At 35.6% G+C, this 106,668-nt stretch overlaps 10 protein-coding genes across 21 annotated transcripts; 5 read left to right on the top strand and 5 right to left on the bottom strand.

The window, feature by feature from the left end:
* Positions 1-44,456: 44,456 nt before the first annotated feature.
* LOC141659601 (GDT1-like protein 4) lies at positions 44,457-52,566 on the bottom strand. The gene is made up of 9 exons (XM_074466564.1): positions 52,258-52,566; positions 52,096-52,173; positions 50,616-50,753; positions 49,580-49,678; positions 49,394-49,466; positions 47,927-48,015; positions 46,428-46,511; positions 46,152-46,211; positions 44,457-44,869 (listed from the first exon to the last, which is right to left on the bottom strand). The coding sequence occupies exons 1-9, from the start codon at positions 52,339-52,341 to the stop codon at positions 44,681-44,683; spliced, it is 894 nt and encodes a 297-aa protein (XP_074322665.1). The 5' UTR covers positions 52,342-52,566; the 3' UTR covers positions 44,457-44,680.
* A 2,500-nt stretch (positions 52,567-55,066) lies between these two features.
* On the bottom strand, positions 55,067-55,963 carry LOC141659600 (uncharacterized). Its single transcript, XM_074466563.1, has one exon. It carries the CDS (start codon positions 55,820-55,822, stop codon positions 55,499-55,501), a length of 324 nt encoding a protein of 107 aa, XP_074322664.1. The 5' UTR covers positions 55,823-55,963; the 3' UTR covers positions 55,067-55,498.
* A 365-nt stretch (positions 55,964-56,328) lies between these two features.
* LOC141723343 (WRKY transcription factor SUSIBA2-like) lies at positions 56,329-61,054 on the bottom strand. The gene is made up of 6 exons (XM_074525134.1): positions 60,232-61,054; positions 59,441-59,611; positions 58,309-59,135; positions 57,808-57,966; positions 56,807-57,719; positions 56,329-56,681 (listed from the first exon to the last, which is right to left on the bottom strand). Exons 1-5 carry the CDS (start codon positions 60,556-60,558, stop codon positions 56,990-56,992), a joined length of 2,214 nt encoding a protein of 737 aa, XP_074381235.1. The 5' UTR covers positions 60,559-61,054; the 3' UTR covers positions 56,329-56,681; positions 56,807-56,989.
* Positions 61,055-62,222: 1,168 nt separating this feature from the next.
* On the bottom strand, positions 62,223-66,118 carry LOC141659598 (PH, RCC1 and FYVE domains-containing protein 1-like). Its single transcript, XM_074466559.1, has 6 exons — positions 65,979-66,118; positions 65,705-65,884; positions 65,172-65,290; positions 64,240-64,386; positions 63,253-63,719; positions 62,223-62,711 (listed from the first exon to the last, which is right to left on the bottom strand). The coding sequence occupies exons 3-6, from the start codon at positions 65,181-65,183 to the stop codon at positions 62,564-62,566; spliced, it is 774 nt and encodes a 257-aa protein (XP_074322660.1). The 5' UTR covers positions 65,184-65,290; positions 65,705-65,884; positions 65,979-66,118; the 3' UTR covers positions 62,223-62,563.
* A 20-nt stretch (positions 66,119-66,138) lies between these two features.
* On the bottom strand, positions 66,139-68,654 carry LOC141659599 (phosphopantetheine adenylyltransferase). 2 transcript variants are annotated; one of them, XM_074466560.1, is made up of 7 exons: positions 68,529-68,654; positions 68,282-68,444; positions 67,533-67,604; positions 67,104-67,163; positions 66,923-67,017; positions 66,653-66,722; positions 66,139-66,505 (listed from the first exon to the last, which is right to left on the bottom strand). In XM_074466560.1, exons 2-7 carry the CDS (start codon positions 68,420-68,422, stop codon positions 66,398-66,400), a joined length of 546 nt encoding a protein of 181 aa, XP_074322661.1. In that variant the 5' UTR covers positions 68,423-68,444; positions 68,529-68,654; the 3' UTR covers positions 66,139-66,397. The 2 variants fall into 2 exon arrangements, with proteins under 2 accessions (XP_074322661.1, XP_074322663.1); XM_074466562.1 differs by having other exon boundaries at positions 68,541-68,644.
* Positions 68,655-72,645: 3,991 nt separating this feature from the next.
* LOC141659596 (tRNA (carboxymethyluridine(34)-5-O)-methyltransferase) lies at positions 72,646-76,043 on the top strand. Of its 7 annotated transcripts, none has more exons than XM_074466557.1 (3): positions 72,646-72,758; positions 74,321-75,373; positions 75,718-76,043. In XM_074466557.1, the coding sequence occupies exons 2-3, from the start codon at positions 74,358-74,360 to the stop codon at positions 75,800-75,802; spliced, it is 1,101 nt and encodes a 366-aa protein (XP_074322658.1). In that variant the 5' UTR covers positions 72,646-72,758; positions 74,321-74,357; the 3' UTR covers positions 75,803-76,043. The 7 variants fall into 7 exon arrangements, with proteins under 7 accessions (XP_074322658.1, XP_074322657.1, XP_074322654.1 ...); XM_074466556.1 differs by having other exon boundaries at positions 72,661-72,758; positions 74,318-75,373; XM_074466553.1 differs by having other exon boundaries at positions 72,679-72,758; positions 74,290-75,373.
* Positions 76,044-78,928: 2,885 nt separating this feature from the next.
* On the top strand, positions 78,929-79,765 carry LOC141661337 (F-box protein At4g00893-like). The gene has a single exon (XM_074468322.1). It carries the CDS (start codon positions 78,929-78,931, stop codon positions 79,763-79,765), a length of 837 nt encoding a protein of 278 aa, XP_074324423.1.
* Positions 79,766-82,763: 2,998 nt separating this feature from the next.
* LOC141659595 (non-specific lipid transfer protein GPI-anchored 12-like) lies at positions 82,764-84,893 on the top strand. Its single transcript, XM_074466551.1, has 3 exons — positions 82,764-83,276; positions 83,818-83,880; positions 84,649-84,893. The coding sequence occupies exons 1-3, from the start codon at positions 82,892-82,894 to the stop codon at positions 84,765-84,767; spliced, it is 567 nt and encodes a 188-aa protein (XP_074322652.1). The 5' UTR covers positions 82,764-82,891; the 3' UTR covers positions 84,768-84,893.
* A 121-nt stretch (positions 84,894-85,014) lies between these two features.
* LOC141659594 (putative germin-like protein 2-2) lies at positions 85,015-89,000 on the top strand. 5 transcript variants are annotated; one of them, XM_074466550.1, is made up of 4 exons: positions 85,015-85,527; positions 85,700-85,928; positions 88,162-88,192; positions 88,313-89,000. In XM_074466550.1, the coding sequence occupies exons 2-4, from the start codon at positions 85,914-85,916 to the stop codon at positions 88,843-88,845; spliced, it is 579 nt and encodes a 192-aa protein (XP_074322651.1). In that variant the 5' UTR covers positions 85,015-85,527; positions 85,700-85,913; the 3' UTR covers positions 88,846-89,000. The 5 variants fall into 5 exon arrangements, with proteins under 5 accessions (XP_074322651.1, XP_074322646.1, XP_074322647.1 ...); XM_074466545.1 differs by having other exon boundaries at positions 88,103-88,192; XM_074466546.1 differs by having other exon boundaries at positions 87,913-88,192.
* Positions 89,001-100,605: 11,605 nt separating this feature from the next.
* LOC141723891 (putative germin-like protein 2-1) lies at positions 100,606-101,586 on the top strand. Its single transcript, XM_074525834.1, has 2 exons — positions 100,606-100,761; positions 100,886-101,586. Exons 1-2 carry the CDS (start codon positions 100,641-100,643, stop codon positions 101,485-101,487), a joined length of 723 nt encoding a protein of 240 aa, XP_074381935.1. The 5' UTR covers positions 100,606-100,640; the 3' UTR covers positions 101,488-101,586.
* The last annotated feature ends 5,082 nt before the right edge of the window (positions 101,587-106,668 follow it).

The raw sequence follows: 106,668 nt of genomic DNA, 5'->3' as shown, positions 1-106,668 counted from the left end.
CCAAAGAGGCCACATAACAGCTTCTAGCCATTTTTTGATCTCCTCTCTCTTCTCCAATCCCGTTTCGGGTGGGAAACTTCATGACTGAATGGTAGGAAGAGGGGACTGCCTTGAAGGCATGTATCCCTGTTCTCCCCATGATAGCATTATAAGTTGAACTAGCCTTTACCACCACAAAATCCAGCATCTGCGTTGCTTGCCTTGGCTCCGTACCTATGGTGGTTGGCAATTTAATTATCCCTTCCACAGGACATTCTACTCCAGCAAATCCATATATCGGCATGTCGGTTGGTGTCAACTGGGAGTCGTTATACCCCATCCTTAGAAAGGTGTCGTGGAGCAAGATATCCACAGAAGCACCATTATCCACAAGGACCCTCTTAACCGGGCTATTTCCTATTATCGGCGTTATGACCAGCGGGTCGTCATGGGGAAACTTCACACCCTCTAGGTCGGAATCATCAAAAGCCAATGTTACTTCTGTCCTGGCCCTCTTCGGGGCTTCTCCAACAATATGCATAACCTCTCTAGTATATGCCTTTCTGGAATTTTTGGATAATCCAGCAGCAGTTGGACCTCCAAAGATCGTGTTTATCACAGGCCCTCGAGGTCTCGGCCCTCCATAAATGGTGTTTATAACTGGTCCTCTAGGTTGGGGATTCCGCCCCTGATCATCTTGGTCCCTCCTACGATCTTCAAAGTTCTTCCTTCTATTATTATTTCTGTCTCCTCCATCTCCAGTATACTTGTTCAATCTTCCTTTTCGAATCAAAAACTCAATTTCATCTTTCAACTGCCTACACTCATCGGTGTCATGGCCAACATCTTTGTGAAACCTGCAATACTTGCCCTTATCTAGCTTGGCGGGATCAGCCTTCAAGGGCTTAGGCCAGCGAATATCTCTGTCTTTCTCAATCTCCATCAAAATCTGACTTCTGGGAGCATTCAGCTTAGCGTATTCAGTGAACTTTTGCCCAGGTCCTCCCTTCTTGGGGGTTGAATCAGGGTTTTGTTCAGTTCTAGGATATTTATCCTTAGCGATATACTCCAAATCAGTTTTTCGTTTCTTGCCTCCAGTGGGCTCATTACTTACTACGGTCTTCCTCATACTTTCTTCAACCTTGATATACTTCCCTGCCCTCTCTTGGAGCTGCAACATGCTCTCAGGGGGTCGTTTGGCCAAAGACATCTTGAAAAACTCATCCCTAGTTCCTTGTTGCAGTGCTATCATGGCTACCTTATCATCAAGGTCTGGGACTTTTAAAGCCTCCTTTGTAAAACGATTTAGGTAATCTCTTAAGGATTCTTTAGCTCCCTGCACAAGACTCATAAGAGATGCTGAACTTTTCTCATGGACTCTTCCACTGATGAATTGCTTAATAAAAGCCTGACTTAATTCTCTGAATGATCCAATAGAATTTGGGGGTAGGCGACTGTACCATCTTTGAGCCATACCCGACAGGGTTTGAGGGAAGGCCCGACATTTTATAGCATCGTTCACGGGTTGCAGCAGCAGTGCATTAGAGAATGTCCTAACATGATTAGCGGGGTCTCCCGTGCCATCATAGGCTTTGATAGTGGGCATCTTGAATTTTCTTGAGATATGGGCATTCATTATCTCTTCTGTGAAGGGTGGAGTTGGATCATCAGGATCTCCAAGGGGAAGGAGATTGCTTGGATCAGTTCTTGGGACAGCAGCCCTTCTTACCGGACCATCCAGGTCTATGATAGGAGGAGGATTTCTCCCCCTAGGAGGTATGTGGGGTCTGGTGGCTTGGTGAGCCTCCAAATCACGCCTCAGCCTTTGGATTTCAGCCTCATGAGCCCTGATCTTTTCCTGCACTTCTTGGGGATTCGCCCCTGGGGTGCTTTGGGGGCGTTGCCTTCCATCGGCCATTGGCTCTTTTCCAGGACGCCTCCTTCTCGGGGCCACTTCATCATCCGAAGATTCGGAGTCTCTCTCAGTGTATGGACCAGAAAATTCCCGATCCTCAGGGATAGGATCTAAACCTCGTATATAGGGGGGCGACCGCACTCGTGCTTCGCTTCGCCCAGCATATCCACTTCCTCCAACCTCAGGGTGAAGGGGCATCCCATAAGGGGGGTTAGTAGTAACAATAGTTGAATATTCATACCCGATGGGTCGAGAATTCACAGGTATATGTATTTGTTGAACTTGAGGATTCGTACCTTGAATAGTCGGGGGAGTTGTCCCTTGTGGCTGAGGATGAGTTGCCCCTGTCTGGGCTTCCCCCTGAGTAGATGCATAAGTTGAATGGGGAGGAACCTCCACGGTTGATGAAATCACCTGGGTTGTCCCTGATGGTGTTCCCTCCTCCAGAGTGCTGGTTGTTCTCCGTGTTCTCGCCATGGTTGTTGTTCCGTTTTTCCCACAGACGGCGCCAAATGTTATGGATTAAAACTACTATATATAATTGCTGTATTTAATACTAAGGAACGTGAGCTCCAAGGCTCGATTTGACTGCTCTTGTGTTTCGTGACTCAATCTGCCTTAACAAGATGCCTACGTACCTTGCTGATTGCCAAAGATCAAGTCAAAAAAACGTAGTTCTGATTTGTGGGGTGAGACCTCTTATATAGATGTGGGAGTCCTTGAATTGGACTTGGTATAGGAGACTTGGTGGACAAGCCTCTGAATTAGGATAGACTTAGGAGTCCTAGGAAGTAGGAAGCTGATTCCTTATCTTTTTAGGTCCCCTTGAGGCTAATCTCTAAGGATTTATATCCTTATCGGGACTCTTTTCAACATCTGATTTCTCCCTTATTAATTAATTACGAAATTAATTAATAATCAGGGCCTTTGGGCCTTTTTTTTTTATTCCATCAGGCCTGAACTGGTCCATCAGCTTTAACCTTTCTGGTTTGAGTATCGTATATCTATTTATTGGGCCTAGCAGCACATACCTGGCAGTATTTAATTATACTATCATAATTTATTTATCCCTATCAATATCCTTAGCTTGATTTCTGCACTTTAAATGATAAATGTTGTTATAATCTCTATAGGCTCAATTATACTTATTATCTTTATCAGCTCAATCATATTCAAGTATTTTACATCATAAATGAATATATATCATCAACTTGATTTCTACACTTAATGTTAACCTTATAACACTGTTATCTCTATGAGACACAATCATGTTCAAGTATTTTTACATCACAAAATAATATATATCCTTAACTTGATTTTTTACCTCTAATATTAACATGTTGTTATCTACATTTATACTCTTGTTCTTCTTTGGCACATTACATAAAAATTTGACTGCATGGAAACACGACCTAATAAGACATGATATATTTTTACAAAAAAATTATTAATATTAAAATGTGACAAAATCCTAATACATGATAATAATTTTTTGAACAAAATATGAAACATATATAGTATAAAAAGTATTTTAAAAATTTTAAATAAAAATCTTTGAAAATTTGTTCCCACGATAAAGTGTGAATCTTTAACTCTACAATTACAATATTTTTTGAGCTGGAAAAATAAGACGATAATACAATTAAATATACATAGAAATCCATTATTTAAAATGAACTATATATTTATACACACAATTTTAATGTATATATAATAAACTCAACTAATAATAACTCATGAATCTCACTTGTGGCATCTAACATATTAAAAATTTTTATTACTGAATATTCGTTTTTATGTGTACAAGCCTTTAATATAACTGAACTGTACTCTCCCTGATAGTCATGTTGTTTTGTCATAATTTAATTTATGCGTGCATGAACTTTTGAATACATATAGTTAATCAAATTAGGCATATATCTTGTGCATTTTGTAAAAATGATTAAATTAAGCTAGGATTTAATGTGACTTTGTAGAGACTATAAATATTTATAATTAATAAATTATTTGATCATGTTTTATTGGATAAAACTGCTTGATGAGGAAGTGTCAAATGTGGCAGAACAATGTTCAAGTATTTCTAACATGGATTAGATGATTGTTGTTATTTGCTCAATCATTGTTTGTTTTGTCTGTAGGATTTTGTTGAATATATAAAGCTTAATGTATGAAAGAGTCAAACTGATTGAGCGTGAACTCGATTTTGTATTACTACAAGAAGATAGATACACACATACAGACTTAGTTATTAAACAGAAAATACAAGTACTACCTTTTATCTAAACTGGAAGATGTGGTTTGCTACAAAATAGCACCACCTCCCTATTATTTCTCTAACTCTCTGAACGACTACTTCTACAGCTATAAACACGTAGCTGACTTATTCAAACATAAATAGAACCACACTAGTTTAGATTATCCAAACAACACTCCCCCATAATCTAAACTATGACTGCAAATTCTTCACACCCAACAGCAATCTCATTTTCTCAAACTTGACTGCATGTAGCGCCTTTGTAAGACAATCAGCCCTCTGTTCATCAGTTTTAACATGCTTAATAACAATTGAACCTTGTTCTACGCACTCTCTGATGAAATGGAAACGCACATCAATATGCTTACTACGACCGTGAAACACCGGGTTTTTCGTCAGGTCGATTGCAGATCGATTATCAATGTATAGAACAACTGGACCTGGTTGAATACCTGCTACCTGACTAAGAACCTTATGCAGCCAGATTCCTTGACACGCAGCTGCTGTGGCTGCCATGAATTCGGCCTCGCAAGATGACAATGCCACACATCTTTGCTTTTGTGACACCCACGTAATCAAGCTCTCGTTTAAATAAAACGCCATGCCCCCCGTGCTCTTCCTGTCCTCAAAATTTCCTGCAAGGTCACTGTCAGAAAAACCAGACAACAGATAGTCACCTTTCCCTTCGTTGTACACCAAGCCATATTCTAGTGTCCCTCGCACGTATCGAAGTATACGTTTTGCAGAATTAAGATGGAGAGTAGTAGGTTTCTCCATAAAACGACTAACCACACCAACAGAATATGCAATATCGGGTCTTGTGTGTACCAAGTAACGCAGCCCCCCAATCAAACTTTTGAATTCAGTTGAGTTTACCAGCTTTCCGCCTTCATCCTTGTGCATCTGTATCTTTGATTCCATAGGATACTTAACTGGGTTACACTCCCCCATGCCATGTTTCTCGAGCAGCTTCTTGGCATAGGCTGTCTGCTTCAGTTCCACAAAACCCCGCCCTTGATAAACTTCAATACCAATGTAATAAGAAAGTTTACCCAAGTCACTCATGTCAAATTTCCTGCTCATTTGTTCTTTAAATTTTACAATGTTTGAGACACTAGTACCCATAACTAACAAATCATCAACATAAACGCCAACAATCAGTGACTCACCTCCTTCATGTTTAATGTATACTGCATGCTCAAACGGGCATTTCGTGAAACCCAGTTCAGTGAGACACTTACTTAGTCGTGTATACCAAGCCCTTGGTGCTTGACGTAGGCCATACAGGGCTTTGTAAAGCCGATATACTTTCTGTTCTTCACCTTCCTTTTCAAACCCTTTTGGCTGTGTCACATAAACAACTTCTTGAAGCTCTCCATTCAGAAAAGCAGACTTCACGTCAAGATGATGAATTTGCCAACCATTCTTTGCAGCCAACGCTAGAAGAAGTCTGACTGTTTCCATTCTCGTTACAGGAGCGAACACCTCCTCATAATCAACTCCAAGATGTTGAACGTACCCTTTCGCTACTAGACGGGCTTTGTGCTTGATAACTTTCCCGTCTGTGTCCTTCTTGAGTTTGTATACCCACTTCAAGTCGATGGGTTTCTGTCCTTCGGGCAAATTAGTCAAAACCCAAGTATCGTTTCTCTCTATTGCGTCAATCTCCTCTTTCATCGCTGAACGCCATGCTTTTTCTTTCACAGCCTCCTGGTAAGTTATTGGTTCATCCACCCCAACGAGCAACAGTTCTTCCTCAATTTCTACTTGCTCAGTCACATCGTAGATATCGCTCAGGAGGCGAAATCTCTGTGGTCCACCATCAGTTCTGCTGCTGCTCGAATTAGTGTTGCTTTGTTCCTGAGAATTACTGTCAGACTCTGTTCTCGATGACTGAGGTGTTTGTGGTGGTGACATGTCATCACTGCTCTGTTCGACATTACTACTTGTACTGTCCACTTCACTTTCAGTTTCACAATGGTTTATAGGCTCTGTAGGTATATCAAAGTTAATTACGGAGGAAGTGACATTTGTATGTGCACTATCAGCTCCACCTTGCTGCCACGGCCAAGCCTTCTCCTCTTCAAATACCACGTCACGACTAACGTGAACAGCACCAGAGATGGGATCAAACAAGCGACAGGCTTTGGTGCCTGGTTCCTTGCCTAAGTAAACCACAGTTTTACTTCTATCATCGAGCTTTTTGAGATGAACTGCGGGCACCTTCATATGAGCCAAACAACCGAAAATTCTCAAATGTTCAAGATGAGGCTTTGTTCCATGCCACGCTTCATAAGGTGTTTCTTTTGAGAGTGCCCGAGTTGGTACCCTGTTTAGAACATAAATGGCGTGTCTGAGTGCCTCTCCCCAGAAGTAAGATGGGAGACTTCTTTCCTTCAGTAGGCTTCGAGTCATGGCCAAAGCAGTCCTATTCCGGCGTTCAACGACGCCGTTTTGCTGTGGCGAGTAAGGTGCAGTGAGATGTCGCATGATTCCATTATCTTTACAGAATGAAGTGAACTCGTGAGAGTTAAACTCTCCCCCCCTATCTGTGCGTAGCACTTGAATTCTCTGCGTTCTGTTCTTTTCCACCATTGTTTTGAATCTCTTGAAGGCCCCAAATGCTTCGTCCTTCGATTTTAAAGCAAACACCCACATCATCCGTGTGTGGTCATCTACCAGCAAAAAAAAGAATCTGCTTCCACTCGGTGTTGGCGGTGCAATTGGCCCGCATAAATCTCCGTGAATGAGTTGTAGAGCTTCCTTAGCAGTAAAATTTGATTGTGTAGGAAACGGTTGTCGTGTTTGCTTAGACAGAAGACAGCCGTTGCACACCTTCTTGGGTTGAACCAGTGGTGGCAAACCAAGTGCCATTTTGTTGCTGCACATGAATTGAATCGCCTGGAAATTGACATGCCCAAATCGAGCATGCCACAGCCACGAAGCCTCCTTCGTTTTACTCAACAGACACATGCCACTGGCTTCCTTGATATTAATTTTATACAGACGATTGAGAGACCTTGTGACCTTCATTAACAGCTTTCCATCCTTCTCGTACACTCGCAGAAATTCTCCATCCAAAATTACCTTCATCCCTGTTTCAGACAGCCTTCCCAAACTAATTATATTATTGCGTAAAGTGGGGATAAAGTATACCTCATTTAGTATTTTCTCTTCGCCATTTTTGCACTGGAACGCCACACTCCCTTTTCCTTCAATTATCACGGTGGATCCATCACCAAATTTCACACGTCCAGTTACAGTTTTGTTTAGCTCCTTAAACTTCGATCTTTGCCCCGTCATATGGGTTGTTGCCCCGCTATCCAGATACCAGACGTCAGAGTCTTCTCCACCTTTTGTCTCACTAGCAGTTCCAATACCTTTAGTGACCGGGAACATGTTGTCTTCATTGAGCATTACTGTATCCTCCTTGACCTCTCCAACCTTAACTAATAACAAAGTGGGCCCATCATCGACCTGTGTCAGGTTCACCTCAGGTTTATTATCCCTGTCTCTTTTGGGCTTTCGACATTCAGCCGCGTAATGGCCATACACCCCACAGTTGAAGCACCGTATCTTGCTTCGGTCACGGTTACCTCGCACCCACTCTCTTCCTCGCGTTTCACCACTGTTTCGAGCCCCATCTCTCTGGCGTTTAAGCCATTCCTCTCTGGTGAGCAAAAGCAGGCCTTCAGTTTGCTCCCGTTTTCTCCACTCATCCTCTGTTAACAGCAGCTTTCCCTCGTTGACATCAACTTGTCCACGGATTCTTTCCTCATGGGCCTTCAAAGACCCGATCACTTCTTCCACTGTGAGTTCCTCCAAATTTCCAAATTGTTCAATGGCAGAAGCGATTTGTAAAAATTTGGATGGGACTGCTCGCAGTAGTTTATTCACAACATAAGTCTCCTCAATCTTCTCTCCCAAAGCCCGGATATTTGTAACCAATCCGTTCAATTTCATGTAAAATTCATCGATCTGCTCTGTCTCCTTCATATTTAAAGCTTCAAATTGCCCTTTCAGTGTCTGAACCTTGGCCTTTTTGACCTTGTCTGCGCCTTGACATACTGTTCTGATAGCCTCCCAAGTTTCTTTCGCGGTTTGCTTCTCAGCAAGAGTCAACATCAAATCCTCCTGGATGCCCTGATAGATCATAGCCATCGCTCGTTTGTCAATTTTTGTGTCGATTGCTGCCTTAGGATCCTTAGGCTCAATTGCTTCCCACACCCCGTGAGCCTGCATAAAGACTTTCATTTTCATGGCCCACGCGGTGTAGTTCGTTTTCGTGAGCATAGGGTAACTGAGACCAATTGAACCCTCTTTGTTTTTCCCCGTCTCCATTCACGCCAAGTGCAGCAGTGTCTAATGAGTGTTGAATTGTGGCTCTGATACCACAATGTTGAATATATAAAGCTTAATGTATGAAAGAGTCAAACTGATTGAGCGTGAACTCGATTTTGTATTACTGCAAGAAGATAGATACACACATACAGACTTAGTTATTAAACAGAAAATACAAGTACTACCTTTTATCTAAACTGGAAGATGTGGTTTGCTACAAAATAGCACCACCTCCCTATTATTTCTCTAACTCTCTGAACGACTACTTCTACAGCTATAAACACGTAGCTGACTTATTCAAACATAAATAGAACCACACTAGTTTAGATTATCCAAACAACAGATTTCAGGCTCAATAATATTCAAGAACTGTTGTTACCTATGGCTGACTCAGTCATGTTTGTTATCTCTGGTAGGCTCAATTATTCATGTTTGTTATTTCTGTCAGACTCAATCATTGTTGTTACATCTATTTGACTCAATCGTGTTTGTTAGTCAGGCTCAATCATTGTTGTTACCTCTGTTTGACTCAATCATGTTTGCTTAATTATTTATGTTTGTTATTTCTATTAGACTCGATCATTGTTGTTACCTCTATTTGACTCAATAATGTTTGTTATATGTCAGGTCCAAACATGTTCAAGTATTACCTTGATTTCTACACCTGATGTTAACCTGATGGCTGTTGTTATTTGTATCCACTTAATCATATTTCGTCTCATTTATCTTATCTCTCTCAGACTCAATCATGTTCAAGTATTTTTACGCTATAAAATAATATATATATCCTTTGTTTGATGATTTTTCTAACCTAACGACTATGGTCTCATTTATCTTATCTCAGTCACCGATGGCTTAACCATGTTCAATTTAAGCTTCTCATTGACAATCAGACCATTCTGACCTAGGCAACCTCTCCATTCCCTAAGCCTCACATATATTTTACCTCTTCCGGTGTTGGATCAACAAAAATTTAGTATGCTGACAATGTATGCAGTTTGCAAACACAATCTTTTCAATATATAAAATATTTTTGAACAATGAGATCATGTTAGACCTCTTTTCTTGCTATAAATTTGATAGCTCTTATGAGTACGGCCAACTGCAATCCAAACACACACTATTTTGCCATTATGGCTAGTTCAAGGATTGTTTTCTTCGTTTTTCTTCTCGCCTTAGCCTCTCATTCAGCACATTGCTGCAGGAAGATCCGTAGCTTGCAAGGAGAAGACACGATGGTGAAGGAAGGTGTTGATGTACATACCCTCTCGAAGGCACTCGATTATTGACAAGAAGCTCGTTGCTCGTCGAGTAGAAAGGCCTAGTTGGCGGAGACTTCATCAATCATCAGTTCCCAGTCCAGGCGTTGGCCATGGTCACTAGGATGCAAGTAGAAAGGAATAATCCTGGAGGTTATGTACGGTACCAGCTACTGTGAAATTAAACAAACAGTCTGTAAATAATGCAAATTTTAAGGGGATACAACAGTCATAAATGAATGAAATCTCATGAGATTTCGAAATCTCATGAGATTTCGAATAAAAAGTTTGATCCTTTCAAGCTTTCATTCATTCCGAGTTTCAGAATGTTTCATTCCTAATGTTCTGTTTAGCATCAAGCCATTAACCACCAAATAAAATCAGACAAAAACTTCACTTCTGTGCCTCCAAGAATACCGTAATCTGTAATAACAAATATATTTAAAAGAAAAAAAATATTATTTCATTTATCTATTAAAAATTAAAATAAGGTTTAATGTTACTTCGAAATTAAACAAACTGTTTGTAAATAATGCAAATTTTAAGGGGATACAACAGTCATAAATGAATAAAATCGCATGAGATTTCCAATAAAATCTCTTGAGTTACAATACAAAGTTTGATTCTTTCAAGCTTTTCATTCATTCTGAGAAATTAGATAAAAACTTCACTGCTGTGCCTGCCTTCAAGAATACCGTAATCTGTAATAACAAATATATTTAAAAGAAAAAAATATATTATATAGCGGTGCACAAAGGATATAATTTGGAGTTATGTGAATGTGGGCTAAAGTTTCCAGTACATACCAGCAATGACATTAAAGAGTACTTTCCCACTGATCTACACTATAGTACAAATAGATAATCTTGTATAAATGGCATCGTATTGTTTGTACGTGCTTTTTCAAGTGAATGGGCAGACTAATGACATTAAAAAATTATCTAAATATTTTTTTTGAATCACAAATATATATATATATATTAAAATGTGACAAAATCGTATGAAATAATACCTCTTATATATTTTTTAAGAAAATCTGAAACATAGCATAAAAAGTATTTTAAAAAAAGTGGAAGAGAATTCTTCGAAAAATTTGTTCCAACAATAAAATGTACATATCTTTAACTCTAAAAAATAATATTTTTTGAGTTGGAAAAAATAAAAATAACAATAACAATGATCAAGTATTTTTAGTGTTGAAGATGGTAAAACAATGTTCAATTATTTATGCACCAGATGTTGACCTAATTGTTATAATTTCTGTCGACTCAATCATGTTCAAGATATATATATCCTTAACCTGATTTCTGTTATTATCTCTCTAGGCTTAATTATACTTGTTATCTCTGTGAGCTCAACCGTGTTCAAGTATTTTACATCATAAAGTAATATGTATCCTTAACTTAATTTCTACAGGTTCAATTATACTTGTTATCTTTGTCAGCTCAACCATGTTCAAGTATTTTACATCATAAAGTCATATATATCCTCAACTTGATTTCTACACCTAATGTTAACTTGATGAGTGTTGTGACTCAATCATATTCAAGTATTTTTACATCATAAAATGATATATACCCTTAATTTGATTTCTACACCTTAAATGATAAATGTTGTTATCAACTCTATATATATTAACTTGATTTCTACACCTTAAATGATGATAAATGTTGTTATCATCTCTAAGTTATACTTGTTATCTCTGTAAGCTCAATTATGTTCAAGTATTTTACATCACAAAGTAATATATATCATCAACTTGATTTCTACACCTAATGTTAACCTGATGACTATTGTTATCTCTATCATGCTCAATCATGTTCAAGTATTTTTACATCACAAAATATATATCCTTAGCTTGATTTCTGCACTTTAAATGATAAATGTTGTTATAATCTCTATAGGCTCAATTATACTTGTTATCTTTATCAGCTCAATCATATTCAAGTATTTTACATCATAAATGAATATATATCATCAACTTGATTTCTACACTTAATGTTAACCTTATAACACTGTTATCTCTATGAGACACAATCATGTTCAAGTATTTTTACATCACAAAATAATATATATCCTTAACTTGATTTTTTACCTCTAATATTAACATGTTGTTATCTACATTTATACTCTTGTTCTTCTTTGGCACATTACATAAAAATTTGACTGCATGGAAACACGACCTAATAAGACATGATATATTTTTACAAAAAAATTATTAATATTAAAATGTGACAAAATCCTAATACATGATAATAATTTTTTGAACAAAATATGAAACATATATAGTATAAAAAGTATTTTAAAAATTTTAAATAAAAATCTTTGAAAATTTGTTCCCACGATAAAGTGTGAATCTTTAACTCTACAATTACAATATTTTTTGAGCTGGAAAAATAAGACGATAACACAATTAAATATACATAGAAATCCATTATTTAAAATGAACTATATGTTTATACACACAATTTTAATGTATATATAATAAACTCAACTAATAATAACTCATGAATCTCACTTGTGGCATCTAACATATTAAAAATTTTTATTACTGAATATTCATTTTTATGTGTACAAGCCTTTAATATAACTGAACTGTACTCTCCCTGATAGTCATGTTGTTTTGTCATAATTTAATTTATGCGTGCATGAACTTTTGAATACATATAGTTAATCAAATTAGGCATATATCTTGTGCATTTTGTAAAAATGATTAAATTAAGCTAGGATTTAATGTGACTTTGTAGAGACTATAAATATTTATAATTAATAAATTATTTGATCATGTTTTATTGGATAAAACTGCTTGATGAGGAAGTGTCAAACGTGGCAGAACAATGTTCAAGTATTTCTAACATGGATTAGATGATTGTTGTTATTTGCTCAATCATTGTTTGTTTTGTCTGTAGGATTTTGTTGAATATATAAAGCTTAATGTATGAAAGAGTCAAACTGATTGAGCGTGAACTCGATTTTGTATTACTACAAGAAGATAGATACACACATACAGACTTAGTTATTAAACAGAAAATACAAGTACTACCTTTTATCTAAACTGGAAGATGTGGTTTGCTACAAAATAGCACCACCTCCCTATTATTTCTCTAACTCTCTGAACGACTACTTCTACAGCTATAAACACGTAGCTGACTTATTCAAACATAAATAGAACCACACTAGTTTAGATTATCCAAACAACACTCCCCCATAATCTAAACTATGACTGCAAATTCTTCACACCCAACAGCAATCTCATTTTCTCAAACTTGACTGCATGTAGCGCCTTTGTAAGACAATCAGCCCTCTGTTCATCAGTTTTAACATGCTTAATAACAATTGAACCTTGTTCTACGCACTCTCTGATGAAATGGAAACGCACATCAATGTGCTTACTACGACCGTGAAACACCGGGTTTTTCGTCAGGTCGATTGCAGATCGATTATCAATGTATAGAACAACTGGACCTGGTTGAATACCTGCTACCTGACTAAGAACCTTATGCAGCCAGATTCCTTGACACGCAGCTGCTGTGGCTGCCATGAATTCGGCCTCGCAAGATGACAACGCCACACATCTTTGCTTTTGTGACACCCACGTAATCAAGCTCTCGTTTAAATAAAACGCCATGCCCCCCGTGCTCTTCCTGTCCTCAAAATTTCCTGCAAGGTCACTGTCAGAAAAACCAGACAACAGATAGTCACCTTTCCCTTCGTTGTACACCAAGCCATATTCTAGTGTCCCTCGCACGTATCGAAGTATACGTTTTGCAGAATTAAGATGGAGAGTAGTAGGTTTCTCCATAAAACGACTAACCACACCAACAGAATATGCAATATCGGGTCTTGTGTGTACCAAGTAACGCAGCCCCCCAATCAAACTTTTGAATTCAGTTGAGTTTACCAGCTTTCCGCCTTCATCCTTGTGCATCTGTATCTTTGATTCCATAGGATACTTAACTGGGTTACACTCCCCCATGCCATGTTTCTCGAGCAGCTTCTTGGCATAGGCTGTCTGCTTCAGTTCCACAAAACCCCGCCCTTGATAAACTTCAATACCAATGTAATAAGAAAGTTTACCCAAGTCACTCATGTCAAATTTCCTGCTCATTTGTTCTTTAAATTTTACAATGTTTGAGACACTAGTACCCATAACTAACAAATCATCAACATAAACGCCAACAATCAGTGACTCACCTCCTTCATGTTTAATGTATACTGCATGCTCAAACGGGCATTTCGTGAAACCCAGTTCAGTGAGACACTTACTTAGTCGTGTATACCAAGCCCTTGGTGCTTGACGTAGGCCATACAGGGCTTTGTAAAGCCGATATACTTTCTGTTCTTCACCTTCCTTTTCAAACCCTTTTGGCTGTGTCACATAAACAACTTCTTGAAGCTCTCCATTCAGAAAAGCAGACTTCACGTCAAGATGATGAATTTGCCAACCATTCTTTGCAGCCAACGCTAGAAGAAGTCTGACTGTTTCCATTCTCGTTACAGGAGCGAACACCTCCTCATAATCAACTCCAAGATGTTGAACGTACCCTTTCGCTACTAGACGGGCTTTGTGCTTGATAACTTTCCCGTCTGTGTCCTTCTTGAGTTTGTATACCCACTTCAAGTCGATGGGTTTCTGTCCTTCGGGCAAATTAGTCAAAACCCAAGTATCGTTTCTCTCTATTGCGTCAATCTCCTCTTTCATCGCTGAACGCCATGCTTTTTCTTTCACAGCCTCCTGGTAAGTTATTGGTTCATCCACCCCAACGAGCAACAGTTCTTCCTCAATTTCTACTTGCTCAGTCACATCGTAGATATCGCTCAGGAGGCGAAATCTCTGTGGTCCACCATCAGTTCTGCTGCTGCTCGAATTAGTGTTGCTTTGTTCCTGAGAATTACTGTCAGACTCTGTTCTCGATGACTGAGGTGTTTGTGGTGGTGACATGTCATCACTGCTCTGTTCGACATTACTACTTGTACTGTCCACTTCACTTTCAGTTTCACAATGGTTTATAGGCTCTGTAGGTATATCAAAGTTAATTACGGAGGAAGTGACATTTGTATGTGCACTATCAGCTCCACCTTGCTGCCACGGCCAAGCCTTCTCCTCTTCAAATACCACGTCATGACTAACGTGAACAGCACCAGAGATGGGATCAAACAAGCGACAGGCTTTGGTGCCTGGTTCCTTGCCTAAGTAAACCACAGTTTTACTTCTATCATCGAGCTTTTTGAGATGAACTACGGGCACCTTCATATGATCCAAACAACCGAAAATTCTCAAATGTTCAAGATGAGGCTTTGTTCCATGCCACGCTTCATAAGGTGTTTCTTTTGAGAGTGCCCGAGTTGGTACCCTGTTTAGAACATAAATGGCGTGTCTGAGTGCCTCTCCCCAGAAGTAAGATGGGAGACTTCTTTCCTTCAGTAGGCTTCGAGTCATGGCCAAAGCAGTCCTATTCCGGCGTTCAACGACGCCGTTTTGCTGTGGCGAGTAAGGTGCAGTGAGATGTCGCATGATTCCATTGTCTTTACAGAATGAAGTGAACTCGTGAGAGTTAAACTCTCCCCCCCTATCTGTGCGTAGCACTTGAATTCTCTGCGTTCTGTTCTTTTCCACCATTGTTTTGAATCTCTTGAAGGCCCCAAATGCTTCGTCCTTCGATTTTAAAGCAAACACCCACATCATCCGTGTGTGGTCATCTACCAGCAAAAAAAGAATCTGCTTCCACTCGGTGTTGGCGGTGCAATTGGCCCGCATAAATCTCCGTGAATGAGTTGTAGAGCTTCCTTAGCAGTAAAATTTGATTGTGTAGGAAACGGTTGTCGTGTTTGCTTAGACAGAAGACAGCCGTTGCACACCTTCTTGGGTTGAACCAGTGGTGGCAAACCAAGTGCCATTTTGTTGCTGCACATGAATTGAATCGCCTGGAAATTGACATGCCCAAATCGAGCATGCCACAGCCACGAAGCCTCCTTCGTTTTACTCAACAGACACATGCCACTGGCTTCCTTGATATTAATTTTATACAGACGATTGAGAGACCTTGTGACCTTCATTAACAGCTTTCCATCCTTCTCGTACACTCGCAGAAATTCTCCATCCAAAATTACCTTCATCCCTGTTTCAGACAGCCTTCCCAAACTAATTATATTATTGCGTAAAGTGGGGATAAAGTATACCTCATTTAGTATTTTCTCTTCGCCATTTTTGCACTGGAACGCCACACTCCCTTTTCCTTCAATTATCACGGTGGATCCATCACCAAATTTCACACGTCCAGTTACAGTTTTGTTTAGCTCCTTAAACTTCGATCTTTGCCCCGTCATATGGGTTGTTGCCCCGCTATCCAGATACCAGACGTCAGAGTCTTCTCCACCTTTTGTCTCACTAGCAGTTCCAATACCTTTAGTGACCGGGAACATGTTGTCTTCATTGAGCATTACTGTATCCTCCTTGACCTCTCCAACCTTAACTAATAACAAAGTGGGCCCATCATCGACCTGTGTCAGGTTCACCTCAGGTTTATTATCCCTGTCTCTTTTGGGCTTTCGACATTCAGCCGCGTAATGGCCATACACCCCACAGTTGAAGCACCGTATCTTGCTTCGGTCACTGTAACACCCCCAGATCCGGGGTCGGGGATCCGAGTCGTCACGGTCTTTCATTCCACAATACCACTTCACTTACTTAATAAAATAACCTTATGCTGTGACCCCACACTAACACACACCACAACCCGTTATAGTCTCAGAGATGAACATCAAAAAAATATAACCACAAGTAATTATATTCCACAATTATCTGCCAATACACCTTAAAAGGTTTTCTGAATAGATTTACATTTTATTTGCCATTATTACAATTCATATTATACATAAGTCTGGTACATCAAAAGTTGAAAGCCTAGCCTATTGGTAGTTCCTACCTCAGCTACAGCAGCATCAACGCTTCCAGAAGACTGCCGAACGTTTTCTAACCTCTTGCGAATCGGGAGCTTGGTCCGGTTCATCTTGTCTATCTGATGTTGTGTGATGAAAGAAGAAAGCAAGGGTGAGCAGCAAGCCCACCAAAATAATATGCATAATTATTTACAGTATATGAGTCTACTCATAATACTCATGAAAGTCTTGGTCAAAAGAAATGAACCAAGTTGATAACTTAATGCGATGAAGTCGCAAAATATTCAGTATATATATATACATATATACTTTTCAAAATATTGGAAGTCCTCTTCCATGCATAATGTACACAAAGTCCCAGTGTATAACTGTATATAAAAAAATATCGTTGCAAGGTGATCTCATATATCTAACCTTGTCTCAACGTTTTTCTGAAAATCTTTGTCATTCATAAGACAATTATTAATTAGATATAAGTTTAAAAGATGAAGTTACCAAATACTTCACTACACTTATATCATTCCCAAATACTACTTGAACTACCACCGTTCAAGTTATAATCAATTTCAAAAGTTCATCCCACTGATGAGACCACAAGATAAGACTTGAATAGATTCAATCTTTGAAATATTATTGAATGAAAAAGTTATGAGATACTTTATTTAGTCCCGATATATATATATCCACATATATATATCCCTTTAAACATTTCCTGGAACCTCTGTTATGCAAAGTATGAACAGAGTTTGAAACATCCAATGAATTTTGGAAAGGAAAAGAATTTTGGCATAAACCCGATATCTCGCTGATCAGGCAAAGATACCAATAAGTAACCTTTTCTACTGTAGATGGATGAATTCCTCACCGGTCATCACCCTGGCCGCATTAGGACCTCGCGCTCGACCGTACCCCGGCCCCTCACGCGTTGATGGACTGCCACCCAGCCACTTACACAATAATAGACCGTACCCCGGCCTGTCGCTTATGCCGACTCAATGAGATGGGCTTACTTCCCGAACGTTGGGCAAGTAATCAATTCATTTACCAAATCTGCAACCTCGTTGCGAATATAAAATACACCACAGAGCCGGATTCCCCAGGTTTTGAGCGAGTATTTAAATCCCCTTTAAAAAGGAAGATCTTAAATATAAAAATGAGTTTTGGGATCCGCTCTGACTTTTAAAAATCATTTTGAAGACTCGAAAACACTTTAAAGAGTGTTTGGAGTAAGGCTGATTTAATGAAGTAAATCAGTCCCCAGAATATTAGAAAATATCTGAATATTATTAATTAAATAATATTCCCATAAAGAATAATCTTTATAAAAATAATTGAAGTAGAAGTATTAAAATTTATACTTGAAACGAGTATTAAATAACCAAAGATATACTTATGTGAAAGTATTATCTTTATTTGAATAATCGAAAATAAGTTTGATTATTTACACCTTATTCTTTAATAAAATAAAGAATATATCTCAGCAAATAATCGGAGTCATAGATCCTCAAATGAATATTCAAATAATATTCAATAAATAATATAAAAGGAGTCATAAGTCCTCGAATGAATATTCAATAATATTCAATAAATAATATAAAAGGAGTCATAAGTCCTCGAATGAATATTCAAATAATATTCAATAAATAATATAAAAGGAGTCATAAGTCCTTGAATGAATATTCAAATAATATTCAATAAATAATATAAAAGGAGTCATAAGTCCTCGAATGAATATTCAAATAATATTCAGATAAATAAATAAAAGAGTCATAAGCCCTCGAATAATATTCGAAATAATATTCAATAATAAAATAAAGTTTCAAGTTATCGAATAAACCTTATTCGATTAATAGTTTGGAAAACTATAACCATATATATATATATATATAAATATATATATAAATATATATATCCATATCCATATAAAATCTACTCGGGATCCTCGACTCCCGGTTTTAGAAAATATTTTCACCTTTGGGTCCCTATACTAAGGGTATATGCAAGATACAACTATCCTCTAGCATAGGTATTATCAAATGAACCAACAGATATATATTTCAAGAATATGAAACAGGCATGCATATACCATATTAGCATACTCCAATATATTGCAAAATTTGCTAATAACAATCATGCAATATCACAAGATAATGCATATACATATATTTACATCACAACAACAGTATAACGGGTAGAAAACTTGCCTGAGCGACTGGGGGTTACGAATGGCTCGGGACGAGTCTGGTAACCTATAAACAACAAGTAAGTTGGAATTAAACCAAAGTCACTTGTGAATCTATACTTTAACTAACTTAGACTCTAACGCTTGTTTTGCGCTCACTGATTCGCTTAAGTCACTCGGGTACCCTCGGCTCCACCATTTTTAATAATTTAACCTTTACGAGTTTTAAAGCGATTCCTTCGCGAGTGACTTACCAACTGCCTAAAACACTTACCATAAATGTTTCATGCATTAATTAACCCTTTTCGGTCTTTAACCTACATTTCAAAGTAAGGCGAGGGGAAAAAGTTTCGTTCGCGAAACGCCGTTACCTGAAACGGTCGTTTCTCCTAAACCGTTCATCGGAATCAAACGAACCACATATCAAAACGAAGCTCGTAACATGAACTATCTAAACATGACAATGGTAAAAACCTAGCAGTGGGTTCTCGGGTCCTAATGTTATGCACAAAAACAGTCCAAAGAAAATCGGACATTACGACGACTATGTTTACGCGATTTCCCAAAATTTTACCAACCAATTCAACCACCAATCAATCCCAATTCACAACCCAATCAAAACTCCATCCATAATTTATCATAACAGCCCCAACAACTCAACATTAACAATTTATACTATTCTTTATCATGAATTTAAACTACACTTAAGTTCATTAATCAACAACCAAGATTTACAACTCCAAAAACAACCCAAAACCAACTAATCTCTACATACACAACCATCAAGCCTCTCATGAACTATATTACTCATATTATGCTCTTAACATTCAATAACAAATCTTGGTTAAGAGATTATACCTTCCTTGAAGCTTTTAATCCATGAAAGATCCTTGGAATGTCCATGGAAGCCTTAATATATGCTTAAGCTACCTTGACCTTGCAAATAAAATCAAGAATCACAAATTTGTTCTTGAAAGTTACTATTCACCCTAAACTAAAATGATTTGTTTGAGATAGAAAACCTTTGATTCAAGCACTCAAACTACTTGCTCTTCTTAGTTATGAAATATAGGATCCAAAGAAACAAACCTTATAATTTTCCATGGAGTATAGCTTGTGTTTTGAATTTCTAATTCACCATTTTGGTGAAAAAATTCGAAATGAAGAAGATGAAAAGGGGGGAGAGAGAAGCTTGCTTTGTTTTCTTGATCTTTGTGCATAAAAAGCTTGGTTGATATCCTTTTGTTTTGTTAATTACCTTTTAACCATGGTAAAATTTGTGTGGCTTGAAATCAACCAACAATACCTTCCCTTTGGTCATGCTTATGTTATCCTCCTATGTCATCTTCCCACACTTGTCATCTTCTTGTTGGTGTGGTGACATCATCATCACTAACCTCTTTGATTAGCTCTTAATTACTTGGCTAATGACCGCTGATCTGTTATACGGTTCACTTAACTTTCGTTCTCGTTTATCGTTTGAGGGATCATACCCGGGATCTTATTACTTGGGTTCCCTTAACCTTTCTCAATACATTATATTCCTTTTATGATCCTCTCTTATAATCCTTGAATTTAAATCCTTTTAATCATGTTACCTTATACTGAATTCTTTCCGTATCTAGTGGATTTTCGGGAAAAATCAAAGTGTTCGGAATTGGATTCTGACGATCTTTATATACACTTATATACCATATAGAGTACTAATAAAATCTCAGAATATTCATAACAGAACCCCTACATAGTGTGGCATGAAAAGTTTTCTCGATCAGCAAAAACACTATTCATAAGGGTTTCAAAATTTCTCAAAAATTGGGGTTATTACAGTCTCCCCTCCTTAAAAGGATTCCGTCCCGGAATCAGATAGAAAACAAATGGGGATACTTTCTTAGCATTATATTTTCTAACTCTCAAGTAAATTTTCCCACATTGTGGTTCTTCCATCAAACTCTGAATAGTTTGATAACCCTTCTCCAAAGCACTTGTTCCCTTTTCACTCTATAACCCTTCATGGTTGCTCCATATAGGTTACGTCGGGTTACATATCTATGCGCTCATATGCCTCTATTTATCTGGCATCTGAATTTCACTTCCTTAACATTGATACGTGGAATACGTTATGAACTTGTTGCAGGTTCGGGGGTAAGGCTAGCTCATATGCTAACCTCCCAAACGTCTTAATATATCCAAGGGTCCAACAAATTGTAGACTTAGCTTTCCTTTCTTTCCGAACCTCATCAATCCTTTCCAAGGGATACCTATAACATTATAGGTCCCCTATTTCATACTTTTTATCCTTTCGTGTCAAATCAACATACTTATCATGTCCATCTTGGGCTACTACCAGCCGTCCTCTGATTAGATCTATCATACCCTTGGTCCTTTGGACTACTGCGGGTCCGAGCATCTTGCGCTCTACAACTTCATCCTAACATAAGGGAGATCGACATTGTCTTCCTTCAAGGATCTCATAAGGCGACATCTCGATAATGACATATGATCTATTGTCGTAAGATAACTCAATCCGAATTAAGTGATCATTCCAAATTCTTTCAAGTCTATTACACAGACTCTTATCATAGCTTCCAATCATTAGAGCTCTTGCTTCTCAATACCCATTCTTTTCCAGTTCGTAATCGCTATCACCTTCCGTTCCTAATATTATACTGGTTATACTTTTGCTCGTTAGCATTCTATAACCTTTTAATAACCACGTCAACCTTAGTATCACGAACGTGTTCCCATTTCGCATACTACCACCACTTTATTACTCCTTTTTCAGTTGTTTCTATTTTCCAAAATTTGATCAATCAAATAGAAGTAAAGGAATTTGTTGAGAGATCACTAAGATCATGAACACTTGTTATATCGCATAGTTAGTACAGAAGGTGGCCAACCTTTAGTACTTGACAAGCAATTAAACAATAGATGGTATCCTACTAGGCTTCTATCACACAGATAGATAGTCATTCGGCAATACCTCCCCTTCTGGAAGGGTTGTTCTTCTCAGCTTACATGAAATGAAAAGAAGAGAAAAGAACAAATTGAAGAGAATTGTATATAAAAAAATATATATATACTGCCACAAAATATCTGGCTTGGAACCTACCTCTGAATTATAGAGGTTTGTCATAGGAGAACAAAACATAAACGTATTTATATCAGCATCAAGTATTATAGCATCGTATTTCCCATGCCTAAATATTTCTATTCCGTCCATCATTCTATGGACCCATGCTCTTCCTCGAGTTTAAACACAATCACCTTTGAAACTCCCTCGACATCGAAAATCGAATCTGGGATCTCATTCTATACATCATCGCTACTAGAATTCTATGCTTGCACCGCAACCTTCCTCGTATAATAATACGACTCTCTATTGATAAGAAAGAATAATAATTCACTAGGTAGATACTCTACTTAATTAGTCTATCAATGATAACTTATACACTACCACGACCCGATTAGTGGTACTCAATCTCAACACCCATTCCAATACAACTCTCATGGTTGTAATCAGCTCACTACTCGCAGAATCATTGCTGCCTTACTATGGTCCACCACTGACCCACTGTAGTCATTCATTTTTCCATAAAATCTTAATATCTAACCATACGGAGTCTATACATGTTGTATCAAATTCTCCTAAGGAGTTAACATAACCACCAATCACAATTCATGAAGAACACTCCAAACTCTGACGTACTTTCATGACATGAAGCAGATAAAATTGCAGAAGAGTTTCGCTCAAAGCAACGATAGCAGGTTAATACCATTCTAAATCATATGCCTTAAATAGAAGACTTCATCTAGTCCTTTTTGAAACATGGTCCTGGCTTATCTCAAGATAGGACCTTCTAAGATAGATAGCCCGTTCAGGGCGATTACACGAATTAAACCTTTACCAACTACTATTACGGTTGGGTATTGCACAGTCATCAGAAGGAATGTCAATCTTCCAAACCATAATTCAACCTTCACATTTTTAACCATCATCACTGTATTCTTTTGGCACACGCGCCTATAATTATCCTCTTACCCTTAAAGTGTCGGCCACCTCTTTGGCCTTTCCTGATAGTAAAATTTCCTTACAGTCAATGTCATTTTAACCACCTACAAATAAATTTTCTACCTTATTTCCGATCACTGCTTGAGTGAAGATGTTTTCCTTAAAATCAGATGGGAAAAAGAAAAAAAAAATATCACCATTTTTCCATAAGTTATTGCCTCAGTCTTTAGAGGCTAATCACTGTCAAGACTGACTCTCAATCATACATAGAACATTTTTTATCTTAAGCCCTAATTGCCCTGACAATTTCAACCTTTATTGGTTCGATCCATACTTTCTCGTGGTTTAACACGTGCCCCACTTGGCATCATTATAATTACGTCATATTTCTTTTATCAACATTTTTATTCCTGAGAATTTTGAATATTACCTTTCTCCTTGGAAACCTCTAAGGTCATCCTTCAATCGTTCCTCCTGTGTTCCCTAAATACAGGGCATATCAAAATACCATTTACTATTACTAGAACCATTGTCTATATACTTCTGAAAATTTCTCCACTAATTCTTAAAGGTTGTTGTTACCTTAACCCTTTCCCAATCATACTATCAAAACTCATACTGTCCCTATTAAGGGTGACATGCCAACCTTTATGCAGTCCCCTAGGATTCATTTTAAGTTACCAATGTTCTATCCTTAATTCCACCTTTAAAAGGTACCTGCATCCTTCCACGAATAAATCAAGTCATATTTCCTTGATAGATTATCATATTCATCATTCCCACCTCGATAGTCTATACCTAACTTCATAATAGCATCCTTATTCAAATTGAGGTCAATCCATATGGCCTCCAAAAGATAACAACGGTTATCCGCTTGTCTTGCCTAATTTGGTAACGATAACAAGGATGTTCTGGAAGATATTGGTCGTGTTCAACGTGAACTTCTTCTTAATAATTCCTTATTTACTTCTGTTGTTTATCTCAACAGTCACCTCAATGTTGGGATATCTCTCATATCTGGCGTCTCCCTTTCTGGGTATCAAGCCACCGATCTTACACTTCACATTCTTGAAGGTCACTTCCTTCATCCAATTTTTCCTAATTTCTTACTTCCTTATCCCCTTAGTCTATCCGCGTCTCATTATTTATCCTTCGAACTATCTCAAGTTTTCCTCAAATCCTCCCAACTTACAGGGGATAAAATATATGTATCTCTTATTCCTTCAACCATCAATTTAACTCATGGTGAATCACCCTCATCCTGACGAAGGCATACTTTTCTATTTCTATTGCTACGAGTCTTTAGGGTTTCCTCATACCCAACTCCCTTATCATTCCTCAAACTCTAATGCCTTTATATTCCTTTCCACTTCAATTCCTTTTTATTTTCCTTTCTCTTATCATTAATTCATGAACCAACACAACATAAGCATAGATTTCAAACGTCCCGTCATTCTGGATTCGTGTCCTTAGAACGAATCTTGACAACTTTTTACAACTTAGATTCACAATTCATCATACTCGTCCGCCTTTGTTCTGGCTCTAAAGCTTTTACACTATCTCCATAACTTTGGGCAGTACCTTCCTGAAAACAATTGACTGAACTTTAATCAGTTTATTATAATCTCTTGCTCCGTGCCTTCCTTGGCCTTTCACCAGCGGGTGGCCTCTCTCTTAGGAGGGTGAGTGATAAAAACAGTCTTTTGTGATTCATCAATCATTTAGAATCTCAAATGATTCCTATATTTCCTTTAGCCAGGCTCTTGCCTCGACTAGGTCAACCTGTTCCTTGGAACTCTGAGAGCTTAGCGATTTAAAGGTCCTGAAAGAATTTCTCACCTAACTGTCTCCTCAGGGTGGTGGTTGGGGATAATAGTCTAAGTTCTCTTTAGACAGGTCCATGAATTGCCGTATAGGAGTACCGTCTCGGGTCTCCTTTCCTTACTCGACTTTCTGTTTCCTTAGTATGAAATATTTCATCCTACTCCCCATAATTGGGGTCATCTTTTAATTTAAAATCCTCATTTTCCACTCCATTATGTCATGGGTTCCTTCTATCTTGATGGCGTCCTCCCTGACTATCACATTCAGGGTTTGCTCTAAATCTTATTCCTCAAACTAGCTTTCATCTAAGATCTCATCTTTAAGCTCTTGAACATTTGGAACCCAAATTCTGTAGGAATACCTCATTATTCCCTTCTCATCTTTCTCGGTATTAACCTCTTATCTATTTGTTGGCTCTCTGCCTTCATTCATCACTCTTTCTATTACAATGTGTTCTTTTCCGATAATTCGGGCTGTATTGCTATCTCAAACAGCTTTTCGGTACCGGCTCCGGTTACCTTCACTACTATTTCCATTTTCTCAAAATCTCTTATAAACTCTCCAAAAGACATTATCATCTTGAGTCTCTCCTTTTTACTAAGGGCATCAGCCACCATATTGGCTTTCCCCGAATGATAAAGAATCTCCCAATCATAATTCTTGATTAGCTCTAACCGCCTCCTCTGGCGTATGTTGAGCTCTTTCTACGTAAAAATGTACTAGAGCACTTATGGCTTAGGTAATTCTCGCACTTCTCTCCATACAAGTAGTGCCTCCAATCTTTAGGGTAAACTGTTGCCACGAGCCTAAGCTCATGAGCGGGGATATCGAATTATATATTCCCTTAATTGTCTTGACGCGTACGCGATTACTTTGCTGTGCTGTATATGAAGCACCCTAATTCCTTATGCGAAGCGTCACTACACATCACAAAATCTCATTTTCCATCCGGCAACGCCAACATAGGGAACGTCACCAACCTTTGTTTCGGTTCTTAAAAGTTATTCTCGCATTTCTCTGTCCATTCGAACTTCTCAGTCTTACTAGTAAGCCGCGTTAAAGGGGCTACTATCTTTACAACTTGAACGAACCTCCGGTAGTGACCGGCCAATCCTACCTCTGGTAGTTGCCCTAACCATGGTCATCAATTCCTCAGTGGTCCTTTATTCATTCTTGTCAGGATCCTCCATGGGATCCTCCTCAACAACTATCCCTTCTAGGACAACATCCTCAACCGCTAAATTCTCAATATCAACATCATCCGGTCCTGCATTAGGACACTCTATCGGATCCACAATCCGATCTCCAATTAGTAATAAAATATCATCGCGATGTTGTTCCTCAACTTCAGGGTTCGGAGTCCCGCTACCATATACGATAACGAACTACTCTTCTATCACGATATTTATAAGGGTTCCCATAAGGGTTTTAACTGTCAGTGCTACGTTAGGTAGCCCGACTATGAACTTGGCAAGAGTTCTTATTATCTTAGTTAACTTATTATCTTAACGTCCCATCATCTCTGAGGTTTATAACGCTTAGCTCTGATACCATTTCTGTAACACCCCCAGATCCGGGGTCGGGGATCCGAGTCGTCACGGTCTTTCATTCCACAATACCACTTCACTTACTTAATAAAATAACCTTATGCTGTGACCCCACACTAACACACACCACAACCCGTTATAGTCTCAGAGATGAACATCAAAAAAATATAACCACAAGTAATTATATTCCACAATTATCTGCCAATACACCTTAAAAGGTTTTCTGAATAGATTTACATTTTATTTGCCATTATTACAATTCATATTATACATAAGTCTGGTACATCAAAAGTTGAAAGCCTAGCCTATTGGTAGTTCCTACCTCAGCTACAGCAGCATCAACGCTTCCAGAAGACTGCCGAACGTTTTCTAACCTCTTGCGAATCGGGAGCTTGGTCCGGTTCATCTTGTCTATCTGATGTTGTGTGATGAAAGAAGAAAGCAAGGGTGAGCAGCAAGCCCACCAAAATAATATGCATAATTATTTACAGTATATGAGTCTACTCATAATACTCATGAAAGTCTTGGTCAAAAGAAATGAACCAAGTTGATAACTTAATGCGATGAAGTCGCAAAATATTCAGTATATATATATACATATATACTTTTCAAAATATTGGAAGTCCTCTTCCATGCATAATGTACACAAAGTCCCAGTGTATAACTGTATATAAAAAAATATCGTTGCAAGGTGATCTCATATATCTAACCTTGTCTCAACGTTTTTCTGAAAATCTTTGTCATTCATAAGACAATTATTAATTAGATATAAGTTTAAAAGATGAAGTTACCAAATACTTCACTACACTTATATCATTCCCAAATACTACTTGAACTACCACCGTTCAAGTTATAATCAATTTCAAAAGTTCATCCCACTGATGAGACCACAAGATAAGACTTGAATAGATTCAATCTTTGAAATATTATTGAATGAAAAAGTTATGAGATACTTTATTTAGTCCCGATATATATATATCCACATATATATATCCCTTTAAACATTTCCTGGAACCTCTGTTATGCAAAGTATGAACAGAGTTTGAAACATCCAATGAATTTTGGAAAGGAAAAGAATTTTGGCATAAACCCGATATCTCGCTGATCAGGCAAAGATACCAATAAGTAACCTTTTCTACTGTAGATGGATGAATTCCTCACCGGTCATCACCCTGGCCGCATTAGGACCTCGCGCTCGACCGTACCCCGGCCCCTCACGCGTTGATGGACTGCCACCCAGCCACTTACACAATAATAGACCGTACCCCGGCCTGTCGCTTATGCCGACTCAATGAGATGGGCTTACTTCCCGAACGTTGGGCAAGTAATCAATTCATTTACCAAATCTGCAACCTCGTTGCGAATATAAAATACACCACAGAGCCGGATTCCCCAGGTTTTGAGCGAGTATTTAAATCCCCTTTAAAAAGGAAGATCTTAAATATAAAAATGAGTTTTGGGATCCGCTCTGACTTTTAAAAATCATTTTGAAGACTCGAAAACACTTTAAAGAGTGTTTGGAGTAAGGCTGATTTAATGAAGTAAATTAGTCCCCAGAATATTAGAAAATATCTGAATATTATTAATTAAATAATATTCCCATAAAGAATAATCTTTATAAAAATAATTGAAGTAGAAGTATTAAAATTTATACTTGAAACGAGTATTAAATAACCAAAGATATACTTATGTGAAAGTATTATCTTTATTTGAATAATCGAAAATAAGTTTGATTATTTACACCTTATTCTTTAATAAAATAAAGAATATATCTCAGCAAATAATCGGAGTCATAGATCCTCAAATGAATATTCAAATAATATTCAATAAATAATATAAAAGGAGTCATAAGTCCTCGAATGAATATTCAATAATATTCAATAAATAATATAAAAGGAGTCATAAGTCCTCGAATGAATATTCAAATAATATTCAATAAATAATATAAAAGGAGTCATAAGTCCTTGAATGAATATTCAAATAATATTCAATAAATAATATAAAAGGAGTCATAAGTCCTCGAATGAATATTCAAATAATATTCAGATAAATAAATAAAAGAGTCATAAGCCCTCGAATAATATTCGAAATAATATTCAATAATAAAATAAAGTTTCAAGTTATCGAATAAACCTTATTCGATTAATAGTTTGGAAAACTATAACCATATATATATATATAAATATATATATAAATATATATATCCATATCCATATAAAATCTACTCGGGATCCTCGACTCCCGGTTTTAGAAAATATTTTCACCTTTGGGTCCCTATACTAAGGGTATATGCAAGATACAACTATCCTCTAGCATAGGTATTATCAAATGAACCAACAGATATATATTTCAAGAATATGAAACAGGCATGCATATATACCATATTAGCATACTCCAATATATTGCAAAATTTGCTAATAACAATCATGCAATATCACAAGATAATGCATATACATATATTTACATCACAACAACAGTATAACGGGTAGAAAACTTGCCTGAGCGACTGGGGGTTACGAATGGCTCGGGACGAGTCTGGTAACCTATAAACAACAAGTAAGTTGGAATTAAACCAAAGTCACTTGTGAATCTATACTTTAACTAACTTAGACTCTAACGCTTGTTTTGCGCTCACTGATTCGCTTAAGTCACTCGGGTACCCTCGGCTCCACCATTTTTAATAATTTAACCTTTACGAGTTTTAAAGCGATTCCTTCGCGAGTGACTTACCAACTGCCTAAAACACTTACCATAAATGTTTCATGCATTAATTAACCCTTTTCGGTCTTTAACCTACATTTCAAAGTAAGGCGAGGGGAAAAAGTTTCGTTCGCGAAACGCCGTTACCTGAAACGGTCGTTTCTCCTAAACCGTTCATCGGAATCAAACGAACCACATATCAAAACGAAGCTCGTAACATGAACTATCTAAACATGACAATGGTAAAAACCTAGCAGTGGGTTCTCGGGTCCTAATGTTATGCACAAAAACAGTCCAAAGAAAATCGGACATTACGACGGCTATGTTTACGCGATTTCCCAAAATTTTACCAACCAATTCAACCACCAATCAATCCCAATTCACAACCCAATCAAAACTCCATCCATAATTTATCATAACAGCCCCAACAACTCAACATTAACAATTTATACTATTCTTTATCATGAATTTAAACTACACTTAAGTTCATTAATCAACAACCAAGATTTACAACTCCAAAAACAACCCAAAACCAACTAATCTCTACATACACAACCATCAAGCCTCTCATGAACTATATTACTCATATTATGCTCTTAACATTCAATAACAAATCTTGGTTAAGAGATTATACCTTCCTTGAAGCTTTTAATCCATGAAAGATCCTTGGAATGTCCATGGAAGCCTTAATATATGCTTAAGCTACCTTGACCTTGCAAATAAAATCAAGAATCACAAATTTGTTCTTGAAAGTTACTATTCACCCTAAACTAAAATGATTTGTTTGAGATAGAAAACCTTTGATTCAAGCACTCAAACTACTTGCTCTTCTTAGTTATGAAATATAGGATCCAAAGAAACAAACCTTATAATTTTCCATGGAGTATAGCTTGTGTTTTGAATTTCTAATTCACCATTTTGGTGAAAAAATTCGAAATGAAGAAGATGAAAAGGGGGGAGAGAGAAGCTTGCTTTGTTTTCTTGATCTTTGTGCATAAAAAGCTTGGTTGATATCCTTTTGTTTTGTTAATTACCTTTTAACCATGGTAAAATTTGTGTGGCTTGAAATCAACCAACAATACCTTCCCTTTGGTCATGCTTATGTTATCCTCCTATGTCATCTTCCCACACTTGTCATCTTCTTGTTGGTGTGGTGACATCATCATCACTAACCTCTTTGATTAGCTCTTAATTACTTGGCTAATGACCGCTGATCTGTTATACGGTTCACTTAACTTTCGTTCTCGTTTATCGTTTGAGGGATCATACCCGGGATCTTATTACTTGGGTTCCCTTAACCTTTCTCAATACATTATATTCCTTTTATGATCCTCTCTTATAATCCTTGAATTTAAATCCTTTTAATCATGTTACCTTATACTGAATTCTTTCCGTATCTAGTGGATTTTCGGGAAAAATCAAAGTGTTCGGAATTGGATTCTGACGATCTTTATATACACTTATATACCATATAGAGTACTAATAAAATCTCAGAATATTCATAACAGAACCCCTACATAGTGTGGCATGAAAAGTTTTCTCGATCAGCAAAAACACTATTCATAAGGGTTTCAAAATTTCTCAAAAATTGGGGTTATTACAGTCACGGTTACCTCGCACCCACTCTCTTCCTCGCGTTTCACCACTGTTTCGAGCCCCATCTCTCTGGCGTTTAAGCCATTCCTCTCTGGTGAGCAAAAGCAGGCCTTCAGTTTGCTCCCGTTTTCTCCACTCATCCTCTGTTAGCAGCAGCTTTCCCTCGTTGACATCAACTTGTCCACGGATTCTTTCCTCATGGGCCTTCAAAGACCCGATCACTTCTTCCACTGTGAGTTCCTCCAAATTTCAAAATTGTTCAATGGCAGAAGCGATTTGTAAAAATTTGGATGGGACTGCTCGCAGTAGTTTATTCACAACATAAGTCTCCTCAATCTTCTCTCCCAAAGCCCGGATATTTGTAACCAATCCGTTCAATTTCATGTAAAATTCATCGATCTGCTCTGTCTCCTTCATATTTAAAGCTTCAAATTGCCCTTTCAGTGTCTGAACCTTGGCCTTTTTGACCTTGTCTGCGCCTTGACATACTGTTCTGATAGCCTCCCAAGTTTCTTTCGCGGTTTGCTTCTCAGCAAGAGTCAACATCAAATCCTCCTGGATGCCCTGATAGATCATAGCCATCGCTCGTTTGTCAATTTTTGTGTCGATTGCTGCCTTAGGATCCTTAGGCTCAATTGCTTCCCACACCCCGTGAGCCTGCATAAAGACTTTCATTTTCATGGCCCACGCGGTGTAGTTCGTTTTCGTGAGCATAGGGTAACTGAGACCAATTGAACCCTCTTTGTTTTTCCCCGTCTCCATTCACGCCAAGTGCAGCAGTGTCTAATGAGTGTTGAATTGTGGCTCTGATACCACAATGTTGAATATATAAAGCTTAATGTATGAAAGAGTCAAACTGATTGAGCGTGAACTCGATTTTGTATTACTGCAAGAAGATAGATACACACATACAGACTTAGTTATTAAACAGAAAATACAAGTACTACCTTTTATCTAAACTGGAAGATGTGGTTTGCTACAAAATAGCACCACCTCCCTATTATTTCTCTAACTCTCTGAACGACTACTTCTACAGCTATAAACACGTAGCTGACTTATTCAAACATAAATAGAACCACACTAGTTTAGATTATCCAAACAACAGATTTCAGGCTCAATAATATTCAAGAACTGTTGTTACCTATGGCTGACTCAGTCATGTTTGTTATCTCTGGTAGGCTCAATTATTCATGTTTGTTATTTCTGTCAGACTCAATCATTGTTGTTACATCTATTTGACTCAATCGTGTTTGTTAGTCAGGCTCAATCATTGTTGTTACCTCTGTTTGACTCAATCATGTTTGCTTAATTATTTATGTTTGTTATTTCTATTAGACTCGATCATTGTTGTTACCTCTATTTGACTCAATAATGTTTGTTATATGTCAGGTCCAAACATGTTCAAGCATTACCTTGATTTCTACACCTGATGTTAACCTGATGGCTGTTGTTATTTGTATCCACTTAATCATATTTCGTCTCATTTATCTTATCTCTCTCAGACTCAATCATGTTCAAGTATTTTTACGCTATAAAATAATATATATATCCTTTGTTTGATGATTTTTCTAACCTAACGACTATGGTCTCATTTATCTTATCTCAGTCACTGATGGCTTAACCATGTTCAATTTAAGCTTCTCATTGACAATCAGACCATTCTGACCTAGGCAACCTCTCCATTCCCTAAGCCTCACATATATTTTACCTCTTCCGGTGTTGGATCAACAAAAATTTAGTGTGCTGACAATGTATGCAGTTTGCAAACACAATCTTTTCAATATATAAAATATTTTTGAACAATGAGATCATGTTAGACCTCTTTTCTTGCTATAAATTTGATAGCTCTTATGAGTACGGCCAACTGCAATCCAAACACACACTATTTTGCCATTATGGCTAGTTCAAGGATTGTTTTCTTCATTTTTCTTCTCGCCTTAGCCTCTCATTCAGCACATTGCTGCAGGAAGATCCGTAGCTTGCAAGGAGAAGACACGATGGTGAAGGAAGGTGTTGATGTACATACCCTCTCGAAGGCACTCGATTATTGACAAGAAGCTCGTTGCTCGTCGAGTAGAAAGGCCTAGTTGGCGGAGACTTCATCAATCATCAGTTCCCAGTCCAGGCGTTGGCCATGGTCACTAGGATGCAAGTAGAAAGGAATAATCCTGGAGGTTATGTACGGTACCAGCTACTGTGAAATTAAACAAACAGTCTGTAAATAATGCAAATTTTAAGGGGATACAACAGTCATAAATGAATGAAATCTCATGAGATTTCGAAATCTCATGAGATTTCGAATAAAAAGTTTGATCCTTTCAAGCTTTCATTCATTCCGAGTTTCAGAATGTTTCATTCCTAATGTTCTGTTTAGCATCAAGCCATTAACCACCAAATAAAATCAGACAAAAACTTCACTTCTGTGCCTCCAAGAATACCGTAATCTGTAATAACAAATATATTTAAAAGAAAAAAAATATTATTTCATTTATCTATTAAAAATTAAAATAAGGTTTAATGTTACTTCGAAATTAAACAAACTGTTTGTAAATAATGCAAATTTTAAGGGGATACAACAGTCATAAATGAATAAAATCTCATGAGATTTCCAATAAAATCTCTTGAGTTACAATACAAAGTTTGATTCTTTCAAGCTTTTCATTCATTCCGAGAAATTAGATAAAAACTTCACTGCTGTGCCTGCCTTCAAGAATACCGTAATCTGTAATAACAAATATATTTAAAAGAAAAAAATATATTATATAGCGGTGCACAAAGGATATAATTTGGAGTTATGTGAATGTGGGCTAAAGTTTCCAGTACATACCAGCAATGACATTAAAGAGTACTTTCCCACTGATCTACACTATAGTACAAATAGATAATCTTGTATAAATGGCATCGTATTGTTTGTACGTGCTTTTTCAAGTGAATGGGCAGACTAATGACATTAAAAAATTATCTAAATATTTTTTTTGAATCACAAATATATATATATATATATTAAAATGTGACAAAATCGTATGAAATAATACCTCTTATATATTTTTTAAGAAAATCTGAAACATAGCATAAAAAGTATTTTAAAAAAAGTGGAAGAGAATTCTTCGAAAAATTTGTTCCAACAATAAAATGTACATATCTTTAACTCTAAAAAATAATATTGTTTGAGTTGGAAAAAATAAAAATAACAATAACAATGATCAAGTATTTCTAGTGTTGAAGATGGTAAAACAATGTTCAATTATTTATGCACCAGATGTTGACCTAATTGTTATAATTTCTTCGACTCAATCATGTTCAAGATATATATATCCTTAACCTGATTTCTGTTATTATCTCTCTAGGCTTAATTATACTTGTTATCTCTGTGAGCTCAACCGTGTTCAAGTATTTTACATCATAAAGTAATATGTATCCTTAACTTAATTTCTACAGGTTCAATTATACTTGTTATCTTTGTCAGCTCAACCATGTTCAAGTATTTTACATCATAAAGTCATATATATCCTCAACTTGATTTCTACACCTAATGTTAACTTGATGAGTGTTGTGACTCAATCATATTCAAGTATTTTTACATCATAAAATGATATATACCCTTAATTTGATTTCTACACCTTAAATGATAAATGTTGTTATCAACTCTATATATATTAACTTGATTTCTACACCTTAAATGATGATAAATGTTGTTATCATCTCTAAGTTATACTTGTTATCTCTGTAAGCTCAATTATGTTCAAGTATTTTACATCACAAAGTAATATATATCATCAACTTGATTTCTACACCTAATGTTAACCTGATGACTATTGTTATCTCTATCATGCTCAATCATGTTCAAGTATTTTTACATCACAAAATATATATCCTTAGCTTGATTTCTGCACTTTAAATGATAAATGTTGTTATAATCTCTATAGGCTCAATTATACTTGTTATCTTTATCAGCTCAATCATATTCAAGTATTTTACATCATAAATGAATATATATCATCAACTTGATTTCTACACTTAATGTTAACCTTATAACACTGTTATCTCTATGAGACACAATCATGTTCAAGTATTTTTACATCACAAAATAATATATATCCTTAACTTGATTTTTTACCTCTAATATTAACATGTTGTTATCTACATTTATACTCTTGTTCTTCTTTGGCACATTACATAAAAATTTGACTGCATGGAAACACGACCTAATAAGACATGATATATTTTTACAAAAAAATTATTAATATTAAAATGTGACAAAATCCTAATACATGATAATAATTTTTTGAACAAAATATGAAACATATATAGTATAAAAAGTATTTTAAAAATTTTAAATAAAAATCTTTGAAAATTTGTTCCCACGATAAAGTGTGAATCTTTAACTCTACAATTACAATATTTTTTGAGCTGGAAAAATAAGACGATAACACAATTAAATATACATAGAAATCCATTATTTAAAATGAACTATATGTTTATACACACAATTTTAATGTATATATAATAAACTCAACTAATAATAACTCATGAATCTCACTTGTGGCATCTAACATATTAAAAATTTTTATTACTGAATATTCGTTTTTATGTGTACAAGCCTTTAATATAACTGAACTGTACTCTCCCTGATAGTCATGTTGTTTTGTCATAATTTAATTTATGCGTGCATGAACTTTTGAATACATATAGTTAATCAAATTAGGCATATATCTTGTGTATTTTGTAAAAATGATTAAATTAAGCTAGGATTTAATGTGACTTTGTAGAGACTATAAATATTTATAATTAATAAATTATTTGATCATGTTTAATTGGATAAAACTGCTTGATGAGGAAGTGTCAAACGTGGCAGAACAATGTTCATGTATTTCTAACATGAATTAGATGATTGTTGTTATTTGCTCAATCATTGTTTGTTTTGTCTGTAGGATTTTGTTGAATATATAAAGCTTAATGTATGAAAGAGTCAAACTGATTGAGCGTGAACTCGATTTTGTATTACTACAAGAAGATAGATACACACATACAGACTTAGTTATCAAATAGAAAATACAAGTACTATCTTTTATCTAAACTGGAAGATGTGGTTTGCTACAAAATAGCACCACCTCCCTATTATTTCTCTAACTCTCTGAACGACTACTTCTACAGCTATAAACACGTAGCTGACTTATTCAAACATAAATAGAACCACACTAGTTTAGATTATCCAAACAACACTCCCCCATAATCTAAACTATGATTGCAAATTCTTCACACCCAACAGCAATCTCATTTTCTCAAACTTGACTGCATGTAGCGCCTTTGTAAGACAATCAGCCCTCTGTTCATCAGTTTTAACATGCTTAATAACAATTGAACCTTGTTCTACGCACTCTCTGATGAAATGGAAACGCACATCAATGTACTTACTACGACCGTGAAACACCGGGTTTTTCGTCAGGTCGATTGCAGATCGATTATCAATGTATAGAACAACTGGACCTGGTTGAATACCTGCTACCTGACTAAGAACCTTATGCAGCCAGATTCCTTGACATGCAGCTGCTGTGGCTGCCATGAATTCGGCCTCGCAAGATGACAACGCCACACATCTTTGCTTTTGTGACACCCACGTAATCAAGCTCTCGTTTAAATAAAACGCCATGCCCCCCGTGCTCTTCCTGTCCTCAAAATTTCCTGCAAGGTCACTGTCAGAAAAACCAGACAACAGATAGTCACCTTTCCCTTCGTTGTACACCAAGCCATATTCTAGTGTCCCTCGCACGTATCGAAGTATACGTTTTGCAGAATTAAGATGGAGAGTAGTAGGTTTCTCCATAAAACGACTAACCACACCAACAGAATATGCAATATCGGGTCTTGTATGTACCAAGTAACGCAGCCCCCCAATCAAGCTTTTGAATTCAGTTGAGTTTACCAGCTTTCCGCCTTTATCCTTGTGCATTTGTATCTTTGATTCCATAGGATACTTAACTGGGTTACACTCCCCCATGCCATGTTTCTCGAGCAGCTTCTTGGCATAGGCTGTCTGCTTCAGTTCCACAAAACCCCGCCCTTGATAAACTTCAATACCAATGTAATAAGAAAGTTTACCCAAGTCACTCATGTCAAATTTCCTGCTCATTTGTTCTTTAAATTTTACAATGTTTGAGACACTAGTACCCGTAACTAACAAATCATCAACATAAACGCCAACAATCAGTGACTCACCTCCTTCATGTTTAATGTATACTGCATGCTCAAACGGGCATTTCGTGAAACCCAGTTCAGTGAGACACTTACTTAGTCGTGTATACCAAGCCCTTGGTGCTTGACGTAGGCCATACAGGGATTTGTAAAGCCGATATACTTTCTGTTCTTCACCTTCCTTTTCAAACCCTTTTGGTTGTGTCACATAAACAACTTCTTGAAGCTCTCCATTCAGAAAAGCAGACTTCACATCAAGATGATGAATCTGCCAACCATTCTTTGCAGCCAACGCTAGAAGAAGTCTGACTGTTTCCATTCTCGTTACAGGAGCGAACACCTCCTCATAATCAACTCCAAGACGTTGAACGTACCCTTTCGCTACTAGACGGGCTTTGTGCTTGATAACTTTCCCGTCTGTGTCCTTCTTGAGTTTGTATACCCACTTCAAGTCGATGGGTTTCTGTCCTTCGGGCAAATTAGTCAAAACCCAAGTATCGTTTCTCTCTATTGCGTCAATCTCCTCTTTCATCGCTGAACGCCATCCTTTTTGTTTCACAGCCTCCTGGTAAGTTATTGGTTCATCCACCCCAACGAGCAACAGTTCTTCCTCAATTTCTACTTGCTCAGTCACATCGTAGATATCGCTCAGGAGGCGAAATCTCTGTGGTCCACCATCAGTTCTGCTGCTACTCGAATTAGTGTTGCTTTGTTCCTGAGAATTACTGTCAGACTCTGTTCCCGATGACTGAGGTGTTTGTGGTGGTGACATGTCATCATTGCTCTGTTCGACATTACTACTTGTACTGTCCACTTCACTTTCAGTTTCACAATGGTTTATAGGCTCTCTAGGTATATCAAAGTTAATTACGGAGGAAGTGACATTTGTATGTGCACTATCAGCTCCACCTTGCTGCCACGGCCAAGCCTTCTCCTCTTCAAATACCACGTCACGACTAACGTGAACAGCACCAGAGATGGGATCAAACAAGCGACAGGCTTTGGTGCCTGGTTCCTTGCCTAAGTAAACCACAGTTTTACTTCTATCATCGAGCTTTTTGAGATGAACTGCGGGCAACTTCATATGAGCCAAACAACCGAAAATTCTCAAATGTTCAAGATGAGGCTTTGTTCCATGCCACGCTTCATAAGGTGTTTCTTTTGAGAGTGCCCAAGTTGGTACCCTGTTTAGAACATAAATGGCGTGTCTGAGTGCCTCTCCCCAGAAGTAAGATGGGAGACTTCTTTCCTTCAGTAGGCTTCGAGTCATGGCCAAAGCAGTCCTATTCCGGCGTTCAACGACGCCATTTTGCTGTGGCGAGTAAGGTGCAGTGAGATGTCGCATGATTCCATTGTCTTTACAGAATGAAGTGAACTCGTGAGAGTTAAACTCTCCCCCCCTATCTGTGCGTAGCACTTGAATTCTCTGCGTTCTGTTCTTTTCCACCATTGTTTTGAATCTCTTGAAGGCCCCAAATGCTTCGTCCTTCGATTTTAAAGCAAACACCCACATCATCCGTGTGTGGTCATCTACCAGCAAAAAAAAGAATCTGCTTCCACTCGCTGTTGGCGGTGCAATTGGCCCGCATAAATCTCCGTGAATGAGTTGTAGAGCTTCCTTAGCAGTAAAATTTGATTGTGTAGGAAACGGTTGTCGTGTTTGCTTAGACAGAAGACAGCCGTTGCACACCTTCTTGGGTTGAACCAGTGGTGGCAAACCAAGTGCCATTTTGTTGCTGCACATGAATTGAATCGCCTGGAAATTGACATGCCCAAGTCGAGCATGCCACAGCCACGAAGCCTCCTCCGTTTTACTCAACAGACACATGCCACTGGCTTCCTTGATATTAATTTTATACAGACGATTGAGAGACCTTGTGACCTTCATTAACAGCTTTCCATCCTTCTCGTACACTCGCAGAAATTCTCCATCCAAAATTACCTTCATCCCTGTTTCAGACAGCCTTCCCAAACTAATTATATTATTGCGTAAAGTGGGGATAAAGTATACCTCATTTAGTATTTTCTCTTCGCCATTTTTGCACTGGAACGCCACACTCCCTTTTCCTTCAATTATCACGGTGGATCCATCACCAAATTTCACACGTCCAGTTACAGTTTTGTTTAGCTCCTTAAACTTCGATCTTTGCCCCGTCATATGGGTTGTTGCCCCGCTATCCAGATACCAGACGTCAGAGTCTTCTCCACCTTTTGTCTCACTAGCAGTTCCAATACCTTTAGTGACCGGGAACATGTTGTCTTCATTGAGCATTACTGTATCCTCCTTGACCTCTCCAACCTTAACTAATAACAAAGTGGGCCCATCATCGACCTGTGTCAGGTTCACCTCAGGTTTATTATCCCTGTCTCTTTTGGGCTTTCGACATTCAGCCGCGTAATGGCCATACACCCCACAGTTGAAGCACCGTATCTTGCTTCGGTCACGGTTACCTCGCACCCACTCTCTTCCTCGCGTTTCACCACTGTTTCGAGCCCCATCTCTCTGGCGTTTAAGCCATTCCTCTCTGGTGAGCAAAAGCTGGCCTTCAGTTTGCTCCCGTTTTCTCCACTCATCCTCTGTTAGCAGCAGCTTTCCCTCGTTGACATCAACTTGTCCACGGATTCTTTCCTCATGGGCCTTCAAAGACCCGATCACTTCTTCCACTGTGAGTTCCTCCAAATTTCCAAATTATTCAATGGCAGAAGCGATTTGTAAAAATTTGGATGGGACTGCTCGCAGTAGTTTATTCACAACATAAGTCTCCTCAATCTTCTCTCCCAAAGCCCGGATATTTGTAACCAATCCGTTCAATTTCATGTAAAATTCATCGATCTGCTCTGTCTCCTTCATATTTAAAGCTTCAAATTGCCCTTTCAGTGTCTGAACCTTGGCCTTTTTGACCTTGTCTGCGCCTTGACATACTGTTCTGATAGCCTCCCAAGTTTCCTTCGCGGTTTGCTTCTCAGCAAGAGTCAACATCAAATCCTCCTGGATGCCCTGATAGATCATAGCCATCGCTCGTTTGTCAATTTTTGTGTCGATTGCTGCCTTAGGATCCTTAGGCTCAATTGCTTCCCACACCCCGTGAGCCTGCATAAAGACTTTCATTTTCATGGCCCACGCGGTGTAGTTCGTTTTCGTGAGCATAGGGTAACTGAGACCAATTGAACCCTCTTTGTTTTTCCCCGTCTCCATTCACGCCAAGTGCAGCAGTGTCTAATGAGTGTTGAATTGTGGCTCTGATACCACAATGTTGAATATATAAAGCTTAATGTATGAAAGAGTCAAACTGATTGAGCGTGAACTCGATTTTGTATTACTGCAAGAAGATAGATACACACATACAGACTTAGTTATTAAACAGAAAATACAAGTACTACCTTTTATCTAAACTGGAAGATGTGGTTTGCTACAAAATAGCACCACCTCCCTATTATTTCTCTAACTCTCTGAACGACTACTTCTACAGCTATAAACACGTAGCTGACTTATTCAAACATAAATAGAACCACACTAGTTTAGATTATCCAAACAACAGATTTCAGGCTCAATAATATTCAAGAACTGTTGTTACCTCTGGCTGACTCAGTCATGTTTGTTATCTCTGGTAGGCTCAATTATTCATGTTTGTTATTTCTGTCAGACTCAATCATTGTTGTTACATCTATTTGACTCAATCGTGTTTGTTAGTCAGGCTCAATCATTGTTGTTACCTCTGTTTGACTCAATCATGTTTGCTTAATTATTTATGTTTGTTATTTCTATTAGACTCGATCATTGTTGTTACCTCTATTTGACTCAATAATGTTTGTTATATGTCAGGTCCAAACATGTTCAAGCATTACCTTGATTTCTACACCTGATGTTAACCTGATGGCTGTTGTTATTTGTATCCACTTAATCATATTTCGTCTCATTTATCTTATCTCTCTCAGACTCAATCATGTTCAAGTATTTTTATGCTATAAAATAATATATATATCCTTTGTTTGATGATTTTTCTAACCTAACGACTATGGTCTCATTTATCTTATCTCAGTCACTGATGGCTTAACCATGTTCAATTTAAGCTTCTCATTGACAATCAGACCATTCTGACCTAGGCAACCTCTCCACCCCTAAGCCTCACATATATTTTACCTCTTCCGGTGCTGGATCAACACAAATTTAGTGTGCTGACAATGTATGTAGTTTGCAAACTCAATCTTTTCAAAACAAACTTTATCATTATATGTACTCTCTGTGTTGTTATCCATATATACAATATTTTTGAACAATATGAGATCATGTTAGACCTCTTTTCTTGCTATAAATATGATAGCTCTTATGAGTACGGCCAACTTCAATCCAAACACACACTTGAGTAATAATTTGCAGTCATGGCTAGTTCAAGGATTGTTTTCTTCGTTTTTCTTCTCGCCTTAGCCTCTCGTTCAGCACATTGCTGCAGGAAGATTAGGAGCTTGCAAGGAGAAGACGCGATGGTAAAGGAAAGTATTGATGTACATACCCTTCCGAAGGCTCCCGTCCTTGTAGCAACTTCAGCTCGTGACTCGATTATTGACAAGAAGCTCGTTGCTCGTCGAGTAGAAAGGCCTAGTCGGCGGAGACTTCATCAATCATCAGTTCCTAGTCCATCAGTTCCCAGTCCAGGCGTTGGCCACGGTCACTAGGATGCAAGTAGAAAGGAATAATCCTGGAGGTTATGTACGGTACCAGCTACTGTGAAATTAAACAAACGGTTTGTAAATAATGCAAATTTTAAGGGGATACAACAGTCATAAATGAATAAAATCTCATGAGATTTCCAATAAAATCTCTTGAGTTACAATACAAAGTTTGATTCTTTCAAGCTTTTCATTCATTCCGAGAAATTAGATAAAAACTTCACTGCTGTGCCTTCAAGAATACCGTAATCTGTAATAACACCTATTGTTAACCTGATAATTGTTATTTATTCTATCAGCCTCAATTTATGTTCAAATATTTTTACATCATAATATAATATATATCTTTAATTGATTTCTACCCTTAAACCTTAATGTTAACATGAAGCAGCCTGTTGTTATCTCTGTCAGGCTCAATCATGTTTGTTATGTCTGTCAGACTCAATCATGTTCAAGTATTTCTCCATCATAAACTTAACCTGATTTTTACGTTAACCACCGTTGTCTCATAACCTTATCTCTGTCGGTCTCAATCATATTCAAGTAATTTATACCATAAAGTTATATTATTTGATGATTGTTCTAACCTAATGATAACTTGTTATCTTATCCCGCCACAGTCATGGCTCAACCAAGTTCAAGTATTTTTAGACCATACTGTGATATATATATCATTTACTGATAACTTGATAATTGTTCTAAAACTCTGAGCTAGGCTACCTCTCCGAGCCCTAAGCCTCACATATGTTATATCTCCTCCAATGCTACTGTTGCTCTCATGTGCTTCAAGCTTAGCATCTTGCGTTGCTTTAACTTGTTGTGGTATGTCTCTGGTTCAGTGTTCTAAAACTCGGGCCAGTATTTGGACTCAGACTCATGCATATTCGAGCTGATTTTTAATTATTCCGATAATAATCCAATTTTGAGCATATTTATCTTATCCGCAGCTCCACTAGGGGGCTAGACTAAAAATTTTGGTAAGAAATTTCTATAAAATTACAATTTTCAGTTACGAGATTTTACTTTAAGTCCGGCTATCCTCGAAAAAATAGTTCAAGTATTTCTGCACCAAATGTTGACCTAATTATTATTTTTTCTGTCAGCTCAATCATGTTCAAGATATATATATCAAGCCTTCAATTATAGTTGTTATCTCTGTCAGCTCAACCATGTTCAAGTAATTTACATCATAAAGTAATATATATCCTTAACTTGATTTCTACACCTAATGTTAACCTGATGAGTGTTGTGACTCAATCATATTTAAGTATTTTTACATCATAAAATGATATATATCCTTAACTTGATTTCTACACCTTAAATGATAAATGTTGTTATCAACTCTATATATATTAACTTGATTTCTACACCTTAAATGATGATAAATGTTGTTATCATCTCTAAAAGTTATACTTGTTATCTCTTCCAGCTCAATTATGTTCAAGTATTTTACATCACAAAGTAATATATATCATCAACTTAATTTATACACTTAATGTTAACCTTATAACACTGTTATCTCTATCAGACACAATCATGTTCAAGTATTTTTACATCACAAAATAATATATATCCTTCACTTGATTTTTTACCTCTAATATTAACATGTTGTTATCTACATTTAAACTCTTGTTCTTCTTTGGCACATTGCAGAAAAATTTGACTGCATGGAAACACGACCTAATACGACATGATATATTTTTACAAAAAAATTATTAATATTAAAATGTGACAAAATCCTAATACATGATAATAATTTTTTAAACAAAATATGAAACATATATAGTATAAAAAGTAATTTAAAAATTTTAAATAAAAATCTTTGAAAATTTGTTCCCACAATAAAGTGTGAATCTTTAACTCTAATTATTATTATTTCTGTAAGCCTCAATCATGCTTGTTTTCTTTGTCAGGCAAATCATTTATTATATTTATTATATATTTCAGGCACAATAATATGTATTTTTACATTATACAATAATATATATATCCTCTCTATCAGACTCAATCATATTTGTTATTTATTTTATGCTCAATAATATTCAAGTATTTTCACAAACTTATTTCTACATCTAATGTTAACCTTATAACTGTTGTTTGTTATCTATATTCGGCTCAATTATTCATGTTTGTTATTTGTGTCATGCTCAATCATTGTTGTTACTTCTATTTGACTCAATCATATTTGTTATATAGTCAGGCCCAAACATGTTCAAGCATTAACTTGATTTCTACACCTAATGTTAACCCGACAATATTACAAATTTAGTGTGCTGACAATGTATGCAGTTTGCAAACACAATCTTTTCAAAACAAACTTTATCATTATATGAACTCTTTGTGTTATCCATATATAAAATATTTTTGAACTATGATATCATCTTAGACCTCTTTTCTTGCTATAAATATGATAGCTCTTATGAGTACGCCCAACTTCAATCCAAACACACACTTGAGTAATAATTTGCAGTTATGGCTAGTTCAAGGATTGTTTTCTTCGTTTTTCTTCTCGCCTTAGCCTCTCGTTCAGCACATTGCTGCAGGAAGATTAGGAGCTTGCAAGGAGAAGACGCGATGGTAAAGGAAAGTGTTGATGTACATACCCTTCCGAAGGCTCCCGTCCTTGTAGCAACTTCAGCTCGTGACTCGATTATTGACAAGAAGCTCGTTGCTCGTCGAGTAGAAAGGCCTAGTTGGCGGAGACTTCATCAATCATCAGTTCCTAGTCCATCAGTTCCCAGTCCAGGCGTTGGCCATGGTCACTAGGATGCAAGTAGAAAGGAATAATCCTGGAGGTTATGTACGGTACCAGCTACTGTGAAATTAAACAAACGGTTTGTAAATAATGCAAATTTTAAGGGGATACAACAGTCATAAATGAATAAAATCTCATGAGATTTCCAATAAAATCTCTTGAGTTACAATACAAAGTTTGATTCTTTCAAGCTTTTCATTCATTCCGAGAAATTAGATAAAAACTTCACTGCCGTGCCTGCCTTCAAGAATACCGTAATCTGTAATAACAAATATATTTAAAAGAAAAAAAATTATATAGCGGTGCACAAAGGATATAATTTGAAGTTATGTGAATGTGGGCTAAAGTTTCCGGTACATACCAGAAAGAAATTATACATACCAGCAATGACATTACAGAGTACTTTCCCACTGATCTACACTATAGTACAAATAGATAATCTTGTATAAATGGCATCGTATTGTTTGTACGTGCTTTTTCAAGTGAATGGGCAGACTAATGACATTACAAAAAAAAGATATTGATGAGTCGGAAATATATGCGATGGTCAACTACTGCGCTATAGGGGAGGATAGAAGTAGGAAGACACAGAAAACCCGAGAAATAGTAGGCCCCCAACTGTTGCAACTGTGCGCTGAGAGATCTTGGACGCAAGCATACTTCCTCCAATCACGGCTACTGACGTACAAACCGTGTGCCCCAAAGAAGCTCCAACAGCGACTCCAAGTGCGTTTTTGTGAGTAGCCAACTGTTATTGACATAATTTAATATCTTCGGTAAGCAGTATACAACAGAAAGATGCACGTAAAAGGACTGACAAGCTCAAAATGCTGAGCAGCATTATATTCGAAACATCTGAAAGCATTTTTTTAAACCATGATCACATCAAGATTAAAATCTATATCATAAATATGTTAATATCCCCGAGGATCTGTAACACTGGTATAATTTTAATGTAAAATTATTCAATTTTGATAGAAGAAGAAAAAAATCTCTGGCGGGCATTCAATATTTCCAACTCAAAAGTAAAGATTCCCTAGGCCCATCATATCAAAACCCTACCCGAAAAAGAAAAATTAAAACTAAATAGCCATGCCAAATTCTAAACAATACTTATTACCCGATTCTATTAGCCCAACAGCAGTAAAAGCAAGGTTGTAATAGCACTAAGTCGCCAATGTTTGTTAGGACGACATTTGGCAACAATTTGTCGCAAGTCGATAATCATTCACGATGTACTACATAACTAATACAAACACATAAACACCCCGACGTATCTCAGACTTACAAATACATAACAATGAACACATTATCATCCCATGTTTAAAAATCAAGGACTAATCCATTTCAAAAACAAAATTATTCTGTTTCATCTTATATTACTAATTATAAATACAAAGACTAGTTTAACATAATAGAGGACGTAAATAACATACATACTAAGTCATTAGTTAACTAAATTGCATATTAAAAATATATAATCTATAAAAAAGAGTAAATGGGCTGGACATGGTTATTAAGTTAGAGCAGAGACTACAAGGCAAAATAGATAATGGAGGCAGTAGTGACCACAAGAGAATCACCTGAAGAACTAAATGGGAATCAAAGCCAATGGAAAGACTTGCCGCCCAAAATATAATCTTTGTATGTGCTTTAGAAAGTAAAATATCAGATTGTTTACAGAAGGGCAAATCATGACCAATTTACAGAGTCTTATTTTTCGTGTAAGTATAACATTTTTTCACCACATTTTCACTAATTCAGGTAGGGTGACCGAGTTATGACTTGGGTAATATACTAGGCAAGTTCAGGAATGACTTTCTAAGATTAAAAACAGGACAAAATTCAACTGCTGACGAACTAACAACGAGAAACAGGAACAATGCCTTTCTAAAGCAATTACGTACAAAGAATCTATTGGAAAAGAAAGACTTTCATGAATCCCTCTCATTTAGGAGACATTTCACAGATTTAATATATACAATACTAGATATTTCTTCTAAATGATTCTGACAAGTTAGGTAACTTACAGCAATTGTTGCAATCTGGCTACGATCCCCCCACTCTGCTAGAAATGTTAAAATGAATGACTGCAAGAAAAAATTGTCATAAAGCAACAATTGTTACAGTTTTTACAGGCAGTGCCTTCAGAAATCTAATTGACATCATCGCAACATTATAAATGACATCTTTTTACGTGCATGCATATATCATTTGCTTGAGTAATGAGTATGGCAATTGCAATATTAAGATGCGACTATTATCTAGACAGGAAGAACCATATTTTTATGTAGCACAAAACGAACCTCCAGGAATATAGGTGTACAAAATCTAGAAAAGAAACGGCGAACTGTAGTTTTTCCTTGCCCAGCCTCAAGTTTTTCTTCTACCTGAGAAGATGAGAATAACCGATAATTTGACTTTGGGAAAAATTCATAAATGCCAAAGATTCTTTGAAGGAAAAAATACACCTAGTGCGCCATTATACAGCTACTTATCCACAAAGGGTCCATGTAACACAAAGAAGTTAAAAAAAACGCTAAAGGTTTCACTATCATATATGATATATAGATATAGGACATAGCAAATTTAAAATTTTATAACCGAAATTTTAATTTTCTCATTGACATTAATAAATTAACTTCAACATTTCAGCAATAACCTAGAAATCTTGATTGGGTAATTTGGCCCAAAAAAAGGATTTATGATGCTAAGAGACTTTAAAAGTAACACATCAGTGTGTCTTATTTAAAACATTAACAACAATAATTAAATGAATTATTGTTACAGACTATTCTTTTAAGTAAATACATAAATACTGATAATAATTATTTTTAAAAAAGAGCAACTATGTTTGGTTGGAAGTATATTTATGAGTTCTAATTATATTTTACATTTACTAAAAGGATGGGGGTAATGTGGAAAAAGATTAAGTATCTTTTATGTACTAGAGGCTAACAGGTTTTCAGGAATGTCAACAGGTGTAGTAAAATGAGAATTAAGGAATGACTCGGGCAAATAAAAGTCACCTATATCTATCAAATAAACCAGAGATACAGGACATTACAGGGAGGTTATATATTTGTTCTAAAATGGAAACCTAAGGGGACTAACAGCTAGGAGGAGATCAAAGTTTGGATTTTAAGGAGTACGTCAGAACTCAAGATTATCGAGGGTTGATTGGATATAGTACTAAGGACATAATCAACTGAGGCAAGTGTTACTATCCTACTCACAAAACCAATTTCTTGAAACACTTTCCTTGTTTAATTTTTGTATTACTCTTGTGCTGGATCATTGTTAATAATTGTTTATACAAAAGGAGTAGTATGTAACAACTCAAACCCACACCATAGTTTTTAAGTGAGGTTTGGGGTGTTACATTAAGTATGATAGTACAATCCAAGTTATCATTAATTAGAATAAAGTAATAATCGGAATTTAAGAAGTGTAAAAACATCTTGTATTTGTAGTCTGTAGAACATTCTGTCTTTGTAGAAGTTTCTTATCATAGCCATAAATAAAAAGGTTTACATCAAATAATATCACTGATGCTAGTTAGCTTTCTACCTCTAAAAATATCTTGTACGATTAGCAGTTGGTTAATCACCACACTCTCAATTTACAGGTGTAAACTATCATCTAAAAACATGGGAAACCAAGTCCTTCAATATACATCATCAACCCCATGAATTAAGATATGAAGAATAGGTTGGCCATCAAAAGCAACACTAAAAAAGATGAACAATATATTACTGAAAAATCAAATCTTAAGTAGGTGAAAATTGGAAACGAATAGACTTACTTCCTCCATTTCCTTCTTTGCGGATGCTTTTGAGTCTGTTGATCTCCACGCAATATAAAGTAGTCGCATACCAAAGAAGGCATAAAGTACTGCAGTAGTAGAAATGTTGAATGAGAACTAGCTCAAGAGTATACCAATATTTTTCAGATAATTTGCATCAATAGTACTACATATACATGTGTGTGTGTGTATAGGCTAGTCATCAGGGCCCACTGCCCCATCAGCACCACGTCATCAGCGCCCGCTGCAATGTGGGTCCACCTGCCATGGCGCCACATCAACAGGGCCCATGCCACATCAGCCTCCACCCCACTTTCATAATAAATAAAAAATAAATAATAATATTAATATATTAGTTTCTAGTTTCTATTCTAAGTTGGTTTCTATTAGAATGAGACCCTATATATATATATAGCATAATAATAGAAACAAGTTTAGGATCATTTTTGGCATATCATCATAAAAGTTACTTTTCACTTGCTTTGTTCAGTTTTCAAGTAAATTTAACTTGTTTACTTTTTAATTTAGTGAGTATGTTTAGCTAACTTTCCTTTTCACATACATGTATACTTATATAGGATGCAGACTTGCAGAGTATGAAAATGAGAAAAAAAAAAAAAAAAAGTAACCCATAGCTACATATTGCTTTTTCTGTTAGTTTTAGCTTAAAGTGCTCTATCCCGTGAATTACCCAATCAGCGTGTCTTCTTTTGCATTTTTTCTTTAAACTTACTTAAAGGAACCCCAAACATGCTCTAAATGGGCGGATAACATGCAATTACATAAGGTCAATATCCCTCAACTTTACGCTTTGCAAGAAATGAGAGATAAGCCTAAAGAAAGGATTCGTCTAACATGAAGATTTCAAATGAGGACATTAGTACATTGAACTATTGAAGGGAGTAAGATACCAAAAAAGGAATCAAGCCTAACTAATAATTTTTTATTTGAGATGCAACAGCTTAAAGTGATTAAGCTCACGGTAATATTGACGTAAATAAGCATAAGGCAAAAAAACCTAATGTGATTTCTCTACTCTTGCTTATTCTTTTGATGGGTACGATACGAAACTTTCATCAAGGATCGCCACCTTTTTTGGGGAAGAAAAATTCCTAAATGTTGCTCTTCCAATACTGAGTTGCATATTACAGCATCTTTATTTTACCTAGCAACCAGTAGTAGGTATTTTCCCTGCAGCTACTGTTACTCTGTTAGTAGTGATGGGATTTCCACATGACATCTCACAGGGCTGATAATATCTATTTGATGCAACCTAATAGTTACATGAATGTGGATTTGTGTCTCGCATAAAAATATTTCCATCCTACTTGATGAGTTGTGGGTTGTCTAACTCACCTTGTTGCTTGGCTAGATACATGAGAAAATATAATATAGAATGTCCCAGGCAGAGTGACGCATACGAAAAAACTTAGAGCATTAACCTTATAATAAAAAGTTAAAACATGCCTGTAGCAGCACTGTTTGTGTGCTTCCTTGATATTAGGTTAGGGACAATTCTTCCAAGTCCAGTTGAGAGTATCTGTTTCATGCAAATGTGATAAATATATAATTTTAGAACCCATATACCTGCTAAATTATTAAACAGTGAACACAATGATACGATAAAATAAAACATCGAAGAAATTTCCCTACCGTCATCACATATAAGGCACTCAAAGCACCAGACAAAACGATCGACTTTGGATGGCGCATAGCCATAAGCGCTGCAATTATGAACGTCTCATCTCCAATCTACAAGTAAAGCCAACTAAAACTTGAACAACATGTCAATAATGTCTCAACACGGCAATAAGATCCTGTCAAATTCCTTATGGACTTCACAAAACCAATTGATGTGAGAAAAGTGAATGATAAGCTAGGTCTTACTACCGGTCAATTGCTAGTTGGCAAATACAATGTAACAAGTTCATCCATATTAGTATGTGCTAATAATTAGACTGCAATAACATAACAATAATTTTGCAGTTTAAATTAACAAAAAAACATTAATTATGCAGTTTGTCATGAGATCCATATCAGGCAGCATGTATGCATCTATTAGACATTGCTTTAATTACAATAACTAGCATATTGTTATAAATTGGGGAAAAAATTAGTTACTGAAGCAAAGATCTATAATTAGGATGTTAACCATGACAATTAGTTACTGAAGCAAAGATCTATAACTGAATTTCAAGAAGTGTAGTATATACCTACACAAAGACATGTGCATTAATTTAACGATTCTGCATATTGTGGTGTCCCTGCCTGAATCCATTTTTCGACATTTCATGAGCACCATATCATGCAGCATGTACTCATCTCTCAAACTTTGCTTGAATTACAAGAACTAGAATATACCAAAACAACGACATGTGTATTAATTTGACATGTATACATGTTGTGGACTCGTGCTTCGCTGCCTGTGCTTGGATCCATTATTTGAGATGTCATGAGCTCCATATCATGCAGCGTGTATGCATGTATTAAACATTGCTTTAATTACAATTACTAGCATATTCTTTTAAGTTGGGGAAAAAAATAGTTCCTGAAGCAAAGATCTATAATTAGGATGTTAATCATAACAATTTGTACTATAAGTCCCTACTCCCCCAGAATCAAATAGAACATAGTGCATTACTCTTAAGATAATTACTTCACCAACAATCAGTAAAGAACTAGCACAAACCTCACTGACAAGTATCATCGACAAACTTGCAAAGAATGCATCAAATACTCCAAGACCGCTATCCAAGTTGAGATTAGTAACAATTGATTCAAGATCAGTTGCACCCCTTTTAGCATCACCCCCACTAGTTAAAACAATCTGTCCAGAATATTTTACACAACATCAGTTCAATATATGAGATCGGTACACCTGCTCACGAATAACCATGTAAAGCACATTTTAGTTAACTAACTAAAAAATATATTTTGAACATTTTCCAAGATTTGAGTCCAGAGCAAAGGAAGAAAAAGCACTGGTAGAAGTTAGAAGCATTTAGCCTATGAGCTAGGTTTTCAAGTTCTTCCGCAATCAATTTCAGCAAAAAGTTCATCTGAAGTTTTTTTTTTGTTGCTAAATAGTTCATCTCAAAGTTACAATAGGTTATCTAGGTTTTGCATTTTCTTAGAAGTAGACTAGAAGCAATTGAAAATTAAATTAAGCAGTCTAAAGTCTCTTACTGCAAGTAAAAACAACATTTTCAACCATAACCCTAACTGTAAGTGTTCAGCACAACTGATCAAATATAACTGTTTGATGCCATTCAAATTATTATTAAGATGAATCATTTTACATTTCTTGTTAATGACAACATTAAGAGTTCGTGCCTTACGTGTGGTGACCACAGAAAATTAAACGCGAAAACCCTCAGAACTCAATTTGGGGTTTACAGCCAAGAGCTCATGCCAATATTTACACATGGTCTGATCACATGGATGAGGATTAACAGCTTTACATCATGGTTGTTGTTAGGTCACTAGATAAAAATCTATCTTGGAGTAAATTCATTCTGCTACTATGCTTCCACAGGAAAGAAACAGTACAGCCTGATGGGAGCATCGACCAAACACACAAGATACTGTCTAAATATAACCTAAACTCGGCTGGAACTGTCGAACATGGATTTGACTTGAAGAATTTTGATCATCTTTAAATCGAGCTGATAAGTGATAACTAGCAAACATAATAAATTATTATATCCCAAACAAACACATTAGACTACAATGAAGAAGCTTAACTATCTGTTACCGTATATTTTATTACACAGCAAACTTAAGGGTATGCTGACATTACCTAATCATATAAGAGAGCGAGCACACTAGACTACAATAAAGAAGCTCAACTATCTTCTATCGTAAATTTTATATAACAGCAAACTTAAGGGCATACTAACATTTCCTAATCAAATAAGAAAGAGAGAGAGAGAGAGAGAGATAAAGAGGGGGGAGAGAGAGGGGGGAGAGGGAGAGAGAGAGGGGGAGAGAGGGGGAGAGAGAGGGGGGAGAGAGAGAGAGGAGAGAGATTGAGGGGGAGAGAGAGGGAGAGATTGAGGGGGAGAGAGAGGGGGAGAGAGAGCGAGAGAGAGGAGAGAGATTGAGGGGAGGGGAGAGAGAGAGAGAGAGAGGAGAGAGATTGAGGGGGGGGGGGCGAGAGAGAGACTCACTTTACTTCTCCTATCAAGAACTTTCTCCTTAACAGTACCCCAACCCAGATCCTTAACAGAAGCATTAGAGTCATCCTCCTTCACCAATTCACACCACAATTCAATAAAAACATTCATACATTACACAATCAAAATACCAAAAAAAGACACAATCTTTCTAACCTGAGCAAGAACACAAGCAAATCCCAGAAACATAAAAACCAAACACACAAGAATCTTGCTGGGGTTCGAATAATCCAACCCCATGATCACACACTTATAAATCAAGAATCAAGAATCAAGAATCAAGAATCAAGAAGAGATCTAAACACACACACAAAAAGGGTAGCTGGGCTAGTATATGTAATTACAAAGTGTGGATTTAGATCTTGAAAATATTAATTAAATTAAGAGAAAAAAGATGGGGGCTCCATTTTAATACAAAAAACAAAGTGCCGGAGGAGAAATTAACGGAACGGTCACTCGGCTTAAGGAAATGAGAAGGAAACTCGCTCTTAAAATAATATTAATAATAATTTCTTCAAAATAATAATAATATAATAATTGTTGTGTGAAAAATAGAAATAAAAATTTAGAGACTTTAAATTATTGTTTATGATTTAAAATTGTTTAACCCCGAAATGAATATTAAATTGGTTTTTTTTTATAAAACATTACGATTTGTTATTCGTGAGATTAGTATGTATTCACGACTTGTCTTTTTCATTTATAAATTAGTAATCACTAATATAATGAGACATTATTATTTGGGAACAATTTTGGGAAGATTTTGAGGAATAAGCATTTTTCTAAATAAAAACTCAAAATTTTAGTCTAATATTTATTTGGATAGTTTTATATCAATGTGACTTTTAAATTATTTAACATATAAAAATAAAAACAAACTGTCCAAAAAATATCTCTTATAAATATCAAATAAGTAATTGACTGCGTTCAAAAGGTCAAATAGGTCACCCATTGTAAATTTTACTCAAAATAATCATCAATTAATTTATTTATCATTCTATTAAAGTCGAAAATTAAAATTAGCCAAAATCGATAAATGTTAACACATGAGGGTAGGGGTCGTTCTGGACTTCAATATGATTATTAGAATTTGTTTTTGACTCACAAAATCATGATGAAATCTCGTTTTTAATTTTCAAAGTTTTGAAAATAACTCAAGTTGGGAAGAATCAAAATCAAATTTCATCATAATTCTGTGAGCCAAATAGAAAGTTTTAGTAACCATATTGAAACCCAAAACGAGCTCTACCATCCTATGTTACTATTTTTCGATTCTAGGTGATTTCAATTTTTGGTTTTATTGAAATTATCAAATTAAATTAATTAATGATCACTTTAAATCAAATTTGTAATATAATTATTTGAACGCAATTAGTCATCTACCTGCCCGATCTTTTAACCCTAACTTAAATTAACCCTAACTTAAACTGTTCTTTTAACTTCAAGTCATTTTATGACTTATAAATTGCAGATAAATTTCAGAGTACCACCTTATCTCTCTTAGATCTACAAATATTTGCAGATAAATTGCAACTCTTCATACATATGTACTCAAAGTCTCAAACACATGTCTTGTAATAAAAACACATACAATTAATTTGCTTTCCCAAGTTAGCCATGACAAGTAACAACAGAAGTACCTAGGAGATAACAAGTTCAAGAATCCATAAACTAGGAGATAACATATCCTAGTTTTTCTATGTTACTCTGCAACTTTGTCTTCAACATTGCCAGAGCAGTAGAGCCCAGATAGAATGCAAACCCCAACTTCAACCGATTCTCCAAATCTTCGATAACAGTAGCTAAATAACAGTTCATTCTTTTCCGCGATGATAGCAGCATAAGGTCTGACAGTAAGTTCATTCAGCTGCTGTTACCAACACAAGTTAACATTTCAGTTGCAACTAATCAATGTCAGTCTTGCACCAGCTCTCTGGTGTGTGTGTTTTGACACTTGTAATATCGCGATCAAGCTAATGGCCTAACACACGAATCCAAGATTAGAACTGCAAATCTGCAGTTACGAAGACTAGAGGCACAGTTAGGAGCTAAATCCAAATCTGCAGTTCTACTCTGTTGAACATAATCTAGAACTAGACACTGACAGCAACTGATCATAATGTTCGAGTAAGAGAAATTTGTAATGGACTACGAAGAACAAGAACCTAACTCTATCTCTGCACTAGAACCTTGTTCCTCAGCATCAAAACAATACGAAGGATAACAAGAAAGTTGATCCTGAAAGATTGACAAACCAATGTACTATAACTACCAGATATCAAATGGCTACGCGTCAACTCAAACATATCTGAAATTTTTTCTTTCAACAGATACAATTGGATTCACACTATCCATTTTAGACTATGATAAACTAAGAACAATTTACATCATGAATAAGCCCTAAAAACAAAAATAGAACTTGCCATCTACAATGAATCAGACAACACTCATCCCAATTTTCAATCTCCACTGAGAAGTGTTCAACGGCAACTATACCAAAATCTCAAGATTCTAGTAAAAGTCCCGAAACTGATCTTATGATTCTAATCTCCCACTCAATCCCACGAGTGGATCACCGTAACAGATTCATCAAGAGCACAATCAGGGGTGGCCTTGGCTATAGGCGAGCAAGACTTGCGCCTAGGGCCCCCGACACTCAAGGGCCCCAAAAATTTCTAACTTCTTCAAGTAAATATATATATAAATTTTCATGATATATGTATATTAGGACCCCATAAACTGATTTTGACTAGGGCCCCTCGAATCTCAGGGCCGGCCCTAAGCACAATCCTACCAAGGAGCAACAAACAAACACAATATCGACATTCAAGAATAATATATCAGTGACAATTTCGAACAAGTCTACACATATCATAGCTGTGATACCATACTAGATGACCAAATCAACAAAAAAGGTTAGTAGAATCCACTACTAATCTACTATTAACAAAATAAACTCATAATCAGTATAAATGTAAGAGTCAACTCATCACAACTCTGCAAACTCATATATACAAGAATAAAATTTGAAAAGTGTATACATCAATCTGAGAACTGAGAATCATGAGACTCATTCCCATAAAACTGGCATCGAAAATCAACAACAGAACCAGAACCAGAACCGGAACCGGAACCGGAACCATAACCTAATATATACAAAGAAAAAAAGCTATACTTCAATCCAGCCTGGATTGACCGTTAAGGCCCGTGGGCCGGGCTTTTTTTGGATCGGATTTTTACCGGACCGGAATTTTACCGGATTTTTTTCGGATCGGACGGACTTTTCGGATTCGGATTTTTTGTGCATCTCTAAATCCAGGTGCTAAAAATCATCGAGAGAACCAGAACCAGAACCACAACCGGATATCTACAAAAAAACACTTAAAGAGGGTGTACATCAATCAGAGTACTGAGAATCATTACGATAAAATCTGCGTCGAAAATCAGCAACAGAATCAGAATCAGAATCAGAATCAGAACCACTACTAGAATCAGAACTAAGATTATAAGAATAATACAAATAATAAGAATCAGGAGAAGAAGGAACACAAAAAAAAGACCAAAAACAAAGAGCCAAACGACCAAACTGCTCAAGAGGGAAACATAACACAAGATCAAGCAAATGTTGGTTGTGTATAGGTTGAGGTAAACAAGCTAAGCATTGCCACACATCAGCTGATGTTTTTGCAACTGATACTACTAAGTTGCTGTTAAATACCATCACCCTGGTCTTAAATTCTTTGGATTTGTGAGTTTGGTTTAAGACAAAAGTCTGGTTTGGATCATGATCATCAGTTTGGTCTGTTTTTTGTGAATGTACAAGTTTCAAAAGTTGATTCCTTGCAATAATTTAGTTGATGATCTGTAGTCTTTGTCTGTTTTTTTGTAATTGACTTGCATTTATTAAAATAAAAACCCATTAAATTATTGAAAACGACTTCCATTAACCTTAAAATTAATATATTAGGATAGTCGGTATTATAAAAATCGAGAATCTAAATGATAGATTTTGATATCTATAACTCACCCCGAGTAAGTCAGCTAGTTGAGACCCGGACTTAGGGACTTACTACCTTAAGATCACTTTTCAAATTTTTACGGCTTGATGAAACATTTCGACTTATACCCATCTTAAATATATTAATTTCATAAGAATAAAGCCTTACATACCTTCAATATCATAGTTATTATTATAGTTAGGATGAAATATTTCGACTTATACCCGCCCGGAAAATAGTGTCCTTTCTTATTTATAGGTAGGGATGTACATTTTTGAAAAGTTGATCTTCCAGCTACTTCTTCCTTTCTAATTTTCATTCAATCAGAATTAAAGAGGATGCTACAATCACAAGCACAATGAGCTTTAACAATTTCCTAGAAGTCTGAGGACTCTGTAACTTCAAAGCCTCCTGTAGATTTATTGCTAATACTAGATAATAATAAGCTGATAGCTGATAGCACTTCTTTCAGGTTTCATTTCAGGCTATGAAGGTACTACAAACTGAAGGAGATCTTTGTCGTTAACGTTAAGTACTTAGGCACGATGCAATCCATCTTTATGATCACACTCTCCGGGCAATCTGCAGCATCCATGCACACAGATGAAAAGAAATGAAATGATATGATTTGAGCAGTAACTGAAAAGTCGAAAAAAGTAGCTTAGTGAATAGTGATAGTGAAAAACTGGGGATGAGTTATGTTCTACCTCTTGAACATAAGGCAGATTGCTGCTTCATCAGTACCTGACAAGTTTATCAACTGTACAGGAAAAGAGGTTACGTAAATTGCATGTTGAAGGGAATTCAGTTACCAGTCATGCATGACAATTTTGAGCGCTGCAAGGTAGCAAAATACTAGTTCCATTTTTTTTTCTCAGACTCGAACATGCTCAGGATGGAAATTTTCCATTTATTTGATGGAACATTGAAGAGGATGCTGGATTTGCCTGATCTGAAATAGGCAGGCTACTTCCATATAGATTATCATCCTTCTCCACTTTAGGCTCGACGAGTTTGAAATCATTCTGGCTTAGATGCCCGTCTAGGAAAGGGTGAACTGAATCCATTGGTTTTCCATTGGTATTATAATCCACACCACTCTGATTGATATTGGCTGACCCAGGGATAGTCATCGGTAAAGAAAAGGGATACCCGGGCAGTACTGAGGAGACGGAACATGCTGCAGGGCCATCAGTGTGGTCAGGGTTCATAAGATATGAGCCATAAGACATTGAGTTGGGAAGGGGTGGTAACTTAACTTGGTAAAGGGAAGGAGCTCCAAATTTCATATCTGCACCTAAATTTCCAACAACATATGGTCTCATATAATTATTGCGTGCTGCAGGATTTCTTTCAAAATGAAGAGCAATATCAGGAACTGGTGGTTCAGGCTTTGGGGCATTAGCTGTTCTAGAGAGTGAAACTGTAGGCTGAGAATTAGATGCATGATCCGAAGGTAAACTTGCAGTGACCGAATTTCCCTGGCTACTGTTTCTGGCAGCAGGAACTTCATGAGTGTGTTTCCCCTCATATGTCGTGATCACAGATTTAAGATTGTTAGATGCTCTTTCCACATGCTTCCTCACCGGGCATCCAGCACTAGTGCATTTGTAGTAGCTCCTGCACAGGAGGTTAAAAAATTCAGCGGATGCAGTCCATATCAGCACTGACTACATGATGCATGAAAAGAAACTAAAGCATCACATACCTAGGATTTGGATTTCCTTTGACTACTTTTTGTCCATACTTCCGCCATCTGTATCCATCATCAAGTACATCTATTTCACTTTCAATCTGGACCACAATTCTTGGTTCACGCGTAGTCCTTGATGATAAATTTGTTTCAATTATGCAACTGTCTTTCCTTCTGAAATGAGCAGCTAAATTATTGCTTTGTTATGGCAGGTGCCTATATCAGTAAACTCCCATCTACATTTCCCTCTGGAGTTGTATAAGTTTAGTGTCTACGTATCATAGTTATCGTAGTCAATACAATTATCAAACTCTTTTCTTATTCTCATTATACAATGCCAATTGTATTTTACTCTATGAAATTTTTAACAGCCTAATCCATTTGATAAAAGAAAAGTTAGATGTCATGTAGTATAATGCTATAATTCTGTTTTCTTTCCTAGTAGGAGAAAAAAGTTAAGTAGGACTAATTATTTTTTTTGCTGAGGAAGTTATATGGGGAACATGGAGGAAGTACCTCCTCTTTGACTCGGATTCTCCATCCTCAGCATCCTCATCAAGTGATACGCTTCCCTGTGTAGCACCATCTTCATCGTCACCATCTTGACTAGCAAATGTAGATGAAAGCTCAGGAGTTCCAGAAGATTCAAATGCACCCATCGATTTGCCTCGAGTGTGTGAAAAAATATCAGATATTTCCGTCAAGACAGATGTTGAAGATGTCCTTTCAAGACCATCAGGCCTACCATCTGGTTTTGCATCTTTAAACCCAAGCTGAAAATTTCTCCAAACTGCCCCTCCTTCAACATTGATGCTATGTGCGGTGCTTTCAATCCCAGCTGAGGTCTCACTAGGAGAAAATTGACATCCAAGTATTGCTCGACGACTAGGCTGGGGTTTGGGATGATTATGAGCACCTTTGTAGATTATTTCTGTTATTTGTCCATCAAGTGAACGCTCTACCTTTTTCTTCACCTGACAATTTTGCTGTGTACATTTGTAATAACTTCGAGGATACTCACTACCTTTCACTTGTTTTTGGCCATACTTTCTCCAATTATAGCCATCTTCTGAAGTCCTCAGTGTTTCCAAGGGAGGATATGCCTCTCTCTGTTGTCCTTCAAGCAGACGAGAAACTTCTGTGTCAACTCCATTTGCAGTTTCTGAAAATAGAGACATCTGATCACTTTCTGAATTTGCACGACGTGATCTCTTTAATGCAGTACTTTTGACATTAAAAATATCCTCTGATAAATTGACTGCATAAGCAGTTGAGCCTGTAGTGCAGCTATCAGTTGCGGTTTCTCTTAGATACTTTGCAGGGCACTTAAAATCTAACGGTGGCTGCACGGGAGGAAATGTTTATCAATTACCATTGTCAATCCTAAGAAATTCTAAAAACTTAATGGAAACATGTTCAGGTTCATGTATATTGTGCAATATAAACACACTAACACATTCAATTTAGAACTTTTAAGTTGGTACTTGAAGATTCATATATGTAATGCAATGTTCTGTAAAGAGTCTACAGGCAATACACACTGCAGAACCTAATCTAAACTCTTGAGTCCTAACTTTAAGGTCCTGCATATTATAAAAGCCGAGAAAGGCTACAATAATACCAGTAACGCTTAATACATAAAATTCACCTTATCTGCCAGCTCTGAAATGCATGGCAATCCTGCAAGCTTGAAGCTCAAAGAAGAACTAACATCACAGTCCCCGTCTTTATCTGCAGCACCAGCAGCTGACTGCATCATGCTTTCATTATTAAACGAGGGTGACTGATAAGTTCCAGTAGTCGGAGATGAATGTGCAGCCTATGCAAAAGTATAACATTAGGGATAAGATATAACAGACATATATAAGAAAAACAACAAGACTTCTGAGGATTCATTCCAGCAAAGTGCAGAAACAATAATTGGCATTTAAATTCCTCAGTGAAGCCTCTAGTAATGCATATACCATTTTCTAGCTGTTCACTTATCTCCGAGGACAAGGATCTTAACCCGAGTGAAAAGTAGTATTGCACATAGTTCACCTTCAGCCTACCCGGATTCTTAAAAATCTCGTCATAATGGGAGAGGCTAGGCTAAGGCATGCTTAAAGCAAGGAACTGTATTATTGAATGCCTAAGGGGAGTTCAATTGGGAAGAGAACGTCAGTAGTATACTAGACTTACTATTAATCTCGCCATTTCAGTTCTATACCTTATATTAGTGATCTACCATCACAACTGCTTCGAAATCATCCACTAAGTACAAAATTGATTGATATGGTGACAGATAAAGAGCCAAAACACCTCTACAATACCAATTATAAAGGATACGAAGACACATTAGTACATTACCTGAGAATTAGGAAGCATAACCGGAGAATCAAGCAATGCAGTGGGACTAATACCAAATATAAAGGATACGAAGATACATTAGTACATTACCTGAGAATTAGGAAGCATGACCGGAGAATCAAGCAATGCAGTGGGACTAATACCAGCTGGTATAGTAAGATAACCAGACCGGCCACTCGGAGAACAGACAGGACTAGCTACACCTCTAAACCGAACCTCATCAATCTTATGAGCATCAAAACCAGTTTTCACTGCCCTCCTCTCTGCAATACTAGGCTTCACATCTTGTTCCTCCTCCACCTTAACAAAATCACTCTCATTCTTCACAACAATCATGTCACTACCAACACCCTCACACATCCCATCAAACTCATCAAACTTCCAACACTCTTCAAATTTCTCGCCTTGCATGTCCATCGAAAACAAATAAATTCAAAACATGATCAAGAAAAGATGGCGTAACTGACAGTGGCGGAACCAGGATTTCAAAACACAGCCGGGGCTAAAATGAATTATCGTCAATATTTTGATGTTAAACCGAAACTTAACAAACAATTATACTGATCATCGAAAACAAATAAATTCAAAACATGATCAAGAAGAGTTACAATGGCCTGGCGGAACCAGGATTTTAAAACAGCCGAGACTAAAATGAAATATCGTCCATATTTTGATTAGTAAAAAATTCCACTGATTTTTAACTAAAAGTCGGATTTGAAAAAAAAAACTCCACTAAAATTTCGGTTCAGCCTAGGTTCGCCCCCTTGGTTCCGCCCTCGGTGACTGATTGATACTGTGTTTTCGATGTTTTCGATACACAGTATCAATCAAGAACAAGAAATGATGAGCTACAAAAGAATGAAGCTAGAAACAGACTGAAACAGAACATGCAGAGTGATGTAAATGTGTAACATTTTTTTAGAAGATGAGGATTAGAGATAAGTGTGATTAGGAAGATGAGGTATTATATTAAGAATAGAATCTGAGTTAGTTGAGTTAGCGTAGAAATTGCAACGTAATGGCTTCCCGAGAAGTATTAAGCGGATGTTTAGTTGCATGGATCTTCATCAGTTTTAGGCCTTGTTAGTTTTCAGTTATAACTTATCTTGTTTTTATTTATTTATTTTATCCTCTAAAATATGTGTAAATTAATCATTTCAGTTAGTTTAAGTAATTGAATGAGTAAAGATTTTTACGGCATAATTAAGTCTCGTGAGAAGAAAATCACGTGGCCAAAATGTTATTCCGCTTATTTTTACGTATTTTTATGTATTATACGTCAACTTGTATTTATAACACACATGACACATGAATGTCAGTCGGAAATATTTTGTGAAAACAGTATTTTCATTATTTTGAATGAGAGGGTAAAACTGGGTGCATTATACCATTACAGTTATACCCTCTTTGGATACTGTTTTTTTATCCGATATATACCTACTTTATACTAATTTAATACTTTGCAAAAAATTATTTATTTATAATATATTATTTATTAATAAAAAAATCACAATATCTTCTTATAAATTGACTTCACTTGTATGCTGTTTGTCATTTTTAGCCTCGTTTAAAGAGCCACAACCAAAAATGTAAAATCTTGATTGATTATGAAAGTGCCAACTGCACACTCATAAAACAGTAAACATATCAACAAAAGAAAATAAATTCTCTCTATTCCTTTTCTTACAACTGCAGGTAAGATTTCACGAGCCAAACTGCATAATCTAACATCCTTCTGGGAGAAGGATGAATTCATAAAGAGTTGCAACCTCAGACATCAGTGTTCCATTTCCACCGATTCTGTAGATTAGCTGACAGCTGCAACAACGATCATATTACAATTAACTATAAATATGCTATATTTGTACCGATCACACCAGAAAGTCTACCTTCAAGCACACAAGCAGGACAGCAGATGATGGGAAACTAATTTGTGACCGATTACTATGTCAACGTCAAGGAGAAGAAGAATGCCCGTTTCAATTCTATTACCATTCTGTGCTCCCAAATGCACCGGTCAATAGGAAGTGCCCATAGTGACTGGGAACAAGAGTCCGAGTGACCAGCAGAAAAGATAAGTATTATCAGATGACGCTTCTTAGACTATATTTTCTTCTGAATATACATAGTACCAGCTTCTGATAAAAGCCAGTAACCTATTCTGAATTTACAATCTCAATCTTGCTCCCTCACACAAAAGAGCACAGGTAAAATAATGGAAAAAGCAAATCATTGTGAATATAATATGAGGATGAAAACTAGAGGAACCTCTCTACTTCTCTCTCTTCCTCATGTGCACGCTTCCAATCTCATAGTGATGTCAGCTGAATCCTAATCTATCAAAATAACTTTCCTTCCGACTGCTATATCGGAGGAAAGCAAATCAAAAAAGAAAAAGAAAAGATCATGTACATCTGATGATTCACATAGAACTAGGTGAAGTCCTCACTCCCAATACCAACATTTGACTTGTCGACCATGCGCACATTGTACTTCTCATACACTCGTGCCCGATTCTCTGCCCACCATTGTTCAGCTTGTTTCTCACTAAACCAGTAAACCGCTTCCGGCTGCATTTATTAGATGCACACAGAAAACATTTATTAATATTTTTGGAAAACCATAACAAACCTTTCAATGTAACTAAAATGGTGATTATAAAGATGAAGCAAATACTATTTATTCTTTGTAGCAAAATAAAGGTGGTGCAAAAGGGAGACATTTAAATTTCAACAATTGTCAGCCCATGGGAAAAAAACTGACGATTTAATTTGTCCGGTGCAAGATATAACGCCGTACAAAATAGGCCAATCAAAAAGATTAGTAATATTTTTGTAAGTTCAATACTGTTGCACATCTGTAGACAATACATTTTTCGTATGGCAGTACAACTAGAGTAGCTAAGCTAAATCGGGCAGTACGAAAAGCATTAAAGCCAGATCTTGATAAATTTGCTTAAATGCATATAAAACTTGTGCCTCTGCTTTATCTTTCGATTCATAACTAAGGAACTTGTTTTAGTTTAGCAAAGCATTGGCCAATATGATATATGTTTAAGATCAAGTGTGGACACAAAAAGTCAATAAAAATTAATGAGAGACAAAGAGATACCTGAAACGAACTTGCTTGAGATCTTTTACACCTCCCGATAAGGAGGTAAGAGTGATATAAACCCCTGGCTCATCTTGCTCAACCCATTCACTCTCATTACGAGAATCACTTTCTTTTGTTTTACTCCCATTTCTTATTGTTGCTTCTGAATGCACCATTCTGTTTTGACCTGAAAGGCGGCTACTGACAGTGTTCGATCCGTTGAGTAAAAGCTGGCTATTTGATGTATTAGTGAAGAGGTTGTTATTTGAACCATTTAGTAGAAACTGGTGATTTGATCCATTGGATAATATTTGGCCATTCGATCCATTAGAATCTGGATCTTCGTTGGTAATGTGGCCATTCATTAGATCATTTGATGCATTTGAAACATCACTGGAAGCAATTTTAACCCCAAACGAAGCTAAAGTAGTAGATTTCATATTTCGGGATGCTCCAACGGGCAGCCTTTCAGCCATGTCTTTAAGCTATTGCATAAAAAAAATATGTAAAACTCAGTTTTTAGGTTATTTGTTTTGAATGAGAGAGTTACTCATCAAATCCTTTTGCTCTTATATCCATCGCCAGAGAATCAAATCAAGCTTATTTATTAAACTGACACGAAAGGATATGGCCATTAAATAAGTCTAATAAAAAGAATCATGGGTCTGCTAAACGAACAAGTTACATCAAAGGAATCAAGAAATTAAGAAACAAATAAATGAACTGTTTTAATGTCAATTTCTACATATATTAGTTAAACCCAAAACTAGAACCCAGTTGTCAAGGCCTCGACTATTAAGCTATAAGCCAAAGAGTGGCTTTCTGAGAAGAGAAGTGTGGATTAACCAGTTCAGATGATCTAGGTGCAATATAGATAATATATAAGCAATTGATGTAACACAGGCGCAAAGCACAAATTACCACATGATATCATCCAAGGGGCACACCATATTGAAACATATCAGTAACACATTACACACTATTAATGTCTTTAAGATATCTTACTAGGGCAGTGAGTGACTTGATCACGTCTTTCGCGGCTTGGCATTTTGCAGTCTCTTCTCCTGCAGTTGCTATTGCCTCCTTTAATTGCTTAGTAGTTCTTTCAAGCTCCAACTCTTGAAATTGGACTTTTCGAGTATAATTTTCAACCTACACCAAGTATATGACACTTTAAACAATAAACACCCATTGCACAGAAAAATCATAATCAAAGCACTTTTTCCATGATAACTGAAATCAAATTAATTCCCTACAATTTACATAATATGAGACTTATCAATTTTAGAACTATTGGATAATGTCATATGGATCTGTATGCACAATTGTAACCTTTAGTTGAAACCCAAAGCTGCCTTGTGACATTTTCAAAGAACAATGTGCAATTAATTAAAGCACTACGAGTTATCTGTACAAATTTGACAGTAATCCACACAATTTTATACCATACCAAAATTGTTCAAATGATCCTGAACACCATTAATGGCAATTTGATATGTTCTAACTATGCAATGTACATCCATAATGTTCTCATGTGGTCCCATCTCGCAAGTTTGTTTTTCAAAACATTGTCATGTTCTACTATCATAAGTCTATTATTAAGTACTCCTATTACTCACAGAATGGAATTTGCATGTTAACATTGGGTTGATGTAATAAAAAAACTTTCATAAAATAGTTGTGGCTGTATCATTTTATGCCACTCTTGCCATCCAAATTCAACAATCTGAAGTGCCTTTTCATCTGGTGGTTAAACCTACGAAGATACATCACTCTGACTCACATTAAAGTGCCTTTTCAAATTCAGTTCTGGTCAATTTTCACAGATTAAAGATCAGATATAACTGGCTGCAAATTCAAAGATATGAACTAGAATTAAAACTAATCAATTCAAAATAATATTTTAATGCAGATGGTGCAGGGATCTAATGACTCACCGTCAGTTGCATTTGTAGTTTCCTTTGCAGACATGACTTCTAAAGGGCCATGAAGCTTCAACCTCACTTTCCAAAATGAATCCAACTTCTTTTCCCACCAATCCCATTACTGAGTCCACCTGATTTTTTTCCCTCAAGTATAATATGGTGGAGACATTTACGCCCAGTAGTTTTAATCATTGCATAATATTTCGATGCATAAACACGCCAAGGATAGGTAATAAGCATATTCACTCAATTCTTTCAAAATGTCAATCATGTAGGAGCCTTTACAAACATATTCCTAACCTTAGAAAAACTTAATAACCAACCCCAAGGCTACAGGTTAACAAAGAAAAACCTTTTTTACTACCCTAAATAGTGAATCAGCATTCGGTACTTGTTAAAAGTATGAGTAGTCTAAAAATAACAATCAAACAAATCAGTACCTTATTTTTGGCCATGTAGTAAAAAAATTAATATTTTAAAATGTTCATAAATCATATACAAAGTAGTAGGTCAAATTAAATGCATTGAGAAAAATCACACCATACATGAGATAAATGTCAAGAGATGAGACTTCTTGCCCAACAGCAAGCAATGCATGGCCGATGACAGCAGCAATAAGAATGCGATAATTCTTAAAACCCATATCATGCAATTGCCTCTGGATTCTCTTGCAAATACTCATGGCTCAGGCTTCTTTTGATTTAAAACACATCCGTAGGTAGAATCTGCAGTTGCTTCTCAAATCAATTATTCATTCCATTAATTATGCACACATTACAACAAGACAACAAGATATATATACCAGAAAGAGTGATGTACCTTGTGGAGGTGATTGTTAGTGTAGGGGAGGATGTCAATGGAATTTCCTCACTTGGAACTTGTTGCTCTCGTTTAATAATTACAATAGAATAACAGACCCTCCACAAAAATGACACCCTTCCACTTAGAAAGAAAATACAAACAATAAAGACGCAAAATATGAAGAAAAGCAATACAGTGGCATTTCTTTTCAGTCTATATTTTTCAATTTACAGAAGACAAATATATAAATTTGACATGTGCATTTAAAATAACTGTTTAGACTTCTAAAAAGCTATATTTGAGATTATTGCGTGGTGGAAATACTAAAGCCCTATTTCACAAAATTTGTGAGAGTGTAAGTATATGGAGAAACAAATTTTAGTTCTACAACTCAGCTGAGCTTCAAGTACTCTGTTCAAACATCTTTGATATCGCTGTTACTCTGGCTGAGGTTTCTCAGTCTTTTCAGCATCAATCCTCCTTAGCGTAGTAGAACTTAACTTGTCTCCTCCAAATTTATCAGAAATTAGATCAACAACTTCAACCTGTACAGATCTCATGATCAAGTCTATTGTTTACAAACTAATTATCACGTTAATTATTTAAAAGCAATGTAATTCTTATAACATGTTATATTTTATAATTTTTCTTTATAGATAAAGCAGAGCTGCAGATGCAGAATTAAGGTGTACCTTCAATTCTGAGAGGTTCTTCTCGACTCTCTTCTTGTTAACTGATAGCCCACCGGGTAATGTCTCTTTGCTGCAGGAAAAACAATTCAAAATACAAGATTAACAACATCAAAAACTTACTTCAATCTAGGAACCATATTTCGAAAATGTAATGACAAAAAGCAATTCTAATAGTCTACAATTTTCATAAACAAATTTAAAACAACGCGATGACCGCCGTAATCACTAATCTAAAAAACCAAAGCACGAAGATTAGATAAATAACAATACCTAACAATAATTGCATCCAAGTTCTCGTCAACAATTGAAGGTCCATATGGATCTGTTATAGGTTCCACTTGCACTACGAGCTCTGGCTTGACAGACTGAAACACAAAGCTCGTAATAACAGGAAGGATATGCAAATTGACCAATGTGAACATATGTAACAAGATTTCATAGGACTTGATACCTCAATAAAATCTTTAACGTTTTGCATACGCTTTCCAATAGGCTCAATTAGATCAGAATACTGCAAAAAGATATACAAACATTATAACTACTAGATCAAAGTTAACCCTAGACCGAGAAAAAAAGAGAGGGGGCATTGTCTTTCAAATTTACATCAATAACATAACAACTGAAAGATGAAAAACATTAGAATATCATTCCTTAAGAATATTAGTACATAACGTTTAACAAAATTCGCAATACAAAAATGTCCCCGAACCGAAATACCACCCAAATTAATACAACCAAGATTTAGGAAATTATAAACGTGAGTCCCATACATAAACAATAGAATTACATGCTTAAGATTGCTCAAAATTCCATAATCCATCGAGTACAATAATATTATCAATGAAATTTTACAAAAACAAAAAAAAATACTTGAGCTTGCCTGTTTTTTAACCAGCATAGGGCCATCGCAAACACCAACAACAATGCGTTCCCTAGCCAGCTCAGCTGCTGACTGCAAACAAACAAACATCAACAACTTCTCTAGACTAAAAAACAAACGAGATTATTCCTCCTAATACACCTGCTCACCTTAGTTGTGAGATATAAAGGATTTTTAATTTAACTACACGATGAGCGTTTTTATAATTACAGGAATTTGTTCATATAATTACAATTAAGCCATTAAAATGTAGTATTAAGTACTTAGCTAAGAGCATCTCCAATGCTTGTTGGCTATAATGGTTGGCTAAATAATTAAAATACTGATTATTTAAACTTTTACTGAACCTGTAAGAGATTGTACTTCAGCGGAGTTAGCTATAATGGTTGGCTATATTTTTCAAAATAGTATGTAATACTTATTTTCGTTTGTTATAACTTATAATAGAATGTTTTGTTTTAACATGTTAACCAAATGATTTGGCATTTTGCTACAGGTATTCAGAGGTTCAACAAATATACCAACAAATATAACAACATCATTCGGTTATCTACAATTTTAGCTAATGGTTTTGCACCATTAGAGAGCATACTATTTTTAGATAATCTCTATAATTATAATTACGGTATAATTACGGTATGACACATAGATTTTTTAGCTAAGGGGTTGGACCATTGGAGATGCTCTAATTACGTACTTAGAAGCATTTTTCCCAAAACGAAAAACATATGATATAGGGGGATAATGACCTTGAGGAAAAGGCGATGACCGTCGTGTAAGCGATCAAAGGTACCACCAACAACAACAGCTCCATACGAATTTCGTGCAGAAACAACAACTCCATCCACACTATGTGTATTCACACATGAATCATCATCAGTTTTCGCCATTGATTGTGTTCGATTCACTAAGCTGTGAAATTAAAGTGTAATTTCAATATATAAACTAATTAATTAACTCATTTCAATTAAACAACAGAGAATTGAAGATACATACTTATATACATACAGATACAGGGCAAGCAGAGCAGATCAGATAGGATAAGTCCAACACTCTCAACTACTTGCTGCTTGTAGTTGCCGTACTAGTTTTAAACACTAGCTTTGTACCCCTGCATCCATAATTATGATTTTTTTGTATATTTTTTTTTTGAATATTTATTGTTAATTTAACTAATTTTTAATAAAATAATTTTATTCCGTGGATAAATTTTATGTTCTTCATTAATAATGTATTTTCTAAAAAATTATACTTTTTGTACTTATATATTTAATTATTATTGTAGTATTATATTTTATATTGATAACCTAAGTATAACATATATGTTATAATTTATTTAATTTCTTTCATTATTTGATTTTTTTTCATATTATAAATTTGTAAATAGAATATTTTAATCATATCATATAATATGTTTACGTAATTATTTTTTTATTTTTATATATGTTTTTCTTAATCTTGTGGAGTTTGATCAAAAATTAGAAAGCTGTTTGGATTTGCATCTTGTAACGTTTATAATAATATTTTTATAATTTTTTAGTTCTAATAATGATTTTCAAAAAAAATACTTTCACTTAATTGTCACAGTACTTTTAAATATATTTTATTAGATTGGTATTTCAATTTTGAATTGTAATAAAAAAATTGTTATTATATTTCTTCCTAATTTTTATGTTTTATAGGATTCATGTGTTCTAAATTTTTTAAAAAAGACAAATTTTAATTTTCATTAATTTTATAAGATACATGTGCTCTAAATGTTTTAAAAGACAAACGTATTATCCTTGTTACAAAACAAAACACATGTAATAGTTATACCTAAATATAAATTAAATTTGTTTCTTAATTTATAAAATAAAAATAAAAATTATCAATTCATAAATATTTTAAATCAAATTGTTTCTTGTATATATATATATAATAATACTTTTAATATTATTTTATACTCCCTCCGTTCCGGTGAGTTGTTTACGTATAATGTTTGCATGTATTTCGAGTTTTCAATAAAGTATAATTTCATAATGTTTTTTTAAAATTTTTTTTTTTCAGAATAAAAGTTTAAACATGAAACTTTTTTTCATAATTTTTTTAAAAAATAAAAATATTATGGAAATACACTTTAAACGAGCATTGAAAAACGTGCCGAAAAATAACTTAAATGGGACCGAGGGAGTATCATTTAAGAAAATATAATTATAATTTCACATAATATTTTATGTAGTTATTTTTATTTTATTTATATATTTTCTTTTCTCAATATTGTGGATTTTGATCAAAATAGTTTTTTATGATTATTATTATATTTCTTCCCAATTTTTATGTTTTATAAATGTGTAATTATAGTTTAATTTCTTAATTAATTATCTATTTATAAATATTATTAGGTATTTTAATGAAATATTAGAATAGATGAAATACATATTGTATATAATATATTTTATTGGATTTGTATTTCAATTTTAATTTGTAATAGTTTTATTATTATTATTATTATTATTATTATACCTACACTTTCACACGTGTTTTCATGGTACTTTAAATGTATTTCATTAGATTTGAATTTCAATTTTAAATTCTAATAATTTATTATTATTATTATTATTATATTTCTAACTTATCATATTAATTTTTTTAAAGAAAATAATACTACTTTAACCCGATTATAAATGATTTTGTAATTGTTACTTATATTTATTTTTATTAAAATAATTATTGCTTGTATTATATATAATATAATACTTTCAATATTTTTTAATATCATTTAAGAATATATATAATTACAGTTCAATTTCTTAATTATATATGTTTGTTATCTTTGGTGTTATTGCTATATTATAACAACAAAGGCAAAAAAAACTCAACTCCAAAGGAGTACCATACTTAGATGCATGCATTTTTGACACATCATCTATTACTACAAATGGAGGGAAAAAGTTTAATAATTGTTGTTTTGTACATCTTAAAGTATCAAAACAATATTAAATTAAGTAGAAGTTAACAAATTTATGGAAATTTGAAAGTAGCATTGGAGTGCAACTTTTATTTTAGCACCAAAAAAATACTTTTCAGTGCCAAATTATAGTAATGGTTATAGCCATTTTGCATCTAGTATTGGACTTGCTCTCACATTAAATATCATTTTTATTTCAACTATTCAGATGATTATTAGTATAAAATGAATATAATATTATAAAAATAATAACTATAAAAGTCATATTTTATAAGAAAATTACAACTTATATAAGATATTAAGCATTATTTGCAACAGTGGTGGGAGAGGGTTTTAGAGATCTGTGATCATAATAAGAGGGCACAAGTAGCAACCATATGCTGGTCGATTTGGAAGGCAAGGAACGAATTGGTCTGGAACAATAATTATAGCGAGTAAATGTTGTAATTGCAAGATGCGAACTGGAGTAAGGTTGTAGTGGAGTCGGATTGCTTAACGATTGTTCAAGCCATTCGAAGTGCAGCTCCGCTTCAATTTCCGTTTGGGCAGATTATTAGTGATTGTCGAAATCTGCTTAAGGATCTTAACACAGTATATCTGTTTTTTGTAAAACGATCTGCTAATAAGGCGGCGCATGAGTGAGCACGCTTGTCTTATTCTTTCCCGTATCGAATTTTTGATAGGATTTCTATACCTATTGAGGTTCATAATGTATTGGCAAATGATTTCTAATCAATAAAATCCCATTGTTTGTTAAAAAAAATAAAATTAAAATGATTATTTACTTACAAATATAATGGGTTAAAACTATATTCTACACATGGAGTCGAATCGAATATGAGCAATGGATCATATTTGGATATTCGGGTAGGATCATTTTATTGAAAATAATATGAGACCTAATTTGAGCGGGTATATGAGTGCTCATATCCGGGATCATATTTTATCCGAGTTTAATTTTTCCGCAAGATTTGGATCATTTATAAAACTGATATGAGACATTTATCCTATTTTCGAGTCAGATATAAAGCGAGATACCTGATACTCCGGATCAATTTACAACCCTAAACAAGGGAGGCTTGATGTATATAACCGGACTAGAACTCTCAAACGAAAATTTAGTACCTGATATACGAAATTATCGAAAATATATAAGTTTCGTTATTTGTTATTTCAATTTTCTGAAGATATGATTAGGTAAAATTTTTGAAGTTATTAAAATACAATATATTACAATTTAAGGGGTTGGAGTTTTTAAATAATAGAGTAGAATTTTTTTATTAATGCGGCCTAAAATCACATTTATAAAATATTTTTATATAATTCATCCAAACAGATATAAAAATTAAGTTAAAATATAATTGTAAAAAAAGTTACATACAAATTCATGTGGTATGGTATTAATTTTATAATGATTTTATTTTATTATATAATATTAAAAGTAGAGATTGTAAATAACAAAATTACTTGAAAGTTTGCATACTTACTTATCTTTATATAATATTTACTTAAAATTACATAAAACATATAATAAACGTAATTAGAAAGATTGCATTAAAATACTATACACTTCTATCCTATAAAATCATTAAGTGTAATTATAGCAGCTTCAAATATTATTTTTAATTATAATCGATCATTATATCCAACTCAGCTAAAGCACATTTCAAGTTATCGATTTAAACGATTATATTAACCAAATAAGATTTTGAAAAAATATAAACGGATTAGTTATCATTTTTTTTAAGGATGAAAAAGCTATCAATTTAAATAATAATAATTTTTTAAGTTATGAAAGAAAATCAGGTGCAATATTCTCAGCTAAATAAAGAAAGTGAAATCCAACCAACATGGTTGTAAAAGTCGATAATCGGTACTAATCGATTTAGGTAGCGATTAGGAATTAATCGGCAAATCGGAGATTAATCGGAATAAAAATAGCGATTATGGATTAATCGGCAAATCGAAGATTAATCGGAATAAAAATCGGATATATTTAAATATTTTAATAATATTTAATATATTTATCTTACTTATTATGAAATATATAATTCAAAAATAATTTATAAATATTAATCGCATTTCAAAAAACAGATCGGTCAAATATTTTTTAAGAAATAATTCGGGAATTTTTTTAAAAATCGGGAATTTTTAGAAAAGTGAAGCAGCAGTAAACGCGCGAGTAACAACTTATTCACTGTAAATCAAAGTCAGCCCTAGTAGTAAATTACGCTCTTCTTGTTGCTGCTGCTGGTTCTCTCTCTTTCTCTTTGAGGGTAAGAAAAAAAATGCCCCTTTGTTTCTTCTACATCTACAGTGATTTGTTTATATGTTAGATTCATTGTTTTGTTGAATTTATAGTGTTTCAAGGTCACTTTACAATACCCACAATTTAGATTTTGTTTTAGTTTTGATTTTGTAAGGTTTTGAAGATGTATGCAAACTGTTTGATGAAAGTCCTCTGTGAAATGTTTGTTGAAATTAGTGTTTTTATAAGCTAGTATATAAGAAAGTGTATATATAAGACTAGATTGTCAAGTGGGGTGTGGTTAATTCTTAGAAATAGATGTTAGGATGCCGTTGTTAGATATACATTTTAAGTTCTTTAAGGCGAGAGAGGATAATAGCAAATTTTGAAAAAATGGCTTGCAAGAATTTGAGCCTGTTACGGTTTCCTTGTCGTAGATAGACAGAAGCATTGATAGTATTGGATTTTCTTTGATTCGGGATTTGCTGAAAACTCTATGTAAGATCCTATTTAGTTGGGTGTTACTTGTTAGTTTACTACATTATTCGAAACAAAATGCATCTGAATGTTAGAACCTTTTAATAGTTTGAATTTGATCATTATGCATACATACACAATCACGTCCCTGAGTACTTCCAATGCAAGTAACTATCAACATATGCACACAAGAAATCTTCAAGTTAGAAACTCGTAAGTGCTTGTCAAAGTAGTTGTTCTTAAAAACGTCTAATATATGCTGCAATTAAGCATCTCAGATTTAAGTATCTTCTCCCTCATAATTCTTGTGTATCAGGCTATAGGTGTTGTACACTATTTATGAGACATACATAAAAAAGCTTCCTATTTGACTATAAGCTGGTTTTAATAACTTTCATGTATAAATCTAATTAGTTTCCATTTAAATCTGTGTTTTAAAATGATTATAAATTTATTATTCAATTAACATGCTCGTAAGATATTTATGGTGACCAAGGAAGATTCACCTGAATGACTAATAACTTGGAACACGTAATATCTCGATTGTAATAGATTTGTTCTGTATAAATAACAAACAAATTTTCCCTCGCGCTGAACATACCATAGGTAGCCTACTAATTCAATTGGTTGACCTTTGATCTCAAACTTGGACAACTTTACCAAGGTGTTTTGGAAGACCTAGATATCTACATAAAGGCTGCCATCAATTTTAATCCGGTCCTTTTGGGAGATAGCTGGTTACAACAATGATAATGCGGAGTTAAGAATTGAGAAAGGTGAGCTTGTTCAATCGAGCAGGTTAAAGATAATCCGAGATTAAGATGTAGAAAAAGGCAATAAATATCCATTACAGTTATGGGCATTTTTCTTCTTAATTGTAGTATTGGTTTCCCTTTTACTCATTGATTTGTTCTCTGATTTCATTCTGGTTTATATCTTGCTACACTTGCCTTTCGTTTTTTTCTTAAAGGCACGGGAATTGCAAGTTCGCTTCTGTCTGTTTTGTTATTACTTTTTTTATTTATTTTAAAGTTCTTATTTTGGTACGACCGGACTGCAAGTATATTTGTTATGACTCACAGGGATGGTCATTGGTGTTGTGAATCTCAGCAGGTGGTTGAAAGGTACATCTAGTTCAAATAAAATAGTTATGAGTGGTTTCAAAACATGTGGTTCCTCTGATTTGGGTGCATCTCTTATTGGTGGAGAGTCTGGTGCTCAGGAGGAACAGTCTGTATCAGTGAGAGCTAGCGCTGTCCTTGAAGAATGTTTAGCTTCAAGTGTACAATCAACTCCAGAAATCGAAAAGAAATACGTTCATCGTGTCTATGATGCAATTGCTCCACATTTCAGTTCTACTCGCTTCGCCAAGTGGCCAAAGGTGGCTACTTTTTTGAATTCATTAGCTCCGGGGTCTCTCATACTGGATGCTGGATGTGGCAATGGGAAGTATTTGGGCTTAACTGCAGATAGTTTTTTTATAGGCTGTGACATCAGTGCTCCACTTGTTGGTATATGTGCAGATAGAGGGCATGAAGTAGTTGTTGCAGATGCTGTAAATCTTCCTTATCGAACTGGTTATGGTGACGCAGCTATCTCTATTGCTGTTTTACATCATCTGAGTACAGAGATTAGGAGGAGAAAAGCAATAGACGAATTAGTCCGAGTTGTCAAACGTGGTGGCCTTGTTCTAATTACAGTTTGGGCTGTGGAGCAAGAGGACAAAACACTTCTTAACAAATGGACACCACTAACAGATAAGTATGTCGATGAGTGGATAGGACCTGGCAGTCCCCGGACCCGCAGTTCTTCACCCTTCACTCTTGGCAGTTCTTCGTCCTTTGCTCTTGAAAGCATCCCAGAAACTGAGGAAAATGGGTTAAAAGAGAAGTTAAATAACTTCAGGGATTCGTCTTCTGCTATGAAGGGTTCAGAAAATGGGCAAATAGCATCTGAAGGAAAAGATCACTTGGATTTTGAAGCTGGAGAAAAAGGCGAAAGCCATCAGGAATATTTTGTTCCTTGGCACTTGCCTTATCATCGAGCTGAAGTGAGTGGAGCTTCTGTAGGTGCTGTTGCAAATGGTCTGGCCAAGAAAGATGATAAGAAGGGGGCTATAGTGTACAACAGATACTACCATGTTTTTAGTCAAGGCGAGCTTGAAAGGTAATTCATGATGATATCATATAGGCTACTTAATTGAAGTTAGTCTTTTGTCTTTAGTCAAAGTATTAGAAAGAGATATAGCAAAACCAAGTATCCAAAAGCACAGGGAAATTTTTGTTTTTTAAATTTATATTTTTAGACTTACTATTGGGTTTATCTGTCATTGTATCCTTTCCAAGTGGAGTCCACTTTTTACGGATAGTAGTAATACAGACAAGTATCATAGTACAATATACACAAGTATTCTTTTTATCAGGATGTTACCATATTTTTGCACTGCTTGAAGGCTAGCTATAAACCTTTCCATTGCTAGTAACATCATCGTTTGTGGTCTCCTTTTGCAGGTTAGTCTCTGGTATGAAAAATGCAGTTGTTGTTGATCGTTTTTATGACAAATCAAATTGGTGCATTATTCTTAGGAAGACGTAGCAACTATGAAATGTGCAAGTATTTCATGTTTAAGGATTTGCACAAAGTAAGCACTTTTTGCTTATACAGATATATTTCCATACCTTGTGCTTTAGGTTCTTTGTGTATGTATTTCTTTCTTGGCACTTGTGGGATTGCGTTAAAAGCTTCGTTGCTGGCTGAAACATTTTTCTTGTTCAACTGAATCAAATTAATCTTTTTCTATTTTTTATTTCAAATATGTTCAGTTGACTCAGCATCATTTTTGGGTTCTTGCTCTTTACAAGTTGCCATTAATATATCATTGGCCACTTTGTTGGCCAAATTTCAGTTCCACTGTGCATCGGCCCTGTTGAATATTTTTAGTAATTAAATGGCAAGATAGGTGGGTTTAAGGCCATGCCTATTTGCCCTATCCTGGGTCGTATCAAGCCTTGGCTCTTCGAACGTGACAATCAATAAAAACACTCTGTTTCATTTATCTATCTGTCTTCCTTTGTGTATTTCACTTTGGTGTATCACATTGGTTACCAAACATTCATTTCTTGGAGTTCTGTAGATAAATTTGAGAGCTACCACGACGTCAATCAACTCGAAAGACTACAAACTATTGCTTTGTAGACTGTAGCTTTAGACAGAGTTGTTTGTTCAAAGTAGCAAGTTTTAATATTTCTCTTGAAACTGTTAAAGGAATTTTCTACCTAAACAGTAGTAATTGTTTTAAACTTTATACAATTGTGCTGTTTAAGTAGGCACTTTCGTGCATCATCTCAACAAAGGTTTAATTATTTAAACATAATTGCAACATGACACGAGGTAATCATATGATATTGTTCATATGATTTCCTTTTGAGTACAATTTATTTAGGCAAGTTTGCGCGTCTGCTCAAGTCAAAATGTTTTATTGCTGGTTTTAGTTTTACATCGGCATTATCTTTTAGCATATTCCTTAAATGCACAAATCTATTAGATGAAAGTGTGGAATCTGAAGTAGGATGCTGCTGAAGTCCCCAACTGAGTCAAAACCTGTGACAGTCATTGATTGGATTATAATACTTTCTAGTGTAAATATGCCTGTATTTGTAATCTGAGCAGAGATAACACAAACAAACATCTTCTTTTGCTGCTTGATTATATTTCTATCCAGTTGCCGACTGAAGAAGACTTCACCCTAGTGTCTGGTCCATCCGCAATAATTCTTCGTTAAGCGGTAACCTTCGTATATGGCAGTTATCTTTATAAGCCCCTAAGGCTTCCAGTTTTAGATATCCCCAAATGTTGTATTACTCTTGTATACAATTATATATTCTTATTATTCTACAATCTTTTGATATAAATTATGTTAAATGGAAATAGGAAGAAAAAGTTAATGTGTTTGAAGGGCATAAATACATTTTTCGCCCTAGGACTCGGAAATCCTTGAGCCAGCCCTGCCTCGATAAAATCTCCATGCATAAATGCTTATGATACTCGTCACTTATACAGATTCGTTTCACTTAGCTTATAGGTGTCATGCATCAAGAGTCCTATATGCAGTAGCAGATTGTGTACATGTCCTTTTGGTGAATTGTGATGATTCAGACCTGGGGCTCACTTCTACTCCCTCAGCAGCAGTGATAGTATGCTATCTGAGCTTACATCACAGCTAAATTGTTAAAGTGCATTGCGGTTTTGGCCAATTGGGTTGTGGTCCACCGGAATATACTTTGCCGAACCTTTTTCCATACTTCCTGTGACTTTGATTCTGATCTCCCTACATTGGGACAGCTTTTAATTGCTCAATAGTCAGTTTTATTTCTCTGGCAATTACGTTTTACCTAGTCCTACTCCCTTTCCTTCGACTGTCATATTTGTGTCTGATCTCATGCCTTCTGCGGCTCTGCCTAGCATATCAGTCAATGTGTGAATTAGACCATGCTCTTGCATACACCGTTTTTTACTGTTTCTTGACCACTAGATATACTAGCTTAAATCCCGTGCGATGCACGGGTTCCCATTAATATTTAAAATTTTTATTTATCCTATTATATAATAATTTTAAAATATTTATATAAATATATAATAATTATAAATTTATAATAAACTAATAGGATAACCCGTGATCATATTTTAGTAAAATAAGTATATTATATCTAATACTTTAACAATTTAGTAGTTTAGCGAATATATAACACTATTTATTTATATTTTTTTAATAATAGGATAAGCCGTAGTTGTAGTTTAGTAGGATAAGGAGACTGTGTGTGGTAGTTTAATAATTTAGTAGTTTAGCAGATATATAATACTATTTTTTTTTACTAACCAAAATTAGGGAATAACCGTTGAACCAAATTATACCCCATTCCGGTTATTATAGTATAGTATAGATATAGTGACATGAAATTGTTTTGTTTTCCTAGTACAACCTGCTTACAGCTATCTCAGTAATACTTCTTCCCAGTAAGTTCACAGTATAAGTTGCACAGAACTTAGCCTCACACAATGCTCCTATTTAGGCCCATTACCTTTCCCAACATGATGTGTAGAAAGTGCTGTAAAGAAAAGCGCCGGTGGTAAATAAATTATAAAATTTCGAGATTGGTAAAACAAATCATTATACGTATTAAGAAAATGATGAATATATCATTATACGTATAATTAAAATTAGGATGAAATTACGAAATTATCAATATACGTAGTAATTGGTAGATGTACACGAATTAAAATTTGTTTTTTTATGAAAATAAATATTTGTTATTATATATAAGGTTGTAATACTTAATATTCTTATTGCCGTTGCATATGACATTACAGTAGAACAACAATATTAGCTAATTAACCCTTCCTGCGAAAAAGCTATATCCTCTAGTTGAACTAGTTCCAAGTCAAATAGGATTTGTAAGCCTGTATGCTCTAATTCCGAGTTAAATAGGATTTGTAATCGTAAGCCTGTATGTTCTAATTCCGAGTTAAATAGGATTTGTAATCGTAAGCCTGTATGGTCTGTTTCCGAGTCAAATAGGATTTGCAAGTACAACAATACATTATATATACATGATTAGGGTTGGAAAAAGAGATCAAAAAAAGTTAAAACCTTCTTGTTTTTTGTTTTTTTATGTTTCGAGAAGCACAGAAGAAACTGAGGGTAAGGAAATAGTTTGTCGAAAAATGGATACGATTAGAGAAGTTTTATGGTCTGAACTCGTTGCAGATTTGTTAGGAGACATCATTGGTAGACTTTGTGTTGCTGATCGTGTTCGTTTTTGTGCAGTTTGTAAGTCCTGGCGAGATGCCAAACCTGTTATTAGTACTGTTAGTACTAGCACATCAATGTTAGCGTGGTTTGTAAGTGTTGGTAGTACGAATCAGAAACCTATCAGGGCTATAGAATGTCGTCTCTTTGATCCATCATATTCTGTAGATAAAGCAGTTTCTGTTCACACAATATCGTTCACTGAATTAGGTATTCCAGTTCATTCTTGGAGCCGTATTGGGACTTTCTGCAAGCAAGGCTGGCTATTTATCTCCGTTAGTGAAATAACAGGATCTTCTGTTTCTCATGTATACTTCATATTATTGTCTCCTTTAACCAGAAAGCTGAAGCAACTTCCTTCTTTAACCGCTTCAAGGTATTTTGAGCAAACATTTTCTAACGACCCAGAGTCTGCCGATTGTGTGTTCTTGCTCTTGGCGAAGGTTTCACCTGAGTCTGATTCTTTCACTGTTACAACGTGTCGCGAAGGTGATACAGAATGGACAGTCAGAAAATTTGAAAGACTCGAGGGTTTTGTGTATCCCCGGCCTATTTACACTAGGGGATTGTTTTACATAATTTCGTGCTATGGAGAATTAGCATCTTATGATGTTAATGAGGAGAAAGTTCAGTACGAGAGTTTATACAGAGATGGCGGTTTTGCTAGAAGGGATTCACATACGCTATACAGATTACAGAGTGTTCACGAGAAACGGAGAGCTCGTGTACAATTATCTGTGCAATGGTACTAAAAGGTTTGATTGGTCTAACAAGCTCTAGATTCCTATTAGCAGCTTAGCAGATCCCCCAGCATTGATTGTTAATGACGAATTTAGTCGTGTTGAAGATACGATAGAGTTTGCAGATTCCGAATGCCAGTGCTCGTCGACGAGTTCTAGTTTAGCTGATCATCTGATGTATAATCCATCAGAATGTGTGTTAGTATTAAGCAGGTTGGAACCAAGTCATTCTTTTGGTTACAACCTCCTCCCGTTCACTGACAACTCCGTTTCCGTCGAGAATTGAATGGAGTTTCCCCGTATTTCGACCGGAGAATCTAATAGAGACATGCTGTGGAGAAACTATGGATGCATAAGGGGGATCAATAAGCGACGCGGGCCTTGCTAACTGTCCAAAATCATTGAAATTCTAATTTTATTTTTGAAATAATTTGGATTGATACTCGTAAATATTATTATTTATTGGAAGTAAAATACATTGTTTTTTATATATTTTTTATTTTATTAAAAGTAAAATACAATGTGTTTACCATGTTTGAACCGCAAAAAAATATTATTTGACTAGCATATTATTTTATCGAGGTTCAACTGTATAAAAGAATTTGTACTTTCCGCTCCGATAGTCTCTTTTTTTTGGGTGATGGCCCTAAATACCCACCACAGAAAACAGATGACCCAAAATGCCTAAATTCGGAACTGATGCCCCAAAATACTCACCTGACACGCATGACGCATGTGGTACATGCGCATGCGCATCTTCCTTTTATTTCAGTAACCAAAAATTAAAAAAAGTAAAAAAAATAAATTAAAACAAGATACGCATTTGTGTAATGTGTAACTTTTGTTAAAATTTTAAAAAATATAAGTCCAGACACGCATACCTGAAATGTATATTCCTTTATGTATATTTGACAAATGCGTGTCTTTTATAAAATTGAATACTCCTTTTCAAAATACATATCCCGTCGGTATTTAGGGTGATACAATTCAGATCTGGGTATTTCGGGTCGTTGACGCTAAAATGTGGATATTTTGGACATTTTCCCTTTTTTTTCCGTGAGAGAAGAGTGGGAAAACGAGCTCCTAATTTCATCGGCTTTCTCAAGAGAGTTGCAACTTATTTTGTAAATCACAAATTATTATTATAGCGAAATCCTGAGTTTTCATGCACAAATCATAAAAAAGTATTAGTAGCCCATACTCTTAAAGCCCATGTTACTAATATGGGCCGACAGAAAGAGAAAGACTGATGGGCCGAAACTTGGTAACCCCAGCTACGAGATATGAGAGCAGCCTATGATAGGTGAAAACGTTTGGCCATAACTATCACCTCCCCTCTTGATTGGAACGATCCAAAGACTCCGGAGACATAACGTTAACATGGTTATAAGTTTCTTAAACAAGAATTCCCTTCATTCAACACAGGGATGGGCATTTCCCCCGCCCCGCCTGACCCCGATCCGATCCCCGTCCTGAACCCTGATCCGATTTCCGCTTCGTTTGGGACGGGGATTCGGGAATTTTTCGGATACGTTACGGGGATCGGGAAGATATATGTAAAAAATTCGGGGATCGAGGATCGGCCGGGGGCGGAGAGACACTTCTCTCCGCCCCGATCCCCGACTCTCAATCATATTTTAAATAAAAATAATATTGTATATATATAAATATCTCAAATAAATATTGAAATATATACAATATATTTTTATTTTCAATTTTTTATCTTCTAAATGATTTAAGTTTCCTTATCGTGATATTATTTTATTACAACAATATTATTTTTGTTCATTACTATACTAGAAATATATATTAATTTAAATTAAATTTAAACATTAATATTAAATTTTAAAAAAAATCTATATATTATAATTTATTATGTGAATTTTTATTGAAAAAATTTATTTAAAATTTAACTTTTATTAAACAAACAAAAAAAAAATCACCAATCCCCGCGGGGATCCCCGTTCCCCGCTATGTGAATTTTTATTGAAAAAATTTATTTAAAATTTAACTTTTATTAAACAAACAAAAAAAGAAATTTTTCGAATACCCGCGGAGATCCCCGTTCCCCGTTCGGGGCGGGAAACGGGGAGTAAAATAATCCCCGTTCGGGGATCGGGGCGGGTTCGGGTATCAATTTTGGATTCGAGGATCGGGGGCGGGGATAACACTCACCGACCCCGAACTGACCCGATGGTCATCCCTAATTCAACACATACTCACGTATTTTCAGACTATTTTGTATTTTCAATTACTCATAAAAAAATCAATTAATTTATTTTTATGTCAGAGATGAATCGGTAAATCATCCCTCACATTTTCAGGCCGAAGTCAAAACGATTAATTAATATGAAATCAATTTATTTGTCGACAACAAAATAATGTGAAATCAAAAGGATTAATTATTAAAACCTCAATTTTTTTTTGCCGCAATTAAAAGAAAAAAAAGGACAAAAAATGGGCGGTGTTAATTAAGGGGCATAACAAAATTTTGAAGTTAAGAGGGTATGAATACAAGTGGGAAAGAAAGAAAAAAAAATTGCGTAGCATTTTTAGACATCACATAGTTCCAGAGGATGTCACAATTTATGATAGTTAGGTTGTCGTTGGAACACTGCATCATTTACTTTCGCCTGCCTAAAGTTTCGGAACTACGTGTATATCTTATCGTGTTTATTACTTAAATGATTTCCGTAATAATGTCAAAAATATAATAAAATTAGAGATTTTTATAGTATAATTTCACCTTTTTTTTAATATTTTCAAATTTTTAGATGAATCAGTTACTCAACGATATAATATATTTTATTTAACGATAATAAGCGTGAATAGTAAGTATTCCCTCGGTTCCATTTATCGGTATAATGTATTAAATCACGATATTTGGTGAAAATTTTTATTCAACCATATTTTTTTTAATATGCATAATTCTTTTTATAAAACGGACATGTAAAATGGGACGGAGGGACCTGACGTGTATAAATAATGCAGGGACTGACCTACACACATCACAACACCTCATTCTCATTAATAGTATCAACTACATTTGCCTCCTCTGCAACAAATTTAATACTCTCTGTAAAGCCTTTGCCACAAAACTACTGCAAAAAAAATAGAGCAAAATTATTCTGCAGTGAAATGGCTTCACCAGCAATGTTAGTTTTAACAATGACGGTGATGTGTTACTACGTGAATGCACAGGCACCCGTCGGAATGCCTGTGCAATCACCTATGGCAGTCCCGGTGCCCAGCATGGCACCGGGACCTGCTGCTGAAACGGATTGCACCTCTGCAATTTTTGGAATGTCGGATTGTATAGAGTATGTCCAGCAAGGGAGCAATGCGACTAAGCCTATTCCTGATTGCTGTACCGAGTTTTCGGGGTTGTTGAAGAACCAGCCGAAGTGTCTGTGCTTGTTGCTTGGTGATACTTCTAGTTTCGGTATTGATATTGATCTTCAAAAGGCACTTCAGCTTCCAACAGCCTGTGGTCTTCAACTTCCCAGTCTTTCAAATTGTCCTGGTTAGTATATAATATCATAACTTGCTCTTAGTTTTCTTGTTACGTTCAGTGTTACGGGTTTCGGAAATCGGAATTATTCGGTTGAGATACCGATTTACGATTTATCAGACGATTTTAAAAAAATCGGATGATTTATCGGAAATCGGTCAAATCGGATCAATATTTTTTACCGATTTTTGAGCGATTTATCGGCGATTTTTGAAAAATCGGCCGATTTCTAGAACAGAGGTTACGTTTACTAATGAGTATCTGTTCTCATAAATTATCGGGGTGAGTGAAGATCAAACCCACAATCTGGGACGACAGAGGATATGCTTAAGATTAGGTTTCTCTGGTTGGTTGTATTCGACGAATTGAGATAGATTTGGGGGTAATTGGTTAAAATATCAAAACAAGCATATTGTTAGAAAGATCTTTCGATTGAGTGAATTTAATAGCATAGACATCTGTAGCCTATTTACAGAAGGTTTCAAGACTTGAAGATGTGTAAACGATAAGATCTAAGATTATGAACTAATAATCGCAATTTTTGCCTCTTCAGCTGCTCCAGGTTCAAGTCCAGGAGAAGCTCCGGGATCAAATGAAGTACCTGCATTTTCTCCAGGTATACGATAACATTACTATTGTGCTGTTATGTAATTGACAAACTAAATACTAAACTGTTGCTGTTAGAATCACAATTTGAAGAGAATCATTATTTAATCGAGGTACAGCATGAGAATCAGTACACATTTTACTTCGCGAAATATAATGCTTGCTGTTACAAAGGTCTGTTTGGCGAATCGGTTTATGAATTTTCTTTTCTGGGGGCAGAAACATTGACAAACAAACTAAAAACTTGGGAGGTTAATTAACATAGGCACCTGGAGAAAGGCCGAGAGACGATCTGGAATCGTCACCTGGTCTGAGTCCTCTCTTCCTCGCCTTTTTTGCTCGTCCGTATATTGCAATGAGATCAGGAGAGTTAGGCCTATGACAAATTTGCCAAAAAAGGAAATGCCAGCAACAACATTGATCATATATTGTCTATTTTTATCTCTGAAATTCTGTTTTAATCTCAGAAAACAACTAAACTCTCTGTCGTCAATCTTTGAGTCTATTGCTAATCACATCATCACTTCCAGGCCTAAATCTATCACGCAATTCATCATCTCTGCAATCACGCCTACTCCATGTCCGCTTATATTAGCCTTACACTCTCATAATGCCTGAAAAATGTTTTCTTCGTCACATATCTGCTTGCCTCTCCAGCAACGCCAATTAACGTATTCACAAGCCAACACATTACTCGTTGAAGATCACGAACGACTCACCTTCCACACACACAAACAAAACTTTCTCTAATTCTACGTCTTTTTCTGAAATACTGCAGGTGGCATGACACAAGGCCCGGGTGTGGCAGCCAGTCCAGGATCTGCAAACAACGCTCCAACTATCAGTGCCTTCGGGCTTGCCTCATTCGTTGCTGTGGCGATTTCTGTCTTTGTTTGACTGTACTAGTTCCTTTTTTGTTTCATATCAAATTATGCAAAATTTGTAAGACTTTGACATGTTCTTGGAGCCTATTATTTTGTTTATTCATTTCATATCAATACATTTACACTTTATTTGGCTAAAGTTGTAAACTACTTAAGGTTTACAATAATAAATCTCTTTGTCTAAGCTCAATACAAGAGAGAAGATTGTTCGAATCCCACGGTAGGAGAATTTATGATTATGCCTCATGAGTCAGAGCCCGTCGCTTAAATGCGGTTTACCTTGGTTCACGTGATTTACAAGATATTGCGTGAACCCGTACGGTTTACCTAGTGCGCACCTGAAGGGCAGCGGCTGCGAGTTACCTACAATAAAAAAAAGAAAGAGAAAATTGAGCTAAATTAAACCTCTGTTTCAAAACATATTTGCTAAACATTTCACAACAATCGGTTGTTAGCATACCGGAGTTTGCCCATGTATTCATACCAAAAACCTGCGTATTTACAAACATTCATATATATCCGATGAAACGGAGGGAGTAATAAAATTATTCATTAATTTGTAATAAAATTATTTATTAAGAACTCGTTACACTCCAATTTCTTTACTTCTTAGTTACGTTAAATTTCTGTACTTTCCGTTCTTAAAAACTCGAAAACTTGCTATTTCGGGAAGTAGAGAGGCTAAGAAGATCATATTCATAGTTTCTTAAGATCAAACATTCTATAATTACAACCTGCAATACCTATAGATTATACAGGTACAACATCATCAGGTACTTTCCTAACGCTCGTTATTGGTTCACATTTTCGAAAATCTCGATGATGCTCTTGTTATGTTCGATAAAATGCTCCATACTTTCTGTTATCGAATTTACAAATGTAAGAGTACTCAGACTTTTTGTTTAGAAATATGCGTGTTTTAAGCATTTTGCTTGATATTTATAGGTGCACGCCCTTTGTTGACCAAAATACCCGTGTTTACGTGTTTAACTCCAACCTATTCTCGTATCTATAAATCAAGGGTGTGCACGTATCAGCGTTTTCTTTATCAGGTGATGTTTTGTTCGTGCTTGTTGCTACCTGAAGATGATGATAGATTCAAGTCTACAGATTCAACAGAGTTTCAAGGATGCACATGGAAAATTAAGATCACCCCCCTATGATAAAACACGAGGTATGGTCAATTGAGCTTATCGTTTTCAGTACTTATATCATCAATTAGATTTTGTTTGAAGCAATCAATCAGATCACCAGGAAGTTAATCCCTTGTTCCTGTATAAATTACAACTTGTCATTAACATTTAACGAGCACATCCTGGTCATATTGTTGGATTAATGTATCAACTTTAAGTTTTGAAAATGTAGTTTCACATGTATAATTTAGCATAAAATACATTTCCTTTAGGGGGGATAATTGTATTTGTCTGTGTAATTGGTTGTCATTTAAAATGAACCTCGAAAAATTAAATGCTTCCTAAAGGAATAAAAAGTCTGGATATCGGTGTGTTTACCCTTTCTCCAAATTTGGACCACATTAGCTCTAAAGAAGTTTCAAATGAGGAAAGGAGCTCAGGTAACGTACTTGTAAAGAAATAGTTAAGACCGATAGAAGCCGGAGCGTCTCATGATAGCTTAGGAACTGTGAGCTGATTACCAATTGTTGGAATCACAACTGGTTGTTTATATGATTACATATGCTAAATGTCATGTTTACACCTCCATGTGCGTTTGTTCTTACTCTTCTTTCTCCCATGAAGCGTCTATTGCGACTTTCTGACTATATACACCAATTCTTTTATATACTTCTTACACTTTGTAGGGTTTGACTCAAACTTTTGAGATGAAATGTAACACAGATTTGGATATCCATCTTGGAGAACTTAATTTAGTTGTCTGAACATCATTAGCTTTACCTGCATTGTTTGATGTAACTGAAATGTGAGCCACTCTTCTGTCGCTTGGTAGCAAACAATTTCAATGTTTTTGGTTTAACATTGAACAGTACATATTGCTATCCGATTAAGTTTCTTCCAATCTGCATCAGACATGGTTTGAGGCTTCCAATATTTGCGTTCCAGATAACTAGATTCTTTGGACTAAGACATGTTCAAGAATCAGCGAAAAATAAGTTGTTTTGACCCCTGAAGCAATTCCCTAAAGTTAGCTGCTGTGTTCTGATTCTACCCTAGTCTTCTCTCTAGTTTGGTAGCTCCTGCCCGCTGAAACTATTTCGGCTCTTCTAGGCTAAATACATACCCTAGGAACACTAATTTAATCGGGATTAATGACAGACCAACCAAATTAAATCCTCAATGTTATAGACATGGGATAACTTAATTAATTACCAGGGGGCTTCACTTGGTACCGGGACATCTCCACATGGAGGAAACCAACAAATCCCTATTTCTCCCCATTCCTGCCAACCCTCAAAAAGTTATTCTGACAAAATGCAGAATTTTTTAGCCAAATCTCTTCCACATTTTTAATATATATTTACAATGAAGTAAACTATATAGACAGTCATTTACCGACCTCATGAAACAAGGGTTTGTATCGTCTTCAAGATCATTCCTTAACAAATTGTATATATTCAGTATATCTTTCATTATTACTGCATTATCTATGAATCTATTGTTGCATTCCTTAATAGAAAGAACTTTTGAATCAATTACTAAATATGCTAATGTCTATGGTTTTGATCGAAGTTTTTTTAGCATACTGAAGTGTTATGGACAGAATACGAATCAGCTCATACTTATAGTATAAGACGGATTATGTTGTTAGAAGATGGCCTAATTTGTTTGTGTACTAGTAGGAAGAGGATGTATTATGAAGCTACCTAACATATTTTTAGGCACTCTCTCTAATATGATGCATATAGTTCTTCCTACTATGAAGGTGTCAGACATTATAGCGGTAACTGGTTTCATATAGAGAACAAGAAGTATAAACTTTCTCCCTTCCTAATTGATTAGCTAATTTTGAACTGAAATGGTATAATTTAAGTATGCCAGGTAATTGGTCTGTATAACCTTTATTGAATGCTAAAAACAGAGATGAAAGAAGAAGCATATACGTCATCTATCTTCGATAACTTTTACTGCCAGTCTCTTGATTATGTGAACAATCCAATTAATTAGGCTCGTTCTTGCATTCAGGGCCATGAGTATGTGTTTCTGTCTTTTATTCTAGTTGTCACACTTCGCCTCCTATGGTTTTCTATATAATCGCGTAATGTTTATTCATTTCTAACGGTGAGCAATTCAATATTTTCTCAACTTTGATTAACTCTCACGAGAATCATTAAATCTCTAAAGATGGCACTGGGCTCCAACATTCTTTTGATAGGATTCGTAAGTACTATAACGTGCTTTGTTGCTTTGGCTTCTGATAATAATTCTGTTCAGGACTTCTGTGTTTCTCAGGCAAAAGGCTCAGGTATTATACATGCTTAACATCTATAACGCGTTCAATTTTGTTCTTATTTACTTTGTCGATAAATATCTATCTGAGAAACTTCAAGCAATTTGATAAATTTTCTTCTTTGATCATTCTTAGCTGGTGAATCAGTTTGCAAGGACCCCAAGACTGTAAATGAAAACGACTTCTTTACTACCGGTTTGCACATATCAGGTAACACATCAAATGCAGTTGGATCATATGTAACTCTGATCGATGCTGCTAGGATTCCAGGGCTGAACACACTAGGCATTTCTTTAGCTCGTACGGACTATGCTCCTCTGGGAACTAATCCTCCACACACACATCCTCGTGCAAGTGAAATATTTACAGTCATTGAAGGAACATTGCGGGTAGGATTTGTCACTTCAGAATTTCGTCACATAACCAAAGTACTTAACAGAGGTGATGTGTTTGTGTTCCCAGAAGGTCTTGTGCACTACAGCCAGAATATCGGAAATGGTAATGCAGTAGCGATTTCCGCTCTGAACAGTCAAAACCCTGGAATTTACTTTGTCCCAAATGCTGTGTTTGGAGCCAAGCCTGACATATCTGCTGACATTCTTACTAAGATTTTCCAAGTAAACAAAAACGTAGTTGATGAATTGCAGGCACCATTTAAGCAGATGTGATGAATTTGCCAATGTAGTGTGTTATGGCTGTTTAATCATTGCTTATTAGTTACTTGTCTGTGAAATTGACATACTCCTTTTGTATGACAATATGCTTGTTAACATCAAGCCTAAATAAAAAATTTAGTGATGAATGAAGGTGCTTTATTATTATTTTTCTTTTCTTCTTAAAACCAAACCTCAAAATGCTTTGGCGATTTTTATCCATCCTTCCATTTTGAAAGTAGATTTTTATTTACACCGATGAAATACCCATCATTTGATAATCGGGTATGTCATTTGTGAATGGAGCCCATTTATTTGTGAACGGGGCATTTAATAATATGTTTACACAATATCCATTTGTCAATGGGGTATATTATACAAATGAAATATCTATTTGCCATTTTGATATCCCAATTGTTAAAATTACGGTAAATGTTAGGATTCGTGGAGCCAACTCTCTTAACAATTCCTTGTTTGTATCGACTTTGCACCATGGGAAATTCTGATTAATCGTAGACGGGGCTTATGGATTTAAGTTTGCAAAGATCGGGTCACAAAGTAATATTTTTTGTAAAAATTTGGTCAACAGCCAGATTGATTGGTCAAAAATCAATCTAATTAACAGAATGAATTTTTAAAAAATTAAAAGGTTAGAAACTTGAGTAAAAATTAAGAGAAAAAATTATTCTCGGACATATATTAACTATTTTATACGTTTTAATCGTAGAGTCTCATAGTTTTTCGTCTCAAATTGACACATAATTCAGAAGTTTGATATTGAAAATTATATTTATCTAATTATATATATTTTTTTAAATACTCCATATTTTATAAAAATATGTTAATTGTATATTTATAGCTAAAATAAAACAAATATATTAAAAATAATATTATGCCAAATTAATTCTGATTAATGGTATAATTAATTAAACCAACCAATTGATCCCTTGCTGGCATCATTAACTATGATTCTCGTTTTCCCTGTCAAAAAAAAAACTATGATTCCCGTTCCGCTTTTTATAAAAGTGCTCAACGCATCCTCGCGGTGGTGAAATAATGAACGTCATTAAATGTTGAAGTAAGGTCCCAATATTTTATACTTATATTATTAAGGGGACTGCTATTCACCACTAGCCTTCTGGGACCACTGCCGTGCTACAGACAACTAGGACTTACCAGCTCACACAATGATTGGCACTATCTGCACTATCTTCCAAATTAGTTTGTCAGGGAATTAATAAGAACTTGTCCCTATATGTAGCTATCTTATCTTTTCATTTTGAGACTATGTAGTTTGAATGAATATTTGTGTGCTGAGAAACACTTTACTCTGCATTTTTTCTGAATCATTCATCTGTCTTTGATTTGATTTAATGATGAATGTCATTTATCTGTTTTGAATCATTTTTGTTATCATGGTATCAGAGCTGTCAAGTGCTCTGTAGCTGATTTCTATTTCTGAGCCTATACACTATTTGAAAGTGTTTGTTTACATTGTTGTTTTTTTCAAATCTACTTTTATCAAGCTCAGGTTTTTTTTCCAAAAGTTGTGTTATATCTACCAACTCTGTTTATCTTCTTTGAGTATTGATAGCTTCCAATGCTCGTTTGTCATATCAAGACATGGTGAATTCTTTGTTTCTTCATCCCTCAGACAATCCCAGTTCCATTCAGGTGGAAAAACTCTAAGGAAGCTCAGATTACAGAGCATGGAAACGATATATGGAAATCAGCTTGTCATCTAAAAGAAAGTTGGGGTTTGTCAAAGGAACTGTACCATTTCCTGCAGATGATGCATCCAAGGCAGAGATGTGGAAGACTTGTGACAACATGGTAATATCCTGGATAACCTTTAATCTTTCATCTGCTATTTGCAAATCTGTCATTTATATGCATACTTCAAAAGAAATCTAGAATAATCTTGAGCTGCGTTTTTCACTTACAAATGGATCTCGAAAATATAAATTGAACAAAAGTGTTTATGAAATAAAACAACACACCATGTCTGTCACTGATTATTATACATCTCTAAAAACAATCTGGTAAGAGCTTGATGCTATGAATGTGTGTTGCCTACAATAACTGCACCTACATCAGAGGTTGTCAAATTGCTAAGTGAGATTGAGGTCGAGAAGGAGGAATATAAACTTTTCCAGTTTTTAAATGGTCTTAATGATGTGTATTATTCTCAAAGGAGTCAGATTTAGTTGATCACACCATTACCTAGCGTTGAAACTGCTACTGCCATGCTCCAGCAAGAAGAAACTCAACGAGATCTCTTTACCAATAAAGACTCGGAGCATGAAATCCTTGCAATGTATAGTAAGGGGCAACCATCAAAGGTCTATAACTGCACTGCCTGTGGAGCCAAGGGACACACGGCTGATAGATGTTGGTCAGTTATCGGATATCCAAAATGGCACTTGCAATATAAGGGTCCTGGAGCTACACCACTGCAAAAGCCTACTCCTAGAAACAACTCTGGAAACATGGGACCTTTTAGAGGCAAGTGGTCGAGCAACAATAGACAACAACCCTTTAGAACTGCAAATGCAGCTCAAGCTTCAGACTCTTCTAGTGCTGATGGTTTTTCTCCTCAACAGTTAAGTCAAATTGCTCAACTAATGCAACTATCTGGAATGATGAGCTGCAATGCCTTTGTTGGTGATTCTGGTGCATGGATTATCGACAGCGGAGCATCTGATCACATGACTGCAAATCTTTCTAACTTGGTGTCACCAGTTGCTGTCACTTCCAAAAATCACATCAATCTTCCTACAGGGGCTACAGAACAAATCACTCACACTGATACTTCTATTCTTCATAATGGCCTGCACTTGTTTGATGTACTATGTGTTCCCTATTTTAAACATAATCTCTTGTCTATTCAAAAACTCATAAAACACACCAATGTTGAAGTCAAATTCTTACCCACACACTGCATTATACTTGATGTCACAACCCAAGCTATTAAGGCTGTAGGAGAAGCAAAACATGGACTGTATTATCTGGTTCACACTAATAAACCTACAACTTGGTTGTCTAAATTTCAATCTGCATCTGCTTGTTTGAATGCCAACTCCAACCCTAAATCACCCCATGTAACAGTATGGCATCACAAGTTAGGACATGCACCCCTGTCTAAAATCAACCTGATCCCTGAAATCTCAACCACAAAAACTTCCTCTCAGATTTGTGTAACCTGTCCCATGGCCAAATTTACCAAACTCCCATTCACTCTAAGTGACTCTCATGCTCATAAAATATTTGACCTGGTACATATAGACATATGGGGGCCTTACAAGGTGTGCACTAAGGACAATATGAAATATTTTATGACAATTGTGGATGACAAAAGCAGACATACATGGGTTTCCCTGCTTAGACAGAAATCAGAAGCTTTCCCTGTCATTGAAGCCTTCTGTCAATATGCTAAAAAACAGTTTGACACACCAGTCAAAGTCATAAGATCTGACAATGCCATGGAATTTCGAGACTGCAAGTGTGCTTTGTACTTTCAGAAAAAGGGGATAATGCACCAGACATCCTGCTCTCACAGACCTCAACAAAACGTAAGAGTGGAAAGAAAGCACATGTACATACTTGAAGTCTCTAGAGCTCTAAGATTTCATGCTAATTTACCTATATCATTTTGGGGTGATTGTATTATGTGTGATGTTCATATTATAAATAGATTGCCCTAATCTATTTTAAACAACACCACTCCTTATCATGCCTTATTTAATGAGTCTCCTGATTACGACTATCTTAGAGTGTTTGGGTGTCTGGCCTTTGCTAGTAATCCAGAATTTATCTCAGATAAATTTTCTGCTAGGGGTGTACTTGTTAGCATGAGCTGTAAATAAGGTTGATTGGTAAGATATGTGATTAGTATCAATCTCTCGCATAAAGTTTGTATTTCCACAATCTTAGCCAGGTGTTTTGTAATTAGTTATTGTAGGTTTATTTTTCCATATTTAGCAGCCTGTACATACTATAAGTACATGATCTGTACTCGAGAACAAATGAATGAAAAAGAATTACAATTCATCATGGTATCAGAGCCAAGAACCTAGGGCTTGCGGACTCCATTTTTTTCTCAGAATAATATCTTAGAAACCAGTGTAAGATGGGAGATCATACCCCCGCTACACAAAAATCACAAACAGATGACCAAACCCCTTCACAACATCCATCCACCGGAAATTCTCAAACAGATCCTTCAGTACTTGCAGACCTGACATCGAGTATATCACAAATATTGAGGCACGCAACAACCTCAACAATTCATGAACCTGTTGCTGCACCAATCGGCATCAAATTAGATGGTACAAATTACGGAATCTGGTCCCAAGTGGTGGAGATGTATATCTCTGCTAAAGATAAATTGGGATACATAAATGGAGACCTTCAACAACCATTAGAAGTTGATCCTAATTTCAGAAAATGGAGAACTGAAAATTCAGTGGTGAAAAGCTGGTTAATAAATTCCTTGGACCCAAAACTAATTGGAAACTATATCAGATTTCCAACCGCAAAGGCGGTATGGGATGCTATTGCTACAACATATTTCGACGGCACTGATACATCACAAGTTTATGACCTTAAAAGGAAGGTGATGAGGCTCAAACAAAATGGCGGATCAATGGAGACATACTACAACTCTCTCCAAGGCCTGTGGAGAGAGATCGATTTCAGACGGCCAAACCCTATGAAATGTGAAGATGATATACAAAAATACAACTCTATGATACAGGAAGATAGAGTTTATATTTTTTTGGACGGACTTGATGATCGTTTGGATAGAATTCGTGCTGATGTGCTTCAACTTCAACCATTTCCTACGGTTGAACAGGCCTATGGCTATGTCCGTCGGGAAGATCTTAGACAGACGATAATGTTAAAAAAAGAGGAAACCACAACTAGCATGGTCATGTTATCGAAAGGTGGACGAAAACCACAACAAAATCCACTTCGCATGATTACAAATGGGAGACCGGATACTTCAATGAGATCAAAAGCACAGATTAGTGATGAAGGTTGTGCACACTGTGGGAATACAAAACATACTAAAGACACTTGTTTCAAACTACATGGATATCCGGATTGGTGGCAAGAACTTAAGGCAAAAAAAAATGTGAAAGTGGTCAGGTTGCACTTGTTAATGCTGAGAACACTCCTTCAATATCCACCAACCCTCATCTCTCTCTTATTACTCAAGAGGATATGTCAACTGCTGCTGCTAATTGCTCTCGTGTCCACACTGACTCAGGTAATTGTAAGTGGATAATTGATTCGGGAGCGACTGACCACATGACTTTTGATCCAAAAGACTTCACTAAAACAACCCAACCAAGGAGGTCATGCATTATAAATGCAAATGGGGTGAAATATCCGGTTACAGGGGCCGGAGAAGTGGCTGTTTCGTCCTCTTTTTCTCTACCAAATACATTACTTGTTCCTGCTCTATCAAATAATTATTATCAATAGGACAAGCTACTAAGGAATTAAATTGTTGTGTTCTAATCTATCCTGAATTCTGCTTATTTCAGGATATTCTCACGAAGAAGATTATTGGTCGTGGTACTAAACGAGAGGGGTTGTACTACATGGATGACTTTAGTGTTGGGCAGGCGAACATTGCTAGTCATAGTAGTACTAAAGAAAGAGAAATTTGGGTGTGGCATCACCGACTGGGGCACCCGTCTTTTCCATACCTAAGACATATGTTTCCAAGTTTGTTTTCCAACCTAGACATTACATTGTTCAAATGCAAATCATGTATTTTAGCTAAGAGTCATCGAGTTTCTTATCCAACAAATTTGAAAAAATGCGAGACACCATTTACGTTAGTTCATTCTGATGTATGGGGACTTGCTCCCATTCCAAATTTGTCTGGTTTTAGATGGTATGTGATTTTTGTGGATGATTGCACACGTATGATTTGGTTGTACCTAAAGAAAAATAAAAGTGAGGTATTTGGTATTTTTCGGTCTTTTCATGCTATGATTAAAACACAATTTTCAGCTAAACTTCAGATCCTTCGTTCTGATAATGGTGGAGAGTATGATAATAAAGAAATGCAAGAATACTTTCAAATGCATGGGTTACAACATGAAAAAACATGCTCTCAAACACCACAACAAAATGGCATAGCGGAAAGAAAAAACAGACACATACTTGAAACAGCCCGGGCACTTTTAACCTCGTCAAATACACCTCAACAATACTGGACAGATGAAATTACTACTGCTGTCTATCTGCTAAATCGAATACCATCTAGGGTGTTGAACTTTAAAACCCCATTACAAGTTCTCTCACATCATGTTTCTCTCCCTTCTATACTTATGCTTCTGCCAAAAATATTCGGATGTGTGGCTTATGTTTATCTACACAAAAATCAACGAAGTAAACTGGATCCATGTGCAGCAAGATGTATTTTTCTGGGCTACGGACAACATAAGAAGGGATACCGATGTTACGATCCTCTTACCAGGCATTTATACACGACAATGGATGTTACATTTCTCGAAAATGAATATTTTTTTCAGGAACCAGGTCGGTATTCTTCTCTTCAGGGGGAGATTTCTAGTAAAAATCTGAATATGTCCAATGATCATGATTGGGAAAATTGGTCGTGCTTCCAGGACACACATGTGAGAAATATGGATGTGACAAATATTGAAAGTATGGCTCCAGTAAAATTGATAAATGAAATGGGAAATGATGTGGGTGAGACGAGAAATGGAGACATGCCTTTAGAGGAGAACAATGACATAGAAGATGTACAAGACCAGCCCCTCTCGTTCCAGTATCAACCGATATGTCTTCTTCAGAGAATAATCTTGAGGTACCATCTTTAAATAATTCTGATACTAAAGATTATTCTACTGGTTACAAGTTGCCTTTCAGGTATAATCGTGGTAAGCCACCTAATAGATGTTCACCAGATCATGTAGAAGAAAGGACAAAATATCCGATTGCTAATCATGTGAGTACTGAGAAGCTGTCACCGCCACTCAAGACATTTGTGCACAAATTGTCTAATGAACACATTCCCAACACAGTACAAGAGGCTTTGAATGATCCAAAATGGAAGAGTGGAATAATTGAAGAAATGGAAGCTCTAGAAAAGAATGATACATGGAATCTTACACCACTACCAGAGGGGAAGAAAACAGTAGGTTGTAAATGGGTGTTTTCTATTAAGTACAAGGCGGATGGAACAATAGATCGGTACAAAGCACGACTTGTTGCAAAGGGATACACACAATCATACGGCATTGACTATAAAGAGACATTTTCACCTGTGGCAAAGCTGAGTACGGTTAGGGTACTGCTATCACTCGCTACAAATTTAGACTGGCCACTTCACCAATTTGATGTCAAAAATGCGTTTCTTCACGGTAATCTTGAAGAGGAAGTGTACATGGACATCCCACCCGGTTTTACTGGCTCACACGCTGGATTAGTGTGTAAGTTATTGAGATCGTTATATGGCCTGAAACAATCCCCGAGGATGTGGTTTGGGCGGTTTACTTTGGCAATGAAGAAGTACGGATTTAAACAAAATAATTCAGACCACACTCTTTTTCTAAAACATCGAGGAAAGTCTGTAACCGCTCTTTTAATTTATGTCGATGATATGATAATTACCGGGAACGATGAGAAGGAGATCGCAAATCTTGAAAAATATCTAGCAGCTGAGTTCGAAATGAAGAATCTTGGAGGACTAAAATATTTTCTAGGAATCGAGGTGGCTCGATCAAATCGGGGAATATTTCTCTCGCAAAGAAAGTATGTACTTGACCTACTTGCTGAGACCGGTATGCTTGACTGTAAACCAGCAGAAACACCAGTAGTCCAAAATCACAGGTTAAGAGAGTATCCAGACCAGATGCCCACTAATAAAGAGAGATACCAATGACTTGTTGGAAAATTAATTTATTTATCACATACGCGACCAGACATTGCATATGTTGTGAGTTTGGTAAGTCAGTTTATGCATAACCCTGGTAAAGAGCACATGGAAGCCGTTACTCGAATCCTACGATATTTAAAAGCATCTCCTGGAAAAGGTATTATGTTAAAAAAGAATAAACATCTCCGAATTGATGGTTACACAGACTCCGATTGGGCTGGAAACATCACTGATAGAAAGTCTACTTCAGGGTATTTAACATTTGTTGGAGGCAACTTAGTCACTTGGAGAAGTAAAAAACAAAAAGTTGTTGCATTATCTAGTGCTGAGGCTGAGTTTCGTGGCATGGCTAAAGGACTTTGCGAACTTCTTTGGTTAAAGGAATTGCTGAAGGAAATTGGTTATTCATCTGACTCGGTCATGAGATTGTTTTGTGACAATAAAGCAGCTATGCAGATTGCACAAAATCCAGTTCAACATGATAGGACAAAACATGTTGAAGTAGATAGACACTTTATTAAGGAAAAGCTTGAGGCCAATATAGTTCAATTCCCATTCATTAAATCAGAAGAACAATTAGCCGATATTCTTACGAAGGGTATTTCAAGCAAGGTATTTCATAGCGCTTTAGACAAGTTGAGCATTGAAGACATTCATGCACCAACTTGAGGGGGAGTGTTATTATGAGCTGTAAATAATGTTGATTGGTAAGATATGTGATTAGTATCAATCTCTCGCATAAAGTTTGTATTTCCACAATCTTAGCCAGGTCTTTTGTAATTAGTTATTGTAGGTTTGTTTTTCCATATTTAGCAGCCTGTACATACTATAAGTACATGATCTGTACTCGAGAACAAAGGAATGAAAAAGAATTACAATTCATCATACTTTTGCTCCTGTGGCCAAGATGACCACAATGAGAACTTTGTTGGCTATAACTGCAGTTGCTGATTGGGAAACTATACAAATGGATGTCACCAATGCCTTCCTGCATGGTGACCTCCATGAGACAGTGTATATGAAATTACCTCAAGGCTATTCTCATGTTGGAGATAGAATTACAGTTAATACCCGGTACACAAAATCTGATCCTGAGTTGGTATGCCTTCTATTGAAAGCTCTGTATGGCCTCAAGCAGGCACCATGCCAATGGTTCTTCAAATTATCTACTACCTTGTTTAAATTTGGATTCTCTCAGTCAAAGTCTGACTATAGTCTGTTTCTTAAAAAATCTGACTCTAGTATCACTGTTGTGTTAATTTATGTAGATGATCTTCTTATATGTGGCAGTGATAATTCTGAGATTCACAATCTTAAAGACATGTTATCCCAAACATTCCACATGAAAGACTTGGGGCCCTTGAGATATTTTTTGGGACTTGAAGTGGACAGAATAACTGCTGGTTTTTTCTTATCTCAACAAAAGTATACCATGGATCTTATTCAAGAATATGGTCTGTTATCTGCAAAGCCTCTAAAGTTACCTCTTGAAGCGAACATCAAACTTACTACAGATAAAGATGATCTCCTACCTGATGCCAAAGTCTATCAAAGGTTGGTGGGTAAATTAATTTACCTCACTATTACTAGGCCTGACATAGCATTCTCAGTCCAACTGTTAAGCCAATTCATGCAAACTCCTACAAGTGCTCATCTACAAGCAGCAAAGAGACTCCTCATGTACTTGGTTGGATCGACATCTCAAGGAATATTGTTGGCTACTAACAGTGCTGCACAACTCTATGCCTATTGTGACAGCGATTGGGCTAGTTTTCCCAATACTAGACGCTCAACAACAGGCTATTGTATTTTCTTTGGTAATTCTCCAATCTCCTGGAAGGCCAAGAAATAGACCGTGGTGGCAAGAAGCTCTGCTGAAGCAGAGTATCAGACAATGGCCCTCACAACATGTGAGATTACATGGCTAACTGCTCTGCTGAAAGACCTTGGCTTTGGACACATTCCTGCTGCTATAATTCATTATGATAATCAAGCAGCTCTCGCCATAGCTGTCAATCCTGTCCTACATGAAAAATGAAGCACGTTGATGTTGATTGTCACTATGTTCGAGATGAAATCAAGGTTGGACACATCATTCCTGCAAAAGTCTCCTCTAGCTCTCAGGTTGCTGATATTCTGACCAAAGTCCTACATGTCTCTCTTCATCAATCACACGTGCACAAGCTGGCTGTTATTGTGCCTCACAACCAGCTTGAGGGGGAGTATTAAGGGGACTGCTATTCACCAGTAGCCTTCTGGGACCACTGCTGTGCTATAGACAACTAGGACTTACCAGCTCACACAATGATTGGCACTATCTGCACTATCTTTCAAATTAGTTTGTCAGGGAATTAATAAGAACTTGTCCCTACATGTAGCTATCTTATCTTTTCATTTTGAGACTATGCAGTTTGAATGAATATTTGTGTGCTGAGAAACACTTTACTCTGCATCTATTTCTGAATCATTCATCTGTCTTTGATTTGATTTAATGATGAATGCCATTTATCTGTTTTGAATCATTTTTGTTATCATATATTGTACTCTTCTAGCGCAACCCACAACATAAATTAAGATTTTATACTTTTAAACACTCCCTTTCAATAAGATTGTATAATCGGCAACATGAATCATCAAACAAATAACAACATAAATAACAATCAACCATATATAAATCATCAATCAATAACAACATAAATATATTTAGATACAGAAGGGGGAGGACTCCCTAAATAGAGCTCTGGTTAAGTATATAGTCAAGTTCTATGAAAACCACGTTTTCGTTGAAGACCACGGAGACCACTTATGTTCTGCAACTAAAATCTTGCATAAAAATATTGCAAAACATATTATTTGCGAATAATATTCTACAAAAATCATTATTATATTCAAAATCTTAAATATCATACATGTACCGCATGAAGAACATCACAAAAAGTTTTATTCTACGAAACATGTTTAATTTGCAGAACATTTGTTCAAATTGCAGAACATACACATTATACTTATTAAACTTAAACGATCTTCAACAATTTTAATGAATTAGTGATATTCATAGAACATACTTCACAAAATAATATATTTCATAGTGTTTTAATTGCAGAACATAAGTGGTCTCCGAAGTTTCCGATAAATATGTGATCTCCATAGAACTTTTCTCAGTATAGCATACTAATAGCAATTGGAAGAAATTACTATATAAATACTAATAGCTAGGTTTTGATAAGAGTTTTATTGCATACTCATAATTGCACAAACCCAAATCAGCTCAGACTTATGGTATAAGTGAAGAGAGATTTTGTTGACTGCTATTAGAACATTAACATAAGACCTGAAAAGTGTCAATCTCCAAAGATTTTGGAGCGACCGGTTCATTAGCATGATATGCGTCTGGTTCCTTAACAAATGCAGATGGCCTAATTTGTTTGTGCAAGAATAGGATGATGATATCTAATGAAGCTATACCTGGCAAAATATGATTCATACATAAAAATGTTTGACAACTTGACATTATACTTGTAATTGCTTTCATATAGAGAACAAGAACTACAAGCTTTCTCCCTTACTAACTGATTGGTTAGTTTTAAACAAGTATGGTTAAAATCAAGTTTTCCAGGTAACTGGCATGTACATCCTTCATAGAATGCTAAAATACACAGATGAAAGAAGAAGTTTATACGTCATCTATCTTCGTTAAATTTTATTGCCAGTGTCTTGATTATGTGAACGATCCAATTAATTAGGCTCGTTCTTGATTAAACGCGTAATGTCACACTTCGCCTCCCAAAGTTTTCTATATAAACGCGTAATGTTAATTCATTTCTAGCGGTGAGCAATTCAATATTTTCTCAACTTATTAACTCTCACGAGAATCATTTAATCTTTAAAGATGGCATTACGCTCCAACATTCTTTTCATCGGATTCATAAGTACTATAACTTGCTTTGTTGCTCTGGCTTCTGATAGTAATCCTATTCAGGACTTCTGTGTTTCTCAGGCAAAAGGCTCAGGTATTGAACATGCTTAACATCTATAACGCGTTCAATTTTGCTATTATTTACTTTGTCGATAAATATCTATCTACCTGAGAAATTTCAAGCAACTTGATAAATTTTCTTTTTTGTTTACTCTTAGCTGGTGAATCAGTTTGCAAGGACCCCAAGACTGTAAATGAAAACGACTTCTTTACTACCGGATTGCACGTGGTAGGTAAAACACCAAATGCAGCTGGAGTATCTGTAAATTTGATCAATGCCGCGAGGATTCCTGGACTGAACACTCTCGGACTTTCTCTAGCTCGTGTCGACTTTGCTCCTTTTGGAGTTGGTCCTCTACACACTCATCGTGCTAGTGAAATTCTAATAGTCATTGAAGGAACAGTGCGGGTAGGATTTGTCACTTCTGGTCCAGAATATCGTGGTATTAGTAAAGTCCTCAACAGAGGTGATGTGTTTGCGTTCCCAGAAGGTATTCACCACTACAGCCAGAATCTGGGAAATAGTAGCGGATTAGGATTTACTTTTTTTAGCAGCCAGAACCCTGAAATTTACTTCTTCAGAAATGCTGTGTTTGGAGCCAAGCCTGAAATATCTGCTGATATTCTTGCCAAGTCTTTCCGAGTAAACGGAAACGTAATCGATGAATTGCAGGCGCCATTTAAGCAGATGTTAAGGTTTCAGATTCACCAGCAACTTGCCAATGTAGTGTGTTATGGCTGTTTAAGCATTGCTTATTAGTTACTTGTCTATGAAATTGACATACTCATGTGTCACAATATGCTTGTTAATATCAAGCTTAAATAAAAATCTTAATGGTGAATGTAGGTGATTTATTATTATTTTTCTTGTTTTCTTAAAACCAAACCTCAAAAGGGTTTTGGCTATTTTTACTACGGAGGCTGGGTAGTATTATCCCCGCCCCCAGCCCGCGACTTTAAACCTACTCCCCGGCTAGAGATGCACAAAAGGCCCACCGGGCCGGGCTTTGACCGGGCCTTAAAAAGCTCGGTCTTTGACCGGGCCGGGCTTTTCGGGCTTTGACTTTGACCGGGTCGGGCCGGGCTTTCCGGAAATGTCAAAGCCCATTTGGGCCCTCGAGGCGGGCCTAACCGGACTTTTTTTCGGGTCGGATCGGATCGGGCCGGGCTTTTTTCTAATTTAAATCGGATCGAGTATTATTAGAGATTCCGAAGAATACATATGTTAGCAACTAGATCATCGTAAAAATGTATTAGTTTACATGGAATATTTTATGAAAACATTACTTCGTTGAAAATATTTAAGTTCGACAAAAAATAAACATGTTTATATAATATATTTTATCATTGTTATGATAACAATGATATCATTGTTATGATAACAATGATATCCAAATATATATAGTGTACTTATTATATCTTTTTTCATTATTTATGCAACGAAGTATATAAATAATATTATTAATCACAAATATGTAAATATATATGTGTTTAAAGTATTATTTATATTTATAGTAAATGTGAATTTATAAATATATAAAAAATATATTAGAATAATCAGATTATAACCGGATTTTTTCGGGCTTTTAATCGGGCCGGGCCGGGCCGAAACCCGGGCTTTTAACCGAGCCGTGCCGGGCCGGGCTTTGCCTAAAAATATAGGGTCCGTCGAGGCCCGAAGCCCGGGCCGGGCTTGACCGGGCTTTGACCGGATCAGGCCGGGCCAGATTTTCGGGCCCGGGCTTTTTGTGCATCTCTATCCCCGGCCCATTCCCTGTCGGGTACTATATATCATTCCCCGTCCCCGGCCCAAGCGGGGATCCCGCGGGTAATCGGAGATATTTTATTTAAATCAAAATTTCTGTTAATTTTTTTTTCCATGCAATATATATACAAAAAAAGTATCAAAACAAAACATTAAACTACAAATTCTAATAATTTTGTCTTTTTATACATGAAATATTTATGTAATATCAAAGTACATTTGTAATACTTCACTCTGACCTTATATTTTGAAAAAAATAGCATCTAAAAACATCTCTAACAACATAGAAAATACAAATTGTTCGTAGCACTTACATATTTCTTGAAGATAAATAAGAATATATAAATATATTGTAGAGCAGGAAAAAACCGGGTAAGGGACGGGGATCGGACCGGGTAGACATAAAAAACCGTCCCCGGCCCGTTCCACGATTTTTTTCCGAAATCGTCCACATTCCCCGACCCGTACCCGCAAAAATCCCCGAATCCCCGCCACTTTCGGTGCGGGGATCGGGGTGGGATCGGTCGGGCCGGAGTCCGTGCCCATCCCTATTTTTTACCCACCTTTTCCGAAAGATTAACAAAAATTTGCATTTTAAAAGTAGATGTTTTATTTATCCCAGTGAGATACCCACCATTTGATAATTGGGTATCTTGACTTATACGAAATACTCATTTATGAATAGGGTATCCCAATTTTTTTTTTAGATATCCATTTGTTAATTTGAATATCAAATATAATATATTTTCATAATACTCATTTGTCAATGGGTTATATTATACAAATGAAATATTCATTTGCCAATTGGGTACTTCAATTGTTAAAATTAGCAATCCCTTACAAAAACTGTTATTTTCATTAAATTTCTCCAAAAAAATTGTTATTTTTAATATTGTTTCCGGACTGAATGTACATAGCCCGACCACTTAGAGCAACTCCAATGCAAGCCCAAGTGCTGCGTTGGAGAGCGTGCCGCGGATCCCTTTTCCTTTTACAGCGCTGGAGCATGTTGAGTGAGTTGGTCAGGCCCGAGTAGTTGGACTGACCAACTCTTTACTTTATCTACAAACATGTGCCCCCATCCTATTATTTTAATGTTATATAAACCACATGATTGCCTTGTATTATTCTGCATTTCATTTTTATGCTGCATGAAATGGAAAAGCTGCAAATTCTTCTGATCAAAATAACGTTATAAAAAATTAACGTTTAAATAGTCTTTGCAATATTTAAAATTTTAACGTTCCAAAATTTTACACTATAAATAGTAAGCTTAGTAAATTTCTAAAACTCACATTCACTTCTTTCTCCTTCTCAAATAAGCTTATATTTTTTACCATCAAAAATGAACCCAAACAATTATTCTCCTTCAAACTCACAAAACTCAAACCCCCAAAATTCTCAATTCCCGAATACTCAATATCCATATTCATTCCCGAATCCTTATTTTCCGTACAAAAAAAACAAATATCGATAATTCTCAATTTTCATGTCCACAAAATCCATTATCGATCTTAATGATGATGTTATCGAAGTTGAAAACATGTGAGATTCTATAACTCAGTGGAAATGGAGTGAAGATCATAAACTTCTAATTAGCGCATGGTTGAATGTATCTACTGATCCTATAATCGGTGCAGATCAAAAAGGTGAAGTATTTTGGGATCGTATTCGCCACTATTGTGAAGAAAGTAATCCCGGGCTTATCAAAAGAGGTGCTATTGCTATAAAAAAAAAAGATGGCAACGAATAAATGAAGGAAACTAATGATTATTTATCTTTCTTTTTTTAAATGATTATTTATCATTTCATACAAATTATTATAATAAAGAAAACTAATTGGATCATTAATAGCTATTTAAAATGATGTACAAAGTAGATAAAAAGTAAATAAGTGGGATCATTGAGAAGTGGACTTGAGCTGTGCTGCATTGGAGGAAGTTGGACGATTTTTTTATAAAATCTGTTTTGATTTATGTGGCATGTAAAAGGGTCCCAAAAGAGTTGGACCTGGGCTTTTGCACCGCAGATGGTCTTATCAACAAATCTAGTTGGGATAAAACGTAAGTACCGTAAATGTTGGAGTCAACTTTGTATCGACTTTACACGATGGGGAATTATTGCTCCACGCCACTATTCTCAAAATCGGTGAGTAATCCTGATTAATCATAAACAAGGCTAATCGATTTAAGTTTGCAAAGACCGGGTCACAAAATAAGTTTTTTTTGTAAAAAAATTGTGAACAGCCAGATCAATTGGTCGAAAATTGGTATAGTTAAAAAATAAATTTTTAAAAATTATTAAAAATAAAGAAGTTAGAAACTTGAGAAAAAATTATTCTCACAAATACATTTACTATATTAAACGGTTTAATCACAGAATCTCCTGTTTTTTCGTCTCAAATTAGCACATAATTCAAAAGTTTGATATTGAAAATTTTAATAAAAAGATGATAATTGTATATGTATAGCTAAATAATAAAACAAATATATTAAAAATAATATATATATATATATATATTATTAAATTAATTCTAATTAATGGTATAACTAATCATACCAATTTATCCCTTGCCCATATCAACTAACTATGATTCATGCTTTTTATAGAAGTGCTCAATACATCCTCATGCTTATGAAATATTGACGATAATTAAAAATTAGCATAAAAAAACCGTGCAAGGCACGGGTTATTTTCTAGAATTTGATCTTGAGTTATGGATTAATATCGTCATTTAAATCATTTCAAATTTTATCTGTTATAATTTTAATCTTTTCTTATAATAATTAGATAATATATTATAAATGACACACATGCAATACACGTGCCCGCACACACGTAAATTCAACTTAATTTATTAAATAATAGTTGGAATTTAATTGAATACATATAATTTAATCTTTCAATATCCTTTTAAAGTTCATCAATATCAAATTAGAGCACAAAGATATGAAAATTTTATTTATTTAATATAGAATGTGTAAAACCGTTGTTAAAATTTTGTTAAATATATATTTCATAATTTTGAACTATCCTTCTAAGGTTCATCAATATTAAATTTGGTTATGCAAAAAGGAAACATTATTAATTTAATATAATTTTATTAATAATACCATTGTAAAATTATTTTATCTATTTGATCTACACAAGTATAACTATTGTTCAACATATGTGTAGAACTTAAGTTATATATTTGTTAAACACTTGTCTTAAATTGTTTAAAAAATAAATTATAAAATGTAATAAATATATTTTCGTTATAAATTATGTGTATTCAATATAATTTTAACTATTTTTTTTAATAAACGATGTTGAACCAAAGTTATATATGAGTTGGGAGGTGGGTTTACACGTTAAGACTGTTTGTACTGAATCTCATCTTGTATATATAATATTGCACATATGGATGACCTTGGATAAAATCTTGATATTAGACTATTTTCTCATATAATGTATAAGGATATATTTGTAAATATATAAAATATGATCGAATTTACAAATACACCCTTAAAATTTTACATGTAATATTCTTCGATGTCGGGATTGTCACGTGAGGATGACTCAGACCCATCTTTCTCACGTACATGTGTATGTATGTATGTATGTGTGTATGTATGTATGTATGTTTGTTTGTTTGTATGTATGTATGTATATATGTTGTGTGTATTTTGCGTGTGTATGTTATGTGTGTGTATTATGTAATCATATCAAATTTGGTGACGACTAATTTCAAAGTTTGAGTATTTTTTAAAAACCGAGTTAAGTCCGAAAAACAATAACCTATCACCGATCAAGTTAGTAAGTTTGATATCTATTAGTTATTAACTTGATTTTACAAAAAAGAGTCTCAAACACATCAATCCTTATCTATATAGCATTTACAAAAATTTGTCGTATTTGTAAGATGCTTTTATCGAGATCGTAATTTTGAACCTATAAAACTGGATAATGACGATTACTTTATGCTGGATCACATTGTCAAATTTCGAGTATCTTTTAAAAAATAAGTGAAGTACTAATTTTGAATTCGAAATAAGGTGAAGTTTAATGGCTCTTTATACCCGTGAATGTTTATTTATTTTTAAATTTAAAAATATAATACTATGTATATTTTAATTATGTATTCATTAACACATTTATAATTACTTAAAACTTATAATTTTTTAATAAAAAATT

This window comes from Apium graveolens, chromosome 5 (genome assembly GCF_009905375.1).
Source record: "Apium graveolens cultivar Ventura chromosome 5, ASM990537v1, whole genome shotgun sequence".
Classification (NCBI taxonomy): Eukaryota; Viridiplantae; Streptophyta; class Magnoliopsida; order Apiales; family Apiaceae; genus Apium; species Apium graveolens.
The sequence above is the reverse complement of the archived record's forward strand: the minus strand, read 5'-3'. Positions and strand labels throughout refer to the sequence as shown.

Bases quoted from the DNA above. Each gene is read 5' to 3' on its own strand.
- LOC141659601 (XM_074466564.1), bottom strand. From the start codon at position 52,341: ATGGGGTTGGATTATTCGAACCCCAGCAAGATTCTTGTGTGTTTGGTT. The intron at 48,016-49,393 runs GCATGTTTTAAC...CTACTACTGCAG, and splicing joins CACAAACAGTGCTGCTACAG to TACTTTATGCCTTCTTTGGT. The intron at 46,512-47,926 runs GTAAGTCTATTC...TCATCTTCTCAG, and splicing joins CAAAGAAGGAAATGGAGGAA to GTAGAAGAAAAACTTGAGGC.
- LOC141659600 (XM_074466563.1), bottom strand. From the start codon at position 55,822: ATGGTATTTAACAGCAACTTAGTAGTATCAGTTGCAAAAACATCAGCT.
- LOC141723343 (XM_074525134.1), bottom strand. From the start codon at position 60,558: ATGGACATGCAAGGCGAGAAATTTGAAGAGTGTTGGAAGTTTGATGAG. The intron at 59,612-60,231 runs GTAATGTACTAA...ACTTTTGCATAG, and splicing joins TCATGCTTCCTAATTCTCAG to GCTGCACATTCATCTCCGAC. The intron at 59,136-59,440 runs GTGAATTTTATG...CCTCCCGTGCAG, and splicing joins TTTCAGAGCTGGCAGATAAG to CCACCGTTAGATTTTAAGTG.
- LOC141659598 (XM_074466559.1), bottom strand. The intron at 63,720-64,239 runs GTAAGATATCTT...TTTATGCAATAG, and splicing joins TCAAGTCACTCACTGCCCTA to CTTAAAGACATGGCTGAAAG. The intron at 62,712-63,252 runs GTATCTCTTTGT...TAATAAATGCAG, and splicing joins CTCAAGCAAGTTCGTTTCAG to CCGGAAGCGGTTTACTGGTT.
- LOC141659599 (XM_074466560.1), bottom strand. From the start codon at position 68,422: ATGGCGAAAACTGATGATGATTCATGTGTGAATACACATAGTGTGGAT. The intron at 66,723-66,922 runs GTATTGTTATTT...TTTTTCCTGCAG, and splicing joins TTGGATGCAATTATTGTTAG to CAAAGAGACATTACCCGGTG. The intron at 66,506-66,652 runs GTACACCTTAAT...AGATCTGTACAG, and splicing joins AGAACCTCTCAGAATTGAAG to GTTGAAGTTGTTGATCTAAT.
- LOC141659596 (XM_074466552.1), top strand. From the start codon at position 73,369: ATGCAAGTAACTATCAACATATGCACACAAGAAATCTTCAAGTTAGAA. The intron at 73,421-74,289 runs GTAAGTGCTTGT...TATGACTCACAG, and splicing joins AATCTTCAAGTTAGAAACTC to GGATGGTCATTGGTGTTGTG. The intron at 75,374-75,717 runs GTAATTCATGAT...CTCCTTTTGCAG, and splicing joins AGTCAAGGCGAGCTTGAAAG to GTTAGTCTCTGGTATGAAAA.
- LOC141661337 (XM_074468322.1), top strand. From the start codon at position 78,929: ATGGATACGATTAGAGAAGTTTTATGGTCTGAACTCGTTGCAGATTTG.
- LOC141659595 (XM_074466551.1), top strand. From the start codon at position 82,892: ATGGCTTCACCAGCAATGTTAGTTTTAACAATGACGGTGATGTGTTAC. The intron at 83,277-83,817 runs GTTAGTATATAA...TTGCCTCTTCAG, and splicing joins CAGTCTTTCAAATTGTCCTG to CTGCTCCAGGTTCAAGTCCA. The intron at 83,881-84,648 runs GTATACGATAAC...GAAATACTGCAG, and splicing joins AGTACCTGCATTTTCTCCAG to GTGGCATGACACAAGGCCCG.
- LOC141659594 (XM_074466545.1), top strand. From the start codon at position 85,841: ATGATGATAGATTCAAGTCTACAGATTCAACAGAGTTTCAAGGATGCA. The intron at 85,929-88,102 runs GTATGGTCAATT...TTCTTTTGATAG, and splicing joins CCCCTATGATAAAACACGAG to GATTCGTAAGTACTATAACG. The intron at 88,193-88,312 runs GTATTATACATG...GATCATTCTTAG, and splicing joins TTCTCAGGCAAAAGGCTCAG to CTGGTGAATCAGTTTGCAAG.
- LOC141723891 (XM_074525834.1), top strand. From the start codon at position 100,641: ATGGCATTACGCTCCAACATTCTTTTCATCGGATTCATAAGTACTATA. The intron at 100,762-100,885 runs GTATTGAACATG...GTTTACTCTTAG, and splicing joins TTCTCAGGCAAAAGGCTCAG to CTGGTGAATCAGTTTGCAAG.